The sequence below is a fragment of the Triticum urartu genome, chromosome 3A (assembly GCF_056163025.1).
Source record: "Triticum urartu cultivar PI428250 chromosome 3A, HENAU_Tu73, whole genome shotgun sequence".
NCBI classification, from domain to species: domain Eukaryota; kingdom Viridiplantae; phylum Streptophyta; class Magnoliopsida; order Poales; family Poaceae; genus Triticum; species Triticum urartu.
Window position 1 is genome coordinate 11624216 of NC_141875.1, and position 144179 is coordinate 11768394.

The following is a 144179-nucleotide window of genomic DNA, read 5'->3' on the forward strand; positions in this document are numbered from 1 at the left end:
CTTTGTCGACGACCCCTTCCCCCTTCACTCACCTGACGAACTAAGCTACCCCCGCCCCCACCCCCACAGTCGACGACCCCCTCCCCCTTCACTCACCTGACGAACTAAGCTCCACATCGAGCACGCGAGGCGGCGGCCATGGCACTCCCATACCCGCGACCAGGCCACGGCCTTGGCGAACGAAGCTGCTCGAGTTCGGCGCCTCCCCTCCCCTCCCCTGTGTGTGGTTTCAGGAGAGGAGAGGGCCGAGCGGTTAAAAAAAATAAAAATCTATATGTAATTATAATACATAAAAAATAAAAAAGGAAAAATATAACTATAAAAAAATAAAAAAATATGAAATTAAAAAGGATAGATATAAGTATAAGAAAACATTAAAAAAATTATATAAAATAAGAAAAGTAAAAATAAAAATATGCAAAAGTAAAAACAAAAATATGCCGACGGCAAAGCCATCGGCATAGCTGCGGCGATACGAAAGCTTCTACGCGGATCGGTGACGTGGATAATAAAAAAAATATGCCTACGGCTAAGCCGTCGGCATAGGTGCCACGTGGCGCCCTCACCTATGCCGACGGCACCTTATCCATTCGCAGGGCGACCCCGATCCACTCATTCTCTCCCCCACACCCCGACCTGCGCCGCCGCCGCACCCCCCGACCGCGACCTGCGCCGCCACCGCACCCCCACCCCGACCTGCCGCCACCGCTGCACACCCCTCCCCTACCGCCGCACCTCCCATTCCACCACGCCCCCTGCCACCGCCGCCGCACACCCCACCCCTGCCGCCACCCTCCCCCGCCTCCACACCCGCGTCGCCGCCCTCGCCTCCACACCCGCCGTCGCCGCCATCTCCACCCGCCGTCGCCCCGGCCTCCCCCGACCGTGCGCTGCCTCGGCCTCCCCCGACCCTGCCGCTGCCCCGGCCTCTCCCGACCCCGCCGGTGCTCCTGGAGCCGGCCGCGACTCCGTCCGGCCCCGTCCCTCCCGTCCCCGACCGCCCCTGCCTCACCATCCCCTCCACCGCCCCGCCCCCTGCCACGCCCCTCTCAGTGAGCTACGTTTTTTTCATTTTTTTTGCATTTTCCTTCTGTTGGATGGATGAATGAATGCATGGATGGATGTTGGATGTTAGATTGTTAGGTTAGATGTTAGATGTTAGGTTGTTAGGTTGATATATAGGTGAATGTTGGATGTTGGGAGGTTAGATTGTTAGGTTGCATTATTTTTATCATGATGATCTTGTCATTTGAGATGTGCTCTAAAATTGGTATAAGATGAGTGATTATTTTTATCATGATGATCTTGTCAAAAAAATTGAACCGGACAAAATTTGACACTTGACAAAATATGAATTTTTTTCATAGTTTTAAGTGTTAGTGCTTAATGTTAAGTAGCTATGTCAGATGTGCTGCAAAATTATGATATGATGAGTGGTTGTTTAATCATGATGATCTTGCTAAAAAAATTGAAGGACAAAATTTGACACTTGATGAAACATGATTTTTTTTCATAGTTAAAAGTATCAATGCTTAATGTGAGGTGATGACCTAAATTTTTTTCACTCGGTGTAATTAACAGGATTTGTGGTGTTCCATCTTTGTGGAGTGATTGTCGACATTGGAGGTGTTGGTCCACGATCGTCCCTCTCCTTTGATCGACTACATCGGAGGGTGAGCAACAATTCCATGACCTCGTCCACTTTTTTCCATGTCACTAGATTAAATTTTAACATCAAGTCGCGTAACCTAGTTCTCCCGTCCGAAAGGGTTGCATCGATAAATGTGCATTCAATTGCATATTTATCACCGCAGCTCTTTCGGATTGTCCAGTTCTTTCCACGGATAGCCCGAGGATGTGTAGATTGGGTACGTTGTTCATGCTCTACCCCGTTCCGAGACAGGATTTCAGCGGCGCCTCCCTGTTGTTCTCCGGATGCACATTCTCTCGGCATTTTGCCGAGACGTGTATTTGGAGAACAACGGGGAGGTGCTGCCGAAATTTTGTCTCTAAATGGGGTAGAGCATGGACAACGTACTCAATCTACACATTCTCGGGTTGGATTAGGACCCATCTTTACCTATTAGAGATGTAGGTGGATTAAATGTCATTTCTCGTCAACCTTGTAAAAAATAAAATATTGATGTGAGTAATTGAAATGAATCCTTAATTTTGTTGTCTGGCTTACAATAAAGCAGAGATGGCAGATAATCAGTGGATGTATAGTGGGTTTTTCCGTCGGAATCAAGTAACAACAGAGTGGGTCGAGAAAACTGATGTGTTTTTGAAAGAGATATTCCGTAGTCCAATGAGGATGGTGCCAGAATGCCCGTGTGCCAGATGTAAGAGACGTATCCGCAGAGATAAGAGTGAGATGACTAAGCACCTTCGCACGCATGGATTTATGCCCAACTTTAATATGCCGATAAACTTTGCCCAGCGGGACCGTGGTAGAGAGGATGTGATACGACAACACGTCGCTGGTTATGAGGACAATGGGGTTAGAGACATGCTAGATGATGTCTTTGCTGCACAGCTGACACCTCCGTCACATTCAGCGAATGAACCGGAGGAGCCGGAGGAAACCGCAAAGGCCTTCCTAGAAATCTTGGCCTCGTCAAAGAAACCTCTCTATGAGGGTGCCAAGCTGTCTGTGCTAGATGCCATCTCGCAACTGATGGCAGTCAAGGCTGAGTACGGCTGTAGCTGAGGTTGCTTCGAAGCATTTCTAGGAGTATGGGCTAACAGCCTGCCTGAGGGCCATGAACTGCCGAAAACCATGTACGCTACGAAGAAAATCATGAAGGTGCTCTCCATGGACTATGAGAAAATACATGTTTGTCCAAAAAAATGCCTTTTGTTTAGGCATGAGTATGTGGATGACAAGTACTGTAGGAAGTGCGGTTCCTCTCGGTATATTGAGGTGGTCGATAAGCATGGTCAGAAGCAGCAGCTAAAAATCCCTGTGAAGGTTCTTCGGTACCTTGATTTTATAAAAAGACTACAGCGCCTTTTCATCATCGAGGAGTCTGCCAAAATGATGAAGTGGCACAAGGAAGGGAAAAGGTACAATCCAAAAAAATTGTACATCCATCAGGAGGTGAAGCATGGAAGTCATTCGATATAGAGTACCCGGAGGAAGCAGCCGAGGCTGGGAATGTCAGAATTGCTATAACAGGTGATGGGTTCAATCCATATGGTATGTCGTCTAATCCATACAGCTGTTGGCCCGTATTTGTTATTCCGCTCAATCTCCCTCCCGGCGCCATAATGCAACGCAAGACCATGTTCCTGTCGCTTGTAATTCCGGGGCCTGAATATCCGGGGAAGAATTTGAGTGTGTTTATGCAGCCGTTGGTGGATGATTTGCACCATTCTTGGTACTTCCCAAGGTTGACATATGACCGACATCTGCAGAAAAATTTCTTGATGAAAGTTTGGCTACAATATTGCATGCATGACTTTCCCGGTTATGCCCTGTTCTGCGGATGGTGTACAAGTGGAAAGATGCCTTGCCCAGTGTGCATGCAGGCCTTGATTTTCATTTGGCTGAAGAAGGGTGGCAAGTATGTTGCATTTGACCTGCATCGACAGTTCCTCCCTCCAGACCATCCTGATAGGGAAGACAAGAAGAACTTCACAAAAGGCAAAGTTGTCCATGAAGTAAATGAGATTCCAACGTTTTTTGGTGCGGATGTGCTTGCTCAGCTGAAAGCTCTTAAGCCTGCCGGTGAAGGGAAAGGCAAAGGCAAAGGCAAAGCCACAGGCGAAGACGAGGGCGAGGGCAAAGGAAAAGGTAAAGGGAAAAATGTTTTGAAGGATATGGTGAGACGCACAACTGGACTCACATTACCCCCTTCACGCAGCTTCCCTATTTTAAGGACCTCAAACTTCCATACAACATAGACGTGATGCACACCAAAAAGAATGTCGCAGAGTCCCTTTTTCGCATGATCCTCAACATTCCTGATAAGACAAAGGATAATGTTAATGCTAGAGTCGATCAACAGAATATTTGTGATAGACCACGTCTACACATGCAGCCTCCCACAGGCAGTCAAAAATCTTGGTTCAAGCCAGATGCTGACTTCGTACTTAAAAAGGATCATAAGATGGAGGCATTCAAGTGGCTGAAACACGTCGTGAAGTTCACTGATGGTTATGCGTCGAATATAAGTAAGGGGGTCAATCTTTCAACGGGCAGAGTGACCGGGCTCAAGAGTCATGACTATCATGTATGGATTGAGCGGATTATGCCGGTGATGGTTTGGGGCTATGTTCCCGAGCGTGTCTGGCGTGTGCTTGCGGAGTTAAGCCATTTCTTCCGCACGCTTTGTGCTAAAGAAGTATGTCCTGAGAAGATAAAAGAAATGCATAAGAAGGCGTCGGAGTTGATATGCAAGCTAGAGAAAATCTTCCCGCCAGACTTCTTTACTCCGATGACACATCTCATTTTGCACCTCGCGAACGAGGTATTGTTGGGGGGCCTTGTGCAGAATTGTTGGCAATACGGCCCTGAGAGACAGAACAAGCATCTGAGACAGAAATGTGGAAACAAAGCTAAGATTGAAGCTTCCATAGCTGAGGCAGTTATCCTAGAGGAGGTGGCAGACCTCAGGACAGCCTACTATCCGGACCATGTTCCCACGTTGCACAATAAGGTGTCTCGATACAATACAGAAGAACCCAAGTATAAACCCAAGTTGCCTCTATTCATCGGGCAAGGTGGCAGGGCTGGATGCTCGACACCTTATCTCATGCCACGAGATGAGTGGGAGGATGTCATGTTCTATATCTTGCACAACATCAAGGAAGTTGAGGATGAGTGGATGAGGTAATACCTTTGCACCATTCTTTTAGTCAATTCGTTATGTTCACTTTGCCTAGTTCTTATACCGCTTTTCTTATTGTAGTCGATTCGTTGAAGAAGAATGGATGGGAATGCTGCCTCCTACTGAAGCGGAGGCACTTGCTCTTCTCCGAGAGGGTGCTGATGGAAGGAAAATTTTCGTTGTGTGGTTCATGGAGAAAGTAATTTTTCACACTTCCCTATTACCTATTTCAATTAAACTCATGCACCCTATAATTTCAATTAAACTCATGCACCCTATAATTTCAATTAAACTTGTAGGGAAATGATCCGACCGAATCAATGGATGAAGAATTGAGATGGGTTTCCATGGGTTTTGACCCTGCCGTCATGACATGCCAAAAGTATGATGTGAATGGGTATCGCTTCCATACAGAGGAGCACCAGAACAGTCGGCCTGATCCCAAAACCATAAATACCGGAGTCTTTACTGAACGAGATAATAAAGTAGATTACTACGGAAGGGTAGGAAAAATATACGAGCTTACACTCAAACGTGGCCACGAACACCTAAGTCTCACTGTGTTCAAATGCCGATGGTTCGACCCCAAAAAGGGTCTGAGACATACGCCTTCTGTTGGTTTAGTTGAACTTAAACCATCAACCGTCTATGCCGGAGCTGATCTCTTTATCGCCGCTACCCAGGCCACACAAGTATATTATCTGCCTTACCCATGCCAGAAAGAGTACCTAAAGGGTTGGGAAGTTGTGTTCAAGGTGTCGCCACATGGTAAGCTACCGGACCCGAACGATGATGATTACCACAACATAAACCCCATGACATACGAGGGAGTGTTCTATCAAGAGGAACATGATGACGTGGTCCAAAACAACGAGGATGATGACTTCGGTTATGTTGACCTGGACCCAAACAACGACGGCGCACGAATTGATGGTGAGGCAGTTGTGAATCAAAGAGACATAATTATGCTTGAAAAGTTAAATGAAGACGCTGGTGATGAGGAAGAGCCTCCACCTCTGTCAGACAACGAAGAAGATATGCGTGATAGTGATGATGAGACCGGTCCACAAATAGATTACAATAGTGATGATTCATATGGGTTCTAGAAAATGTAAGTTCTTTTAATGATCATTACAATAGTATGATTAATGTGCTCTTCTGCTATTAATGTTTTTCCTGTATGCTTGTTTAATTGATATCCTTACTAATTGTTTATTCTCTTCTCAATGCAGGTTTACTAATCATGGACAAGTCCAGCGACGCCAGTTTCCTCAGTAAATTCAAAGGACTTACTCAGAATGGACGAGCCCACAAGGTTCCCTCCCGACTACGCGAGGATGACACCTCACAGGGAGGTGGAGGGGTCGGGGGAGGAGACCCTAGAGGAGGATGCGGTGGGGGGAGAGCCCCTAGAGGAGGAGGAGGTGGGGGGAGAGCCCCTAGAGGAGGAGGTGGTGGGGGGAGAGGCAGCCGGGGCAAAAAACACCGGGCCGTGTCCGAAATAGGAGGGTGTTCTTCGATGCCCTCCTATACAGAGGCACCTTCTGAGTCTGAGGAGGAGGAGTATGTTCCTGATGGCGAGGAGGAGGAGGGCGAGGAGGAGGAGGCCGAGGAGGAGGGTGAGGAGGAGGGCGAGGAGGGTGGTGGAGGGGAGGTTGATCCCGAGTTGTGGGGTGACTTGCCACCGGGTGCTCTGCAGGTGTGGCTGCGTGGTAATGCCGGACTACCTACACCACCTTCTATCGAGGAGCACAAGTGGCTCACTGAACCTCTGGGGACAGAGTAAGTGCCTTTCAATCATATTTTCAACACATGACAACATTTTCTTATTATACACATGGCAATCCTTTGATTCTTTTGCAGAAACTGGATCCTTCGCGGAAAGGGCCGTAAACCGAACCACCTTATCACTGTCCTGTTGAAGGAGTTTTGGCCTGGCCTATTCTGCCCGCGGCCAGACAGAGACCCGCAGCTACGGGTTTTGGCCACGAGTTGCGCCCACTACGAGGCTTGCAGCAACGCGGAGTATGGGACGGCCGCTAAGGACGTGATCACCAAATTTTGGGTAAGTTCTCTTCTGAATCACTTGTCTTCAGTTTCGTTCATAGTTTATCATTGAATCACTCAACTCATGCCTTGTTTGCTTCTGGTTTATGCATGATTGTAGCAACTCTATAGAGTTCTTGACGAGCACAAGGCCAGAGCCGACGTGGTCTTGCTTGCGGCTGCGAAGAAGAAAGTGTTGGGGAACGTTGCAGAAAACAAAAAATTTCCTACGGTTTCACCAAGATCCATCTAGGAGTTCATCCAGCAACGAGTGATTAGATGCATCTACGTACCTTGTAGATCGCGAGCGGAAGCGTTCAAAGAACGGGGATGATGTAGTCGAACACGACGTGATTCAAATCACCGATGATCTTAGCACCGAACGGACGGTGCCTCCGCGTTCAACACACGTACGGAACGGATGACGTCTCCTCCTTTCTTGATCTAGCAAGGGGGGAAGAGAGGTTGATGAAGATCCAGCAGCACGACGGCGTGGTGGTGGATGCAGGGCGTCACAGTAGCAGGGCTTCGCCTATACTACGAGAGAGAGACGTAACGGGGAGAGAGGAAGCACCAAAGGCTGAGGTATGAAATCCCTCCTCTCCCCCACTATATATAGGAGGGCCAAGGGGGGGTGGTGCGCAACCTAGGAGATCTGATCTCCTAGGTGCGGCGGCCAGGGGAGGGTTTCCCTCCCCCCCAAGGCACCTCGGGGTGCCTTCCACCACTTGGACTCCTCCGTGATGGAAACCCTAGGCGCATGGGCCTAGTAGGGCTGGTGCCCTTGGCCCATGAAGGCCAAGGCGCACCCCCTACAGCCCATGTGGCCCCCCGGGACAGGTGGCCCCACCCGGTGGGCCCACGGGACCCCTCCGGTGGTCCCGGTACAATACCGATAACCCCGAAACTTGTCCCGATGGCCGAAATAGCACTTCCTATATATAATTCTTTACCTCCGGACCATTCCGGAACTCCTCGTGACGTCCGGGATCTCATCCGGGACTCCGAACAACATTCGGGTTACTGCATATTCATATCTTCATAACCCTAGCGTCACCGAACCTTAAGTGTGTAGACCCTACGGGTTCGGGAGACAAGCAGACATGACCGAGACGACTCTCCGGTCAATAACCAACAGCGGGATCTGGATACCCATGATGGCTCCCACATGCTCCACGATGATCTCATCGGATGAACCACGATGTCGAGGATTAATCAACCCCGTATACAATTCCCTTTGTCAATCGGTATGTTACTTGCCCGAGACTCGATCGTCGGTATCCCAATACCTTGTTCAGTCTCGTTACCGGCAAGTCACTTTACTCGTACCGTAATGCATGATCCCGTGATCAACCACTTGGTCACCTTGAGCTCATAATGATGATGCATTACCGAATGGGCCCAGTGATACCTCTCCGTTATCCAGAGTGACAAATCCCAGTCTCGATCCGTGTCAACCCAACAGACACTTTCGGAGATACCTGTAATGCACCTTTATAGTCACCCAGTTACGTTGTGACGTTTGATACACCCAAAGCACTCCTACGGTATCCGGGAGTTACACGATCTCATGGTCAAAGGAAAAGATACTTGACATTGGAAAAGCTCTAGCAAACGAACTACACGATCTTTGTGCTATGCTTAGGATTGGGTCTTGTCCATCACATCATTCTCCTAATGATGTGATCCCGTTATCAATGACATCCAATGTCCATAGCCAGGAAATCATGACTATCTGTTGATCAACGAGCTAGTCAACTAGAGGCTTACTAGGGACATATTATGGTCTATGTATTCACACGTGTATTACGATTTCCGGATAATACAGTTATAGCATGAATAAAGACAATTATCATGATCACATAAATATAATAATAATACTTTTATTATTGCCTCTAGGGCATATTTCCAACAGTCTCCCACTTGCACTAGAGTCAATAATCTAGTTACATTGTGATGAATCGAACACCCATGGAATTCTGGTGTTGATCATGTTTTGCCCTAGGGAGAGGTTTAGTCAACGGATCTGCTACATTCAGGTCCGTATGTACTTTACAAATCTCTATGTCTCCATCTTGAACATTTTCACGAATGGAGTTGAAACGACGCTTGATGTGCCTTGTCTTCTTGTGAAACCTGGGCTCCTTGGCAAGTGCAATAGCTCCAGTGTTGTCATAAAAGAGTTTGATTGGCCCTGACGCATTGGGTATGACTCCTAGGTCGGTGATGAACTCCTTCACCCATATAGCTTCATGTGCTGCCTCCGAGGCTGCCATGTACTCCGCTTCACATGTAGATCCCGCCACGACGCTCTGTTTGCAGCTGCACCAGCTCACTGCTCCACCATTCAACATATACACGTATCCGGTTTGTGACTTAGAGTCATCCAGATCTGTGTCGAAGCTAGCGTCGACGTAACCCTTTACGACGAGCTCTTCGTCTCCTCCATAAACGAGAAACATTTCCTTAGTCCTTTTCAGGTACTTCAGGATATTCTTGACCGCTGTCCAGTGTTCCTTGCCGGGATTACTTTGGTACCTTCCTACCAAACTTACGGCAAGGTTTACATCAGGTCTGGTACACAGCATGGCATACATAATAGAACCTATGGCTGAGGCATAGGGGATGACACTCATCTCTTCTATCTCCTCTGCCGTGGTCGGACATTGAGCTGAGCTCAATTTCATACCTTGCAAAATAGGCAAGAACCCTTTCTTGGACTGATCCATTTTGAACTTCTTCAAAATCTTATCAAGGTATGTGCTTTGTGAAAGACCTATGAGGCGTCTTGATCTATCTCTGTAGATCTTGATGCCTAATATATAAGCAGCTTCTCCAAGGTCCTTCATTGAAAAACTCTTATTCAAGTAGGCCTTGATGCTGTCCAAAAGTTCTATATCATTTCCCATCAAAAGTATGTCATCTACATATAATATGAGAAATGCTACAGAGCTCCCACTCACTTTCTTGTAAACGCAGGCTTCTCCATAAGTCTGTGTAAACCCAAACGCTTTGATCATCTCATAAAAGCGAATGTTCCAACTCCGAGATGCTTGCACCAGCCCATAAATCGAGCGTTGGAGCTTGCACACCTCGTCAGCATTCTTAGGATCGACAAAACCTTCCGGCTGCATCATATACAACTCTTCCTTAAGGAAACCATTAAGGAATGTCGTTTTGACGTCCATTTGCCATATCTCATAATCGTAGAATGCGGCAATTGCTAACATGATTCGGACGGACTTTAGCTTCGCTACCGGTGAGAAAGTCTCATCGTAGTCAATTCCTTGAACTTGTCGATAACCCTTAGCGACAAGCCGAGCTTTATAGATGGTCACATTACCATCCGCGTCTGTCTTCTTCTTAAAGATCCATTTATTTTCTATGGCTCGCCGTTCAACGGGCAAGTCAGTCAAAGTCCATACTTCGTTTTCATACATGGATCCTATCTCGGATTTCATGGCTTCTAGCCATTTGTCGGAATCCGGTCCCGCCATCGCCTCTTCATAGTTCGAAGGTTCACTGTTGTCTAACAACATGATTTCCAAGACAGGGTTGCCGTACCACTCTGGTGTGGAACGTGTCCTTGTGGACCTTCGAATTTCAGTAGGAGCTTGATCAGAAGTATCTTGATCATTATCATTAACTTCCTCTCTAGTCGGTGCAGGCACCTCAGGAACATTTTCTTGAGTTGCTCCATTTTCCGGTTCAAGAGGCAATACTTCATCAAGTTCTACTTTCCTCCCACTTACTTCTTTCGAGAGAAACTCTTTCTCTAGAAAGAGTCCGTCTTTGGCAACAAAGATCTTGCCTTCGGATCTTAGGTAGAAGGTATACCCAGCAGTTTCTTTAGGGTATCCTATGAAGACGCATTTTTCCGACTTGTGTTCGAGCTTTTCAGGTTGAAGTTTCTTGACATAAGCATCGCATCCCCAAACTTTTAGAAACGACAGCTTAGGTTTCTTCCCAAACCATAATTCATACGGTGTCGTCTCAACGGATTTCGACGGAGCCCTATTTAAAGTGAATGCGGCAGTCTCTAAAGCATAGCCCCAAAAAGATAGCGGTAAATCGGTAAGAGACATCATAGATCGCACCATATCTAATAGAGTGCGATTACGACGTTCGGACACACCATTACGCTGAGGTGTTCCAGGCGGCGTGAGTTGTGAAACTATTCCACATTTTCTTAAGTGTGTGCCAAATTCGTGACTCAAGTATTCTTCTCCACGATCTGATCGTAGAAACTTGATTTTCCTGTCACGTTGATTCTCAACCTCACTCTGAAATTCCTTGAACTTTTCAAAGGTTTCAGACTTGTGTTTCATTAAGTAGACATACCCATATCTACTTAAGTCATCAGTGAGGGTGAGAACATAACGATAGCCACCGCGAGCCTCAACACTCATTGGACCGCACACATCAGTATGTATGATTTCCAATAAGTTGGTTGCTCGCTCCATTGTTCCTGAGAATGGAGTCTTGGTAATTTTTCCCATGAGGCATGGTTCGCACGTGTCAAATGATTCATAATCAAGAGACTCTAAAAGTCCATCTGCATGGAGCTTCTTCATGCGTTTGACACCTATGTGACCAAGGCGGCAGTGCCACAAGTATGTGGGACTATCATTATCAACTTTACATCTTTTGGTACTCACACTATGAACATGTGTAATAATACGCTCGAGATCCATTAAGAATAAACCATTGACTATCGGAGCATGACCATAAAACATATCTCTCATATAAATAGAACAACCATTATTCTCGGATTTAAATGAGTAGCCATCTCGTATTAAACGAGATCCTGATACAATGTTCATGCTCAATATAGGCACTAAATAACAATTATTGAGGTTTATAACTAATCACGTAGGTAAGTGTAGAGGTAGCGTGCCCACGGCGATCACATCGACCTTGGAACCATTCCCGACGCGCATCGTCACCTCGTCCTTTTCCAGTTTTCGTTTATTCCGCAGCTCCTGCGGTGAGTTACAAATATGAGCAACGGCACCGGTATCAAATACCCAGGAGTTACTACGAGTACTGGTAAGGTACACATCAATCACATGTATATCAAATATACCTTTGGTGTTGCCGGCCTTCTTATCCGCTAAGTATTTGGGGCAGTTCCGCTTCCAGTGACCCTTCCCTTTGCAATAAAAGCACTCTGTCTCAGGCTTGGGTCCATTCTTTGACTTCTTCCCGACAGCTTGCTTGCCAGGCGCAGCAACTTCCTTGCCGTCCTTCTTGAAGTTCTTTTTACCCTTGCCCTTCTTGAACTTAGTGGTTTTATTCATCATCAACACTTGATGTTCCTTCTTGACTTCTACCTCTGCTGATTTCAGCATAGCAAATACTTCAGGAATGGTCTTTACCATCCCCTGCATATTGAAGTTCATCACAAAGCTCTTGTAGCTTGATGGAAGCGACTGGAGGATTCTGTCAATGACCGCGTCATCCGGGAGATTAACTCCCAGCTGAGTCAAGCGGTTATGCAACCCAGACATAGTGAGTATGTGCTCACTGACAGAACTATTTTCCTCCATCTTACAGCTAAAGAACTTATCGGAGACTTCGTATCTCTCGATCCGGGCATGAGCTTGAAAAACCATTTTTAGCTCTTCGAACATCTCATATGCTCCATGTCTCTCAAAACGCTTTTGGAGCCCCGGCTCTAAGCTGTAAAGCATGCCGCACTGAACGAGGGAGTAGTCATCAGTATGTGTCTGCCAAGCGTTGATAGCGTCTTGGTTCTGTGGGACGGGTGGATCACCTAGCGGTGCTTGTAGGACATAATCTTTCTTGGCAGCTATGAGGATGATCCTCAGGTTCCGGACCCAGTCCGTATAGTTGTTGACATCGTCTTTCAGCTTGGTTTTCTCTAGGAACGCGTTGAAATTGAATACAACGTTGGCCATTTGATCTACAGGACATATTGCAAAGATTTTAGACTAAGTTCATGATAATTAAGTTCATCTAATCAAATTATTAATGAACTCCCACTCAGATTAGACATCCCTCTAGTCATCTAAGTATTACATGATCCGAGTGAGCTAGACCGTGTCCGATCATCACGTGAGACAGACTAGTCAACGTCGGTGAACATCTTCATGTTGATCGTATCTTCTATACGACTCATGCTCGACCTTTCGGTCTTCTATGTTCCGAGGCCATGTCTGTACATGCTAGGCTCGTCAAGTTAACCCTAATTGTTTTTTCATGTGTAAAACTGTCTTACACCCGTTGTATGTGAACGAAAGGATCTATCACACCCGATCATCACGGCGTGCTTCGAAGCGACGAACTGTAGCAACGGTGCACAGTTAGGGGAGAACACTTCTTGAAATTGTTGTAAGGGATCATCTTATTTACTACCGTCGTTTTAAGTAAACATGATGCAAAACATGATAAACATCACATGTAATCAAATAATAATAGTGACATGATATGGCCAATATCACACAGCTCCTTTGATCTCCATCTTGGGGCTCCATGATCATCATTGTAGATCGTCATACTCATCGACATATAAGTCGTGATTCCTTGTACAAGAACATGATCAATCTCATACATCACATATATCATTCATCACATCCTTTTGGCCATATCACATCACATAGCATACCCTGCAAAAACAAGTTAGACGTCCTCTAATTGTTGTTTGCATGTTTTACGTGGCTGCTATGGGTTTCTAGCAAGAACGTTTCTTACCTACGCAAAGACCACAACGTGATATGCCAATTGCTATTTACCCTTCATAAGGACCCTTTTCATCGAATCCGATCCGACTAAAGTAGGAGAGACAGACACCCGCTAGCCACCTTATGCAACTAGTGCATATCAGTCGGTGGAACCTGTCTCACGTAAGAGTACGTGTAAGGTCGGTCCGGGCCGCTTCATCCCACGATGCCGCCGAATCAAGATAAGACTAGTAACGGCAAGCATATTGAACAAAATCAACGCCCACAACTACTTTGTGTTCTACTCGTGCAAGAGAACTACGCATAGACCTAGCTTTGATACCACTGTTGGGGAACGTTGCAGAAAACAAAAATTTTCCTACGGTTTCACCAAGATCCATCTAGGAGTTCATCCAGCAACGAGTGATTAGATGCATCTACGTACCTTGTAGATCGCGAGCGGAAGCGTTCAAAGAACGGGGATGATGTAGTCGAACACGACGTGATTCAAATCACCGATGATCTTAGCACCGAACGGACGGTGCCTCCGCGTTCAACACACGTACGGAACGGATGACGTCTCCTCCTTTCTTGATCCAGCAAGGGGGGAAGAGAGGTTGATGAAGATCCAGCAGCATGACGGCGTGGTGGTGGATGCAGGGCGTCACAGTAGCAGGGCTTCGCCTATACTACGAGAGAGAGACGTAACAGGGAGAGAGGAAGCACCAAAGGCTGAGGTATGAAATCCCTCCTCTCCCCCACTATATATAGGAGGGCCAAGGGGGGGTGATGCGCAGCCTAGGAGATCTGATCTCCTAGGTGCGGCGGCCAGGGGAGGGTTTCCCTCCCCCCCAAGGCACCTCGGGGTGCCTTCCACCACTTGGACTCCTCCGTGATGGAAACCCTAGGCGCATGGGCCTAGTAGGGCTGGTGCCCTTGGCCCATGAAGGCCAAGGCGCACCCCCTACAGCCCATGTGGCCCCCCGGGACAGGTGGCCCCACCCGGTGGGCCCACGGGACCCCTCCGGTGGTCCCGGTACAATACCGATAACCCCGAAACTTGTCCCGATGGCCGAAATAGCACTTCCTATATATAATTCTTTACCTCCGGACCATTCCGGAACTCCTCGTGACGTCCGGGATCTCATCCGGGACTCCGAACAACATTCGGGTTACTGCATATTCATATCTTCATAACCCTAGCGTCACCGAACCTTAAGTGTGTAGACCCTACGGGTTCGGGAGACAAGCAGACATGACCGAGACGACTCTCCGGTCAATAACCAACAGCGGGATCTGGATACCCATGATGGCTCCCACATGCTCCACGATGATCTCATCGGATGAACCACGATGTCGAGGATTAATCAACCCCGTATACAATTCCCTTTGTCAATCGGTATGTTACTTGCCCGAGACTCGATCGTCGGTATCCCAATACCTTGTTCAGTCTCGTTACCGGCAAGTCACTTTACTCGTACCGTAATGCATGATCCCGTGATCAACCACTTGGTCACCTTGAGCTCATAATGATGATGCATTACCGAGTGGGCCCAGTGATACCTCTCCGTTATCCAGAGTGACAAATCCCAGTCTCGATCCGTGTCAACCCAACAGACACTTTCGGAGATACCTGTAATGCACCTTTATAGTCACCCAGTTACGTTGTGACGTTTGATACACCCAAAGCACTCCTACGGTATCCGGGAGTTACACGATCTCATGGTCAAAGCAAAAGATACTTGACATTGGAAAAGCTCTAGCAAACGAACTACACGATCTTTGTGCTATGCTTAGGATTGGGTCTTGTCCATCACATCATTCTCCTAATGATGTGATCCCGTTATCAATGACATCCAATGTCCATAGCCAGGAAATCATGACTATCTGTTGATCAACGAGCTAGTCAACTAGAGGCTTACTAGGGACATATTATGGTCTATGTATTCACACGTGTATTACGATTTCCGGATAATACAGTTATAGCATGAATAAAGACAATTATCATGATCACAGAAATATAATAATAATACTTTTATTATTGCCTCTAGGGCATATTTCCAACAGAAAGCTCATCAGTTGCAGTACGAGGTGCACTGGGTTGCCGTCTCGCAGTACTACCACATCTACCTACACCAAAAGATGACCAAAACTCAAGCGCAGAAGCAACGACTTACCTTGAACAGGGAGCAGTTCATGATGGTAACTATTACTAACTTTTCATTGTTTCAAGCAGTCATCTATATGTTTCGTGCTCACATGTCATGCTTCCAAAATTTGCATAGGTTGTTCCTCGTTGGTGCTATGGAAGGCATGACGGATGGGCGAATTTGGTGGATAGGTGGCTCGGCGACGATGCAGAGTTTGCTGCCAAGAGCATCAAGGCCCGGGCTAACCGTGGAAATGACGGGACACACGGCCAAGGAAACAGGAACCACTAGGGCTTCAAGGCCATGAAGGTATATCTATGTGCATGATGCATTTTTGTTCTTCTTTATCGTCATGTTCTTATGTATGGCTAACTTCTGTTTGACGTTGTAGGAGGACAAGTTGAAGAGGCCGCTCTCAGACATTGAGTCGTGGAAGTTGGCCCGCGAGCGGAGTCATCCCAAGGAGGGCGAGAGCCAGTACTACGGCAAGACCGAGGAGCACCTGGGGTCTTACACTCAGCACTATCAGAAGTTGCATCCGGATGTTCCTGTTGCTGAGGTCGCCCAGTCTCAGATCAATGACACGGCGGTGGTGGCCATCCAAGGGAAGTCACATGGCCGGTATCCGTGTTTCAATGGCTTGATCACTCCTTCGATCTCGTACACACGGCTTCGGGCTACCAACCCGAGCCAGTTAGAGAGTACGGGGCATTCACAGACTCCCTTAGCTCGCCAGTATGTTGTAAGTACTTCCCCTTTATCTTTTTCTCTCTAGCATTCTCAGTTTATTTTCAGCATTTCTCACTTAGAAACAACCTAAATTATGTAGGCATATAAGGAGTTTGTCGAGCATAGGAATCTCGAGGTGCGGGAGTACTTGAAACGAGTGAAGGCAAACGATGATTACAACCGTCAGATGATGATGGTTAGTTTTGCCTTCTTAAAACCAAGCTAAATTTTTGCACTTTCATTCCTTCTGATCTTCTAGTTTGCTTGTTTAACTAACATCCAGGCTATGTTGGCGTCTTGGAGTAACCGCACGGATCCACCACAAATGTGACCCCCACCACCACCTGCGGGAGAACCCCCACACGTGCCCATGTTCGATGAATGGGTGGCACTAGGCAGTGATAGTCTAGTTAGTACATTTGCCTAACTACTGGCAAACTAGTTCTCGTTCATTCAACACTATCATATCATATTTACCGTTAGAATCTTTTCTGAAACATGTAGGGGACCGGTGGCTCGACTCCTGCTCCGTCGACCCAGTCACTCCGATCTGGCAGAGTGATGGTGGTCGCGGTGGCGGTTTTGGCGGAGGTGGTCTTGGCGGTGGTGGTTTTGGCGGAGGTGGTCTTGGTGGTGGTGGTTTTGGCGGAGGTGGTTTTGGCGGAGGTGGTCTTGCTTGATGTCAATGATGATTCCGTGCATGTGGCCATCGTGCCATGCCTTTCATGTTCCTACTTTTATGATGTTCCATGTCTTGCACTACTTTTATGTTCATGAACTTCCGCCGGTGATGATCTTTAGATGATGAACTTGAGTATGTTTAGATGATGATGATGAACTTGAGTATGTTTAGATGATGATGATGAACTTGAGTATGTTTAAATGATGAACTGTCATATTTCTGCATAATTCCATATTATTCTGCTTTGAAATGCTGTCAAATGAATTGAAAAAGAGAAAACAGGGAAAATAAAAATTAAAAAAACTATGCCTACGGCAAAGCCGTCGGCATATATAAGCCCAGGAGTTACCAGGGCTCGCCACGTGGCAGATCTATGCCTACGGCAAAGCCATAGGTATAGATTTCCATATATGCCGACGGCTTTGCCGTAGGCATAGCACTGCCACCAGGAGCACCACGGGATGCCACGTGGCACAGGTATGCCGATGGCTAGGCCGCCGGCATAGATTTCTACCTATGCCGACGGCCGAGCCGTTAGCGTACCCCTGCCACGTGCCATTCCATGATTCGTCAGCGCTTTTGACGGCGCCATCCGTTGCCGTCAGACGGAAAACACTGCCGACGGCTAAACTATGCCGACGGCTGACGTCCGGCCGTCGGCATAGGCCCCTATGCCGACGGCTATACTACGCCGACGGTCTGACAAGACTACGCTGACGATATCTACGCCGACGAGTCTATGCCGACGGCAGCCGTAGGCATAGATCTATGCCGACGGCAAAGGACCTATGCCGACGGCCCCTGGCCGTAGGCATAGACCGCGAGTCCGGTAGTGAGGTCAACAAACGTGAGGGCATTGGCGAGGAGGCCACAAGGTTGGCACTGGCGCAGGCACCTTGCGCCTTCTGGTTCATGTCACCAGGTAGTGGCCATGATCTAGGCCGACTCCTTGCTCTGCGTCGGCATGCACAAAGAAAAACTACAACCTTTTGTTTAGATTTTGTGTATAGGATGTGTGGATGCAAGCAAACCAATATTCTTCTGCAGTTTCTGTGTGTGATTCTAAGAATCCTAACAAAAATAGAATGATGATATCTTGAAAACAATAGGAGGGTATGATATTATTGTCATTGTTCCACTAAAAAATGTTGTACCATCTCATCGCCTCGCGAGGCGGGCCCCTCTTGCAATCATGGGCAGGATTCCTCGCCCGCTCCCTCTACGACACTTGGCGGCCCAGAAGCAGTTCTGCCCATGCAGCCCGCTCCCCCTGCGACACTTGGCGGCTCGCAAGCAGTCCAGCCCATGCAGCCCATGCATGATGCTGCCCACGTACCGGACGTTGCCCCGCTACCCCAAGTGCCACACAGTGTGCTATTCAAGGCTTCATCCAATCCGTCCAGCGGGACGTGGCTCCTCTCCTCCACATGACGCCCAGTCGTCGTTGTCGTGAGATCTCGCCCAACTTCACCCCCCCCTCCCTCAGAAGCGACCGCATCGCGAAGGCAGACCGGGGCCTAGACTCGGAGATGAAGGCCAAGAGGGTTCTCCTGCTATGCCTGGGGCTGCTGAAGCAGGACGAACCAGTCGACGCCGTGGCACTTGCTCGCTACGCCAGGCTGTTCGAAGAGCCGCTTGCCCCTGGTGCCTCATGGGCCAATCTTCTCGTGGTCTCCCGAAGCTTCCATGGTCTCTTATTGACAGAAAAAAATCTCCAAAAAGTTTTGTGGCAATTGAACTTCATTTGATATGGATACTCTGTAAAACCAAAAATATGCAGAAAACAACAAGTGGCACTAGGCACTAAGTTAATAGGTTAGTCCCAAAAAATGATATATAATTGCTTGTAAATGTATGTAAAACATCCAAGATTGATAACATAACAGCATGGAACAATCAAAAATTATAGATACGTTGGAGACGTATCAGTCCGCATGACGTGTGATTTAGATTATCCAAAAGGCAAAATTGTTCATTTCTAGGAGATGAACAACTTTCTTGTTGACCATAGTTTGTATCCATTTTAGGTTAACTTGTACATAAGAACAAGGTAGTCGGTTTGAATCTCGCAGTCTCAATTTTTTGTTTGTATACTCCATTCACTATCTCGTCCATTATTTTCAGTGAGAGTAATAACCGTCCCAAAAATGGGTGTGCTAGTGATGCCCAAAAGCGTTGCCTAAAATTAGGCCATAATGTCGCCAAAGTTGCTGAGGGCTTTGCCCCGGGAGGAGAACGCATGGTGGCGGTTGACCGTCACAAAACATGATCTTTCGTGATGTTCCCTGTTTCATCACCGGGGTTTTTGTCACTGAATAGAGCATATTTTGTAGTGTTGCATCTAAAAGATTATTAAAAGCATAAAATACAACCTTAGTTTTCTAGAGCGCAAGTTTACACCAGATACAAATAGTTTATACCACGCGGAGGCAAACCAATCCAAATGGCGAAGTTGAGTTTAAATACGCCGGTCTCGCTTTAGGATGGATGTCATAGTATTGTAATAAATTTATGATAACTAGATTTCAATTTTAAACCAACGCACAATTTTTCATTTGAGAAACAAGGAGTTGATCTTATTTGTACTATATTAAACCAAGTGAATCTAGACGAGCATCACAGATAATCGAATCAAGTACAATCAACAATATTTTTGGTTCTTCGATGATTCTATTATGGAACCCAACTTGCAAGTCACATTTGCTATGCCCTAGAAGTTTCAGCGAATATGGTTGCTTAATATACACTAGAAACCACTATTAAAATATGTGTTATTGTGTATATGATTTAGAAATATCCACCCTGATATGGAATAATATTAAAAAAAAAGAACTCACACATACATATGCAAATATACACTATATTGTTTATGCAATATTGGAAAATTATTCAAATAGATTTTTAATAAGAAAGAGAATTTTTCATACATCATACAATTTAATTTTTGCATCATCGGAATTTCAGTGACAAACACTAGAACTATATAACAATAAATAATATAACTAATGTTTGGCAACATTGTCATGTGGCTAAGTAATAGAAAATTATATTAATTAAAATAGTAATATGTTAAACTTATTTAAAATAAGTATAAAAGCTCGTTATAAAGAGGGTTGAGAAGCAAAAAAAAAACAAATCGGCATCATCTCGGTGGGGAGCACGACTCGAAACTCAAATCCCTAAGCAGCCTAAACCCTCCCCAAATCAAGCATAACCCAGATGACACGCGTAACCTCTTTTAAGGACAGACGAGAGCGACCGAAATCCAAGCCCAAATCGAAAAGACAAAACCCTAATCAAGAACTCGGAACCGCCCTAATCGGCGCCGAGCACGGTGAACCAACCCCACGCCATGCCGGAATGCGGACAATGCCGGCCCCGAACTCCTATTCACAAAACCGGCATCAGACGCAAACGTCCAGCGAGTCGACGGGGGGAGCGACAGGAGGGGGAGGGGGAGGAAGAATGCACGGGCGTGGTGGATGATCCGGAGGAACGGCGACGAGGCGGGGAGGAAGCCAATGACGACAGCGAGCGCGAGGCGGGGCAGGGCGGTGTAGGGCGGGGAGCAGACTCCGAGGACGACAAAGCGGTGGAGCGAAGCGCAATCCCCATTCTGTGCGGGAGAAAAACATAGGGGCAGTCAGCGAGAGTGGGGCCCACACGTCAGCCAGGAGGAAACGGCTATACAAACTCCGGACCGGTTGCGAACAACTCCAATACGAACTCCTCCTAAAAATAGTTTTTATGATGTGTTCATATAATTTAGGGAGGTTCTTATGTGTTGTGTTTAGCAAATCTGGTATACAACTTTCCCTAAAACATTTAAACTAGCATACAAAGTAAAATAATAATTATATTTGGGTCCCTCAAAATAGAAAAACAAGCTCAGAATGAAAACTACTAATGAAATAAGGTATTTGGCTCTGCTGAATGCCCCTCGAGCCGTTGTCGTCGAGCAGATAAAGGCACAGCAGGGCGAGGTGGTGCTGCGGCATCACTACGCGGTCGGGGCGGCACAGCGGGCCGATGGGCGAGTAACGGCAGGCGGGGCTAGGCTGATGCCGGGTTACCCGCATCATGCCGGTGTGAAATTTGCACTGCCAAAGTTTTGAAGAAGGTTAGGAAAAACAATAGGGGAGAGAAGTTGGGGTGATTATACAGGTCGCTATTACAGTACATCTTTTGGCCAAACTTACCTAAACCAGTTTTTTCACAAAAGAAAGGGGGGCTTATGATACCTCTATTAGAGTATTTTTACCTTTATGTGCCGCATGCGAGCTTTTCTCGTTCGTTCGAGTAGGGCCGTGCTCGGATCCGGCGCCACCTATGGCCATGGGATCGTGGCAACTGGGTGGCAAGGCTGGCGGGCTCACGACCTTTTCCTTCCTGTTGGAGACGCGTATGTGTGAGTTGTCTGCCCTCCTGCATGGTGCCGCTGTTGCAGCTCTGTACCGTGCCGCTGGATGACCAGAGCCACCACATATCGTCGCGCCACTACCGCACATCAAGTGTTTGATCAAATGCTTGGGCAATTTAGACAGGCAAATGGTTTTTTTCTTAAGGAATAGCATTATATGGTCTCCTCCGGACCGGTTGACAACGACTCCCATAAACTCCCCATAAAAATAGTTTTACAATGCATTCATATAATTTAGAGGAGGTTCTTACGTGTTGTGTTTAGCATATCCGGTATACAACTTCCCCTAAAACCTTTAAACTAGCATACAAAGTAAATGAATACTTACATTTGGGTCCCTCAAAATAGAAAAAACAAGCTCAAAACCAAAACTACTAATGCAATTAGGAAGTGTTTGGTTGCCTGCATACACCTCGACCAGGCCCGCGCCGGAAGAATCTGGCCTGTTTGGTTGCATGTATACACCGTTGGGCCTGCATAGCACGGAACTTAAAGCACCTTTGGGTCTGGCTCGCTGGAAACGCTCAGATCGGCAGTTTCTCGCGAGCCAGGCCGAGCCGAGCGCAAGTGAGTGGGCCCTTGCACGAGTGGAGACAGGAGGGACGAGGTGATTACGTGAGATCTTCTTCAACCTCCAATAAGTTCCTATATAATCTCCTCCCTCTGATCTACACAAGGGTGCTTTGGTTCAAGGTAAGCTCTACACGAAAAAGATGCACATCGATGATACGGTTCCACTAGATAGGGAGCGCGCCTTGGCGCGAGGGTGCCGGTCCCAACATTTTGGTCAAGCAGTTGGAAGCGATGCCATCCAAACATAGATAGTGGTAGGGCCTTTGTCTTCGTTATTAATCAAAGAACATGTACTGTGCTTTTAGATGATCATCAATGAAAACTCCTACTTCCTCTTTCCATGTTCCAAGGAGAAGCTAATGCAGCTTGTAGTGACGGATACTTGAAAGCAAAGGATATGTAGCATCCTCGGGCTTCATTTTCCTAAGGATACTATGAAACCTCTAAAAAATCATTACAATGGGCTAATATACCTAGGAAAGCTATACAACAGAAATGATGAAGTGGTGTGTTCTTAACGAAAATAGGAACATATTTTTAGAGAACAAATATATATCAATCTATTTAATACATGTAATAGCAACTCCTTGTGTACACAATGAGGGCGATTAAGGAATGCATTCCAGTCACTTTCAATATAAGGAAACGGAAAGTAGCAGTTCTGATAATTGACAGCAACATGTAACCATAAGTTAGCTCATCACAAATGAAAGAAATGATTAGAGCTCCAAGGACCAATATGTAGCTTTGTTGTCCCAGTTATAAAATATAATAATATCCGCTTCACGGGTACATGAATAATTTCTCTTATAGTGTGAAATAAACCTCAACACAATTAGTATGCTATGGATCCCTTTATGGATATACTAATAAAACTCTAAAAAAGGATAAATCACCTCATATAATCCTGACTTACTTGCAAACAATCTGTACTTATCTATTTATGGTCTTCATAATACAGTCAAGCTCTTGCTTTCCTGAATCAGAAACAACAGTCACAACAGTCGGGCAGGACCACCACATGCACCAAAAAAGGTTAAACATGTTGGAAATATGCCCTAGAGGCAATAATAAATTGGTTATTATTATATTTCCTCGTTCATGATAATCGTTTATTATCCATGCTAGAATTGTATTGATAGGAAACTCAGATACATGTGTGGATACATAGACAACACCATGTCCCTAGTAAGCCTCTAGTTGACTAGCTCGTTGATCAATAGATGGTTACGGTTTCCTGACCATGGACATTGGATGTCGTTGATAACGGGATCACATCATTGGGAAATGATGTGATGGACAAGACCCAATCCTAAGCCTAGCACAAAGATCATGTAGTTCGTATGCTAAAGCTTTTCTAATGTCAAGTATCATTTTCTTAGACCATGAGATTGTGCAACTCCCGGATACCGTAGGAGTGCTTTGGGTGTGCCAAACATCACAACGTAACTGGGTGGCTATAAAGGTACACTACAGGTATCTCCGAAAGTGTTTGTTGGGTTGGCACAAATCGAGACTGGGATTTGTCACTCCGTGTAAACGGAGAGGTATCTCTGGGCCCACTCGGTAGGACATCATCATAATGTGCACAATGTGACCAAGGAGTTGATCACGGGATGATGTGTTATGGAACGAGTAAAGAGACTTGCCGGTAACGAGATTGAACAAGGTATTGGGATACCGACGATCGAATCTCGGGCAAGTATCGTACCGATAGACAAATGGAATTGTATACGGGATTGATTAAATCCTTGACATCGTGGTTCATCAGATGAGATCATCGTGGAGCATGTGGGAGCCAACATGGGTATCCAGATCCCGCTGTTGGTTATTGACCGGAGAGTTGTCTCGGCCATGTCTGCATGACTCCCGAACCCGTAGGGTCTACACACTTAAGGTTCGATGACGCTAGGGTTATAGGGAAAGTATGTACGCGGTTACCGAATGTTGTTCGGAGTTCCGGATGAGATCCCGGACGTCACGAGGAGTTCCGGAATGGTCCGGAGGTAAAGATTGATATATAGGAAGTATGGTTTTGGCCACCGGAAGTGTTCCAGGTATCACCAATAGTGTACCGGGACCACCGGAGGGGTCCGGGGGTCCACCAGGTGGGGCCACCAGCCCCGGAGGCATACATGGGCCAATAGTGGGAAGGGACCAGCCCCTAGGTGGGCTGGGGCGCCTCCCCACCAAGGCCCATGCGCCTGGAGAGAAGAGGGGGCAAACCCTAAGGGCAGATGGGCCCTAAGGCCCATGCCTGGTGCGCCTCCCTCTCCCCCCCACTTGGCCGCCACCCCAGATGGGGATGGGGGCTGCCGCCACCCCTAGGGTGGAAACCCTAGGTGGGGGCGCAGCCCTCCCTCTCCCCCTATATATAGTGGAGGCAAAGGGGCATCCCAACACATGAGGTCCTTCTCCTGTTGGCGCGGCCCTACCCCTCTTCCTCCTCGTCTCTCGTAGCGCTTGGCGAAGCCCTGCTGGAGTCCCGCGCTCCTCCACCACCACCACATCGTCGTGCTGCTGCTAGATGGAGACTTCCCCAACCTCTCCTTCTCCCTTTGCTGGATCAAGGCGTAGGAGATGTCACCGGGCTGTACGTGTGTTGAACGCGGAGGTGCCGTCCATTCGGCACTAGGATCATCGGTGATTTGGATCACGACGAGTACGACTCCATCAACCCCGTTCACTTGAATGCTTCCGCTTAGCGATCTACAAGGGTATGTAGATGCACTCTCCTTCCCTTCGTTGCTAGATTACTCCATAGATTGATCTTGATGATGCGTAGAAAATTTTAAAATTCTGCTACGATCCCCAACAGTGGCATCATGAGCTAGGTCTATGCGTAGTTTCTATGCATGAGTAGAACACAAAGCAGTTGTGGGCGTCGATATTGTCAATTTACTTGCCGTTACTAATCTTATCTTGATTCGGCGGCATCGTGGGATGAAGCGGCCCGGACCGACCTTACACGTACTCTTACGTGAGACTGGTTCCACCGACTGACATGCACTAGTTGCATAAGGTGGCTAGCGGGTGTCTGTCTCTCCCACTTTAGTCGGACCGGATTCGATGAAAAGGGTCCTTATGAAGGGTAAATAGAAATTGGCATATCACGTTGTGGTTTTGGCGTAGGTAAGAAACGTTTTTGCTAGAAACCTATAGCAGCCACGTAAAAACATGCAACAACAATTAGAGGACGTCTAACTTGTTTTTGCAGCATATGCCTTGTGATGTGATATGGCCAAAAGGATGTGATGAATGATATATGTGATGTATGAGATTGATCATGTTCTTGTAATAGGAATCACGACTTGCATGTCGATGAGTATGACAACCGGCAGGAGCCATAGGAGTTGTATTAATTTATTTATGACCTGCGTGTCAACAAAAACGTCATGTAATTACTTTACTTTATTGCTAAAGTGTTAGCCATAGTAGTAGAAGTAATGGATGAAGAGACAACTTCAAGAAGACACGATGATGGAGATCATGATGATGGAGATCATGGTGTCATGCCGGTGACAACGATGATCATGGAGCCCCGAAGATGGAGATCAAAAGGAGCAAAATGATATTGGCCATATCATGTCACTATTTGATTGCATGTGATGTTTATCATGTTTTACATCTTATTTGCTTAGAACGACGGTAGCTTAAATAAGATGATCCCTCATTTCAAGAAAGTGTTCCCCCTAACTGTGCACTGTTGCGAAGGTTCGTTGTTTTGAAGCACCACGTGATGATCGGGTGTGATAGATTCTAACGTTCGAATACAACGGGTGTAAGCCAGATTTACACACGCAATACACTTAGGTTGACTTGACGAGCCTAGCATGTACAGACATGGCCTCGGAACACGGAAGACCGAAAGGTCGAGCATGAGTCGTATAGAAGATACGATCAACATGAAGATGTTCACCGGTGTTGACTAGTCCGTCTCACGTGATGATCGGACACGGCCTAGTTGACTCGGATCATGTTTCACTTAGATGACTAGAGGGATGTCTATCTGAGTGGGAGTTCATTAAATAATTTGATTAGATGAACTCAATTATCATGAACATAGTCTAAATTGTCTTTGCAAATATGTTGTAGATAAATAGCTCACGTCGTAGCTCCCTATTTCAATATGTTCCTAGAGAAAGATTAAGTTGAAAGATATTGTAAGCAATGATGTGGACTAGATCCGTAGTCCGAGGAGTGTCCTCACTGCTACACAGAAGGCTTACATCTTTGATGCACCACTCGATGTGCAAACCCCTACAACGTCGTCTGTGGATGTTGTGAACACCTGACAGACACATTCTGATGACTACCTGATAGTTTAGTGCACCATACTTTACGGCTTAGAATCGGGATTCCAATGACGTTTTGAACACCATAGAACATATGAGATGTTCCAAGAGCTGAAATTGGGATTTCAGGCTCATGCCCGTGTTGAGAGGTGTGAGACCTCTGACAAGTTCTTTTGCCAACAAGATGGAGGAGAATAGCTCAGCTAGTCAGCATGTGCTCAGAATGTCTGGGTGCTACAATCACTTAAATCAAGTGGGAGTTAAACTTCCAGATAAGATAGTGATTGATAGAGTTCTTTAGCCACTATCACTAAGGTACTAGATCTTCGTGATGAACTATGACATGCAAGGGATGGAGTTGATCCCGGAGCGGTTCGCGGTGCTTAAGACCGCAAAAGGTAGAAATCAAGAAGGAGCATCAAGTGTTGATGGTTTAACAAGACCACTGGTTTGAAGAAGGCAAGGGCTAGAAGGGAAACTTCATGGATGGCAAACCAGTTGCCGCTCCAGTGAAGGAACCCAAGGTTGAACCCAAACCCAAGACTGAGTGCTTCTATTGTAAGGGGAACGGTCACTGGTAGCGGAATTACCCCAAATGCATGGTAGATAAGAAGGCTGGCAACTTCAACAAAGTATATGCGTGTTATTAATGTGTACCTCACTAGTACTCCTGGTAGCACCTGGGTATTGGATACCGGTTCAGTTACTATTATTGGTGACTTGAAGCAAAAAGCTACGGACTAAACGGAGACTGGCTAAGGGCGAGGTGACGATGTGTGTTGGAAGTGTTTCCAAAGTTAATGAGATCACCATCGCACGCTCCATCTGCCTTCGGGATTAGTATTGAACCTAGATAAATGTTATCAGGTGTCTACGTTGAGCATGAATATGATTAGATCATGTTCATTGCAATACGATCATTCATTTAAGTTAGAGAATAATGGTTATTCTGTTTACATGAATGATACCTTTCATGGTCATGCACCCTATGTGAATGGTTCATTGAATCTCGGTCGTGGTAATACACATGTTCACGCCAAAAGATGTAGAGTTAATAATGATAGTACCACTTTCTCGTGGCACTGCCGCTTAGGTCATATTGGCGTAAGATGCATGAAGAAACTCCATGTCGATGGATGTTTGGAGTCACTTGATTTTGAATCACTTGACACATGCGAGCCATGCCTCATGGGCAAGATGACTAAGACCCCATTTTCAGGTACAATGAAATGGGCAAGTGACTTGTTGGAAATCATGCATGCTGATGCGTGTGATCCAATGAGAATTGAAGCGTGCGGTGGATATCGCCGTTTTCTCATCTTCACTGACGATTTGGGTAGATATAGGTATATCTACTTAATGAAGCACAAGTCTGAAACATTTGAAAAGTTCAAGCGATTTCAGAGTGAAGTTAAGAATCATCATAACAATAAGATCATGTTTCGATCTGATCAAAAGGGGATTTTCTGAGTTATGAGTTTGGCAATCACTTATGACATTGTGGAATTGTTTCACAGTTGAAGCCACCTGGAACACCGCAAGGTAATGGTGTGTCCGGACGTCGTAATCGAACCTTATGAGATATGGTGCGATCTATGATGTCTCTTACCGATCTACCGTTTCCATTTTGAGGTTATGCGTTAGAGACAGCTGCATTCACTTTAGATAGGACAACACCTAAGTCCGTTGAGACGACATCGTATGAACATTGGTTTGGCAAGAAACCAAAGTTGTCGTTTCTTAATCTTTGGGGCTGCGATGCTTAAGGCTTCAGCCAGAGAAGCTCGAACCCAAAGCGGACAAACACATCTTCATAGGATACCCAAAGGTGACAGTTGGGTATACCTTCTATCTCAGATCCGAGGGCAAATTGTTTGTCGCTAAGAACGGGTCCTTTCTCGAGAAGGAGTTTCTCTCGAAAGAATTGAGTGGGAGGAAGATAGAACTTGATGAGGTTGTCGAACCTTTATTTCAACCAGAGAATGATGCAACACAGAAAGATGTTCTCTGTGGCACCTACGTCTGTTGAATAGGAAGTTAATGATAGTGATCATGAAAGCTTCGGATCAAGTTGCTATCGAACCTCATAGGTCGACAAGGATATGTACTACTCCTAAGTGGTACGGTAATCCTGTCTTAGATATCATGTTGTTAGACAACAATGAACCTACGAGCTATGGAGAAGCGATGGTGGGCCCGTATTCCGACAAATGGTTAGAAGCCATGAAATCCGAAATAGGATCCATGTATCAGAACAAAGTATGGACTTTGGTGGACTTGCCCGATGATCAGCAAGCCATTGAGATAAATGGATCTTTAAGAAGAAGACGGACGTGGGCGGTAATGTTACCGTCTACGAAGCTCGACTTGTGGGAAAGAGTCTTTTCACAAGTTCAAGGAGTTGACTACGATGAGAATTTCTCACCCGTAGCGATGCTTAAGTCCGTCGGAATCATGTTAGCATTAGCTGTATTTTTCGATTATGAAATCTAACAGATGGATGTCAAAGCAAGTTTTCTTACCAGTTTTCGTAAGAAAAAGTTGTATGTGATACAATAAAAGGTTTTGTCGATCCTAAGGATGCTAAAAGGTATGCTGGCTCCAGCGATCCTTCTATGGACTAGAGCAAGCATCTCTGAATCGGAATATTTGCTTTGATGGAGTGATTAAAGCTTTTAGGTTTATACAATGTTTGCTAGAAACTTGTATTTACAAGAAAGTGAGTGGGAGCACTACAACATTTCTGATAAGTATATGTGGATGACATATTGTTGATCCAAAATGATGTAGAATTTCTGGAAAGCATAAACGGTTGTTTGAAGAGTGATTTTCAAAGGAAGACCTAGATAAAGCTGCTTACATATTGGGCATCAGGATCTATAGAAATAGATCAAGACGCTTGATGATACTTTCAAAGAACGCACACCTTGACATGTTTTTGAAGGAGTTCAAAATAGATCAGTCAAAGAAGGGGTTCTTACCTGAGTTGTAAGGTGTGAAGTTGAGTAAGACTCAAAGCTTGACCACGGCAGAAGAAAGAGGAAGGACGAAGGTCGTCCCCTATGCTCTTGTCATAGGCTCTATACGGTATGCCATGCTGAGTACCGCACCTGATGTGTGCCTTGCCACATGTCTGGCAAGAGGGTACAAAGGTGATCTAGGACTGGATCACCAGATAGCGGTCAAAATTGTCCTTAGAGGAATAAGGAAATGTTTCTCGATTATGGAGGTGATAAAGAGTTCGACGTAAAGAGTTACGTCGATGCAAGCTTAACACCTATCAGGATAGCTCTGAGTAGAGATACCGGATACGTATAATGGAGCAATAATTTGGAATAGCTTCAAGTGGAACGTGGTAGCAGCATCTACGATATGACATAAAGTTTTACGAAATACATAGGGATCTGAATATGGCAAGACCCGTTGACTACAACCTCTCTCACAAGCATAACATGATCAAACCTAGAACTCTTTGAGTGTTTATCACATAGTGATGTGAACTAGAACATTGAGTCTAGTAGACTCTTGGATGTTGGTCACATGGCGATGTGACCTGTGAGTGTTAATCACATGGCGATGTGAACTAGATTATTGACTCTAGTGCAAGTGGGAGACTGTTGGAAATATGCCCTAGAGGCAATAATAAATTGGTTATTATTATATTTCCTCGTTCATGATAATCGTTTATTATCCATGCTAGAATTGTATTGATAGGAAACTCAGATACATGTGTGGATACATAGACAACACCATGTCCCTAGTAAGCCTCTAGTTGACTAGCTCGTTGATCAATAGATGGTTACGGTTTCCTGACCATGGACATTGGATGTCGTTGATAACAGGATCACATCATTGGGAAATGATGTGATGGACAAGACCCAATCCTAAGTCTAGCACAAAGATCGTGTAGTTCGTATGCTAAAGCTTTTCTAATGTCAAGTATCATTTTCTTAGACCATGAGATTGTGCAACTCCCGGATACCGTAGGAGTGCTTTGGGTGTGCCAAACGTCACAACGTAACTGGGTGGCTATAAAGGTACACTACAGGTATCTCCGAAAGTGTTTGTTGGGTTGGCACAAATCGAGACTGGGATTTGTCACTCCGTGTAAACGGAGAGGTATCTCTGGGCCCACTCGGTAGGACATCATAATGTGCACAATGTGACCAAGGAGTTGATCACGGGATGATGTGTTACGGAACGAGTAAAGAGACTTGCCGGTAACGAGATTGAACAAGGTATTGGGATACCGACGATCGAATCTCGGGCAAGTATCGTACCGATAGACAAATGGAATTGTATACGGGTTGATTAAATCCTTGACATCGTGGTTCATCAGATGAGATCATCGTGGAGCATGTGGGAGCCAACATGGGTATCCAGATCCCGCTGTTGGTTATTGACCGGAGAGTTGTCTCGGCCATGTCTGCATGACTCCCGAACCCGTAGGGTCTACACACTTAAGGTTCGATGACGCTAGGGTTACAGGGAAAGTATGTACGCGGTTACCGAATGTTGTTCGGAGTTCCGGATGAGATCCCGGACGTCACGAGGAGTTCCGGAATGGTCCGGAGGTAAAGATTGATATATAGGAAGTATGGTTTTGGCCACCGGAAGTGTTCCGGGTATCACCAATAGTGTACCGGGACCACCGGAGGGGTCCGGGGGTCCACCAGGTGGGGCCACCAGCCCCGGAGGCATACATGGGCCAATAGTGGGAAGGGACCAGCCCCTAGGTGGGCTGGGGCGCCTCCCCACCAAGGCCCATGCGCCTGGAGAGAAGAGGGGGCAAACCCTAAGGGCAGATGGGCCCTAAGGCCCATGCCTGGTGCGCCTCCCTCTCCCCCCCACTTGGCCGCCACCCTAGATGGGGATGGGGCTGCCGCCACCCGTAGGGTGGAAACCCTAGGTGGGGGCGCAGCCCTCCCTCCCCCCTATATATAGTGGAGGCAAAGGGGCATCCCAACAGCGCTTGGCGAAGCCCTGCTGGAGTCCCGTCGTGCTGCTATTGGATGGAGTCTTCCCCAACCTCTCCTTCTCCCTTTGCTGGATCAAGGCGTAGGAGATGTCACCGGGCTGTACGTGTGTTGAACGCGGAGGTGCCGTCCATTCGGCACTAGGATCATCGGTGATTTGGATCACGACGAGTACGACTCCATCAACCCCGTTCACTTGAACGCTTCCGCTTAGCGATCTACAAGGGTATGTAGATGCACTCTCCTTCCCTTCGTTGCTAGATTACTCCATAGATTGATCTTGATAATGCGTAGAAAATTTTAAAATTCTGCTACGATCCCCGACGAAACACACGCACAAGGGAATAAAGAAGGCACAGGGACCAGCCAAACCCCTTAACTTGTAAACTGAAAATCTATATGTTCTCAACTGATGGTTGAGACAATCAACCAACCAACAAATATAAGATACGACAGATTTGCAGGTAAGCACAAGGAGACCATATTATTAAACAACTTGTTGATTCAAATGCAATAGCACTGTCCTTGTCAGCACATTTAAAAATTACAGAGATCTTTATCAAGGATATACGTGTGCATTTCATCTCCATTACAGTTTGAACATATAAAAAGAAGAAACAATGAATATCTGTAAGAAAGGACAACAAAATTAAGTGTTAAAAGAATGGAGTGGAAAAATGAAGAGAAGATGAGCTCACCAGCGGCTCCTAACAACTACGACACACGTTGCCATACTAACAAACACTGGCTAGTATACCTTAGGGGTGTGCATATGTTACAACCTGCTACTTAAACAATCTGAACTTGAACCTAACTTCTATTGAATGATCCAAAATGTGGTGCTGCATATACAATACCTAGTAGATACTGCTTTAACTAAAAACTAAACCTACAGCTCTCTGATGTCAGAGTAGCATGATTCAATTTGTAAATAAGAATGCGTGTGTCGCACTATTATATACAGGAAACACATGCATTCTCATTTACTATGAATATACTTGGAAGGAATAGTGTGGCCTTTCCAGAAGGAAAATACATCTCAAATACACTTCAGAACCACAGGTATTGGCATAGACACTAAACATACGTATCAAGTCCACTACAAAGCATAAGATGAAGAGGAGCAGGATAAACTTCTATGTTACAGAAATGAGTGCAAACTGCAGGCATTTATTCAATATAAAACCAAGGATACGCTGGACTTGAGGCCACAAAGCAAAACCTGAAATAAACATGAAACAAAGACATAAGAAACCATAGCAAATCTCGACACGGGTACAACTTGCAAGACTCTGGGCATGAAGGCAAAACTGGCTAGTCACATGAGAGGAAATAAAACGACATTTTTCTGCCCCAACTCCTATTTGCGATCACCTCAAATGCCAAATACACTACAGCCAAGAAAGAAAACATTAACCAGCTAGAGAATATAAACACCTGGCGGCTACGGCGATGGTTCGTCCTGCTACTGTCGGTGACCGATGGTGGACGGAGTGTGTGTTTCTCACCGTCTCCAGCGGTGTCGTGCCCAGGAGGTCGTCATAGATCACCCCCCTGCGTGCATCGAGAGGGTGCGCCTGGATCTGCCGGTCAGCAACGGTGCCGATGAGCTCACCTTGACCCGCACTCCCCCTGTAGCAACATGAGTGGCGGCAACTGCATCCAGCTTGTCTATTTTGTCAAAATAAGAAAGCAGAAGGTCATCTGTAAGGAGAGAACACCATATCGCCAAAAATCAAATGCTTAAGCTTGAAAAGGCATGCTTACATCCACTACTTAGAACTGATCCTACCAAGAAGAAACATTTAAAGAAAGTACAGCAAGCACTGACAAAAACATAGGAGCAGCTATTTCAAATAAATCTGAGTGCTAAAAACTCCATTAAAGAAGTGAAAATCTAGTTAGATATATTAATATCTTAGTACAAGTATAGATAATTTGATATCGGATATAAAAGATGCTTTAGTTAACTATGCTCGAAGGACCGAGACTCTAGTCAGATGATTCTAAGATAATATCAAGATGCATTAGAAATAACTCGCATAATATATACCATACAGAAAAAATATACACCTACAAAAAAACCTTTTTAATTGGCTAACAATACAATAAAATAAAGAGGAGTAATCAGTATCTGTCAGAAATATCAATCAACAAAAAGTGTTACTCTAGATTTTGATGTGTTAGGCAAAAGAGAAAATAAACAACTGCCAGCTTAATATTGGTTGGGAAGTAACATCAATGATGTAATCCTGCTAGACTAATAGGAAAATGAATAAGCATCTACCATATCCAAGTAGGAGCTAGAACCCAAATACTTGAACCTTCATAATATAATACAGTAATAAAAACAGAAGTTTCAGAATATCAACTCTATATACAAAATACTCTCATTGCTAAAATAAGGATAAGCTGTGTAAGTTCATCCTTATTTAACTCCTCTTTATGTAGGTAGCATATTTTAAACTCTATAGTTGGAAGTTTGTTCAAACTGCAGGATCCAAAAAAATGGAGTGGTGACGTACATAATTGGGGAAAGCTTCAGAACAAACTAAAGAAAACGAAAGGAAATGTCCGCTCAATGGCTCGGATTAACCAAGCAACTTAATCACATCAGTCGAAAAATTGTTTATGGATACAAAACGGGACATGCTACCTCGGTCACTCTTTACATGAACAATCCAACATTATCTCAAGAAAAATCTCAAAAAAATCCTGTAGTATTAATTTCTGTAGCATGAACAAATAGCTGCAACCGGTAACTTGCAAAAAAATAGAAGTAATAGTATCACAACGAATTAAAACAAGTCATTCAACCGATAACTTGCTGGGAGTGAGTCTTTCTAGTATAACAAAGTGCAACTTACTCTTAACCAGATTAAATCAAAGAACAACAACAAACAATAAAGGTACGAGAGAGAAGAAAACTTTACTTTAAACGGCTATAAACACTGGAGCATAAATAAGCAACACCTTTAAATAAAAATAAAAAGGGTTTAGTGTTCATTGCATAGTGGGCTCAGATTCGCCTTTCCTCAATCATATAACCTACCCCGTCATCTCTTATCACCAGATCAATCTGTTTACACAATGGAGCTGCCCTGGTTATCACTCAACAAGAATGACCATCCAAGGACAGATCAACAGGTATCACAGGATCAAAAAGGATTCTAGAGACAACAGGGAGGATCCAACTTGATACCAAAAGGTGCCTTGATTGCTCAAAGGCACACTTATTCCAGCCACAGTTAATCATCATCGCCCTAGCACGAACGCCACCGCCACAGACAAAGCGAAATGGCGAGAATGCCCCCGGCGGGGCAGGCTATTTACGAGCGGTGGCATGAAACGGGAGTAACTATTCATTCCAGCAGTAACTTTTTTTATCCGACGGATGAGGTTGTTACAGGGGTCGATCCGACGGCCCAGATCCGATCAAGCCACCCGATCCGACGGCCAGGAATCCCAAACGGCTGAGGAGCTGGGAGGATGACCGGCATCCTTATTTCTCGATGGATTTCTTGATGGATCACCAGATCAATATGTTCTTATGAGGGTGAAACTGCCCTGGTTATCACTCAGCAGAAATGACCATCCAAGGACAGAGTCACTAAAATAAGAACGTGATCAAAATAGCTCAAAGAAATGAGGGGGGATCCAAATTAATACCCACAACAATTGCCTCGATTGCTCGAGAGCATGCCTATATCAGCCATAACTGATCATCGTAGCCCTAGCCATGTCCCATGCAGTAGCTGAAGCAGAGCAGGAGGAAGATGGAGCTCACCGAAGGAGGTTGTAGCCGAGGCAGTACTTAGTGGGCGCCGAGGTTGCGCCTGAACGCCGTCCAGCCGGCGAGGAACCGCTTCCTACACCGCACATCCACGCCGCTGCATCGGAGTTGCACCTTGCACCGTCCTGCCGATGAGCACGAACGCCACGGGCACCGAGGCGGCCAATGAGAGGATGAGGTGATGTAGCACATCCAGGAGCACAGAAATATGTCGTAGGTACACAACAACCTGTTTGCTTGGAGACACTGCTGCCCCTGCAACAGCAGCAGCACCAACCCACAACAACAACACCTGCAAAAGACAAAGAAGAGCGACAATCAGAAGGGTTTAAACAAATATATCTAAAAAACATAGATCATAGCAGAGGTAAATAAAGCAAGAGCACCAAAAATTAACTAAATAGACCCAAGAAGCATCATAGCAGAGTACATCAAACCAACAATCAAAAGGGGATAATGGAGTGGAAGACCATAAATTAATCAGTATGTCTCAATAGTACAACATGAACCAATGGTGACAGGTGTGCTTATCATGTATTGCAGGCTAGCACATAGCAAGAGAAGAAATTTCATTTCACATATGCAACAACAATAAGAACAATTCAGGTTGGTCACCTAACGATACATCCAACTCACACAAATTATCCAGTTGTGGCACACACAATTCCTTCCTCAAGGTTTTATGCCTTTTATGTCCTAGCTAAAATTCCTGGTACAAGATAATTAGAAGGACATCACAGTTAATTTCATGTTAGTGGAAAGGAACATAACACAAGCAAACCTCATGAGAGAGATATGTCAGTTCAACTGGAATGGTGCAGCAATTAAATACCCAAACAGTGGCATGCCAGGCTAATTGGTGGTGGTTGTTGTTTTAGCAGCAGACATATACAAATCTAAGGAGGATGGAGAGCATTAAGCTTACCAGGGGCAACATGGTCGAGCAGCAAGGCTAGGTGAAGCAGCAAAGAACAACATCCCATTCTTCCTGTACAATCCAATGGCCCTTTTCTTCAAGCACATCTACAAGAGAAGAGCAGACCAAATGTGAGCGCTGGGGATTTAAGAGAGAGAGAGAGAGAGATGGGGAAGAGAAGACAGACCTTGTCGAGCTCACTGAAGAGCTGCATCCCGGGCGAGCAGAAGCACGAGAGAGATAGTGACTTGTTTTCCATTCACGTTCCAATCAGCAGTTCTTTCACGCGGTGAAAGGGGATAAAAATTTCATTCTTCTCAGCTGGGGGTACAACCTGGGGGGCCTTGTCGATGAGCTCGTGGACGTAGTTCTAGCCGAAGCAGCGGTGGCCGGCGTCGTACACGCCGTGGATGACGCCCACGGGCTTCGTCTTGTTCACCGCCACCACGCGCACCGACTCCGACGCGCGCCCAGGCCGCGTCGCCGCCTGCTGCGCGCGCAACAACACCGAACGGAGAGCCGCGGCCGCGCCCTCCACCGCTGCCACGGACGCTATCGCCGGCGCCGCTGACCCGCCGCCTCCGTGGCCGCTGCGCCGTCGCCGTGGTTGGTGGAAGACACCTAGGCATGCGGGGCCGAGTGGGGGCGTGTTGGGGGAGGAAGAACGCGGGCGTGGGAGGAGAGAGGTCCACCACTGCGTGGTCTGAGGGGCATCGGCGATGTGGGCGGGCGGCGAGGTCTGAGGGAGGAGAGGGAGGGGCGAGCGGGGGCATCCAAACGGGGCGGGGCGGGGCGGCAAGGACTGAGGGAGGGAGAGGGAAAGGAGAGGGCGAGGCGATGCGGGCGGGGCGGCGGTGATGCGGGCGGGAGAGGGAGAGGAGAGGGCGGGGCGATGCGGGCGGGGCGGTGAGGACGAGGGAGGGGGCGCGAGTGCGGGCTAGGTCATCTCCACGCGGGTGGTCAAGTTTTATACAGCTGCAGGCGAAATGACGAAAATGCCCCCGGCGGGGCAGACTATTTACGAGCGGTGGCACGAAACGGGAGTAACTATTCATTCCAGCAGTAACTTTTTTTTATCCGACGGACGAGGTCATTCCATGGGTCGATCCGACGGCCAGGAATCCCAAACGGCTGAGGAGCCGGGAGGATGACTGGAATCCTTATTTCTATTTTGAACGAATTTTGTCAAATTTGTCACGCACAATCGATCATTTGATCATTTGAAAAAAAAATTGACCAACAGTCTAATCTCGCAGTTCCTCACAATATTCGTGTTGTAAGTTTTTGGTTTTGACGATCGTAGCTTAATCTCTCTTTGAGCAGCAGTCTACTGCACTGACACCACCATGTCGAGCTCCTATGTCTTCTGCTCAAAGCCCTCCTATTCGTCCCTCTCGACGTCGAAGCCCTTTCCCTTGATCTCCTTGCCCACGTCCTACTACACTAGAGTCGTTTCCGGCGTCGCTCATCTCGGCCTATTCTCTGTCGTCCTCTTACTGCACTAACGCTGCAATGGCGCGCACACCGCTTTCTTGTGTCCTCTGCCTCCGTGCACACTGTAGTTCGCCGCGCCGCCGACGAGGTCGATCATCTTGGCCTCCTCTCTCTCGCCCTACTACACTGGAGTCATTTCCGGTGTCGATCATCTCGACCTCCTCTCTCGTCCACTGCACTGACAATACCATGACGCGGGCATTGCATTCTCCTCCTCGGTCGACTGTCTTTGCGCGAGCACCGCAACTAGTTCGCCGATGGTGTCGCTTGCATGCCGCCGACGGGGTCGCTCGTCCACGACTCCATGCTCGTCATGTCAGACACGGCGCCACGGCCACTATCCACCGCAGTCGCCATGGTCCGGCGCACACTGCACTTCTTCTCCCCCTTCCTCTACTAGCTCTTAACCCTGTGTGCTAAGTGCAAGTGCTAGCTCTTAATCATACCCCATGCGGACAACCTAACAACGTGTAGTTGTATGCGTCGAGACAATGCAGGCAACCAAACAACATGCCAAAATTGATCCTCTACTGTAGGCAGTCCATATGCAGGCAACCAAACAACTTGCAGATGTCATATATGAGGCTATTTTTCGAGAGCCACGCTGACTGAAGAAAGGCATGCAATGCAGGACGGCAACCAAACAAGCCCTTAGGTATTTGGCTCTGTTGAATGCCCTCAAGCCGTTGTTGTCGGGCCGATAAAGACACAGCAGGGAGAGGCGGTGCTGCTACATGACTACGTGGTCGGAGCGGCGCAGCGGGCCGATAGGCAAGGAACGGCAGGCAGGGCTAGGTTGATGCCGTCACCGGCATCATGCCGGTGTGAAATTTGCACCGCCAAAGTTTTGAACAAGGTTAGGTAAAAGGAAGTTGGGGTAATTATACAGGTCGCTATTACAGTACTCCCTCCATCTGAAAATACTTGTCATAGAAATTGATACAAATAGATGTATCTAGAACTAAAATACATCTAGATACATCCATTCCTCTAACAAGTATTTCCGGACGGAGGGAGTACATCTTTTGGCCAAACTTACCTGAACCAGTTTTTTCACAAAAGAAAAGGGGGCTTATGATAGCTCTGATACAGTATTTTTATCTTTATGTGCCGCATGCGTAGGGAACTACTATATCTGACGAGATCAAATCCAATGGTAGCTTTCACTAGCATAGCCCGCGCGGCGGTACGCCGCGCATGTCAATACGTTGTATCCATATATGGAGTGTGTTTACTATTTATAACAAATGTTACTTGATTAAGATAAAAGAACCATGCACTTAGGAAGATAAATTGAAAAGAGGCATATGATGCTACAATACACATTAATACATCTCTAATAAGTTTCATTTATTCTCGCTATGCCATTCTTTAAGACAAGGGTATGCTCTGATGGTAACCTCCTTTCATTAATTTTAGTATATGAAGGCACTTATTTTTAAAAAAATGACAAGGCACCATTAGCCGAGGGAGTGTCATATAAGTAGTTAACATGATAGAGTTCATACATGGGGCAAACAATATGCATGAACCTATGCCTGAATCAGTAATTTATGAGCATATATATACTTAAGCTATACATCAAGTTAATGTTTGCGTATATTGGAGGTGCCAATTTTTATGTATACGAAAGAATACCAATAGGTACTCCCATCTGTTGCAGTTTTTTTGTTTGACTGGTGACTAACTTGTATTCATGACATAGCAATTGATAAACATTTTCTCAGCCTTGGCCAGGCAAAAGTAGACACATTTCACTGAGCTTTTAGACTGGTCATTATCTTATACAACATTAAGAGGAAAAAAACATATACAACAATAAGAAACATAGCTAGTGCGATGGGAATACGCCACACAAAGAAAAAGCACAGTGATTGTAGTATAAACCAAGTAGACCGTGCATACAAATCTTCATTCATGAGCTAAGTTTTTTTCTCTCCAAAATATGCACTGGAAGAGAAAAGTAAGCTTTCGAAATCATATACTGGGAGAAAAATGTAAGATGTCCGTGTAAAGTTGGTGTGCTGCAGAAAAGAATGAATACTGAAAATGACAACTCACAACAACACAATGCATTATCGTGTTGACATGGTAAGCATTTTAACAGCTAAAACATTACCGTACAAACTTTACATTTCTCATATGAGTAAAATCTGGCTCAACCTGAACCTAAAATATGCAGCAGGTCAAGAGAGCCATTAAAATACATCGTGTTGTTCAGCTTCACTAAAAATAGATTGTTAATACCTTGCCATTGCTTGCGTTTTTTCACCCTTAAGGTTCTTATTATGTAAGTTAATAGTGTGTCATTCAAATTCATCACAGATTGATACCTGCATAAAACAAATATGAGAAGCGGATAAAACCATATCTTTAATTGGTGCATGCATATAAAAAATATGAGAAGGGGTAAACCCATATTGTTTAGTATTGATGCCGGCATACTACAAATATAAGAAGGGGTAAAACCATACTGTTTAGTATGTATACATAATTGGTGAAAAATAAGTTTACAATATAAATCTTGAAAATAAACAGTTTTCCCTGGAATTGCTCCATAGACCTTGAACCACAAATTGTTTTTACGGAATATATTACTTTCAGAGATATATAACACCAATTGTAACTGATTCTCTTCCAATCCTGGTCATCTCAAAGAGCATATCATCACAAATCAACAAATGGTGCAACTGATTCTCTTCCAATCCTGGTCATCTCAAAGAGCATATCAATCAACAAATGGTGCAAGTGACACACGGAACCAAGAAAAATATAATCCACACCAGAGCAAAGCAATCAAAGTAGTTGTAGAATTGCACATAGAGAACATCTCTACTGCATGGTTCAGTTATTAATTTAGTCAAGTGACACGTATGTTAGTAAAGCATAAACGGCAGCTACTATCAGAAAAGCATGTTGTGGGCACATCAGAGGAAAACCACATACTGATCAATATCAAATTAAATGTAATACAATATAAGATAAAAGTTTACACTGTCTAGGTGCGGCCAGCATTGCTGCTTGCACTTGAATCACGGAGAAACAATACACGGTTTCAAGATGGATTGAACAATGCATCAAGGTTCAAAAGCTTGTTTTGTTGCCTGACGCTACGAGAGCCATTATGCTGAGCTCTAGAGAACTTTTAAAATAATATTCTCCATGTTTGTGTGCCATGGCATACTTAGAAGGTAAATAGTACCAAGTATAGGCACATGTAATTGTAGTTAATATGATTTAGTGATCTAAAAGGTCTTATATTTTTCTACAGAGGGAGTATATGTGTATGAACCAACGAAAAAAATAACGCGCTATAACGACGCTATAGCGCCATTATAGCATATTCAGAGGGGAAACGCTATATTTTAGCAAATTCAACCGCTATGGCGCTATTCACGTAATTAGCGCGCTACAGGGTGCTATAACAACGTTATAGCGTTCAAATGATGAAAAAAAATCAGAAAAATAGGGAAACACAGGTTTACTTTGTGGTTATTGCACGGTAGATGTAGGCTAGGTGCTCAATGTTCAGAGTTAATATATGTTAAATAGATTGATTATAGTTTGAGATCCATTTTAAAATTTGTGCTTATTATCTAGCTATTTGGCTAGATTATGTCTCTCTATGATGGTGTCTTAAGGTACTGAAATACTTTATTTATGGATATATTTGGCATTTTTTGCAAACCCTATTTTGAAATATAGCACACTATTAGCGTGCTACAACTTGTGTAGCATTTCGAGAAGGGCCTCGCTATATGATTAGCAATTACCCTATATAGAGTGAAACAGTAGGATAAAATTCAAACTATATAATGGATAGTAATTATTCTCTATAGAGCGTGGCATTAAGATGTAAAGTGGGAGATGATTTTTTCAGACGCAAACGTGCAAAGAGAAAGAAATATAACACATCGATAATCATTCCCTTTTTTTTGACGGGTAACTAGGGACTTTATTAAGGAGTTAAAGTAAACGGAATACAAATAATGTCTGGCACTGTCCCTAGCCAAATATGACGACCTACTGGAAGCGAACATGCAGCTTTCGCAAGAGCGTGTGCTTCAAAATTATTCTCTCTGTGTTCAAACTTGAACTTGACGAAGTTGAACTCCTTTCTTCTAGCCGATATTTCTTGCAAAATTGGTGCATAATGGGTCGCTGCATCCGTGTCAATCTTGCTCACCACTTCCATGCAGTCGGAGGCCATAATCATACGTGAAAGATTTAGGTCCTGAGCCAGCGCCAAAGCCTCATTGCATGCCTGTGCTTCTAGACCGGTGGATTCAACCAGTCCATCAAAAATAACCGCAGATGCACCCAAGAATTGGCCTTCCTTGTTCCGGCATATTGCAGCTGCTGCACCAAATTTGCCCTGCCGTGAGATCCCGCCATCCACATTAATTTTTGCTTCATCTCCGTCTGGTGCCATCCACTTTGACGCTCGGGGTCGCACACTACCCACGTTTTTGGCCTACATACTCTTGCTGTCCAGGGCAATTTCCAGGTCTTGGAGAAACCTGTTTATGAAACAGAAGGTTGACAAAGGGCTCTGAAACTCATTATCGTGAATCGCTCTCCTGCGTGCCCACCAAATTGCCCACATGGTTACTAGGACTATCGCAAGGTCTGCTTCGTTCAGAGTTTCAAAAAGCCAAAAGAGCCAAAGCCGTGCATCATTTGATCTGTTGGACAGAATGTGTTCCAGTACTTCCTCATCTCCTAGTGCCTAGACGCACCGTGCCATATGACAGTCAAAGAGTGAGTGGCGCCAAGTATCTGATTCCGCATTGCACAAACTGCAGGCCTCAGATGTGGTCATCTTCCGACGGTGACGAGTTTGTCCCGTAGATAACGAGGTGTGGGCAAGCCGCCACACAAAACCACGCACTTTTGACGGGACTCTCGACTTCCACAATCTGATCCAATCTCTTTTACTTGCATCTTTATCAGATCTGTTTGCTCTTTGCTCTATCCAATCTTCCCTTTGAGACTTGATGCTACTAATCATTCTATACACCGATCTGACGGAGAAAAGACCTCTCTTGTCATAGTGCCAAGCATAAAAATCCTGGTGTAAACGAGTGCTCAAAGGGATATTTAGAATAGCATCTACATCTGGCCCGATGAAGTGCTCGCTTAAAACGTCCTTATTCCACGTTCTGGTGGTTCCATCATAAGCTCAGATACTTGTTGCGGCGGGTTAGCAGTTATGGGACAGATCGGCTTGAGTTTATAGTCACGCGGAATCCAGTTATCCCGCCAAATCTCAATGTCCTCACCTGTACCCACCCTCTTGATGACCCCCAATGCAAGAATGTCCCTTCCTTCGATGATTGATCACCATACCTGAGAGGGGTGGCTCCCCAAGGTTGCATCCAGAATGTTACATTGTGGATAATATCGAGCCTTCAGAACTCGCGCACTGAGAGAATCAGGGTCCATTAGAAGTCTCCAAGCTTGCCGAGCAAGCAAAGCGAGGTTAAAAAGTTCTATGTCCCTGAACCCCATCCCTCCCATAAACTTCGGCTTGCACATGGTGCTCCAAGACACCCAGGCAGTCTTCTGTTTGCCTTGTTTGCTGCCCCACCAAAACTTCCGGAGTAGCCCATTTAAATGTTCACAGAGGCCTCTTGGTAGTTTAAAGCATGCCATTGAGTAAGTCGGAATAGATTGAGCAACTGATTTGATGAGCACTTCCTTCCCTCCCGAAGATAAGCACTTCTCCATCCATCCTTGTACATGTTTCCAAATTCTGTCCTTTAAATAGCGGAAGCAGCCTTCCTTTGAGCTCCCGACATCCGTAGGCAAGCCAAGGTATTTTTCAGAAAAAGATTCATTGTGTACCTCCAGCACGTTCTTGATTTCATTCCTTGTTGACTCCGGCACTCCCTTGCTGAAGTAAATAGACGACTTGTCTATATTTATTCGTTGTCCAGATGCATCACAATATTTCCTCAATAGTTCATGAACCTTGGTTGCACTGTCGCTGCTAGCTTCAAAGAAAAGCAAACTATCATCCGCAAAAAGGAGATGATTAACTGACGGTGCTGAGGCCGCGACAGAAACCCCTCGAGTGCCACCGTCTTGTGATTTCAACAAACAAGAAAGGCCTTCTGCAGCCAGAAGGAATAAGTATGGGGAGATTGGGTCCCCTTGTCGTAAACCACGAGATGGCCTGAAAGCATCTAAACTCCCCCCATTGAACAACACAGAGAAAGAAACAGAAGATACACACCTCATCACCGTGTCCGTGAATCTCGAGCTAATACCCATTTTTAGCATGACTAATTTCAGATAAGGCCACTCAAGCCTATCATATGCCTTCATCATATCCAGCTTTAGGGCACAAAAACGGTTCCCCTTCACCCTTCTTGTTTTCATGTAATGCAAACACTCGTATGCTGTGATAAAGTTATCTGTAATGAGACGGCCAGGGACAAAAGCTGATTGCTCTTCGGAGATTACCTCGGGGAGAATGATCTTCAGCCTGTTAGCTAAGACCTTTGATGCGATCTTGTAGATCACATTGCAAAGACTTATTGGCCGAAATTGTCCTAACATTTTTGGACTAGCGATCTTGGGAATCAAAACGATGAACGTGTTGTTGATATCCTCCGGTGAGTCCTCTCCATTAAGCACCCTAATAACCATGCCTGTCACCTCAACACCACAAAGTTCCCAGTGCCTTTGGAAGAAATGCGCTGGAAAACCGTCGGGCCCCGGGGCCTTTGTGGGAAACATTTGGAAGAGTGCTTCCTTAACTTCTTCCTCTCTGTATGTGGCATTTAAACGAGCGTTCATTGCAGCATCTACTCTTTGTGGTATATGTGATAGAACTTCCTCAATGCCAATAGTTCCTTCAGCCGCATACAGGTTTTCATAGAAAGCAGATGTCATCTCGGCCAACTCCTTTGGATCTAAACATGTGGATCCATCTTGACGTTGCAGCGATTTAATAGTGTTTTTTGATTTCCGTGCACTTGCCTTTTTCTGGAAATATTTGGTGTTGGAATCTCCCTCAGCTAGCCACTGTACACGTGATCGCTGTCGCATCATGATCTCCTCCCGGTATGAGAGTTCGACCATTCTGTCCTGCACTCGTCGTTCTTCCAGCCCCGGTCCTACTCGTAGTGGATCAGCCCGCAAGACCGCAAGCTGCTGTCTTAGGTCCCGTAGTTCCTGCCGGACCGAGCCAAAAGAATTCTTTCCCCACCGTTTTAAGGAAGAGGCCACAGAGTTCAGCTTATTAGCTAGTTCTGCTACCGTTGTGGCTGGACGGTCTTTAGCCCATGCCTGCTCTAGTACTCCCTCAAAACTGCCATCAGTTTCCCAGACACATTCATAGCGAAACGGCTTCTTCAGCCTATGCCTTGTACTGTTGTTTTCCAGATCATTTTTTAGCAAAATAGGACAATGATCTGATTTTGCCGCTGTAAGATGCTCGACTGATGCAAACGGAAACATCCCTGACCAGCTGGGGGTGGCCAGGGCTCTGTCTAAACGGACACGGCAAAACTCACCACCGACTACTCTTTTCTCAAAAGTCCAGTCCAGGCCCTTATATCCCAAGTCCGCTAATTCGCACACATCGACAGCCTCACGGAAACCTGCAATCTGTGAACTATCTCTTTCATTTGGACCCATTTGTTCTTCCGGCCGCAAAATCTCATTGAAGTCTCCCATACATACCCATGGCAGCATGCTTTCTCCTCTCAGAAATTTCATCGTATCCCAAGTCTTGTATCGAAGGTTTCTCTGAGCAGCCCCATAAAAGCAAGATAATCTCCATGGCTCCTTGTCCGGTTCAGAGATTACCGAATCAATATGATACTGCGAAAAACTCTTTATTTCAAGATTGATATTATTCTTCCAGTACAAGCAAAGTCCTCCACTTCTACCACTACTTCCTACTCCAAAACTACTGCTAAATCCTAATCTACCAGCCAAGCCCTCCACTCGATACTTCGCCAGTTGAGTTTCAACAATGCATAGCACCGACGGCGCACTAGCCTCCACGAGGTCGCGGAGCTCGTGAACCGTCGCAGGATCGCCAATCCCACGACAGTTCCAACATAGGGTCCTCATTGAGCACGGCGGTCCTCCGCGTCGGAGGCCGCCTGAGTTGTAATCTCCATCTCTTCCGCCACCACAGTTCCATCCTGCTTCCTCCTTTTAGACACCTGAATTTTCTCTGGAGTAGACACATGCCCACCCCTAGTAGCTGTTGTGGTGGCTCCTTCAATGAGGAGAACTATATCTGCAACCTTGCCTGCTAGATTTGGAACCGACTGGCCCCTAATGTTCAAAGAACCATCAGCTGAAACAAGGCGTTTTCGGGCTCCTTTCTCCCCTTCCACCTCCACTTCCTGCTCTACAGCCTCAAAAGCCGTCTCAGAACCTATAACCCGGCCACTCATCATACTCTGAAACTCCCCTACACCCCTACTGTTGCTACTGCTCGGACCCCTCCCTCCTCGTCCTCCTCTTCTACCTCTCCCTCCCATCCTCCCTCCTCCTCCACTAACACCACCACCTCGATTGCTCCAGGACCTGTCAGTAGAGACCTCTGGGTCCCATAACAACCACTCTCCCCATTCAAAAGTTGCAGGATCATGTACTCCATCGCCACATTCGTCAGCAAGGTGACCCACTAGGCCACACGAGAAGCAAAAGTCCGGTAGTTTTCCATAGTAAACGCTGAACTTCTTATGCTCTCTTAGCTTAATTGGGACAAAACGGACAATGGGTATGCTGACATCAAGGAACACCCGTGTCCTAAGCGTGCTCGAGGGGTTTATCCTGCCCTCATTGACCATCACGTTGAAAGGAGGCTCGCCAATCTTGGCAGCCACCTTCTCAGCAAGTTCTTTCTTCCTCGTGAGCCCATCCAGAAGCCCTTTAACTCTAGCCCACACCGGGTACTTGTTTAGCTTGAATTTGGTTACATCCGAGAATCCATCATATTCCTGGAGCACTATCGGCGCCCTCCTGAACAACCAAGGCCCTCCATCCATTATTTTCCTCCAATCACCAAGACAATGGCACTAGACCAAAAAGAGGTTTGGCCCCTTGATATTGAACGTAACACCCTGTGCTGCCGACCATGCATTCCTCATCTGCGTTAGCAGCGCCGCGTGACTGAAAGGCTTCGTAGTGTGAACCCTAAAGAGGGCCAACCAACGGACATCTTTAACCAGTTCGTCAACCTCGGCAGAAAAATCCAGATCCTCCTCCTCCTCCCCATGGAGATGCATACCCGCGAACTGATCTACCAGCTCCGGCCCCGGCCCAAAGAACTCTCCATAATCCTCTTCGCTTCCTCCAAATCTGCCCCTCCCTTCAGCACCTGCTTCTCTCTCTACTCCCTCCGCCCTTCGCTGGAACTCGACACCATCCCCTTCATGGCCCTTGCTCCCACTTCCAGATCCTAACTCCTGCCTTCCATCTTCCTCCAACCCTAATCCCATCTCCTGCGACCCCCTTGCCCCTTGAGATCCTAAACCGGCCATGCTGTTGAGATCGTGTGGCCTCCCGCGGTAGTCCTCGCCGCCCCGGCGTGAGCACCGGCAGCCGTCGAGGTTTTACGTGGACTTTGGCGTAATCGCCAGAGGATGAGGTGGAACCCTAGGCGGCGCTAGGGTAGAGGCGATAGTTAGGGCGTAAATCATGTCTTATCGATAATCATTCCCATGCAAACTACCAATACATGACTGGGAGGGAGCCCGCTGGGCTACTTGTTTAGCATGGATTGAAAAGGACACCGATCCAAAAGTGTATTTTGTGCACTCGCGGTGAGCCAGACTAAATAATCATCTCTCCAAACAATAAACTAATGACTCTGACAACTAAGCAAAAACCCTACTCCTACAAGGAAAGGGAGAAGCTAAACTGATGCGGAAAAAAAGCCAAACTGTCGACCAAAATTAGAGATGATCCTACATATCCTTTGGCCAGCGGTGACTACAATGAGGTGCTTGTATTGTGGTCTCTCTGCTCGCGTGCTCCTGATATTCTCTCCATGGTGCTCCATCTTCTTCATTCCGGCCGAGTGCACCACGCCCGAGGGTACTCCCACTAGTAGAAAAAGGGTCAAATGTTCACCCCTTTAGCCCCGGTTTGTATTTGAGCCGGCACTAATGTGACCACTAGTGTCGGTTCGAATGGCTATGCATTAGTGACGGTTCGTAATGAACCTTTAGTACCAGTTCGTGCCACGAACCGGTACTAAAGGGTGGTGGCAGGCTGGCGTCAGGCCAGGGCCCCACGAGTCCCTTTAGTGACGGTTTGTGACACAAACTGGTACTAAAGGTCTAACCTATAGAACCGGTTTGTGTCACCAACCGGCACTAAAGAGTCTTAACCTATAGTCCCGGTTGAAGACACAAACCGGCACTATAAGGCAATTTTCAAACTCTACCCCTCCCCCCCCCCCCCCCCGTGTATCGCCATTTCAGATTTGAAAAAATCAAAAGAAAATGATAAAAACTTCAAAAAATAAAATCCTTCGAGAGGTAGTTATATTACTACATCTACTAGTTAGGAAAATTTGAAAACTTAAATTTGGACATGTTTTGCGAAAAGTGTAGGGAAAATGTAAAACGGCTATAACTTTTGCATACAATGTCGGAAAAAAACGTATAATATATCAAAAAATTCAGCACGAAAATCCGCATCCGATGGAGACCGCCTACGGTCTGTTTGCAATTTTTTAGAATCCTCAAATTCCAAAAGGAAAAAAAGATATGGCCAAATTTCAGTTTTTTATAAAAAAATTTGGTTAAATCTGGTCAAACTACTTATTCAAGAATATTAGTGTTACTAAATAATTATTTCAATTTTTTGAATTTTGGTCAAATCTGGTCAAACTTATTCAAGAAATATTAGCGTTACTAAATAATTACTGTTTTTTTGAATAATAGTTTCAAACTCAAACGGTGAAACGTGTGACCTAATGCTCAAGCTAAACTGCTGAGGGTTAATAGGATTGACAGCTTACATTTGTCAGGAAAACAACAAGTGTAGACTTGGAATGTAAGGGAAATAGAACTCCGAAGTTAAGCGTGCTCAGGCTGGGGGAGTGAGAGGATGTGTGACCGGCCGGAAAGTTAGGTGATTTGGAATGAGTAATCCACACTTAAGCAGTTAGGAAAGGTGATTAGAGACTAAATCGTCAAATAATTCAGAAAAATTAAAATCGAAAAAAAAATAAAAAAAATTCCAAAATTTTCAACGGGTACTAAAGGTCCCCCATACCAGAGCGCGAGCTCACGTCACGTGGTGGCACTTTAGCGCCGGTTCGTGCCGAACCGGTACTAAAGGGGGGTCTTTAGTGCCCACCCTTACGAACCGATTTTAAAGCTCCGTTTTCTACTAGTGTCCATTACCGCTGCTCGCCGTAGTACAACCCTCTCAGCCGGTTGGAGGGGGCGCAAGGATCAGCGCATGGGGTGTGGCCGTGGGGGAGCCGCGTGCAAGGAGCCTAGGCGGCGGCGGTGCGGCCCGGCCGTCGACGTTGTAGAGCGGCGAGGAGACTTTGGCAGACCCCGTAGGTGTTGACGGCAGCAGGCAGAATTCCAGTCGTAGCGGCATGGAGAGGGTCAAACTTACGTACTCTCGTGGTCGCCTGGACGCTCCTGTTCGAGCCGCTCCGCCGGCGACCGAACGCTTCAAGAAGCATCCTCGAGCTTAGTTGACTCGCACCGTCTTGAACGGAGAAACGACGCAAGGCAATGACAGAGAGAGGTCGTGCCCATGCGGGCCTTGCGAGTAGTGGACCTCCAGCCTGCCGCGGACGGAGGCAGCTTCCGGAGTGATGGCGGCGTGATTATTCCTACGGAGAGCCGCAGCTGCAACTCCAGCAAGCCACAGTGAAGACGTGCCGGGGACGACCGGTCGCAGCAGACGCCTACTCGGCTACATAACATGCGGCCGCTCCGTCGTCGTGCCTTCCCAGCTCTTGGAAGGATGAATCATGCACTTGATACAAACGGAAGAAGAGAAACAAACCCCGCAGATCACCTGGAAAATCAAGAGAAGGAGGGCCTATTTATAATGCGCAGATAGCTAGAAGAAGGAAACAGAAACAAACACGACTAAGCCAGCAGCGACGAACTAAGCGGTTCAGCGGCAACCAGATGGAACGAATTAATGAGCGACCATGGAACCAACGTATGAGACACCAAAGAAGACCCGATGCGATAACATGGCATGGAACGTGGATGTATAACATGGCAAGAACGACAGCAATAGTGGGGCAAGATGGCAGGCTCTCGAATCGACGGTAAAAGCAGCAGCGACGGGACACACCAGTTACATCTGGACAGGGCGGTCAAAGCGGCATTGCTGGTTGGAGGAGTACGAACGGGGACACGTGCGCCGACCGAAAAGGATTGGAAGCCCAGGGAAGCACCGAACCACAGAGAGGATGCGAAATGAACCAGCCCTGCGGGCCCAAGTACAACTTAAAACGCTGGCCAACCCAAACCAACCTGCGCACACGTTCAAAAATTTTCAAACAAAAAACTGAACACACCACTCATTTCTACACAGCCAGGTACCAAAAAAATAGCACGCGCCACATCCAAAATTCACCATGGGTCATTTTCATCAAGTGTATCAATATTAGAGCGAAAACCCTGCCGGATATAGGGGCTTGGGTATTAACAGCATAGTCTGGAATATACGACAACAAAGACTAACACATTATGCATGGAGTACTGTAACTCTCAAAACATCAAACATGACTGGGAAACAGTGCAAGGTTCCAATTCGAAAATTTAGGTGCGCAACAAGCAAATTCAAGTAACCGTGCTTCCAGATATCAGCAGCAGACTACCATTGTGTATGAAGCTCCCAGACTTGGAAGGAGGACGGCAAAAATCTCAGCCTGCAGGCAGAGCACGGCGCATTTCATGCCAGGCAGCTTCAGCGCCTCCAGCCGGTGGACGAGGAGGTGGATGAGGAATTTGCAGAGGTCCTAGATCCAGGACGCCAGCGTTCAGTAGATGCAGCTGGAGCAGCACCGTCCGGCTGGCGGGCAGCAGGGGGCGCTTCTTGGCGTGCGGCAGGAGGAGCCTCCTGGCGGAAGGGACGCGCATCACGTGCAGGTGGAGCTTCTTGGCGGATGGGACGAGCATCGCGCACAGGAGGAGCATCCTGGCGGAGGGCAGGGCGAGGACGATCATCCCGGACCCACCGGTCTGGTTCAGCTGCCGCAGTCGGCCTCTGACTGCTACTATCGCCCTCACGTTTCCACTTCGGGACATACTTGCTAGGAGCAGCACCAGTTGCGGCAGCTGCTGCAGCTGGGGCTGCCGCTGCTGGTTCACGGGCTGGCGGTGCGACAGCAGCAGCAGCTGGTGCATCAGCTGTGCGCACGGGCTCTGCTCCTCTTAGGAGAGCCTCCCTTCTCTGCTTCTCCCTCTCTTCCAACTCCCTCTCCCTCTGCAGCTGCTTGGCCGCGATTGCGTCAAGCTTGAGCTTCCTCTCAGCTTCCTCCTTCTTTCTCCTCTCTTCCTCTGCAAACCAAAGAGATGATTTCATTATTGCCAGCAACGATTGATCAGCTACAATGTGTTTGCCTTGCTTCCAAATGACACAAACAACATGGAATGGTAACAAAGCAACAGCTGGTAAGATTTATGTTTTCAGCTATCCACCGTCCAAGTATGAGAAATAAATACTGCACTGCAGTCAATCATCTAAGATAATGACAATTCAAACAAGTTTGAACAGTTGAGTAGAGCCAGAATAGACTAAAATTAAGAAATGTACGGTGATGGTAGATTTGGTCTAACATCATATAAGGCTAGCAAGAAGAATAATTAAGTTGCAAACTTCCAGTTCCCAATGATGATAATAATAAAGCTCTAGTACTATGCTCAGCGAGTAGAACAAATAGTAAAGCTAGTACAGAAATCCACTTGCCTTCACGCTTTCTAGCCTCCTGTTCCTCACGCTCCCTTTGGATCCGCTGTTCCTCCATGTTCAGAAAATACATCAATTTGCGTACAGTCTCCCTTTCACGCTTTCTTGAAGATAGCAACTGATTAATCCTTTCTTCCCTCTCTTTCCTTAGGCTACTAAACTCAGATTCACGGCGTTGGACAATTCTTTCCTGGAAAGCATTCTGAAACAGAAAAGGGAAAATTGGTAAAGGTATGATAGACAACAAGCCAAAGTTTTGCAAAGATTAACAAGATGGAAGGTAGTCTTCTTTGAAGGAAAAAAGTACATGCTGACAAAAGCCTAGAAGTTGACAATACCCTTAAGAGGCAAAACTTGAAATATCATATGCTGAAAACCAAATTTGAATCTATCTATTCTGGGGTTAATCAGTATCAGCAGCAGACAGGCCAGCAAATGATATCATCCAAACAAAACAAAAACAATTCAGGGTAGAAACTGTAATCACTGAAACAACTCTACTCAGCATCCCTCGGTGGACAAATAGACTCTACAACTAAAAGTTTGGAATGCTGATTAAGAATAAAAACATGACAGAATCAGCGCTGCTGAATGCAGCCGCAAGAAGGACACATACCTTATGCTCCAACAATCTAGAAAGCCTATTTTTCTCCTGCAAGTCACCCGCATGGTGTTGCTTGCTGAGCTCAATCTCTCTCTGCCAAGTAGAAAAACATAATAAATGTGAGCATGAGAACAACTATCAGAATCTACATCTTGTAAACAACAAAATAACAGTGAAGACAAACCAGCTGCTCTTGCTCATGAAGGATCTTTTCTTCCTCGAGGCGTTTCTGGAAGGCCTCCTCGATTAATGGTGCTTCCTCCTGCCGTTTTGCCCTCTCCAAGTGATCCATTGTCTTTGCAAGCTTCGCCAGTTTTTTTTCCATCTCCTGACGCTCCTTCACCTGTTGATTCAACACCACCTCCATGGCGTGTTGTTTTGTCATATCCTGCCATGTGAGCATTCAATTTATTAGAACGCCATACACCAAAACTACAATTGTACATGCATGTATCTATGCGTTACAAACTATAAGTGATAAAAACTTAAGCAGTGTGCAGAAACAAATGATCCTGCACTTTAACTACACCACCTGTCATCATCTGCAGCTGACTATCAACCTTTTTTAGGGCACAGAAACAAAAAGTAAAACAACTAATTGAGCTGACAGTACAGAAATATGACTTTTATCAAAATTTTACTCCCTCCGTCCCGTAATATAGTGCATCCAGATTTTAGCGCTAAACAGAATTAAGTTACATTCCAAGGAAGTAAGCAAACTATGAAAACATGGCCAGGTAGAATGGAGCTGTACAATTATTGGAAATCCGAAATATTATCTTACCCCCTCAATGTGAATTTTTTTCTTATTCTTCCCCCTTCCTGTTAAATCTTCTATCATTTTTGCTGCTTCCCTCGCCTCTTTTTCCTCTATTTCTTTACGGATCCTCTGCTGCTCCCTAAGTCTCTGTTCCTTCAAAAGCCTCTCCCTTTCTTCATCTGCAGATTTCTTCTGAATAGTCAATCTCTTTGTCTCCTCTATTTTTTCCTGGAAATACAAACGCATAAGCCATCAACAAAGACTCCATAAAACAACTAAGAGGTAGAATGAGCAAATAGAAAACCTTCTCCAATATTTGACGCTCATGGTCTTCTTTACGTTTTTCAATAATTGATTTCCTCGCAAGGAGTCTTCTATGTTCTTTCTCCACCACTCCAGCAAGACTGGTCAAGTTTTCACTAGGTTTGGATGGCTTTTGCACAGGTGGATGAATTAGACTCAATGCTTTGTTCAGGGAATCAGCGAGGACACTAAGGTGGCTACTAAGCACATCAGATTCTATGTCCTGCAAAGGTAAATATGTCAGATAACAATGAATATATGGGAAGATTGATGTTGCCCGATGATCTATTTATCTGTAGAGACAAGATGGAAACGGAAATTAACTGCTGAGAATGTCGTCATATTCCAAATGTTTGTGACAAAATTTCATGGAACAATACACTCAACAATCAAGCAAACTTTATATCTTTGTCATAGACAAGTGTGCGTGGAACTTAGCTATCCACGTGAATAGAACCATGACTAGGTTTCGAGATCTTATGGGTTTCAACTCTAGCCTACCCCAAATTATTTGGGACTGAAAGGCTTTGTTGTTGTTGTTGTAATATAATTGATAAAATGAAACCATTCACTATGAATGGTAAGTTCCTAAAAAAGAAATGAAAGGCCAAGGGACAAGCCCCCTTGGCCAAGGAAATGAGTAGGTAAAACAAATAATGTAAAACCGCAAAGCAGACGATGAGGAAATTCAAATAAACAGCATCAGAAAAATAAAGCCTTCAATGAGGACATTGAGAAGTCTAAAGGTCAGAATCAAGCCGCATACCATGTTGCCAAAATGAACAGCTCCTGCCAAATGGTTAACTTTCATAGCAACAAAATTGTGCTTGACAGCATCAACAGCGATCTTCTCCACGACATTGAACTCAAAGAATGGGATCATTCTAGATAGCATATCAATTTTCATGGACTGGAAAATACGAGATGCCTGAAATGATTAAAAAAGAGAGTTAAGAAACATGTTTACAGGTGGTAATGTTAAGGTATGATAGAGTGAATACATATTCGCAAAAAAAATGACATGAATGCATATATTATCGCTAGTGGGACATAGCATAGGACCTGCTGCAGCACCCTCAGTGCAGTAAGCTTCTCCAATGCAGATTGGTACTGTGATAAACGGATTTCCGGAACTGACGATGCAGCAGAAAGCTTTCCTCCAATCGTAGAAATCTTGGATAGCAGAGGCTGCACTTTTGATGCTAGATCCAGAGGAAGGAACTCATGCTCCATAAGGTTGTATAGATCTTTTACTTCTTGGGAAGCACATGAAATCACACCTTTGGCAGCCTATTTTCATAGCAGTCGGAATGAGAGTTAGTGTGTATGCAAGACAAATTGCATGATGTAGACAGCCAGCTAGTAAAATATCACAAGCAATGCAAGTAAATTCAATCATCACACAAACAGAACAGAACATCAGGGATGCATCAACAGATGTTCTGTTCTGCGTAGACTTGCAAATCTTCATATATTTCAGAGCTACCAAAGCTAACTAAAGCGATTGAAGAGATATTAGGTAATTAGAGGTGTGGGAGGTGTGATTAGAAGGAAAAATGACTCTCATGCCATGTAATACAAGATAAGTATGTACATCTTAGCAACGCTGCTTGACGAGACAGCGATGCTCACGATGTGGTTATGCATTATTCTGACTGGAAGGCAGAAAAAGCAATTCGCTAAGCGCCTACAATCAAGTGCAGGCATCAGAGGAGATTACTCTCATATATGAATGCTTTGTAACATGTACAAGCAACCGCATAATAGCAGATTGTGTTCAAGATGCCCATGTGCGGCCATGTCCATGTGATAAAAGAGACGTTAAACAGTTTGGCAGTATATAACATAAAAATAACAGCAACCAAAAAGGACCCAAGGCATACCAACTCAGAAAGAAGAGTTGCTCTTGAAACCTGAAAAGTGAACAGAAGATTTATCAGAAAACAAGTAAATATATTATGGAAAATTATCTTAAACTTGGAGAACAGATGGAAGGCAAACCATTTCTCTATTCTCACGCTTGGAGTCGAGGGAGAAATTGACAAGGTTGGCCATACGCAAGCTACGGTCCTTCTCATTTTCAAGCTCAAGATGAGATGCACCATATTTATGGTCATATGGTGTAACAGAAAGTGCAGCAAGCAAAACAGAAGATGCTAGTAATTGCAGATCCTTCTGAGTTAAATTCTTGTTGTAGCTCTTCTGCAAGTTGAAAAGCTTCAGCCATGCATATGCATGATACAGGTGACTCTCAGATATCCAGAATATTTCAGTCAGCTTGGCATAATATACGACCAGGACAGATGGCTTTGGAGTTCTCTTAACCAAGCTCATCAAGCCATGGATATCCTCCACAGATCGGAAGGCTTCCTGCAAGAAAAAGGCTTGGTGAATTTTATTTCTTTTAGCTTTAAGATAAGATGAGTTGTGAAACAGACCTGCCATAGGGAAAGTTCTGTAGCAATTTTCAGTTGTTCAACCCTGGTATCAAGATACAGCTGACAGCTTTCGGGGGCAGTCAGATCAGGACGATCACGCTGGTCGCGATATTTGTTCAAATTTGCAAGATGGTTTCTAATGATCTCGCACAACCTACGGAACTCGGTGGATCTTTTATACTGCTTACAAAATTGGAAAGCCTTGTGCGCGGTCATCTGCATATTGAAAAGTCAATGGAAGATCAGCTGGTGAAAAGCATTTAGTAGACAATAATACAAAAGGTAAATAACAGTAGTTACAAAATGCATTGGTAATGCTTTGTACAAAAGGAGCCAAATCGTTATTACTTCTTACAAATTAAGGAGAGTGCAAAAGAACCAGACAAGTTATCAAGTAAAAGAATAGTATGTTCATGGAACAAAGTCCATACTACAGGTTTCTTTTCATCAAAGGAAAGAAAAGGGTGCCGATAGAGTGAATTGGTCAAGTATGTGCAGAAGGAATCAAATAGTTCATTTCATAAGATGTCCATGTAAAAGGACAGAACCAAAAAAATATAACTACGTATTAAGTGACCACTAGGGTAATGGCAAGGCAGTAAAATAGCTTACAGCATATAGCGCTTCAAGCTTTGAATTATTTCTCAGTATCTCGAGCACTGTCCTGTATGTCTCCCACAGAAACTTGAACCATGGAGTGACAAACTCTCTGTCTGATCTGTCCTTGCCTTTTTCACCGCTCACATAACTGAGCATCAAGTCCTCCGGGCGCTTGTCAGCTTCAAGATCTTCGACATCCAGAGCATCTTCCAGTGCTTGTGCCTGATTCCTGGCTTCCTCAGCTTTCTCATTGGACAGCTGCATAAAGTGTTTTATGACCTCCTCCAGAGATGACACGTTGACTTGCTGGCAGACAATTCTGTACTGAATAAGGCCATCTTTGGCAAATCTGCCCTTCCTTAGATCTACACACAGCTCGACATACTTCATCATGATCTTCTCAAGAGGCTTTTGCCATGATCTGTATCTCTTTGATGTAATGAGATCATGCAGCGCCTGCAGCGCTGCCTGCTTTTGTCCAACATGTATCAACTCTGCAGTAAACCAAAGGTGGTAAACAGTGTGAAAATCATTTAGTAAAATATGAAAAAATTGCCCAAGATCTGCATATCAAGAGAAGCACTGTGACTACATTTTAGCGCGAGAAGTGTGTAATTCCCTTGAAACATCCTAATCAGTTCAGATAAAATGAAGCTTAAGGCACAAGTTTGCGGTTGCTGAACTGTGTTACGTTGTGCTTTATTTTATAATCAGTTGTGGAAACATATCCTTGAAACTAGTGATAAGTTGGTTAACGAAATACTAAAGTAGGCAAAAGCTGGTTGGAGGAACTGGATTATCATAATCAACCACAATGTCAAACGCAGCACAAGTCAACAGATATTGGGCTTTTGCATAGCTAAGTGGTCTTAGTGGAAAAGGGAATAAAAATGTACACAACAAAGAGAGCAACTTATCATACACTGAAATTCTCAGAAGCAGGTCAGGAACGTAGGCATAAGCACAAACGCCCAACCAGCCTATGAAATAAGCCAGAAGACCCAACCAAATGGCACATATAAATCCAGTACTTGTGACAGAATCTAGCCTATGCGATATGGACTCGGTGAATCCAAATTAACTCAATTGTTTCAAATGTACCGCTCATGGATTCGTTATACATTTCGTGACCATGTGAGATTGATTGAACTAACAAATGGACCAGGCAGTACAGCCCGTCGTCGCCCTAACTTCCTGTGGGCATCACAGAGACACCACGGCAACAGAAATCGGAAACCACAGCAGATAAAATTGAGCGGCCGAACTGAGACAAGGTCCCGGTGACTCACCCTCCGCTCTCTTGAGCGCGTTCTCAGGCTTCGCGAAGGTCGCCATGGTCGGGGCGCGGGGTCTCCGGGGGCGATCTACTCCTGCATCCCAGCCACAAACAACAGAGGAAGCCGGATTAGCTCACTGATTCACGGCAAATCAACGGCGAAACATGCATCCAACGCCGGACTCCGACGAACGGCCGGTCCGATGGGGAAATCCCGGGAAAAAATCGCCGAAAATGACGGAGGAGAGACACTATATCTGATGAGGTATGGAGGCAGGGGGCGGCGACGGCCGTCGGGGGTGGAGAGCGGGGGTACCTGTAGATCGCCGGAGACCGGGGGCGGAGGGCGGCGGAGACGGGGGCGCGGGAGAGGATCTGGAGGCGGAGGAGGGAGTGGATGTGGCGGCGGCGGGGAGGAGGTAGGGTTTATTAGGGTTGCGTGGGGTGCGAGCCGGGGTGATGAGGTGGAGAGAGGAAGAAGATGCGGGGGGGTGTTTGAGGAATTTTGTTCATGCCACGGCTCTCGGCGCCCGTTTCGCGGCCGTCCGATGGTGGGACGGGCGGCTGGGATCAGGTGGTGGCTCTCCCTGTCCCGTTCCAGAGGCTGTGCTGTCGCCAGCGGGACGGGGTAATTTGGCTGGAAGCAGGGGAGGTTTGAGCAAAACTCAGGGCCCAAGTTCGGTTTTTTTCTGAGTCCATGATCCGGCCTTTGTTCGAATGGGTCTATAGGACCAACAGCACGAATTTCAGCCCGGAAGCCCATTGTAACCCACGTAAAAAAAATGTGCGGCCTTATGAAATTTAAATCATAATGACAATTTCCCCTAAAAAAACACAATTATGTTGTTTTTGCCTGCTAGTCTCGGGTTTGGTTCAGAACGATTGCTGGCTCAAAAAAATAAGATGACATGTTGCGCCAAAGGCGCAAAGACTAACTGAAGTGGATGATTGGCCTTTGGCGCAAAGATTGATTGCGTCCATGATTCGGCGTTTGTTCGAATGGGTCCATGGGACCACAAATGGATGCTTATCCTACCCAACAACACGAATTTTCCTTTTTCTTTAAACACCAATTTCAACCCAGAAACCCATTGTAACCCATGTGCGTCCTAATGAAGTCTATAACATAATAATGATTTTCCACTAAAAAACACAATTACTATGTTTTTTATGCTTCAGAACCATTGTTGGCTCCAAAAAAGATATATGACCCGTTACGCCTTTGGCGCAAAGACCAATTGAAGCCAAGAATACAAGAAACTCATGAACAACATATTTTATGAATGATCCGCAAAGAGGCAAAAAAAGAATGTAACTAAGAACATAGACGAATTATTTGAAGGATGTTTTTATGTGAATTGTCAGGAAGTGATTATGTTTGTATTGCGTATTATTTGGCTTCTATTCGCTAACAATAGACAATGATGATCGTTGTACATGTCATTCTTTGGGTGATATAAAAGTCGTTGAGCTTGAGCAGGTGAACTGAAATTTTATTTTCATATTATAGTTGGGTAGATAGAAAACCCGACTGCCTCCCCCCTCGGCAAATAACCTAAATCATTAGAACCGGACACCCCTCCCCGAAACCACGTGAGCATAAGGAACCCAGGATAATTGACCAGACGATTGACGGATTAGGGAAGAGTGCGATCAGCGAGCACGTGCAGTGTACGTGTTAGCCAGCTTGGTCGCGGTGTCGAAAGGACGAGGAGACATGGTGAAATACGGCATCTAGGTAGCCGTAGCGGTCAAAGTTCGACAAACATCTCGAATCATGACGTCCGAGGAAAATACTCACCATTAGGCTGCTTCATCCTTACACTTAACGGTACCCAAACACTCTTACAAGAAGAGCAAGCAAGATTTTTGGCTCCATTAACGGAGAGTCTTATACAAACAGAGAGGTCTTTCACATTATCACACTTTATTATTGTATCTATCTTGCCTGGTTACTTTTATCTTTTTGCTTTGCTTGTATCTTTGCTTGCTTAGAAAAAATACCAAAAACGTCTTTAATTGCTGATCATGTTCTTGCTGCAAAACATGTCTACTACCGAGAATACAAAGTTTTATGATTTTACTAATACCAATAATAATGATTTTATTAGTACTCCTATTGTTACTCCCGCCACTAGTCCAAAGTCATATGAATTAAATATGCTATGTTAAATCTTGTTATGAAACAACAGTTTTCTGAAAATTATAATGAAGATGTTGCTGCTCGTCTTAATAATTTTGTTGAACTTTGTGATATGAAAATATAAAGATATAGACAATGATGATATTACAAAACTGAAATTATTTCCTTTCTCCATAAGATATAGAGCTAATAAATGATTATTGTATTTGCCTACAAATAGCATTAGTCAAAAATGTAAAAACATTTTTATTGGAAAGTATTATCTTCCTGCAAAAATTATTTATTTGAGAAATCATACTATGAAGTTTAAACAACTTGATCAAAAACATGTTTGGTTGGTTGCTTGGTTCTGATTTTATATGTGTTGGCTTGCGCTTTAAATGTTTTGGTGGTGTTTTTTTCATTTGTATATCGAGTTGGGTTGTTGTTGGAGATGGTATTTGTTCTGATAATACAGTAGATTTGTCTATGCATGATTATCGTGTCCTTACACGTTTCGGTCCTGGTGTCAGTCGATGGTGGTTTGCTGCTATAACACTCACATGCAGGCCATTATACTCTTGCATAGCGTGGTTCCCTATTCCGCTCGCTCGCTTAGCTTTTTGCACCCCTCATTCCCCTTGTAACTCGGAAAAAAATCATCTATCATTTTCTTCAAAATGTTCATCAAATCAAGAGATGTTCTTAGATTTTAAGATTGCTGCTAATTAAAAAAACATAAAATTGAAAAGATATCCATGACTTTAAAACTATTTAATGGCATACATGTTAAATGTTTGCGAACTTTAAAATATACATAACTTTTAAAAATATTGATGATTTTGGAAAAATAATTAAGAAATTTAAAAATATATTTTCCAAATGTTCACGATTTAAAATATGAAAAGAAAAACACGGAAAAATAAGAAACAGGAAAAGAGAAATAAAAATAAGAACAAAAAATGTATCAAGACCGGTAGAAAAAACACAAAAAGAACGAAAAAATACTAGAACCTTGCTAAAATCGACAAATGCATTATGGCTATATAGATGTTTGTTACTCTTAACCAACAACACACACCTTCAAAGTGGAGCTTGTAGGGCATGTTTGGTTAACTAGCTCGCACCTGGCTCGTATCGGGGATGCAAAATCCAAGTCGTTTGATTTCTTGTGCGACCTCCTCAGCCTGGACGACTCATGCAAAAAGAGGCCTCTCAGCCTGGGTGAGAGGAACGCAAGAATCAAGTGTTTCTTCGATGCAGCCTCACGCCTGTTGGCGCCAGGATGGTGAACACGCATCCGATGAGTGTGCTTTGCAGGAGCTTCATCGGATGGGGGAAGTGTACCTGTGCTAGCTAGGCACGACCGCCCGTTGTCGCAGCGGTGTCATGAAGCGTTGGTAAAGAGCTCGTGGGGATGACGCGCGCATGGTGTCGGCTTGACCTGACATAGTTCAACAGCTCAGCCAGGATATAGTGTACAACCTACCAAACAACGCCTCACATTGGCCTGCCTCACAACATGCACACAACCAAACATACATCTCAAACTCATTTTGCATCAGCTAAGCCAGCCTAGACTCAACCAGGATGATGGATACGATGCAGCGTGGGGCTATGCAAGGAACCAAACATGCCCTTAGCGACCCCACAACACTCGAGACACTAGAAAACTTCAAATCAAGGGAGCTTTGAAATGTTGCCCCCCCCCCCCCACCCCCCACATATCCTACTCCCTCCGTCCTATAACGTAAAGACGTTTTTCTGTGGAATTTCTAAAAGTCATAGACGCTTCGAAAATGTTGCCCCTCAAGTTGTCCAAGTACAACTTGAGCAGAGTGGTATAGCAAAATGGTGTGTGCGCGCGCGTGTGTTTGAGATTTAGCAAAATTGTGGCTTGTTGGTTATACATATCTGGGTTACTTGGAGACAAGAGATGGCTGTGTGCTGATCCAAAGGCGTAGAAGCATGTCAGAGGCTCAGAGCAATCTCGCCATGAAAAGCTCATATAACAAGCATTGTTGCATCGCCGAATGATAATAAATAAAATAAAAGTAGAGATGATTGGCGTGAGAAGCACAGAGGTAGGCAGAGATTGCGGGAATATATGGTTCGAGAACCAAATATACATGCCAGGTCCTGAGATTTCCGGCTCCAGTACGTTGAATGCCAAGCTGGCGCCCGTCCGCGTCGCTTTCGCGCCGCTCCAGAGCCAGGCCAAGTCTCCCCAACCCCCAAATCCCGAATTATTAATCCATACATCCACCCGTCCGTTCAATTTTCTAGAGCAGCAGAACGGCTGGAACCAAAGAAAAAGAAGAACACGATGTGCTAAAGCAAAGCTAATGTATAGTACTCGTATTAAACTTGCTCATGAAGCTGGAATTTCCAATCACGCTTATTTTACTGAGTTCTTAATCAACCTCAATGTTCAGTTAGGCTCTCAAGTCTGAACTCAAAAGCAACCGCTGTGGCGTTGATAATGATAGTATTATCTTTCCATGGTCTACTCCAAATGTCGAATTAACGTCCCAAGGACGGCGAGCAACTCTGAATTTTTTGATTTACCGAGTGATGGATCGTTCACTGTGACTCGATCGAACAAGCAAGCAGGCATGCTCGTCAACCGATGCTGACAGACAGGGAGATGGATCTGCAGATTGAACCCATCCTATTCTTCTTATTGAATTCATCAGTTAATTAGAAGAAGGGAAATGGCCCGATGCGTCCCCCCTTGCTTGAACTAATCTAGTCTGGAAGGAAAAAAGATAAGCCTCTGAATTGTTCGTGGTGTCCAACTCAGCAATGACTATGAGTAGCTAGCTAGCAAGCACGGCGAGGTCGTTGCTGCCGGACTGAATTTGTTAAGCCCTCCCCGGTCGTCGTCGTCGCCGTCCCCCGTCCACATACTCTAAGCGGCGCAGCCTGCGGGGAGAGAGGGGTGCTACAGTGACGTCCTACCAAGACCATGGTCTGTCATATTGCGCTAATTATAATTAAGCCGGCCGGGCGGATGAGCTAGATCAAACCCTCTTTTTTCTGCTTTGTTTTTCTCCTCGCTTTTGTCCATGGCGATCGACGCCAAGCTGTCCGGCTGCCTCCCGCTGCCACATCGCCATTGCTAGCTAATTAAACTACGCAGCAGAGCCAGAGTGGTAGCTAGCTGTGGCCACAAGTTCAGCGAGGGAGCTGCTGCTGCTGTCCTAACCCCCTGAGCTGCAGCACACTAATCATTTGCTTGTCCTTTTCCATGCATCACCCACCATCAACTTGCCACCCCCTCCCATTCCTCCCTCGATCATATACCCACACCGTCTCCATTGATCTCCCACCCCACCCCCCTCTCACCACCTGACCCGCACGCAGAGCGGTCCAAGAACCCCCACCTCTCTCTACCTCTCTCATGGGGAACAAGCCGGCGTGCATGTCGCTGGCGCCGGCGGCGGGCGCGGCGTCGGCGTCGAGCGGCGGGGGATGCAAGGTGATCCACGCGGACGGGCGGGTGACGCGGCTGGCGCGGCCGGTGCGGGCGTCGGAGCTCATGCTGGACCACCCGGGCAAGTTCGTGTGCGACGCCTGCCGCCTCGCCGTCGGCTGCCGCGTGCCGGGCGTCGCCGCCGACGAGCTCCTCCAGCCGCGCCGCGCATACTTCCTCCTCCCCATGGACATGCTCTACTCCGTGCTCACCGACGACGAGATGGCCGCGCTCGCCGCCGCCTCCCACGGCGCCGCCACGGCCGCCACCGCCGCGTGGCGGAGGATCGTGGTCACCACCACCAGACGGCGACGGGGCGGGAACAACAGCAGCGGCGGACGCGGCGCCTCTTCCAGGCAGAGCAATGGCGACGCCGGCAGGGTGTTCCCGGTCGTCGGCCTGCTGCAGCTCCAGGACGCCCCCGCCGGGCACCCCACGATTGGCGTCAAGTCGAGCGGCGCCACCGTCGGGCTGAGGCGGCTCCGATCGTGGCGGCCGGTGCTGGACACCATCGAGGAGGCGCCGTGACGCGACGCGGCGGCCGGCACGATCGGCCGGTTGGTGCGGCTACGCTAGTGTTAGGCAGCTAGCTTGAGCTGGCTCTCGAGTGTACATGATCGAATTAGCTTCTTCTACTAGCTTCTTTTTCTCCATTTCTTTTTTCTCTTTTCTGTAAAGTGCTCTACATTCTTTTGGCCTTTGTCAAATTGACAAATCGTTTTCCCATCCATTCTACAATCTACATACCTCTGGTATATACTCCCTTCGTCCGAAAAAGCACTAATTTGGTGCTAGATACATCCATTTGACAAACAAGCTTGAGGTAAGTTTTTTCGGACGGAGGGAGTACAATAAAAAAGATCTTAAAAAAATCATGTCAACATGCTCCATGTTTAACTGTAATTTTTATTAGTTTTTTAGGGGTGCGCAATAAAATTGTGAAAATGATCTCAAAAATATTTGAGCCCATTATCATCCTGTGTGCTATGATTGGTTGGCAGAGCAGGCGGCACACAGGTTGTAGGGAGGAGCTGGATGCTACTTTGCATTTGGAGGAAGATATCTTTGTGCACTGGACCTCAGCTGGACATGCTACTTGCCAAGCTAAACAACGGACGGAGCAAGCCTTATTTTAGTCCATGTTGGCTTGTGTGGATGCAAACAATGAGATATACCAAAGATAATATTCGGATTAATGCATCATGCATGCACCCTGTCCTTCCTTAATCATGTTTTTAAGTGGGGGTTTGTATAATCAGAAAGTCCACTGACGTGATCAAATTCCAGCTATAGACATACTCTTGATTCCTTTTAAAATTTAGAGCCTCTCCTTGTGCTCTCACTTTTATCAGTCCAAAATCCAAATCTTGGTGTTGGTATCGTTGAGCTGTGAAAATCCATTTGATTTGGTCTCAACTGTAGGTTGTGTCCTGTATTGACATGGTCATTAAAGTGAAAATCCATTTGATTTGATCCCAAATGTAGGTTGTGTCTTATATTGGCATGGTCAATAAAGTGACACTTCGACCATCAATTTCTAAAAATCACTTCCTCTGTAAACTAATATAAGAGCATTTAGATCACTACTTTAGTAATCTAAACACTCTTATATTTCTTTACAGAGGGAGTATAAGACATACGAATATAGTTATGCATTATAAAGTGCTCCATCACAACATCTCTTATATTTCTTTACGAGCTCCTTTACAGTGCCCCTAAATGAATATGAGCCCTTCATTTCTCTTGATCCAACGATTGATGTCTATTGGCACTCCAACGTGTGTATGAGAGAGTACCAACAAAAAAGCGAGGGAGTACCTCGTCCTTGGGGGTAAAAAGGAAAACTGACTCTTATTCTTATTCTCATGGCTCATGGCTGATGCAGTACATAATTGCTAGTCGCTAGAACCCTAATTCTTTATCCTTCAAAAAAAGAACCCTAATCTTCCAATAGGATGGGCGCCCGCGGCCACTGTGGTCTGCCCGCGCACAAGAGACAGACGGCCATTGGGCCATGGGAATGGTCGTCGATCAAGGCTGGGCGGCGCCGTCGTCGTCGCCGCGGGCGCCTTTGCGATATCCATATTTCTCGTGCAATTGGAAACTCGCCCACTCGCTGAAGCATGATGTAATACCCAGGAAAAAGGGGAGAGATCGGAGCAGATGTTTGGGGGTGAGGACGAGAGGAGTAGGTGAGAGGAGGAAGCAACAGGGAGGAGATCAATTCACTTTTCCATTTCCCCTCCCCAACAGTGGCATCGTTTGCTTAAGTATCCACCACACACACGCCCCACATGGGCTTACACGCGTTACACGGGCTCCGCCCAGAAGACTCGCAGGCAATGACCCAACTCAACTGGTGACTGCACGATTCGTGCACTCGGTGTCCGCTGCAGGTTCAGGTGCTGCTACCTGAATTGCAGGCGTGACACAGGATGACTAGGGTGAGGCGGGATCATCAAGATGGCCGGAGATCTATCACGTCGACACTTCAGGTGTACAAATGTGCAGCTGATCAGATCGACTTGGTTCAATACGGAAGGACGGGGAGTGGCAGTCAGTGGCTGCTTTGATTAGAATTTGTCGCGTTGATGAACGAACGTCTTGCAAGCCTGATATCTCTGTGTTTTAGTTTCATTTGTACTCTCTCCGTCCCAAAATTCTCTCCGTTCCAAAATATAAGAACGTTTTTTATACTAGTGTAGTATCAAAAACATTCTTATATTATGAGACGGAGGGAGTAGATGTTAGAGATTTTGTGTGGTTTTCGAGAACCTGTAGCCAAGTTTTGTTTGATCGGTAACTTTCAGCGCAAAGAAAACATATGCATCGATTAGAAATCAGTAAAGGACTTAATTAAGAGGAGAAAAGACTAAACTACCCTTCTAAGTGGAGGGTCAGACTTAAGTGGTACTCCATCTTTACTTGAGGGAGTACCAGGGTACCGTAAAAAAGCTCTTCTTTACGAAGGAATATATTTCATCCGATATTGTGTTGGTCTGGCATAGTGTGCCTAGAGTGGCCATCACAACATCATCATATCTTTCGTGAACTACACCATCCATACCTTCGCCAAACGGTGCTAGGATTCATCTCTAGGAGTCTCGAAAATGGGAGGCCCCCACCTCACGGTAGGAATGGGTCGCCCCGGACCTGGTCTTGGACCCGGCCCCTGTGGCCTCAAGGCCAATTTGAGAAGCCACGGGTTGACCCATATATAGAATAGTCAATGACCTTTGTTGGCCTGATGGGTATTTAGGGTCGACTTAAATTCTTGTTTTACATTGACTCGTCCACAAATAAGATGTTGAAATTAGACAAGGTTTAATGGAATCCGACTAACGTAAAAATTAATAAGATTTCTAATACGTGGTTAACAGAAAAAAAATCAAGCAGTCTACTTGTGGTTTTGTACATGCGCATCTTGCCGAAACATATCAAGACAATTTTGTTGTTCATATACGCGAGCGTTCGCCCAAAATATACGACACACTGCGTCGCAAAATTGGGTCCTAGACAACACCGACACAACCAAGATTGCAGCTATTGTGAGATATAAGACTATAAGGTGGGCCGACCCAGCCGGCCCAACGGGTCACCTGGTGACGGCTCTGTTGACCCAAATCTCATATGAGACTGACCCACAAGATCCATTGGCCTTGATTTTTTGGGTCGGGCCAGTGACCCGGCGGGCCGATCCGGCCCATTCACATCCTGACCCCACCCCACCTCACACTGTTAAGGCCCCCACACTACACCCATATCCATCCACCAATGACATTGTTGAGAATAACTTTCGACACGCGCCCCTCCCTCACATATGGCCCACGTGATGGCAGTGTCATCGGCATGCTCCGTTGTGGCGCATTCCCCCCTCCCACAACATCCGTGTTTGTTGCCCCTCACCGCGCGACAGCACCATCGCCGTCTAGATCTCTCAGGACACGTTACCCCCTCCCACATCCACTCCACTTGTGTCATCGCCCCTTCAGGCAGAACTCCCGCACCTCCACCCACCCTGAGGAGGAGTACTTCCTCTATGAGTTTGAGGAGGAGAGTCGCCTCACTGGTTCCCTATTCGTGCATTGCAAGGGACCCAGGGGATACAAAAGGGGGGAAACATAAAGAAGCATGATCTCACGCACTAATGAGTGGGCCTTGCGTGTCAGTGAATTTTGAGAAGCAAGAGCAAGAGCTCGGGGCAAAGTTTGAGGGCCCAGGAAGTATTAGTGTACCCCTTAAAAGCCATTATAGATTGGGTTGGTGTAACATTTTCGTAAATTTCTGAGCGATGTTTTTTCATATAGTTTTTTTCCCAGGATTTTCCATATAGCTTTTTTAGAATCAGGGTGTTTCAAATTTTTTTATAGAAGCATCAGGAATTTTCATATAGCAGTACTACTAGTTGATTTTTTTAGAATCTACTCCAATATGGGCGATCACATTACCCATGCCAAAAGCCCGGTCCGTTCCCCAACGACCAACGGCCTTCCCCTCCATTCCATTCAACTCCCGTACGTCTCCCGCAAAGGACAAGCCCTCCACCCTCACCGATCCCTCCCAAAGCGTCACTGCCACACGGCCCACCTCACCGTCGGGCCCACACGTCATCGACCACCCCCAGCCTCCCAGCCCCGCCACCACGCGCCCCATTCCGCCCAGCTCCCACACCGACACGCGGGCCAGCCCTCTCCCTCCCTCCGTCTCGGACCCAGACGCACGCACGCACGCACGCACGCGACTCCCCCCTCCCTCCCTCCACCCCGACCGACACGCACCGCACCGCACCGGCGAGCTAGGGTTCGTTCGTTCGCTCCGGCGTCCATCTCCGGCGAGCGGGCGCGGGCATGGCGGGGATACGGTGGCCGCCGGAGGACCCGGAGATGTTCCCGACGCGGATGCTCGGGACCGGGGTCTGGGGCGGCCCCCCCGCCGCGGCCGCGGGGGGAGGGGGAGGCCCCCCGGGCCCGCCCGGCGAGATGGCGTCGGACGACGACCGCTCCGTGGCGGCCGACTCGTGGTCCATCAAGAGCGACTACGGCAGCACCCTCGACGACGAGCAGCGCTACGCCGACACCGCCGAGGTGCTCCTCGCCTCCTCCTCCTCCGCGGCCTCCGCCGCCGCGCCCTCCGCCTGCTCCTCCTCCCTCAGCGCCCACCACTCCTCCGACTTCAGGTCAGCCCGCCCAGGGATCCGCTGCGATCTGATTCCTTTCGTCTCTGTGATTTGGGGGAGTCCACCGATCCATCGATCGATCTCCCCCACACAATTGCATTCTGCCCCCTCCGGAACTACACAATTTTTTAGCCTGTCTGCTGAGTGGATCGAAATTGTCTCGTGTTGTTGATCTTGAGCAGCTTTGACAAGGATGTGCCTGACGTCGTGCCGCCGATGCTGGGCCTGCACAATTACCAGGACGGCGCGTACGCCGAATACCTAGCTAATTACCATGAACGCAGCCACGCGGATGACTGGTAAGACTTCTACTTACTGCTTTTACTGAACTTGTCTACATGCGCTAAGATTTAGTTAGAGCAACACATTTTCTGCACGACCGGATGTTGAATCTTAATAAATGGAATCATGAGCATTTAGGTTGTAGCTTAGTTAGTACCATGACAATACCAGTAAGGAGCACAATCAACCTGATGTTGAATCTTAATTGATGGGATCATGAACATCATGGGAAGAGCAGTAAGGAGCGCAATCAAGGTACTATGCTACCGCTTAATAAATGTAAAACAAACGTGACGCATGCGCTTAGACTTGCCTTTCTTGTGAGAAAAGTATTTTAGAATCGGAGCAATGAGATCTGGTATCAGGAATTATGGGCTAATATGGTTATCTATTTGGAGTTTGGCTGGTATAAGATGGTGTACGCTGCCTGTTGGCTAAATGAAAATCGCAACTGATCGTGTTATCCTTTTCCTCTGTCTGATAACTATTTTGGAAGCCAGCTGTTTCTTGCCTTTCTCAGATTTGCCTTCTCGTGGGAAAATATTTGAAAATAAAGCAACGGGGTCTGATATCAGCAAATATGGGCAAGTATTGTTTTCTATTGTAGTTTGGCTGATATAAGCTTGTGTACACCGCCCATTGGCCAAATGAATATCACAACTCATAGCGTTGTCCTTTTTCTCTGCCTGTTCACTGTTTTGGACAGACGAGCTGTTTCTTGCAGCTATCTATAGTCGGGGATTCTGTAGAGTATCACTTACTTGAAGATTTCAGAGTGAAATGACTGTCTGGTTGGCATCTGTTGCAGGTTTGGCACCGAGGCCATGGATGTCCTTGTAGGCTGGACGAAAAACTTATGCTTCAGCAAGGATTTGCCCGGCTGCAGTGTACTTGACATAGGAACCGGGAGCGGACGACTCTTACAGCAGCTTGCAAAACAAGGGTATGCTGTGGAAACAGGACACTGACTAACTTGTTGGTTTACATTTCCCAAACGTAATCTTGACATGAATATTACTGTTGTCAACTTCAGTACTCTGGCGATGAATTGCTTTTCATAATGTTTACTAGATCGATTATCTTTTTGGTCCTGGATTTGTATGCCCTACATAAACAAAGCATACGATTTTAGGAAGATTACACAAAATGGCTCTGGATGTCTTACTGATTGGTGGCCCCAGGATCCACATGTTTGTGAGACATCTCACGACATTTTATGGATTAGATGGTTGCGGTTAAATTTTATTTCTTCCCATGTTTTTATGAGAATACTGAGATTTGGATGCCTATGTGATTGTCGCAATTAGTGGCAAGTTAATGGTAGGTGGTCCCTATTTATTCATCTTGTCTATGTATGACATGTTAAAAGATATGGAGCATCATATGATTCTCAATTATCATAATGGAGCTGTCTTTTAAAACAGCATGTAATATACTTTGAAATAGTCATACGATACTGCTTTTATGCTTTGAGGAAGATTATGCTGGCACCTGGCAGTATCCTGTTCCTTTCGAAAGGCGTCTTGGTGTTAGTTGGTTTTCGTACATAAGAGAAATTCCTTTATGCATTATGCCTGTCTCATTATTAACACCTCTTGGCAGTACTGATTTGTTATGTAAATATACAGGTTTTCTGATCTAACTGGCATTGACTATAGTGAAGCCGCAATTGAGCTTGCTCGAAACCTTGCAATTCGTGATGGATTTGAGCACATTAATTTCCTGGTGAGTTGCTCGGTGGAGCATTAGATGTTCACATTACATGATTGTATTTCATTTCCACATTTTTGCGCCTTCTTGTGCTTCAGTATGTAATGTTGAACATAGTGTCCCCGTATTTGAAAGATGAAGAAAGAACCCTTTCTGATTTATGAACCTTTTTATGTTTGCAGGTTGATGATGTTCTGGAGTCGAAGTTGGAGAGGAGATTTGAACTTGTGATGGATGAAGGGACTCTGGATGCAATAGGGCTCCACCCTGATGGACCTGTAAAGAGGTAAATGCATGTTTAGGTGTTCAGATGTACCTTAATCCGTATGAGTGATATTATTGTAAATCTTCATAGCTGTGGTTTAACACTTTGGATTTCCTGAATTTATTTTGACAAAAGGATTGGATGACTTGATTGCTTCCATGTATTAATTTGTTTCCGGTACTGCATTTCAGAATGATGTATTGGCAGTCAGTGGCCAGCTTGGTTTCCCCTGGTGGCATACTGGTCAGTACTTCCGTTGCATTTGTTAGCAGTATATTCACAGTAAAATTAACAATTGAGAAAGATGACTGCGTGCAAATCAATGGATTACCCTCTGATGTTACCTGTGCATATGTGTAGGTCATCACATCCTGCAGCAGGACCAAGGATGAGCTAGTGCAGGAGGTGGAGAACTTCAACCAGAGAAAGTTGGGCGCTATGGTCTCTGAAGGAGCTCTTGCCAGCGATGCCGTGGTGTTCAAGTACCTCGACCACGTCCAAGCTTACCCAAACGTCGATGGTATTTGCATCGCCACCGTTGCTTTCCTGCATACATGAAATATATGTATATGTATCCATCCCCCCTCTCTGCCCCTAACTTATCAGACCTGTGAGTAACAATGTACCCCAGGACAGCTGCTCTTCTATGGATGATAATTTACCTTGTCGGATACGTTATTCGCTAGTGTGGTGCTTTGTTATGGCTGGATATACTGCGTTACTGTACTGTTTTAAAGCTTATCAAGCAAATGTTGCAAACAGATGTACAGAAATTTGTATGCTCAGAAAACTGATCAATAGTCCATGCACATGTCAGTAAGACAAATCAAAGAACTGTAGATCAAGCATGAGTTGCAGGATCACAGGTTCAGATACAGGCCTGTAATTCCATGCATTTTGCAAGTAATTTTAGGCAATCTCTCGAGTACATGGGAGAGCTAGAGAAGCTCACAAGTTACATCGTCTGGGTCAGTCTTGTGGTATGTACAGAGCCACTACAATCTCCTATTTCTTGTGCACACAGAAGCGAGTGGCTTCAGACTATCCTACTACATCAGTATCTTTTTCCCTGTTTCTTGGGATTTTTGCTTCTGTTAACCACACCGACGCCGCACCGATTTGTATGGTGTCAGTAAACGGGGATAAGGCGTGGTTGGTAGTGAAGCGGCGCAGGATCGGTGTCGGCATCCTCTTCTTCCTCCTCGTCGTCATCGTCCTCGTCCTCGGTGTCCGAGAAGAGCATGTAAGTTCCCTGGTTTCCCTGCAGTATCAAGTGATCTAGACCCCAGAGTTACGCATCAGAAAAGAGTATACGCAGAACTCTGCAGTGCAAGTGAAACTGGTATCAGTGTTCTGCTGCTGACTGGTATCAGGATCACTACACCTAACCAGGTTCCAAACCCAACAATGGCTGGTCATTCAGTGATGAGGTTACCTGTTGGCGACGACGACGATGGAAGGTTGCCATTGCTCTCACCATCACCAAGATTGGGAACAGAATCCCAGCTGTCCTCAGCACAAGAAGCTGCTTTTTTTTCGTCCCCATAAAATGGTAAAATTCAAGATCAGAGGCTAGGCAAGAACAAGACCAGACTTTGTTAAAGAAGAGTCTGAAGATTCTGGTGTTGTGTGATGTAATGAACACAAATGTTAGCCATAGATCTTACCAAAAACAGAGCAAACGAGTACTCCCCGTCGCCGCCGACCATGAGAGGAAGAGTGTGCCGGAGAACCAGGAGGGCCAGGAACTGTTGGATCACAATGACATAGCTAGCTGTTAATTAGAAAGCCCTTCATTGATCCAAACACAGCCTATTCTGATGAACTCACAATGATAGCGACTGTCCGGCAACACAGGGCGCTGCTCCTTGTCCTGACCGGAAAGTAGTCGTCGTACTCGTCCATGAAATCGCGCTCCGAGGGCACCATTGTTATGACCTGAGAGTCGTGGAGATCGTGCCGCGCGACCTCCCAGTTCCCCCTGTGGACAGGAGAGACGTTTTACAAAGAGACATCACCATGGTTTTGCATCAGGAAAAAGCTTGTGAAATGGCTGCCTGCCTGAAGTTCATTGGTATGCTTCCATAGTGGAACAGCTGCTGTGGGGCAGTGTAGCCTGGCCTGAATTGCTGTAGAAATAGAGAGTTCATGAGACTAGAGGTACACATGTTTATCTGTTTTTTCAACAAAACAAAACAAAACAAAAATAACATTGATCGTGTAGATAGGCAATTTTTGTTTGTTTTTTACCTGCAAGCATATTTCGCAGATGGTGTCGCCCTTCTCATTGCACCAACGCTGGATGCATTTTCGATGGGCATACTGCAAGAAGGAAAAAAAGGGTAATAGTTTAATACTATGTACTCCACCGGTGTAATCGACCGAAATACAGTGTCTTCTTAGTACATTCCAAGCATATCTCTATGATGATGATAATGGATCATCAAAAAGGACAAAAGGCCAGAATGTTTCTTAAAAGTTTCAGCTACATTTGACCCTGCGTGGAACATAGTGTAGGTAGTTGTCTCACGCATTGTGTGATGATGATCTAAATATAGCTCTCTCCCTTGCTTCCAACTTTGGGAAAGCAAAACACCTACACTTATTTTGCATTATTATTTACAAACAAGTTTTTTTAATATCATGTTTTGCACACACTATATATACATGTCACAGTCCAAAAAGGAAGGCCAACATTAGGCACTACTACCTTCCAAGCTACAATTTAGGCAAACATAGTGGATTTTATCCTGAGATTGCTGACCCTTTTCACATAATACTTAACTAATATAGAACCTACTGCATCTAACCCCAACCATAACAAATATCAACACTTCTTCATGGCAAGTCAAAACCACACTCATTTCTACTTTTTAGCACTACATGTCTATTTATGTCACAATCCAAAGAGGAAGGCCAGCATTAGGCATTGCCGCATTGCCTTGCAAGCTACATTGAGGCAAACAAGGTTGATTTCATCATCAAATCTGTCACTGAGCTTTCCTGATACTTTAATTAGATACAACCTACTGCATCTAACCCCAACCAAAAATAACAAAAAATCCTCATGGCAAGTCAAACCTACACTCCACTAGTATAGTACTACTACGTACTGGAAACCAAACTAGGCACCCAAAATTAAGATCAGAAACACCGATTAGCTACTCCATCTCGTACTAAAAAATATCAAATTTCCCATCCTATATCAGAAAACTTCTGCAGCTGTTCTGGATTCTTTTTTTTGGTCAACGAAGTTAAATTACTGCAAAATTCCACCAAAAGGGGATTTTTTTTTTAATAATCAGGCGTTCTGAACATTGTTGTGTTTTGTTACCTTGAGGCTGCCGCGGCAGGCGCAGGGGGCCTCCATGCCGGTGTCCCAGTCCTCCTCCTGGCAGATCCTGCACTCCACCATCTTGCTCGGGTCGCCGCCAGCGGCGGCGATGTCACAGCAGTAGACGATCGCCGCCGGCGTGTCGTCCGCGGCCGGCTGCTTCCTGCTCACGATGGCCGCCTCCAGCGTGGACTCCGTGAGCAGCCGGTCCACCAGCAGCGCGAGGTGTTCACCCATGGGCCCTGCAAGCACGCACGCAGACGCAGGTATAATCATCCATGGCGGCCTTTAGACTCTGTCTGTCTCGGGCATGCAGTTGCAGGCTTGCCGAGCGGGGGAGTGCAATGCGAATATGCAACTGCTGGTGCTTCTTGTATTTATTCTGTGAGGAACTTGCAGGCCCCAACCGCCGGCTGCGAGTGTGATTAAAGTGATTGATAACCGCAAGGAACTGGGAGTTAACAAAGCCATTTTTTCTGTTAATCTGAAGCAGCTGGAATCACTGGCAGGCAGCATCGGCATCGAGAGCAAGAAGGGGACAAGTTTTCTGAAACTTTTGGACGGGAAACGCAAGGAAGGCGACTGTCGTGTGGCGTGCATATGCATAAAACATTCATCGCATCACAGCGCTGTAGACAGCTTTAATATTATTATTCTTTGGAGCAGAAAAGAATACACCACCGAGCAAGGGGAGAGACAATCGATCGAGAGCCAAACCCAAGAAAACTCACCTAGAGAAGAGAAGAGAAGAGCAGAGCAGGGAGAAATCAAGAAGAGATCAACTGAATGAAGATGGCTTCGAGGTTTCAGTGGTCTGACTGAATATGGGTTATATTAGAAATGAGCAGCAGCAGAACCCAACGAAAATGAGCAGTAGAAGAAATGTTTACCTTGCGGAGGTTAGTTATCACCAAGACGGCAGCAGGGGGAGGAGGAAAGCTTTGAAGGTTGGATTTGGGGCGTGGTTAATGGCCAAGGCAAGTGAAGGAGGAGAGGTTAAGCCAGGTTTGGGAAGCAAGAGATGGAGTGGAGGGGGATGTAAGAAAACATTGGAGGCCAAGCCAAGGGAAGGAGAAGGGAAGCGCAATGGAGAAAGAAACACACTCAGTCACCTCCTCTTCTTTCTTTCTTTCTTTCTCCTTGCTTCTCGTGGGATTTAAATTGGAAGAGAAGAGAGGAAACGCAAGGCAAGGGGGAAGAGGAGAGGAAGGGGAATAGGTATATGCATCTGTCTGTCTGTCAGTGCATCACCTCACCTCACAACAACCTCACTGATACTCCTGCTGCTCTTCTCTAGTGCTGCTATCCCTTTGTCACTTTCTAAAAGCTTTCCACGCTGCTTTCTTCCAGGGCTCCCTCTTTCTTTCTCTTTCGTTTATTTTCAACCCGTTTGTAATTGTATTGGAGCTGAGAACAAGTCAGAGCGGTCAAAGTAAGAATGGAGAAGTAAACTCATGACATTATTACTCACAAGGTTTCTTCGGATCTTCAGAGTGTGTGTGTGTGTTACTCATGAGTTTAAATACAGTTGCAACTATGTACTAGTACTGCCCTCTCGCCATGGCCATTTCATTTCACACCAAGCAATGGCAGTGCCTGGTCCTGTCAAATGTGAACTGTTGTACTGATTTTTCCTTTTTACCGACGACATCTGTTGACCTGGGATCGCAAGGCGCAAGTTTGTTTCCTGTGCAGCTAGATGAACACGCGCGAACCAACCGATGATTGAATGGTTAGAAAGACAGTGGTATCCCCAGCCCGCTAGTGACCTGGTCTGATGGCCTGCTAATCGTGCCATCCATCCCATCAGTTAATTAGCTTGAAAGAAAGATTCTCTCTACTGGAAGAACGGAGGGGATCGCGGATGGATCCCCTGCTTGTAGCAGTGTAGGTGGCCCACCACTAACCCCCTTACCTAGGACGTAGCCAGGCAGCAGGTTAACTAACACGGCCTGCACACGTTTTCCCGCCACCCTTAATTTCCCAGCAAATTCTTGTGCTTTCACTTGGTTTCAGTATCAAGACTGCATTTACTTACGCTAAAGGTTACAACCTCAGATCACACGACATCATTAGCATTAGCATTAGTACTCCCTCCGTAAAGAAATATAAGAGCGTTTAGATCATCACTACTTTAGTGATCTAAATGTTCTCATATTACTTTGCAAAGTAAGCTTGTATATGCTTTTGCTCCCATGGAATATATTCAATGTATATGCTAATTTCAACGGAAATTGTTTAGTGTTGTAATGGCATGGGTTGGAGGCCCTTTGAACATAGTGTTTTGTACCCATTTTCAAAGGGAGTGCAAAAGGAGGTTTGTAAAAAAGACCTTCTATTTATAACTACAAGCGTAAACTGCCAAATGCATGTTGACATGGCAGCCACGTGGCCGTTTGTTTTTCTTCCCCCAAATCGGTTTTGGCCTTATTTGATCAGATTAATGAGTTTATGGCCTATTTGCAACATGTGCCCCCCTTTGTAAGCAAGTTCAGGAATCGGCGGCTCATCTGCTTTTCAAATGCCGACACACGGTTAGAGTGTGGAATATGATTAAAGTGTGGCTTGGCCTTCATGACATTTACCCGCAAAACTGGGGCATGGTTGACACAGTGAAGACTTGGTGGCGCGCCAACGCCTCCAACACGACGCAATCTCGACGACCGCTTACCTGCCTTATGCTACTTGTCTTGTGGGAAATCTAGAAAGAGCGGAATGCTAGGGTATTTCGTAATGTCGCAGTGCCTGTTGGAGTTTTAGTTGCTACTCCTTCTGTCGTTGAAAGAGTGTACTTACAACTTTGTTGGAGGGTTAAACTATCTCAAAGTTTGACCGAGTTTGTGCAAAAATATATCAATGCTTGTGAGACCAAATAGGTATATGACAAAAATATATTTTATCATGAATCTAATGCTACTAATTTGATGGCATAGATATTGGTTTATTATTGTATAAATACGGTCAAACATAAAATTTTTGACTTTTCAACAAAGTTGGAAGTACACTCTTTCAAAGACGGAGAGAGTAGAATCAAAGACGAGGCAGCGATATGGTGTCTGGTCGGTGCGAAACATTTGTGTAATACCATGCCGCGAGAGTGATATGGTATTTGGCCTTTGGCCAAGACCCCTAATACTCCTTCTTATTCAATGAAATTGACAAATCTTTTGCCTTGTTTCAAAAAAAAAAGGTTCAATTCGTGAGTTCGTGGCCTAAAACGTGCAATTGGTTTGAGTTAATAGCACTTGATCCTGCTGTCTCTTTTTTAGTTGATTGGTCTTCCTGTCTGTACTGTATGTTATATCCGTGTGACGCATACAATTTATCCCTGTGTTGTAGCTGGAGTTGGCCCAACAACAATACCAGCGTCGTCGTTCATTTCACTTACAAGGCACCCCTTTTCAGGGTTCGCAAGATTAGGACCAATCAAGTGGGTTCCTGTGAGTCATGAGCAAATTAAGATGATCTCAGCTGCCTTTCTCTATTGCAACATTTCTCACCAACGTATAGCAACTTGACAGCGTACCACACGATGGATCAAAAGCTAATCCGATGACCAATCCTGGAGTTCCCACATGGTTTGAATTGACAACACGTCAACGCATCCACGCCTGGCCTATAGCTATTTTGGCACAAGGAAACACTGTTAAAAAAGGTGCCCGAGACCTGTCAACTCCATTACCAACTCTCCCTACACCAGAGGGTTTGGTTTGGTCTGGAATGTGACAAAACCATAATCATTTATCTGCAGATTTGGTCAATGGAGGTGACCCAAAAAGGAGGCTCGTTAATATTCTCAACTGTTTGTTGCGCAAGTCAGCTTGGTATGTACTTTGGTTAGAGTTGGGTTTAGTTGGTGAACCCCATAGACTAATCAAGTGACATGTCTAGCTCACACTTTTTTTTGTCTAGCTCACACTCTCGCTGCATGCATGGTTCCATGGGCGGAATCATGCATGCAGAATTGCAAATGGAACATGCTGTAATTGTTTAGGTGTGCGTGTGATCTCTTCTTGTTGACCTGTCCTATGGTGATGGTCTTGTTCATAACAAATGCACCTGTACTGTGCTGCTGCGAACTGCCTCTGCATTTTATTCTCAACCAACACACCCACCCATGGCCATGGGTTTCCTTTTGTGCCTCTGAATCTTTGTGGAAACAAAACAAGGAACGTGTTCCTACGACGTGTAGTGTCAAGAACGCTCCTATATTATGAGACCAAGAGAGTCTGTTTGTTGGTCTCAACCGAAACCGTGTGATTTCACCTTGGGTTTCGTCCCAGAGCAGTCAGAGTCAGAGTGGTCTCTGGTCGATTTCCACATGGATGTCCTCAGGTTTGTTTCTTTTCTCAGGGTCTATGAAATGGAGAGACGATCATGGCAACGGTGCGGTATGGCACGTACGGTGGAATCAAGTACCGTATCTTCCTAGGCACGTACGTACGTACCTAATGGGGGACATACGGCGTGTACAAGCTAAACCCAAACACATACGTACAGATGCAAAGGTTAATCATTTGACGCACGTACGGGCGATTCACTCGGGTGCACATCCATCATGGTTCAGATACAGATACAGATACATATACAGAGGAGACTTCCGACTTGCAAGTTGCAACTATAGTCTAGGTGAGTTCTTGAGGCCGGGGCATGCACGTGTTTACCTATGGGTAGATACAGATGCAAGCAGCTGGGCACGCAATAATGCGGCGGTTGAATGTTTTGTTTCTACCACATGCTATCCGGTTCCAGTGCAGAAATTCCCAGAGATGCAATGATGCAACGACCACTTGTGAGGGGAACATCAACAAGTGCATCGATCTAGGAAAAATCTTTTACTCGTAAAGGTGGTTATGAGCACCGTCGTGCGGTGAAAACGGTAAAGATGCTTCCACTTTCACTTGGAGCTGGAGTAACATTGCATTGTCTCCTCGCCCAAAGTCACCAGCCGTAGTAGCTGCCTCAGTTCATCTGTTTTCCCTGACGGCTGTCTGATGTTTCATCAGACAGTGGCAACACACAGCAGCTCAGACGAAACTTTCAGCAATTAATTGTGATGCAATGTGGCACGAGCATATGACCTCTGAAATTAATCTTCTTTTCTCATGGACCCCGGAAACCGTTGAACAAACTCTGAAATCTGTACAAGAACCTAGATTACCAAAACATGCGGCTTCCAAAGAGCAATGCATTTTTGTGAGTAGTCCGAGTATGTGTTGTTTGTATCGGTTCAACCATTTTTTAAAATTGTACTGCAAGTTTGGCACGGATCTTCCATGCATGATGCATCATCCAAATAGCATCTACAGCCGGATTTCACAAGTTTGATACCCTATACGTCCACGGATGTGGCCGGACGCATCCGGGGACAGTGACTGGTCATCCCTCATTTCTTAGCGTTCACAGCCGTCCTCCTCACATCGGGCACCCCAAATCCATGCAACATGAGATAAACTACATAGATCGTCAACATATCAATCGTAGACAGAAACAAACATAGCTACAAAAGTTCATCACCAGACATGTACAACTAGACCAAAAGAGATAATTCATCACTAGACACTACATAGCTAAACTAGATAGATACTAGAAATAAACGGAGGGCGCCAGACTTCACCATTTATGCGCTAGACCCTTGTCCTTGCGGTCACCGGAGCGGTGGTAGTTGTCCTCCGCATAGGCGTTCACGGCCGGAGGAGTGTCATCGTCGTCCATGCTGGTCATGCCGCTGTCATCGGCAAGCCCAGGCCCATGGCGTTGCAACCAGTGAGCCCGCACAGGGCCCCCAGTTTTTAGGGGCCTTAATTTTTCCATGCAATTTTATTGAGAATCTCCATGCAATACAACTAGGCATGTGTCCTTTAGAGATGGGCCTCTATCATCTCGGCCGTTGCTGTCCTGGCCTATTGGTGCCCCCTGAACCAGACCCCTACTGTAGGGACCTCCTAATCGCCGCCTTCAGCGTCAGTTAGGAGATCGGGCGGTCAGACGAATGGCAGTGGGCTGCGACCCATTAAGCATTGCTCCCTCGCTCACTCCCGCTTTGTTTCCATCGCCCAAAAAAAGAGATTGTTCGCTGGATCAAATCGCCATGCTCGCATTTTCATTTTTGGCTGCGTTGTGTTGTTGGTTTGAGAAAATGACCAGCCTCCGGTTTTTTGCTATTTTGAATATGTCCGTGGAATAAAAGAAGATCATGGATTTATTAAAAATGTCCGTGGGTTTTAAAAGTTCACGAAATTGATTTTTTTCCATCAATAAAAGAATTTTAAATCATGAAAAAGTTCATCTATTTTTTTTAAAAAATCATTGATTTTGTAAAAACAGTTTATCGATTTTGATAAAATGTTCATCAAATTTGGAAAAAGTTCATCGATTTGGGAAAAAAGTTCATCGATTTTGAAAGAAAGTTAAGGATTAAAAAAACCCATTTATTTTAAAAAAAGTTCACGAATTTGAAAAAAGTTCACGCATTTAGCAAAAGAAAAGAAAAAAAAATAAAAAAGAAAAGAAAAAAAATGAACAATACCATTCCAAAAAAAGAAAAAAACGGAACAAGAAAAAAGTAAAAGTAAAGAAAAGAAATAAGAAAAGGAGGGAATCACAATATGTGGTACTTTTTTGCGTTTTAAAACAGAAAAAAAGAAGATGGGCCGGCCCAGTGTGGATGAGGAAATGCCCCAATTGCGACGTGGGCATGCCGCCTCCTCGCTTCCAGCCAGCAATCGAGTCTTCCTTAAAAAAAGCCAGCAATTAGATCGAGTGAAGCGTCCGTTAGTTTCTTCAGTCGGCGGCCGGCGTCCTAGCGACCCAACAGATTAGACCGATCCATCAATTCTTCGGGCTTATGGAATGCAGGGCCATGAGCAACAGCCGGAAGGAAGGTAGGGAAATTTCGAGTCTCTGATTCTTTGAGCATCGTTGTGTTGATACCCGACGATCCTCTGAGCCCTTGATCGAGTTCTGATTTTCACCCGCTATATAGCTTTGCTAAAATCTTGTAGCTAATTTAATTTTTTTTATCTACTAGAAGTCTACTATTGCAAGATCCAAGTCATGTCTTCATTTAGAAAACATGATATTATCAAATGCGTAGGAAGAAACAAAAAATTGAGGATTTAACTCGACCTCAAAAAAGAGATATGGATAAGTTTGTTATAAAAAGGCACAAATGTCCTTCATTAATCAGCCACTTGATTAAGAACATGCACGTGATAATAATGTTGGCAATGATCCTAGCCCTAGAGATGGCGTGACAATGATCTTTTGTGCCATTGAGAAGGACATAATGTGTATGCATGACTCTAATTGAGCTGAGCTGAGCTCAATTTCATACCTTGCAAAACAGGCAAGAACCCTTTCTTGGACTGATCCATTTTGAACTTCTTCAAAATCTTATCAAGGTATGTGCTTTGTGAAAGACCTATGAGGCGTCTTGATCTATCTCTGTAGATCTTGATGCCTAATATATAAGCAGCTTCTCCAAGGTCCTTCATTGAAAAACTCTTATTCAAGTAGGCCTTGATGCTGTCCAAGAGTTCTATATCATTTCCCATCAAAAGTATGTCATCTACATATAATATGAGAAATGCTACAGAGCTCCCACTCACTTTCTTGTAAACGCAGGTTTCTCCATAAGTCTGCGTAAACCCAAACGCTTTGATCATCTCATCAAAACGAATGTTCCAACTCCGAGATGCTTGCACCAGCCCATAAATCGAGCGTTGGAGCTTGCACACCTTGTTAGCATTCTTAGGATCGACAAAACCTTCCGGCTGCATCATATACAACTCTTCCTTAAGGAAACCATTAAGGAATGCCGTTTTGACGTCCATTTGCCATATCTCATAATCATAGAATGCGGCAATCGCTAACATGATCCGGACGGACTTCAGCTTCGCTACCGGTGAGAAAGTCTCATCGTAGTCAACCCCTTGAACTTGTCGATAACCCTTAGCGACAAGCCTAGCTTTGTAGATGGTCACATTACCATCCGCGTCTGTCTTCTTCTTAAAGATCCATTTATTTTCTATGGCTCGCCGTTCAACGGGCAAGTCAGTCAAAGTCCATACTTCGTTTTCATACATGGATCCTATCTCGGATTTCATGGCTTCTAGCCATTTGTCGGAATCCGGGCCTGCCATCGCTTCTTCATAGTTCGAAGGTTCACTGTTGTCTAACAACATGATTTCCAAGACAGGGTTGCCGTACCACTCTGGTGCGGAACGTATCCTTGTGGACCTTCGAATTTCAGTAGGAGCTTGATCAGAAGTATCTTGATCATCATCAATAACTTCCTCTCTAGTCGGTGCAGGCGCCTCAGGAACATTTTCTTGAGTTGCGCCATTTACCGGTTCAAGAGGTAATACTTCATCAAGCTCTACTTTCCTCCCACTTACTTCTTTCGAGAGAAACTCTTTCTCTAGAAACAATCCATTCCTGGCAACAAAGATCTTGCCTTCGGATCTGAGGTAGAAGGTATACCCATAAGTTTCTTTAGGGTATCCTATGAAAACGCATTTTTCCGACTTGGGTTCGAGCTTTTCAGGTTGAAGTTTCTTGACATAAGCATCGCATCCCCAAACTTTTAGAAACGACAGCTTAGGTTTCTTCCCAAACCATAATTCATACGGTGTCGTCTCAACGGATTTCGACGGAGCCCTATTTAAAGTGAATGCGGCAGTCTCTAAAGCATACCCCCAAAAGGATAGCGGTAAATCGGCAAGAGACATCATAGATCGCACCATATCTAATAAAGTGCGATTACGACGTTCGGACACACCATTACGCTGAGGTGTTCCAGGCGGCGTTAGTTGTGAAACTATTCCACATTTTCTTAAGTGTGTGCCAAATTCGTGACTCAAGTATTCTCCTCCACGATCTGATCGTAGAAACTTGATTTTCCTGTCACGTTGATTCTCAACTTCACTCTGAAATTCCTTGAACTTTTCAAAGGTTTCAGACTTGTGTTTCATTAAGTAGACATACCCATATCTACTTAAGTCATCAGTGAGGGTGAGAACATAACGATAGCCACCGCGAGCCTCAACACTCATTGGACCGCACACATCAGTATGTATGATTTCCAATAAGTTGGTTGCTCACTCCATTGTTCCTGAGAATGGAGTCTTGGTCATTTTTCCCATGAGGCATGGTTCGCACGTGTCAAATGATTCATAATCAAGAGACTCTAAAAGTCCATCTGCATGGAGCTTCTTCATGCGTTTGACACCTATGTGACCAAGGCGGCAGTGCCACAAGTATGTGGGACTATCATTATCAACTTTACATCTTTTGGTATTCACACTATGAATATGTGTAGTAATACGCTCGAGATTCATTAAGAATAAACCATTGACTATCGGAGCATGACCATAAAACATATCTCTCATATAAATAGAACAACCATTATTCTCGGATTTAAATGAGTAGCCATCTCGTATTAAACGAGATCCTGATACAATGTTCATGCTCAATATAGGCACTAAATAACAATTATTAAGGTTTATAACTAATCCCGTAGGTAAATGTAGAGGTAGAGTGCCCACGGCGATCACATCGACCTTGGAACAATTCCCGACGCGCATCGTCACCTCGTCCTTTTCCAGTTTTCGTTTATTCCGCAGCTCCTGCGGTGAGTTACAAATATGAGCAACGGCACCGGTATCAAATACCCAGGAGTTACTACGAGTACTGGTAAGGTACACATCAATCACATGTATATCAAATATACCTTTGGTGTTGCCGGCCTTCTTATCCGCTAAGTATTTGGGGCAGTTCCGCTTCCAGTGACCCTTCCCTTTGCAATAAAAGCACTCTGTCTCAGGCTTGGGTCCATTCTTTGACTTCTTCCCGACAGCTTGCTTGCCGGGCGCAGCAACTTCCTTGCCGTCCTTCTTGAAGTTCTTTTTACCCTTGCCCTTCTTGAACTTAGTGGTTTTATTCATCATCAACACTTGATGTTCCTTCTTGACTTCTACCTCTGCTGATTTCAGCATAGCAAATACTTCAGGAATGGTCTTTACCATCCCCTGCATATTGAAGTTCATCACAAAGATCTTGTAGCTTGGTGGAAGCGACTGGAGGATTCTGTCAATGACCGCGTCATCCGGGAGATTAACTCCCAGCTGAGTCAAGCGGTTATGTAACCCAGACATAGTGAGTATGTGCTCACTGACAGAACTATTTTCCTCCATCTTACAGCTAAAGAACTTATCGGAGATTTCATATCTCTCGATCCGGGCATGAGCTTGAAAAACCATTTTTAGCTCTTCGAACATCTCATATGCTCCATGTCTCTCAAAACGCTTTTGGAGCCCCGGCTCTAGGCTGTAAAGCATGCCGCACTGAACGAGGGAGTAGTCATCAGTACGTGTCTGCCAAGCGTTCATAGCGTCTTGGTTCTGTGGGACGGGTGGATCACCTAGCGGTGCTTGTAGGACATAATCTTTCCTGGCAGCTATGAGGATGATCCTCAGGTTCCGGACCCAGTCCGTATAGTTGCTGCCATCGTCTTTCAGCTTGGTTTTCTCTAGGAACGCGTTGAAATTGAATACAACGTTGGCCATTTGATCTACAGGACATATTGTAAAGATTTTAGACTAAGTTCATGATAATTAAGTTCATCTAATCAAATTATTAATGAACTCCCACTCAGATTAGACATCCCTCTAGTCATCCAAGTGTTACACGATCCAAGTCAACTAATCCGTGTCCGATTAACACGTGAGACGGACTAGTCATCGTCGGTGAACATCTCCATGTTGATCGTATCTTCCATACGACTCGTGTTCGACCTTTCGGTCTCTGTGTTCCGAGGCCATGTCTTCACATGCTTAGGCTCGTCAAGTTAACCCTAAGTGTTTTTGCATGTGTAAAACTTCTTACACCCGTTGTATGTGAACGAAAGGATCTATCACACCCGATTAACACGTGGTGCTTCGAAGCGACGAACTGTAGCAACGGTGCACAGTTAGGGGAGAACACTTCTTGAAATTGTTGTAAGGGATCATCTTATTTACTACCGTCGTTTTAAGTAAACAAGATGCAAAACATGATAAACATCACATGTAATCAAATAATAATAGTGACATGATATGGCCAATATCACATAGCTCCTTTGATCTCCATCTTGGGGCTCCATGATCATCCTTGTAGATCGTCATACTCATCGACATGTAAGTCGTGATTCCTATTACAAGAACATGATCAATCTCATACATCACATATATCATTCATCACATCCTTTTGGCCATATCACATCACATAGCATACCCTTGCAAAAACAAGTTAGACGTCCTCTAATTGTTGTTTGCATGTTTTACGTGGCTGCTATGGGTTTCTAGCAAGAACGTTTCTTACCTACGCAAAGACCACAACGTGATATGCCAATTGTTATTTACCCTTCATAAGGACCCTCTTCATCGAATCCGATCCGACTAAAGTAGGAGAGACAGACACCCGCCAGCCACCTTATGCAACTAGTGCATGTCAGTCGGTGGAACCTGTCTCACGTAAGAGTACGTGTAAGGTCGGTCCGGGCCGCTTCATCCCACGATGCCGCCGAATCAAGATAAGACTAGTAACGGCAAGCATATTGAACAAAATCAACGCCCACAACTACTTTGTGTTCTACTCGTGCATAGAAACTACCACCACGCCGTCGGGGTCCGGGTCGGTCCGGGTCGCCTATACTACGAGAGAGAGACGTAACGGGGAGAGAGGAAGCACCAAAGGCTGAGGTATGAAATCCTCCCTCTCCTCAACTATATATAGGAGGGCCAAGGGGGGGTGGTGCGCCAGCCCAGGAGATCTAATCTCCTTGGTGCGGCGGCCAGGGGAGGTTTCCCTCCCCCCCAAGGCACTCAGGGGTGCCTTCCACCACTTGGACTCCTCCGTGGTGGAAACCCTAGGCGCATGGGCCTAGTAGGGCTGGTGCCCTTGGCCCATGAAGGCCAAGGCGCACCCCCTACAGCCCATGTGGCCCCCCGGGACAGGTGGCCCCACCCGGTGGGCCCCCGGGACCCCTCCGGTGGTCCCGGTACAATACCGATAACCCCGAAACTTGTCCCAATGGCCGAAACAGCACTTCCTATATATAATTCTTTACCTCCGGACCATTCCGGAACTCCTCGTGACGTCCGGGATCTCATCCGGGACTCCGAACAACATTCGGGTTACTGCATATTCATATCTTCATAACCCTAGCGTCACCGAACCTTAAGTGTGTAGACCCTACGGGTTCGGGAGACAAGCAGACATGACCGAGACGACTCTCCGGTCAATAACCAACAGCGGGATCTGGATACCCATGATGGCTCCCACATGCTCCACGATGATCTCATCGGATGAACCACGATGTCGAGGATTAATCAACCCCGTATACAATTCCCTTTGTCAATCGGTATGTTACTTGCCCGAGACTCGATCGTCGGTATCCCAATACCTTGTTCAATCTCGTTACCGGCAAGTCACTTTACTCGTACCGTAATGCATGATCCCGTGATCAACTACTTGGTCACCTTGAGCTCATAATGATGATGCATTACCGAGTGGGCCCAGTGATACCTCTCCGTTATATGGAGTGACAAATCCCAGTCTCGATCCGTGTCAACCCAACAGACACTTTCGGAGATACCTGTAATGCACCTTTATAGTCATCCAGTTACGTTGTGACGTTTGATACACCCAAAGCACTCCTACGGTATCCGGGAGTTACACGATCTCATGGTCAAAGGAAAAGATACTTGACATTGGAAAAGCTCTAGCAAACGAACTACACGATCTTTGTACCATGCTTAGGATTGGGTCTTGTCCATCACATCATTCTCCTAATGATGTGATCCCGTTATCAATGACATCCAATGTCCATAGCCAGGAAATCATGACTATCTGTTGATCAACGAGCTAGTCAACTAGAGGCTTACTAGGGACATATTATGGTCTATGTATTCACACGTGTATTACGATTTCCGGATAATACAGTTATAGCATGAATAAAGACAATTATCATGAACAAAGAAATATAATAATAATGCTTTTATTATTGCCTCTAGGGCATATTTCCAACAGTCTCCCACTTGCACTAGAGTCAATAATCTAGTTACATTGTGATGAATCGAACACCCATGGAATTCTGGTGTTGATCATGTTTTGCCCTAGGGAGAGGTTTAGTCAACGGATCTGCTATATTCAGGTCCGTATGTACTTTACAAATCTCTATGTCTCCATCTTGAACATTTTCACGAATGGAGTTGAAGCGACGCTTGATGTGCCTTGTCTTCTTGTGAAACCTGGGCTCCTTGGCAAGTGCAATAGCTCCAGTGTTGTCACAAAAGAGTTTGATTGGCCCCGACGCATTGGGTATGACTCCTAGGTCGGTGATGAACTCCTTCACCCATATAGCTTCATGTGCTGCCTCCGAGGCTGCCATGTACTCCGCTTCACATGTAGATCCCGCCACGATGCTCTGTTTGCAGCTGCACCAGCTCACTGCTCCACCATTCAACATATACACGTATCCGGTTTGTGACTTAGAGTCATCCAGATCTGTGTCGAAGCTAGCGTCGACGTAACCCTTTACGACGAGCTCTTCGTCACCTCCATAAACGAGAAACATTTCCTTAGTCCTTTTCAGGTACTTTAGGATATTCTTGACCGCTGTCCAGTGTTCCTTGCCGGGATTACTTTGGTACCTTCCTACCAAACTTACGGCAAGGTTTACATCAGGTCTGGTACACAGCATGGCATACATAATAGAACCTATGGCTGAGGCATAGGGGATGACACTCATCTCTTCTATCTCTTCTGCCGTGGTCGGACATTGAGCTGAGCTCAATTTCATACCTTGCAAAACAGGCAAGAACCCTTTCTTGGACTGATCCATTTTGAACTTCTTCAAAATCTTATCAAGGTATGTGCTTTGTGAAAGACCTATGAGGCGTCTTGATCTATCTCTGTAGATCTTGATGCCTAATATATAAGCAGCTTCTCCAAGGTCCTTCATTGAAAAACTCTTATTCAAGTAGGCCTTGATGCTGTCCAAGAGTTCTATATCATTTCCCATCAAAAGTATGTCATCTACATATAATATGAGAAATGCTACAGAGCTCCCACTCACTTTCTTGTAAACGCAGGCTTCTCCATAAGTCTGCGTAAACCCAAACGCTTTGATCATCTCATCAAAACGAATGTTCCAACTCCTAGATGCTTGCACCAGCCCATAAATCGAGCGTTGGAGCTTGCACACCTTGTTAGCATTCTTAGGATCGACAAAACCTTCCGGCTGCATCATATACAACTCTTCCTTAAGGAAACCATTAAGGAATGCCGTTTTGACGTCCATTTGCCATATCTCATAATCATAGAATGCGGCAATCGCTAACATGATTCGGACGGACTTCAGCTTCGCTACCGGTGAGAAAGTCTCATCGTAGTCAACCCCTTGAACTTGTCGATAACCCTTAGCGACAAGCCTAGCTTTGTAGATGGTCACATTACCATCCGCGTCTGTCTTCTTCTTAAAGATCCATTTATTTTCTATGGCTCGCCGTTCAACGGGCAAGTCAGTCAAAGTCCATACTTCGTTTTCATACATGGATCCTATCTCGGATTTCATGGCTTCTAGCCATTTGTCGGAATCCGGGCCTGCCATCGCTTCTTCATAGTTCGAAGGTTCACTGTTGTCTAACAACATGATTTCCAAGACAGGGTTGCCGTACCACTCTGGTGCGGAACGTGTCCTTGTGGACCTTCGAATTTCAGTAGGAGCTTGATCAGAAGTATCTTGATCATCATCAATAACTTCCTCTCTAGTCGGTGCAGGCGCCTCAGGAACATTTTCTTGAGTTGCGCCATTTACCGGTTCAAGAGGTAATACTTCATCAAGCTCTACTTTCCTCCCACTTACTTCTTTCGAGAGAAACTCTTTCTCTAGAAACAATCCATTCCTGGCAACAAAGATCTTGCCTTCGGATCTGAGGTAGAAGGTATACCCATAAGTTTCTTTAGGGTATCCTATGAAGACGCATTTTTCCGACTTGGGTTCGAGCTTTTCAGGTTGAAGTTTCTTGACATAAGCATCGCATCCCCAAACTTTTAGAAACGACAGCTTAGGTTTCTTCCCAAACCATAATTCATACGGTGTCGTCTCAACGGATTTCGACGGAGCCCTATTTAAAGTGAATGCGGCAGTCTCTAAAGCATACCCCCAAAAGGATAGCGGTAAATCGGCAAGAGACATCATAGATCGCACCATATCTAATAAAGTGCGATTACGACGTTCGGACACACCATTACGCTGAGGTGTTCCAGGCGGCGTTAGTTGTGAAACTATTCCACATTTTCTTAAGTGTGTGCCAAATTCGTGACTCAAGTATTCTCCTCCACGATCTGATCGTAGAAACTTGATTTTCCTGTCACGTTGATTCTCAACTTCACTCTGAAATTCCTTGAACTTTTCAAAGGTTTCAGACTTGTGTAAGTAGACATACCCATATCTACTTAAGTCATCAGTGAGGGTGAGAACATAACGATAGCCACCGCGAGCCTCAACACTCATTGGACCGCACACATCAGTATGTATGATTTCCAATAAGTTGGTTGCTCGCTCCATTGTTCCTGAGAACGGAGTCTTGGTCATTTTTCCCATGAGGCATGGTTCGCACGTGTCAAATGATTCATAATCAAGAGACTCTAAAAGTCCATCTGCATGGAGCTTCTTCATGCGTTTGACACCTATGTGACCAAGGCGGCAGTGCCACAAGTATGTGGGACTATCATTATCAACTTTACATCTTTTGGTATTCACACTATGAATATGTGTAGTAATACGCTCGAGATTCATTAAGAATAAACCATTGACTATCGGAGCATGACCATAAAACATATCTCTCATATAAATAGAACAACCATTATTCTCGGATTTAAATGAGTAGCCATCTCGTATTAAACGAGATCCTGATACAATGTTCATGCTCAATATAGGCACTAAATAACAATTATTAAGGTTTATAACTAATCCCGTAGGTAAATGTAGAGGTAGCGTGCCCACGGCGATCACATCGACCTTGGAACCATTCCCGACGCGCATCGTCACCTCGTCCTTTTCCAGTTTTCGTTTATTCCGCAGCTCCTGCGGTGAGTTACAAATATGAGCAACGACACCGGTATCAAATACCCAGGAGTTACTACGAGTACTGGTAAGGTACACATCAATCACATGTATATCAAATATACCTTTGGTGTTGCCGGCCTTCTTATCTGCTAAGTATTTGGGGCAGTTCCGCTTCCAGTGACCCTTCCCTTTGCAATAAAAGCACTCTGTCTCAGGCTTGGGTCCATTCTTTGACTTCTTCCCGACAGCTTGCTTGCCGGGCGCAGCAACTTCCTTGCCGTCCTTCTTGAAGTTCTTTTTACCCTTGCCCTTCTTGAACTTAGTGGTTTTATTCATCATCAACACTTGATGTTCCTTCTTGACTTCTACCTCTGCTGATTTCAGCATAGCAAATACTTCAGGAATGGTCTTTACCATCCCCTGCATATTGAAGTTCATCACAAAGCTCTTGTAGCTTGGTGGAAGCGACTGGAGGATTCTGTCAATGACCGCGTCATCCGGGAGATTAACTCCCAGCTGAGTCAAGCGGTTATGTAACCCAGACATAGTGAGTATGTGCTCACTGACAGAACTATTTTCCTCCATCTTACAGCTAAAGAACTTATCGGAGATTTCATATCTCTCGATCCGGGCATGAGCTTGAAAAACCATTTTTAGCTCTTCGAACATCTCATATGCTCCATGTCTCTCAAAACGCTTTTGGAGCCCCGGCTCTAGGCTGTAAAGCATGCCGCACTGAACGAGGGAGTAGTCATCAGTACGTGTCTGCCAAGCGTTCATAGCGTCTTGGTTCTGTGGGACGGGTGGATCACCTAGCGGTGCTTGTAGGACATAATCTTTCTTGGCAGCTATGAGGATGATCCTCAGGTTCCGGACCCAGTCCGTATAGTTGCTGCCATCGTCTTTCAGCTTGGTTTTCTCTAGGAACGCGTTGAAATTGAATACAACGTTGGCCATTTGATCTACAGGACATATTGTAAAGATTTTAGACTAAGTTCATGATAATTAAGTTCATCTAATCAAATTATTAATGAACTCCCACTCAGATTAGACATCCCTCTAGTCATCCAAGTGTTACACGATCCAAGTCAACTAATCCGTGTCCGATTAACACGTGAGACGGACTAGTCATCGTCGGTGAACATCTCCATGTTGATCGTATCTTCCATACGACTCGTGTTCGACCTTTCGGTCTCTGTGTTCCGAGGCCATGTCTTCACATGCTTAGGCTCGTCAAGTTAACCCTAAGTGTTTTTGCATGTGTAAAACTTCTTACACCCGTTGTATGTGAACGAAAGGATCTATCACACCCGATTAACACGTGGTGCTTCGAAGCGACGAACTGTAGCAACGGTGCACAGTTAGGGGAGAACACTTCTTGAAATTGTTGTAAGGGATCATCTTATTTACTACCGTCGTTTTAAGTAAACAAGATGCAAAACATGATAAACATCACATGTAATCAAATAATAATAGTGACATGATATGGCCAATATCACATAGCTCCTTTGATCTCCATCTTGGGGCTCCATGATCATCCTTGTAGATCGTCATACTCATCGACATGTAAGTCGTGATTCCTATTACAAGAACATGATCAATCTCATACATCACATATATCATTCATCACATCCTTTTGGCCATATCACATCACATAGCATACCCTTGCAAAAACAAGTTAGACGTCCTCTAATTGTTGTTTGCATGTTTTACGTGGCTGCTATGGGTTTCTAGCAAGAACGTTTCTTACCTACGCAATGACCACAACGTGATATGCCAATTGCTATTTACCCTTCATAAGGACCCTCTTCATCGAATCCGATCCGACTAAAGTAGGAGAGACAGACACCCGCTAGCCACCTTATGCAACTAGTGCATGTCAGTCGGTGGAACCTGTCTCACGTAAGAGTACGTGTAAGGTCGGTCCGGGCCGCTTCATCCCACGATGCCGCCGAATCAAGATAAGACTAGTAACGGCAAGCATATTGAACAAAATCAACGCCCACAACTACTTTGTGTTCTACTCGTGCAAGAGAACTACGCATAGACCTAGCTCATGATGCCACTGTTGGGGAACGTTGCAGAAAACAAAATTTTCCTACTCGTTTCACCAAGATTCATCTAGGAGTTCATCTAGCAACGAGTGATTAGATGCATCTACGTACCTTGTAGATCGCGAGCGGAAGCGTTCAAAGAACGGGGATGATGTAGTCGAACACGACGTGATTCAAATCACCGATGATCAAGCACCGAACGGACGGTGCCTCCGCGTTCAACACACGTACGGAACGGATGACGTCTCCTCCTTTCTTGACCCAGCAAGGGGGGAGGAGAGGTTGATGAAGATCCAGCAGCACGACGGCGTGGTGGTGGATGCAGGGCGTCACAGTAGCAGGGCTTCGCCTATACTACGAGAGAGAGACGTAACGGGGAGAGAGGAAGCACCAAAGGCTGAGGTATGAAATCCTCCCTCTCCTCAACTATATATAGGAGGGCCAAGGGGGGGTGGTGCGCCAGCCCAGGAGATCTAATCTCCTTGGTGCGGCGGCCAGGGGAGGTTTCCCTCCCCCCCAAGGCACTCAGGGGTGCCTTCCACCACTTGGACTCCTCCGTGGTGGAAACCCTAGGCGCATGGGCCTAGTAGGGCTGGTGCCCTTGGCCCATGAAGGCCAAGGCGCACCCCCTACAGCCCATGTGGCCCCCCGGGACAGGTGGCCCCACCCGGTGGGCCCCCGGGACCCCTCCGGTGGTCCCGGTACAATACCGATAACCCCGAAACTTGTCCCGATGGCCGAAACAGCACTTCCTATATATAATTCTTTACCTCCGGATCATTCCGGAACTCCTCGTGACGTCCGGGATCTCATCACGTAGAAAACACCATCTTCGTTCTTTTCCGTCTGGAAGGAATGCCTAATTGTCTTGTATCAAACAAAGTGTACCTGAAGAAGTTGGCACATGATTAGACCGCAAAGTGAGTTGTCATCATCACCAAAACACTAAGGCGGGAAATGCCCTAAAAAATTACCATATCACTTTTAGTACCATAGTCATTTAAAAAACATGCACATATTCCAATTTCAGTACTATTTTGAAAATATATTCAATAAATTTAGTACCACATCCATTTCAATAACATAAAATTGAAATACTGATGATAAATTTCAGTACCATTCACTTTTGGACACCAGAGACATTACAATACCAGATCACTTTGTTACCAGGTGCATTTCAATACCATATGCCTACCAGATCACTTTGGTAGCATTTGCATTTCAATACAGATGCATTTTGATTGATATACCGCTTTTTATTGGAATACAATACCATTTTCGACACCACATCCATTTCAATAACATGCATTTATTTTAATTTTCAGCACATTTTGAATTTTTTTAGACATTTTAAATATATATTTCAACAACACATATGTTTCAAAACATTAATTTTAATTATTGTATTTTTTTGAAAAAATTAACATGATAAAAAATGAAACTAATATTTCACAATTGTAACTGCCAATGTGAAACTGAAATAGTGAAAACTAAATGACTTTGAAATGTATCCAAAGCTGGTCTTGTTCAAAAGGTCTTGTCGCCAAGTATTCAAATATATAAAATAACAATAAAAATCCAATTATTTTTTAGAAGAAAATAAAATTATAATTTGGTTTGGAAGTTATGAATGATTTAAAATACCACTTAGAAATAAAAGGGTTGCTTTATTTATAGGGGACAGAAGAACACGCGCTAGTTGCTCAATTTGTTGCTTGCTTCTCTTCTGTCTTGGAAAAGTGAGGATTTTCTATCTGATCTAAAGGAATGAAAAGAGGTGGAACGGTGGTGTCGACCCCTTTCCCCTCTCCTCCCGGGTCGCTCGCGCGAGCGGCTCCGGAGGACCCCAAATCCTAGGCCCAGAGGCTCCCAGATCTCCCCTCTCTGGCCGCTGCCGCCGCCGTTGCCGGCGGTGGCAGCCGCGCCCGGCTGTCGAAGGCAGCGGGTGCTAGCGGCACTCCCTAAACGGGCTCCCTTCGCGCGGAGGCGGGCCGTTCCCTGGGAGGCGTTGGTGGTGGGCGGTCAGCGGCACGTGGCTGCGGTGGGTGGTCGACGGCATAGAGCTGCGATGGGCTCCGCTGGCGCGAGGCGTGGTTCCTGGAGGTGCGGCGGGCTCGGGAGGGGGCAGCAGTGGCGGTGGAGCTGGGTGGTGCGTCCGCGCGACCTGGAGGCGGCGGCGCATGTTTTCTTCGGCAGAGGCGCATGTTCCTTGGGGAACGTAGCATAAATTCAAAATTTTCCTACGTGTCACCAAGATCTATCTATGGAGTCATCTAGCAACGAGGGAGGAGTGGATCTACATACCCTTGTAGATCGCGCGCGGAAGCGTTCAAGAGAACGGGGTTGATGGAGTCGTACTCGTCGTGATCCAAATCACCGATGATCCTAGCGCCAAACGGACGGCACCTCCGCGTTCAACACACGTACGGAGCAGCGAAGTCTCCTCCTTCTTGATCCAGCAAGGGGGGAGGAGAGGTTGATGGAGATCCAACAGCACGACGGCGTGGTGGTGGAAGTAGCGGGATTCCAACAGGGGTTCGCCAAGCGCTGCGGGAGGAGGAAGATGTGTCATGGGAGGGAGAGGGAGGCGCCAGGGCTTAGGTATGGTTGCCCTCCCTTTCCCCCACTATATATAGGGCCAAGGGAGAGGGGGGGGGCAGCCTTGCCCCTTCCTCCAAGGAAGGGTGCGGCCAAGGGGGGGGAGGAGTCCATCCTCCCCAAGGCACCTCGGAGGTGCCTTCCCCCTTTAGGACTCTCCCTTTTTTCTCTTCTCTTGGCGCATGGGCCTCTTGGGGCTGGTGCCCTTGGCCCATATAGGCCAAGGCGCACCCCCTACAGCCCATGTGGCCCCCCGGGGCAGGTGGCCCCACCCGGTGGACCCCCGGGACCCTTCGGTGACCCCGAAACTTGTCCCGATGGCCGAAATAGCACTTCCTATATATAATTCTTTACCTCCGGACCATTCCGGAACTCCTCGTGACGTCCGGGATCTCATCCGGGACTCCGAACAACTTTCGGGTTACCGCATACTAATATCTCTATAACCCTAGCGTCACCGAACCTCAAGTGTGTAGACCCTACGGGTTCGGGAGACATGCAGACATGACCGAGATGACTCTCCGGTCCATAACCAACAGCGGGATCTGGATACCCATGTTGGCTCCCACATGTTCCACGATGATCTCATCGGATGAACCACGATGTCAAGGACTTAATCAATCCCGTATACAATTCCCTTTGTCTATCGGTACGACACTTGCCCGAGATTCGATCGTCGGTATCCCGATACCTTGTTCAATCTCGTTACCGGCAAGTCTCTTTACTCGTTCCGTAACACATCATCCCGCGATCAACTCCTTGATCACATTGTGCACATTATGATGATGTCCTACCGAGTGGGCCCAGAGATACCTCTCCGTTTACACGGAGTGACAAATCCCAGTCTCGATTCGTGCCAACCCAACAGACACTTTCGGAGATACCTGTAGTGTACCTTTATAGCCACCCAGTTACGTTGTGACGTTTGGCACACCCAAAGCACTCCTACGGTATCCGGGAGTTGCACAATCTCATGGTCTAAGGAAATGATACTTGACATTAGAAAAGCTTTAGCATACGAACTACATGATCTTGTGCTAGGCTTAGGATTGGGTCTTGTCTATCACATCATTCTCCTAATGATGTGATCCCGTTATCAACGACATCCAATGTCCATGGTCAGGAAACCGTAACCATCTATTGATCAACGAGCTAGTTAACTAGAGGCTTACTAGGGACATGGTGTTGTCTATGTATCCACACATGTATCTGAGTTTCCTATCAATACAATTCTAGCATGGATAATAAACGATTATCATGAACAAGGAAATATAATAATAACTTATTTACTATTGCCTCTAGGGCATATTTCCAACAGTCTCCCACTTGCACTAGAGTCAATAATCTAGTTCACATCGCCATGTGATTAACACTCACAGGTCACATCGCCATGTGACCAACATCCAAAGAGTTTACTAGAGTCAATAATCTAGTTCACATCACTATGTGATCAACACTCAATGAGTTCTGGGTTTGATCATGTTGCTTGTGAGAGAGGTTTTAGTCAACGGGTCTGAACCTTTCAGATCCGTGTGTGCTTTACAAATCTCTATGTCATCTCCTAGATGCAGCTACCACGTTCTACTTGGAGCTATTCCAAATAACTGTTCTACTTGGAGCTATTCTAAATTGTTGCTCCATTATACGTATCCGGTATCTCTACTCAGAGCAATCCGGATAGGTGTTAAGCTTGCATCGACGTAACCCTTTACGACGAACTCTTTTACCACCTCCATAATCGAGAAAATTCCTTAGTCCACTAGTTACTAAGGATAACTTTGACCGCTGTCCTGTGATCCATTCTTGGATCACTCGTGTACCCCTTGACTAACTCATGGCAAGGCACACTTCAGGTGCGGTACACAGCATAGCATACTGTAGAGAGCCTATGATAAAAGCATAGGGGACGACCTTCGTCCTTCCTCTTTCTTCTGCCGTGGTCGAGCTTTAAGTCTTAACTTCATACCTTACAACTCAGGCAAAAACTCCTTCTTTGATTGATCCATCTTGAACACCTTCAAGATCATATCAAGGTATGTGCTCATTTGAAAGTTCCATTAAGCGTTTTGATCTATCCTTATAGATCTTGATGCTCAACGTTCAAGTAGCTTAATCCAGGCTTTCCATTGAAAAACACTTTCCAAATAACCCTATATGCTTTCCAGAAATTCTACGTCATTTCTGATCAACAATATGTCAACATATACTTATCAGAAATTCTATAGTGCTCCCACTCACTTCTTTGGAAATACAAGTTTCTCATAAACTTTGTATACACCCAAAACTTTGATCATCTTATCAAAGCATACATTCCAACTCCGAGATGCTTACTCCAGTCCTTAGAAGGATTGCTGGAGCTTTGCATACTTATTAGCATCTTTCAGGATTAACAAAACCTTCCGGCTGTATCACATACAACCTTTCCTCAAAAATCGTTGAGGAAACAATGGTTTTTGGCATCCTATCTGCAAGATTTCACAAATAATGCAGTAATTGCTAATATAATTCCAACAGACTCTTAGCATCGCTACGAGTGAGAAAGTCTCATCATAGTCAACTCCTTGAACTTGTCGGAAAACATCTTAACGACAAGTCGAGCTTTCTTAATGGTGATACTTACCATCATTGTCCGTCTTCCTTTTAAAATCCATCTGTACTCAATAGCATTACGATCATCGAGCCGTTCTGCCAAAGTCTACACTTTGTTTTCATACATGGATCCTCTCTCGGATTTTATGGCCTCGAGCCATTTATCGGAATCCGGGCCCACCATCGCTTCTCCATAGCTCGTAGGCTCATTGTTGTCTAGCAACATGACTTCCAAGACAGGATTACGTACCACTCTGAAGTAGTACGCATCCTTGTCATCCCACGAGGTTTGGTAGTGACTTGATCTGAAGTTTCATGATCACTATCATAAGCTTCCACTTCAATTGGTGTAGGTGCCACAGGAACAACTTCCTGTGCCCTGCCACACACTAGTTGAAGAGACGGTTCAATAACCTCATCAAGTCTCCACCATCCTCCCACTCAATTCTTTCGAGAGAAACTTTTCCTCGAGAAAGGACCCGATTCTAGAAACAATCCCTCATTGCTTTCGAATTTGAGACAGGAGGTATACCCAACTGTTTTGGGTGTCCTATGAAGATGCATTTATCCGCTTTGGGTTCGAGCTTATCAGCTTGAAACTTTTTCACATAAGCGTCGCAGCCCCAAACTTTTAAGAAATGACAGCTTAGGTTTCTCTAAACCATAGTTCATACGGTGTCATCTCATCGGAATTACGTGGTGCCCTATTTAAAGTGAATGTGGTTGTCTCTAATGCCTAACCCATAAACTATCGTGGTAATTCGATAAGAGACATCATGGTATGCATCATATCCAATAGGGTGCAGTTATGATGTTCGGACACACCATCACACTATGGTGTTCCAGGCTGTATCAGTTGTGAAACAATTTCCACAATGTCTTAATTCTGTGCCAAACTCGTAATTCAGATATTCATCTCTATGATCATATCATAGATATTTTATCCTCTTGTCACGACGATCATTCAACTTCACCCTGAAATTACTTGAACCTTTCAATAATTCAGACTCGTGATTCACAAGTAAATATACTCAACATCTTACTCAAATCATCTGTGAAGTAAGAACATAACGATATCCACTACACGCCTCAGCACTCATTGGACTGCACACATCAAAATGTATTACTTCCAACAAGTTGCTTTCTAGTTCCATTTTACTGAAAACAAGGCTTTCAGTCATCTTGCCCATGTGGTATGATTTGCATGTCTCAAGTGATTCAAAAACAAGTGAGTCCAAACGGTCCATTTGCATGGAGTTTCTTCATGCATATACACCAATAGACATGGTTCGCATGCCTCAAACTTTTCAAAAATGAGTGAGCCCAAAGATCCATCAACAAGGAGCTTCTTCATGTGTTTTATACCGATATGACTTACGTGGCAGTGCCACAAGTAGGTAGTACTATCATTACTATCTTTTGGCATGAACATGTGTATCACTACGATCGAGATTCAATAAACCATTCATTTTAGGCGTAAGACCATTGAAGGTATTATTCAAATAAACAGAGTAACCATTATTCTCTTTAAATGAATAACCGTATTGCGATAGACATAATCCAATCATGTCTATGCTCAACGCAAACACCAATCTCGATGGTAGAGGGAGAGTGCGATGCTTGATCATATCAACATTGGAAACACTTCCAACACATATCGTCAGCTCACTTTTAGCTAGTCTCCGTTCATTCCGTAGCTTTTATTTCGAGTTACTAACACTTAGCAACCGAACCGGTATCTAATACCATGGTGCTACTAGGAGTACTAGTAAAGTACACATTAACACAATGTATATCCAATATACTTCTATCGACCTTGCCAGCCTTCTCATCTACCAAGTATCTAGGGTAATTCTGCTCCAGTGGCTGTTCCCCTTATTACAGAAGCACTTAGTCTCGGGTTTGGGTTCAACCTTGGGTTTCTTCACTAGAGCAGCAGCTGATTTGCCGTTTCATGAAGCATCCCTTTTTGCCCTTGCCCTTCTTGAAACTAGTGGTTTCACCAACCATCAAAATTGATGCTCCTTCTTGATCTCTACTTTTGTGGTGTCAAACATCGCGAATATCTCAAGGATCATCATATATGTCCCTGATATATTATAGTTCATCACGAAGCTCAAGCAGCTTGGTGGTAATGACTTCGGAGAAACATCACTATCTCATCTGGAAGATCAACTCCCACTTGATTCAAATGATTGTTGTACTCAGACAATCTGAGCACTAGCTCAACAATTGAGCTTTTCTCCTCAGTTTGCAGGCTGAGAAAATCGTCGGAGGTCTTATACCTCTTGACGTGGGCACGAGCCTGAAATCCCAATTTCAGCCCTCAAAACATCTCATATGTTTTGCGACGTTTCAAAACTTCGGTGCCTCAACTCTAAACCATTTAACTGAACTATCACGTAGTTATCAAAATGTGTATGTCAGATGTTCGCAACATCCACAGACAACGTTCGAGGTTCAGCACACTGAGTGGTGCATTAAGGACATAAGCCTTCTATGAAGCAATGAGGACAATCCTCAGTTTACGGACCTAGTCCGCATAATTCTACTATCAACTTTCAACTAAATTTTCTCTAGGAACATATCTAAATAGTAGAACTAAAGCGCGAGCTACGACATAATTTGCAAAATCCTTTTGACTATGTTCAGGATAAACAAGTTCATCTTATGAACTCCCACTCAGATAGACATCCCTCTAGTCATCTAAGTGATTACATGATCCGAGTCAACTAGGCCGTGTCCGATCATCACGTGAGACGGACTAGTCAACATCGGTGAACATCTTCATGTTGATCGTATCTACCATACGACTCATGCTCGACCTTTCGGTCTCTTGTGTTCCGAGGCCATGTCTATACACATGCTAGGCTCGTCAAGTCAACCTAAGTGTTTTGCGTGTGTAAATCTGTCTTACACCCGTTGTATGTGAACGTCTGAATCAAACACCCGATCATCACGTGGTGCTTCGAAACAACGAACTGTCGCAACGGTGCACAGTTAGGGGGAACACTTTCTTGAAATTTTATGAGGGATCATCTTATTTACTACCGTCGTTCTAAGTAAACAAGATGCAAAAACATGATAAACATCACATGCAATCAAATAGTGACATGATATGGCCAATATCATATTGCTCCTTTTGATCTCCATCTTCGGGGCTCCATGATCATCAACGTCACCGGCATGACACCATGATCTCCATCATCATGATCTCCATCATCATGTCTTCTTGAAGTTGTCACGTCATCTATTACTTCTACTACTATGGCTAACGCTTTAGCAATAAAGTAAAGTAATTACATGACGTTTATGTTGACACGCAGGTCATAAATAAATAAAGACAACTCCTATGGCTCCCGCCGGTTGTCATACTCATCGACATGCAAGTCGTGATTCCTATTACAAGAACATGATCAATCTCATACATCACATATATCATTCATCACATCCTTTTGGCCATATCACATCACATAGCATACCCTGCAAAAACAAGTTAGACGTCCTCTAATTGTTGTTTACATGTTTTACGTGGATGCTATGGGTTTCTAGCAAGAACGTTTCTTACCTACGCAAAGACCACAACGTGATATGCCAATTGTTATTTACCCTTCATAAGGACCCTTTTCATCGAATCCGATCCGACTAAAGTGGGAGAGACAGACACCCGCCAGCCACCTAATGCAACTAGTGCATGTCAGTCGGTGGAACCGGTCTCACGTAAGAGTACGTGTAAGGTCGGTCCGGGCCGCTTCATCCCACGATGCCGCCGAATCAAGATAAAACTAGTAACGGCAAGTATATTGAACAAAATCAACGCCCACAACTACTTTGTGTTCTACTCGTGCATAGAAACTACGCATAGACTAGCTCATGATGCCACTGTTGGGGAACGTAGCATAAATTCAAAATTTTCCTACGTGTCACCAAGATCTATCTATGGAGTCATCTAGCAACGAGGGAGGAGTGGATCTACATACCCTTGTAGATCGCGCGCGGAAGCGTTCAAGAGAACGGGGTTGATGGAGTCGTACTCGTCGTGATCCAAATCACCGATGATCCTAGCGCCAAACGGACAGCACCTCCGCGTTCAACACACGTACGGAGCAGCGAAGTCTCCTCCTTCTTGATCCAGCAAGGGGGGAGGAGAGGTTGATGGAGATCCAACAGCACGACGGCGTGGTGGTGGAAGTAGCGGGATTCCAACAGGGCTTCGCCAAGCGCTGCGGGAGGAGGAAGATGTGTCATGGGAGGGAGAGGGAGGCGCCAGGGCTTAGGTATGGTTGCCCTCCCTTTCCCCCACTATATATAGGGCCAAGGGAGAGGGGGGGGGGCGCAGCCTTGCCCCTTCCTCCAAGGAAGGGTGCGGCCAAGGGGAGGGGAGGAGTCCATCCTCCCCAAGGCACCTCGGAGGTGCCTTCCCCCTTTAGGACTCTCCCTTTTTTCTCTTCTCTTGGCGCATGGGCCTCTTGGGGCTGGTGCCCTTGGCCCATATAGGCCAAGGCGCACCCCCTACAGACCATGTGGCCCCCCGGGGCAGGTGGCCCCACCCGGTGGACCCCCGGGACCCTTCCGGTGGTCCCGGTACAATACCGGTGACCCCGAAACTTGTCCCGATGGCCGAAATAGCACTTCCTATATATAATTCTTTACCTCCGGACCATTCCGGAACTCCTCGTGACGTCCGGGATCTCATCCGGGACTCCGAACAACTTTCGGGTTACCGCATACTAATATCTCTATAACCCTAGCGTCACCGAACCTTAAGTGTGTAGACCCTACGGGTTCGGGAGACATGCAGACATGACCGAGATGACTCTCCGGTCAATAACCAACAGCGGGATCTGGATACCCATGTTGGCTCCCACATGTTCCACGATGATCTCATCGGATGAACCACGATGTCAAGGACTTAATCAATCCCGTATACAATTCCCTTTGTCTATCGGTACGACACTTGCCCGAGATTCGATCGTCGGTATCCCGATACCTTGTTCAATCTCGTTACCGGCAAGTCTCTTTACTCGTTCCGTAACACATCATCCCGCGATCAACTCCTTGATCACATTGTGCACATTATGATGATGTCCTACCGAGTGGGCCCAGAGATACCTCTCCGTTTACACGGAGTGACAAATCCCAGTCTCGATTCGTGCCAACCCAACAGACACTTTCGGAGATACCTGTAGTGTACCTTTATAGCCACCCAGTTACGTTGTGACGTTTGGCACACCCAAAGCACTCCTACGGTATCCGGGAGTTGCACAATCTCATGGTCTAAGGAAATGATACTTGACATTAGAAAAGCTTTAGCATACGAACTACATGATCTTGTGCTAGGCTTAGGATTGAGTCTTGTCCATCACATCATTCTCCTAATGATGTGATCCCGTTATCAACGACATCCAATGTCCATGGTCAGGAAACCGTAACCATCTATTGATCAACGAGCTAGTTAACTAGAGGCTTACTAGGGACATGGTGTTGTCTATGTATCCACATATGTATCTGAGTTTCCTTTCAATACAATTCTAGCATGGATAATAAACGATTATCATGAACAAGGAAATATAATAATAACTTATTTACTATTGCCTCTAGGGCATATTTCCAACAGCTGCTGCCCCAATCCTTGGAGGTGTGGAGATGGGTGGCGATACAGATGAAAATCTTGCTCGGTTTTTGCTGGGCTGGTGGCGATAGCACCTGCGGGTGTCTTTCCCCTCCTTGGAGGCGTCACCGAGGCGTGGAACCATCTTCCTCCCTCGCTTGGCGTTGGTTTTGATCTCCGGGCGAAAGCCTTGATTCTCTGAATCGGCACGATGGCGGCGTCCTCGACGCCGTCCCTCTGTTGGGAGCATTGTGTCTGGAGACACAGTTTGGAGATCCTTCGTCATGCCCCTCCGTTGTTCGTCGCTGTCCATGATCGATCTTCCGTGGCGCAATGTACGGCCGCCGCTTGTGACTCCAAGACGGTGCCTTTCTCGGGTATGATCGAGTCCCGCCATACACTTGCCACCTCCTTTAGGCATATTGGGTGGATGGTGCGTCGACAAGGGAAGCTCGATGGGAGTTGTTATTTCTTCGGTTGTGACAGGTGTTGGCCGAGACGCGGCTAGGTGTTTTCTGTTTTGGACAGGCGCTCTTGCATTGTAGTTGTTATGGTTGTGGGTGGAATGGAGTTCTCGCTACGCTCGTTGTTCGCAACGTGTTGTAGTCGTCTTGTATTTGTAATTCTCTCTTCTTCTATAATGCTATGGTACGCAATTTGCATACTCTCAAAAAAAATCAAGCTTGTATGGATGTCCGCTCATATTCGACGCTACCGAAAATCATGCATTGGATGGACGCCCGGTCATTGAGAAGGAAGGACGCTTTCAGAGGCGAAAAGCCATGGGAAGAGATTTTTCTGTGACCCATGGATCTCCATCGGAAACCGTATCCAAAGCATATGCATGCATGCATGCAACGAAGTACACAAAACGTCTTTCCGATCATACACACACGCCCACAGGCCACATTACGTAGCTTAGCTGTGCTTACTTTATAAACCGGCAGTAATTTGTTGGTGCCAGGACCAAGCGAACATGCAACATGATCACCCACATGAACTGGTATGGTAGATTATACTAGCATACGTAGCGTGTCCGTGGGTTGGTGATTTTGGCGGTGGGTGACATCTTCTTCTTCCTCTTGTAGCGGAGCATGACCTTCCCCTTGGGCCCCGGCATGACCACGTTCCAGTCCGTCTCCGGGAACGGCGACGCCATCTCCATCTCAAAGTTCCTCAGCAGGTGGCTCCATATCACCTTGATCTGCATGTACGCGAACGCCTCGCCCACGCACGCGTGCCGCCCGCCGCCGAAGGCCGTGTACGCGAACGCCCCGCCGGCCCCGTCCTCCCCTCTCCCGGGGCCGAACCGCCCCGGCTCGTACCTCTCCGGGTCCATGTACACGTGCGGGAGACGGTTGTGGATCACCAGCGGGCTCGCGACCGTGCGCCCCGCCGGGACCTCGTACTCGTCTCCCTCCCTCGTCCGGACGGTGAAGCCACGGCGCGCGTGGCGCAGCAGCACCATCGCCGGCGGGTGGAGCCGCAGGGCCTCCGTGATGCAGCGGTGGAGGGTCTCCATCTCCTGCAGGACCTCGTAGTCCACGCGGTCCCCGTGCCGCGCCACGACCCGCTCCTGCTCCCGGACCGCGGCGCGCAGGTGCTCGGCGTTGGCGCGCGCGAGGAGGCGCGCCCCGGTCCACGTGCCCGTGCTGGAGCTCGTGTGCTGCCCCGCGAACAGCGCCGACACCAGCATCCCGACGACCTCCGTGTCGGTCGTGGCGCGGCCGTCCTTGTACCTGGAATCGATCAGGCACTGCAGCATGTCGTCCACGGGGCGGCCTGCTTCTCTGCGCGACCTGACCATGCCGGAGAATATCTCGCTGAGCCTAGCGCGCGCCCTGTCGCGTCTGCGGTGCGCCGGGATGGGCAGGTGCGGGAAGAGGATGGTGACGAGGCGCATGCCGTCGTTGAGCTCGCGGAGGTGCGTCGCGGCCTCCCGGAGCATCTTGGAGCGGACCTCCACCCCGAACAGGCACCGGCTGGCGACGAGCGTGACCAGGTGCTCCAGCTCCTGCTTCAGGTCCACCGTGCCCGACTCTCCCCATCTCGTAAAGTACTCCTGCATGCATGCATGCATGTGTAACATATACAGTAAAAAACACGTACGTATACGGTATAGCCGTATAGGTTGGCAGCAGTCGATTTATCTTAGTTACCTCGACTTCTCGCACCATGAGGCCCGCGTAGGTCCTGAGCTTGGCAGGCTTCATGGCGTCGCCGAAGAAGCGGATCTGCTCGCGCCGGGTGGCGAGATCCACGTCGAAGGCGACGCCGGGGCCGAAGGTCGGGACGGTGAACCGGGAGACCTCGTCCTGGCTCACCTCCGACTCCAGCCCCTGGAAGAAATGGCTGGACACGTCCGGACCGACCAGGAAGGTCACCTCGCGGTGCAGCAGCCTCACCGTGAACACGCTGCCCAGCTCCGCGTGGGCGTCGCGGATCACTTGCAGCGGGCCCTTGACAACGAGTGCTAGGTGATCGTTCAGCTCGTCGTCGTCGTCGTGCCATCATGGCCGATATGATGATGATCGTCGTCACGGCAATTGGAACCACAGATGCTACCCTATTGACGGTTGCTAACTCCATATCTGTATGTGAAAGAACATGAATGAATGGTAAAACGAGTTAGTACATGAACTTACATCGATCGTCTACAGTATTTCTAATCAAGTGTGGTTTTGGATCGGAGCACATGATCACATATGGGTTTGCAGCCATGCATGCATGCATGCGCAAAATCAATATATACATGTTTAGTTCTGACACTACAAGAATGAATGAATGATATCCATGTTTAGGTATAGCTGTTTTCGACTAATGCACGGGCATGCGTGTGTGCGCACCAGTGATATGCAAAGTGAAGCGCAGGTGCATCAAAGATCTACTGTTAGTGTTTACCTCTGAGCTACACGGCGATCCAATGATGCACCGGTGAGATGATGAAACTAGCCAGGGAGCGCCGGCGTGGGTATCAATATATAGATGGAGAGAGAGGGAGGAAGTTTATAACAAGCCCTCCCTGGATACTTTTCAACGCTTGAAAATCATATAGATAGAGAGAGAGGGCCCGCTCATTGATCATTTTATAGATAGATATAGAGAGTAGTTTTCAAGCATTGATTATGTTCATAATAACCGGCCGATTAGTTGTCTACATGGTTACAAATGCTACTCTCCAGGCGTTACAGTTTTCAAGTGTTGATTATGTTCATTGCTATAGGGAAGCAAATCTAATTAGCTGATAGTCTAGCAAAACATTGTTTTAGAGTTAGCTTATCTGAGTTTAGGGACTCTAATACCCCCCACTTTATTTTGCCTCATATTGTAAATGATATGGCCATTGTTTGAGGAATAAAGTTTTGATGATTAAAGAAAAACTTTTCGGCGATCACTTTACCAACTGTTAATTGGGGATCCCAATTCATCGTTTGAAACTCAGAAGTACAGAGTGGAAACACGTGGAAGGTTTTTGTCGCCGAGATAAAACAACAATACCTCTTCGCGTAAGCGACATGGTCTATTACTCACCTGGCTTCTAACTTCTCCGTTGTAGCATCACATATATGTTTGAAATTGGTTAGAAGGTATTGATATGAAAATTGGTATACTCGTCGTGGTGGAGGCGACACCGTGTTTATTGGTCGCTTTTGCTATGTCAAAAGGATACGCTTTTTCAACCAACCTGTGGTTGGATGAGTAGGATGACAGTGATATTCCAACCCACCAGAGTCGAAATTATATACTTGACATTGATGAGCGTTCAGTGAGAGAAGACGTTCCCATTGACTATGAAGACGTCTGATATTCCGACTCTGTTTCTCATGGGATCTCATAAGGGTAAGGTGTGTTTTCATTCATAGAGGTGAGTGTATGTATGTATGTATGAGCGTCTGTGGCTATGCCCTAGTTTATTAGCCCCTCTCGTATTTTCGATCATATTTTGACCATAATTTTAAGTAATAATAAAATATAAGTCATATATATAAAGAATAATATAACTAAATATGAATCTAATAATATAATATTTTTATGACATGCATTAACATTTTACTAGTCAAATACGTATATGTCAAACTTTGACCCAAAGCACAATCAGGACTAATAAGCAAACCCAGACGAAAGTAGCATTATGTAAAGGTCAGGTGTGAACACTCCGTAATTGTAGTCTTGTTGCCACATTTTAAGCCATAAGAACTCAGAGATAAACCACGTACCACGTGATTAATTAGCTACCACTCCACCACCTACCAGATGGAGCTAGCAATAAAATCTTATCAAACCAGGACAGTTGTGCATGAAAATGAAAGCGTACATAATGCATGGTCCAGAATCACAAAATCTGTGTCAAAAGCTTAATTTGTAATAAACCTGTCGAAGAAATTAAAGGGGACGGCTATTTCACAGTCGCGTGATAAAAACTCTCAGTTTACAACTTCAATGTTTTTGATATAGCTCATCGTTCATGCGAATGCTCTCAGTTTACAACTTCGTAGTACAATTGCGCTCAAAAGAGCAAATTTTCTGAGAATCTCAAAACCCAAATATGTAAAGAACTTCAACTATATTTTGCGTAAAAAAATCCAAATCTATTGTGAAGGTTCATAAAAAGTACAAAGTTTGGCAAACATAATAAAAATTACTACATCAAGGGCCATGCACCAATGAATGACCACTACCGCCAACAGAATGAGCTGTTGACGTGCCGCTATCGCCGCTCCCCTACAAGAGCCGGCTTGACCTTGTCGATGACAGCCGTGAAGTTTTCGTGCACATGCCTTTAAGGATCAGCGTCCCGGAGCTACAGCCATCACCATTAGAACCCTAAATCTTCATGAAGCGCCTGATACCAAATCTCATCGCCGAGTGCGCACGGCGAGAAACCCTAACATTGCCACCCAGAAGACTAGCTCAAAGATGACACACCATGATCCGTCCAAACAACATTCCGCGTTAACAAAATCCATACATAAATTACTAGTCAGAGTTGAGGCACTGGGACACCCCTCCCCGCCACCACCCTCCTTAATATTAGGTGTGCATTAGTTCAATCACACTCTAGATTATGTGCCAAAAGCTCATCAACTCATCCTATTATTTCCATCATGTTTACTTTGAATGGACCCTTAGTTAGCTCTATTGCAGCCTCTGTTGGAAATGGCCGTGTCTAGAAGGTGCTTAGGCGCTAGGCAAAGGTCAAACGCCCCACCTAGGGCATAACTAGAATTTTAGGAAGGGCAAATAATATTATTGTTTTATCGAAGTGAGATATCATGTCGTATTGCACTTGTATGACAAGCAAGAGATATTTCAGTGACAGTAGTCAGTAATTCACTCATATATATGCTCTAAATTAACATTGTTACACATATAACATGCACCCGAGGCATTTAAAAACCGCCTAGGCACTAGGCGAAGGCCAACTACGTCACTTAGAGCAAGTACAATACGATGATGTAGGCTGGCTATAAGACATTGAATATTATATTTTTGCTTAGTTGAAAGAGAGAGAAGAGGAGAGAGAAGAGAAGCAGGCTACTAGTTAACAGCCGGCTACAGCACGTGCTCTTAGGCACTTTGTGAGAGAGTGAGGTGGGCCATGTATCAACAAAATAGTACATATTTATATCCAGCTATTGTACTTGTTGACTATAAGCTTGGCTATATATGACGTGGCAATATCATATAGTCAGCAGCTGGCTATATTATTAACCATGCTCTTATGGCTATTACTTTTTGAACTTGCAGCTTGTTCGAATTCCCAAATCGCTACAAGGCAAGTGCTGACCACTGGCCACTATAAGTAAGCTCGATTAAATATACTTGACGAAAAAAATAAAATAAATAAGACACTTCTATTTTTTTATCATAACTACAATATGCATTCAACAACCCATAGTCTTCTTCTCGTTTTAATTTTCTTCTCCTCCAGCAGTGTTACCCTCATCCACCACCGTCGGCCTGAACGGTCGCCCCCGCCCCACCACACACGCCTACCCGAGCATCCCGCTCCGCCGAGCTGTTGACACCTTGGCAGCTTGGCATAAACCCCTACTCCCCTCCTCTTCTCCGACTTCGGCAACCCACGTCGTTAACATTCTGCCTCTCCTCCATGGTACCCCATCTTTTTTCTTCATTAGTAATTTTCTGCACTAAATGTGCTCAAGTTTGGAGGTCAATGGGCGGGCCCGGCTGGACAAAAAATTGTCGGCGAGAAAATATACCAGCGAGCCACCGCTCCCGTGGTTTTGCATCCTAGTTGGTCCACCTTTCAATTCTTCATTAGTGACGAGGGAGAGAGAGAGGGGCACCTGCGGAATGGTTCGTGTGAGCTTTCCTTTTAAAGAAAAATCAAAAATTCCCTTTTCAAGCTACTAATGGGTCTTAAATACTGATGGGTCATACGTGTGCTACATTTTTTGTGTGGCCGGGTGGAGGACAACAACTAACTAATTAGTATGATCTAGGTGGAAAACAACAACTACTAACTAATTAGTATGATGGAGAAAAACCATCCCACGGAAATCGAAAGGAGCCATGATCGAGAAAGAATACACCCATCAACGTGTCGCTTTCTCCACCAGCGCGACTCACACGGCCACCACAATCCCTACCAACGACGCTCCCCACTCTGCCTATCCACCCCTCGTTATTCGATTATCGTGGTTGGGCAAAGCTCGCGCGGCAGCAATGATGGTGGGGTTCTTTGGTTTTCCTACCTCTGTCGTGGTTGCTGGTGTTGTTCCACGACCCCGGTGGTCACGGCGTGTGCAATGCTGGGTCCGCCGTAGCACTATGTGTAGGATCGATTAAGGGCCAGTTCTTTTTGGCTCGTGATTCTCCAATATCCGATTCACTAGTAGAAAAGGCGGCAACGGTCCAGGCCGGGTCAGCTCATTAGTCCCGGTTCAGTCTAGAACCGGGACCCATGGGGCATTGGACCCGGTTCGTGAGCCCAAGGGGTCGGCCGGGCCACGTGGGCCATTGGTCCCGGTTCGTTTGGACCTTTTGATCCCGGTTGGTGGGACGAATCGGGACCAATGGCCTCGCTCCTGGCCCATCACCATTGGTCCCGGTTGGTGGCATGAACCGGGCCCAAAGGCTTCCCTTTAGTCCCGGTTCATGCCACCAACCGGGACCAATTAGGTGCCTATATATACCCCCTCGCGTAAGAGCAGAGCACACTGCTCTGTTTTTTTCTGGCCGAGGGGGAGAGGGCTTGGTGGTGCTCTAGCTCACCTCCTATGCACACAAGGTGTTCGATGGAATGCCCGAGCCACACTACTTAAGCTTTCTCCTCTCCAAGCTCGACCTTCAAGCTCCATTTTCCTCAATATTTGTCTAGGTTTAGCGGTCCGTCACGCCCTGTTCCCGTCTTCACCGCCGTCGATCACCCGCGCCGAGCTCATCGCCGACACCACCGTGGTGAGCCTCTTGTTCTTATTTTCTTTTTGAAAGGAAAAAATATTCTTACTTGTATGTTTACATAGATACTTGTATTATTTTCTTACTTTTATTATTGCATCTTATATAGTGCGATGGTTTTGGTATCCGCCCCCGTCGGCCCTCGTCCTGTCTATGATTCGGATGTGGTATATATATTATCTTTATAACTATTGGTTCATTTATTGTTTATGAAAATTATGCCGACCAACGTGACATAGATTTTATTTATGTAGGATGTATGTGAATCGGAAATTCCAACCGACCCTATTATCGAGAGATTAAATTTAGTTGAAGAAGAAAACAATTTGAAGGAAAAAATAAAAAAATTGAGGAGAAGATGATATTGGAGTTGCATGTTGCGGATGTCGTCGATGATCACAAGATCAAGATGGATGCAATGCGCTTGAAGATTAGAAAGATTAGAAGATATGCCATTCATACCGAGGCTTGGCATCATTATGCCGTTGGATCAATTGTTACCTTGGTTGCGATTATGATCGCATTTGTTTTCGCATTGAAATGTTTTACATAGTTTCAATGTATGGTTTAATTAATTGGATGCTCTGGAGAGCTATATGTTGTTAGATGAAAACTATGTATGTACTTTGGTTTTAATGTGATGATGAACTTCTATTAATTTGGACACTTAATTATATATAACGCACGCAGATAAACCGGCAATGGATGTACGGTGACAGACACACCTCCGAGTACATTAAAGGCGTGCATGAGTTTCTCGATGCGGCTGAGGCAAACAAGCAGAATGGTTTTATGTGTTGTCCATGCACTGAATGTGGGAATACGAGGTCTTACTCTAACCGGAAAATCCTTCACTCCCACCTGCTTTACAAGGGTTTCATGCCACACTATAATGTTTGGACGAGGCACGGAGAAATAGGGGTTATGATGGAAGACGGCGAAGAAGAAGAGTACGATGACAACTACGTGCCCCCTGAATACGGTGATGCTGCAACGGGAGGAGCTGGTGAAGATCAAGAGGAACCAGACGATGTGCCCAATGATACTGCAACGGGTGAAGCTGTTGAAGATCAAGAGGAACCAGACGATGTGCCTGATGATGATGATCTCCGCCGGGTCATTGTCGATGCAAGTACGCAATGCGAAAGTCAAAAGGAGAAGCTGAAGTTCGATCGCATGTTAGAGGATCACAAAAAAGGGTTGTACCCCAATTGCGAAGATGGCAACACAAAGCTTGGTACCGTACTGGAATTGCTGTAGTGGAAGGCAGAGAATGCTGTGGCTGACAAAGGATTTGAGAAGATACTGAAAATATTGAAGAAGAAGCTTCCAAAGGATAACGAATTGCCCGACAATACATACGCAGCAAAGAAGGTCGTATGCCCTCTAGGATTGGAGGTGGAGAAGATACATGCATGCCCTAATGACTGCATCCTCTACCGCGGTGCATACAAGGATCTGAACGCATGCCCAGTATGCGGTGCATTGCGGTATAAGATTAGACGAGATGACCCTGGTGATGTTGACGGCGAGCCCCCCAGGAAGAGGGTTCCTGCGAAGGTGATGTGGTATGCTCCTATAATACCACGGTTGAAACGTCTGTTCAGAAACGAAGAGCATGCTAAGTTGATGCGATGGCACAGTGAGGACCGGAAGAAAGACGGGAAGTTGAGAGCACCCGCTGACGGGTCGTAGTGGAGAAAAATCGAGAGAAAGTACTGGGATGAGTTTGCAAAGGACCTAAGGAATGTATGGTTTGCTTTAAGCGCGGATGACATTAATCCTTTGGGGAAGCAGAGCAGCAATCACAGCACCTGGCCCGTGACTCTATGTATGTATAACCTTCCTTCTTGGATGTGCATGAAGCGAAAGTTCATTATGATGACAGTTCTCATCCAAGGCCCTAAGCAACCCGGCAACGACATTGATGTGTACCTAAGGTCATTAGTTGAAGAACTTTTACAGTTGTGGAATGGAAACGGTGTACGTACGTGGGATGAGCACAGACAGGAGGAATTTAACCTAAAGGCGTTGCTGTTCGTGACCATCAACGATTGGCCCGCTCTCAGTAACCTTTCAGGACAGACAAACAAAGGATACCACGCATGCACGCACTGTTTAGATGACACTGAAAGTATATACCTGGACAAATGCAGGAAGAATGTGTACCTGGTCCATCGTCGATTTCTTCCGACCAACCATCAATGTCGAAAGAAAGGCAAGCGTTTCAAAGGCGAGGCAGATCACCGGAAGAAGCCCGCCATGCGTACCGGTGATCACGTACTTGCTATGGTCAATGATTTACACGCAATCTTTGGAAAGGGTCCCGGCGGACTAGCTGTTCCGAATGACGCCGAGGGACACGCACCCATGTGGAAGAAGAAATCTATATTTTTGGACCTACCCTACTGGAAAGACCTAGAAGTCCGCTCTTCAATCGACGTGATGCACGTGACGAAGAACCTTTGCGTGAACCTACTAGGCTTCTTGGGCGTGTATGGGAAGACAAAAGATACACCTGAGGCATGGGAGGACCTACAACGTTTGCACGAAAAAGATGGCATGCCTCCGAAGCAGTATAAAGGTCCTGCCAGCTACGCTCTTACGAAAGAAGAGAAAGAAATTTTCTTTGAATGCCTGCTGAGTATGAAGGTCACGACTGGCTTCTCGTCGAATATAAAAGAAATAATAAATATGCCAGAGAAAAAGTTTCAGAATCTAAAGTCTCATGACTGCCACGTGATTATGACGCAACTACTTCCGGTTGCATTGAGGGTGCTTCTACCGGAAAACGTCCGATTAGCCATTGTGAAGCTATGTGCATTCCTCAATACAATCTCTCAGAAGGTGATCGATCCAGAAACCGTACCAAGGCTAAGGAGTGATGTGGCGCAATGTCTTGTCAGTTTCGAGATGGTGTTCTCACCATCCTTCTTCAATATCATGACGCACGTCCTAGTTCATCTAGTCGACAAGATTGTCATCCTAGGGCCCGTATTTCTACACAATATGTTCCCCTTTGAGAGGTTCATGGGAGTCCTAAAAAAATATGTCCGTAACCGCGCTAGGCCAAAAGGAAGCATCTCCATGGGCCATCAAACAGAGGATGTTATCGGGTTTTGTGTTGACTTCATTCCTGGCCTTAAGAAGATAGGTCTCCCTAAATCACGGTATGAGGGGAGACTGACTGGAAAAGGCACTCTTGGAAGTGACTCAATAATATGCAGGGACGGATATTCTTGGTCTCAAGCACACTACACAGTTCTATAGAACTCTACCTTGGTGACCCCGTATGTCGATGAACACAAGAACAGTCTGCGCTCCAAACACCCGGAGCAGTGCGACGACTGGATTACATGTGAACACATCAGGACTTTCAGCAGTTGGTTGGAAACACGTCTCAGAGGTGACAACACTGTTTGTGATGAACTGTACTTGTTGTCCAGGGGACCATCTTTGACTGTATTGAATTACAAAGGATACGAGATAAATGGGAATACATTTTACACGATCGCCCAAGATCAAAAGAGCACCAACCAAAATAGCGGTGTCCGCTTTGATGCAGCAACCGAAAGCGGAAAGGACACATATTATGGTTACATAGTGGACATATGGGGACTTGACTACGGACATGATTTTAAGGTCCCTTTGTTTAAGTGCAAATGGGTCAATCTGTCAGGAAGCGGGGTACAGGTAGACCCACAGTACGGAATGACAACAGTGGATCTGAAAAATCTTGGGTACACTGACGAACCGTTCGTCCTAGCCAATGATGTAGCACAGATTATCTATGTGAACGACATGTCTACCAAACTGAGAAAAAGAAAAGATAATGAAGCGAATACATCATACGATGAGCCAAAGCGTCACATAATTCTTTCAGGAAAAAAGGATATCCTGGAAGTGGAGGGCAAGACAGACATGTGTGAAGATTATGAAAAGTTTCATGAAATTCCCCCCTTCAAGGTCAAGGCTGACCCAAGCATCCTGATAAACGATGAAGATTATCCATGGTTACGGCGCAATAAGCAAATGACACAAGCGAAGAAAAAGTGAAGACTTTCTCCCGCAACTATTATGATGATACCATGCCAACTTTGTAACACACGAGTATGCTATGCCAACTTTTTCAGAGTTCATTTGAAAACTATGAATTTAGGTCGAATTTTCTCTATAGGTGCATCTATGTTCATTTTTTAGTAAAGTTAATCACAAACTTGTGATTCACATAAATTTCAAAGAATTCAAATTTTAACTATTCAAATTTGAAAACTAATGGCACTAACAGAAAGTTTATAATTTTTCTAAAATTAATGGCACTAACAGAAAGTTTATAATTTTGCTGACCTAAAAGCAAAAAGAATTAAAAAATAAAGCAAAAAACAAAAGAAAATAAATAATACAGAAAACAAAACAAAAAAACTGAAAAAAAATAAAAATTGCAAAAATAAGTATTTTGTTGTAAGTAGAAACAAAATAAAATAAATAAAGCAACAAAGAAAACAAAAAACTAAAAAAGTGTCTTCAAATTTGAAAACTAATGGCACTAACAGAAAGTTTATAATTTTTCTAAAACTAAAAGCAAAAAGAATTAAAAAATAAAGCAAAAAACAAAAGAAAATAAATAATGCAGAAAACAAAACAAAAAAACTGGAAAAAAATAGGCACTAAAAGCAAAAAAACAAAAAAAAGTTTTCAAATTTGAAAACTAATGGCACATAAAGTTTATAATTTTTTTGACCTAAAAGAAAAAAATCACTAAAAAACTATAAGTATTTTGTTTTAAGTAGAAATGGAAAAAATAGCAAAAAAGAAAAAAAAATGCCTATAATATTTGTTATTACTAACTAAAATTACCAAATTGAGTATAATGATAAAACACAGTAATATTAAATAGTAGGAAAAAGAATGACTCAAAAATCAATTTTTATAATAAAGTTATTCATAAACTAGTGATTCACACAAATTTTAAAAAATTTAAATTTAGACTATTCAAATTTTAAAACTAATGGCACTAACAGAAAGTTTATTATTTTTGTGACCTAAAAGAAAAAATCACTAAAAAACTATAAATATTTAGTTCTGAGTACAAATGAAAAAATAAATAGTAAAAAAATGCCACCTACTGGACCACCACGGCCTGAATACGACTAGAAGCCCATCCATGGCCCAGGATTCAGACCTGCAGAAGGCCCAGCAGGCCCACAGGCATAGCGGTGTGAGATTAGGCCCAGAGGCCTGCAGTTCTGAGGAGTTCGATGGAGATGGCGGGGCAACGCTTATAAACAGGTGCGGCCGCTCCTCAGCTAGCGAGGTGGGACTAAACATCCCACCGCACCGCGGCTTTGGCAGGCGCAGGCCTTTGGTCCCGGTTGGTGGCACCAACCGGGACTAAAGGGGGCATTGGTCCCGGTTTGTGCCACGAACCGGGACCAAAGCCTTTCCTATATAACCAAACACTTGGGAAATTTCCCCCCACCCGCCATTCTTCTCCAACGCCGCCAGGCTGCTGCGCTGCTCCTCGACGCCGGCCCCTGCCCCGACGTCGCCGTCGCCTCCCCTAGCCGCCCGAGGTCGCCGTCGCCGCCCGCTCGCCGTCGGCCGTGCCCTCGCCCGACGCCGCTCGCCGCTTGCCGCCCTGCCCCGACGCGTGTTGCGCGCCCCGGCCCGCCCGTCGCCGTCGCCCCTGCCCCGCCCGTCGCCGTCGCCCCGGCCCGCCCGTCGTTGTCGCCCTGCCCCTCCGTTGGTCCGACCGGCGCCCCTCCCCTGTTTTTTTCATATATTATATGCTTGTGTATATTGTGTATATTGCTTCTTTGTGTATATTATGTATATATGTCAGTATATATATTGTGTATATTGCTTCTTTTCAGATTTTTTTTCATATATATGTTTGTATTTTGTATTTTGCTTTTTTATAAAAATGTATATATGCTTGTATGTTCTCTGTGTATATATGTTCATATATGCAAAAGTTAGATTTAAATATTTAGAAAAGGATTATCTATATATGTTCTCTGATTTAGTACATTTTAGGTTAGTTTCATTTCTAGAAAAGTTTTATATATTTAGGAGGGGAAAAAGGAAAATAAGAAGAGGAAAAAGGAGAAGAAGAGGAGAGGAAGAAAAGGAAGAGGAGAAGAAGAGGAGAGGAAGAAAAGGAAGAGGAGAAGAAGAAAGGAATAGAGGAGAAGATCGAAGAAAAAAAAAGAAGAATCCTTTCTTCTTCTCCTCCTTTTATTTCTTCTTCGTATTCTTATGTTTTATCGCGTCTGTCGTCGTCGATATACCCCTCCCAATAACTTCAACACGAGGGGGGTCGATATACCCCCTCCCGATAACTTCAACACGAGGGGGGGTCGATATACCCCCTCCCGATAACTTCAACACGAGGGGGGGTCGATATATATGCCACCTCCTGATAACTTCAACACGAGGGGGGGTCGATATACCCTAAATAGCAAGTATCGTCGGTGTGAGATACATGTGGCCGTCGGTGTCGGACAGTACATCCACGTCCCACAAGTGACGCGGGTCCATCCGCTTGCGAGTCCATCCACATGCTTATCAGTTTGATTGACCTCTATTTCTTGTAAAGTGGTTGTGGCAGGAACAAGGGAATGATTTCTGTGGATACTACGTTGGCGAGTCCATCCGCCACACGACCTGTGAGCGGGGCTACTCTGACGAACAATATGAAGTGCGTAAATAACAACATTCACAATTTTATTTTATTACCATCATTTGTGTTGAGTTTCATTCATTCATATATATATATATATATATATATATATATATATATATATATATATGTATTGACCCCCTTCTTCAAATTAGATGTTTCGGAAGCGGGATGAACTCCTAGCACCAGCTCGCATGCGAGCAATTCAAGAGGAATTGGCGGCATTCTTTCTTGACCACGTGATCGCTGAATACGGAGAATACTATGTGGACCATGAGTCCATATGTTAGGAGATTATATTTGTAAGAGATAATTATTGTATATATGTAGCCGGTAGTGTCGGATAGATATACGAGAACTTGTTATTCGACCAATCTCTCGGAGAAGGAGAGGTGGTCGATATCACTTCTCTCTGTATGCATATATGTTCATGACGATCTTCTGTTTCCTTCGTTTGCTTACTAGCTAGCTAGCGTGCCTAGTCCTCTCTATACGTATGTATAGTACGTAGCGTCGACCAAGCACGGACATAAGAGATGACACTTCTCTCTATTAATTATAGCTAGCTAACACAATATATGAAACACCTAAATTAACCCTCCAAAACCCCCAACCCTCCCCCCCCTTTAAAAAAAAACAAAAAACCCCAGCCATAGAAATGCTTACGCGTGGATTCCTATTGGTCCCGGTTGGTGCCACCAACCGAGACCAAAGGCCCTCCTGCCTGGGCTCCGCGCACAGGCCACGAGAAGACCCATCTGTCCCGGTTCTGGATTGAACCGGGACTAAAGGGACAGGGCATTAGTACCGACCCTTTAGTCCCAGTTCAGGAATCGGGACAATAGGCCCTTTTTCTACTAGTGATTTTAGAAAACTGCCCACAGAATCAGCTAGAATCAATCGTCCGGTGTTTTTACGAGATTCCAGTTTAAAATTGTTGTAGGAGTTTGTGATGAAGTTGTCTATATAATCAACTAGTCTGTAAATGCCCCTAGGCTGAAACTGTGTATTGTATTCCTAACACTTGTTTGTTTGAACCGTTTCACATAGAATATGAACACAAAATTGACCTCCGAATATCATAAAATCCTTAACACTACAATTTTAAGAAGGTTCTAAAGTTTCCTTCGTAACAAAAGGGGAAATGCAAATAAAAGGACTAATCTTAAGGTATAAGATTGACGGCAATATCCTCACATGTAGCGGCCATGATACCATCATCTGCTAGTGATAGAGAGCGTTAGCACTTGTAAATGGTAATGAAGGTTGCACATACTCATCATTGTCTAACTTATCAAAATGCTCATGACATAACTTGCTATCACAACCGCAGTTGTGAAGGCACATCATACAGTGACGATCATCTTTTGGGTCCAGAACTTTCAGCCATTTTATACTAAAACTATATCCCTATTCTTAAAGTTACTTAAAAAGGTATTCTTGTAAATTCACGATCAGCTAATTTTGATCCCTATTCTTTGTTTCTGCATTTCTGATTCCTATTATCCAATGGATCAAGCCAGAGATCCAAATAAGCTAATATTTTAATTGAAGGAGTAACTACTGATCTCCATCTTTAATCTGTGTTGAAATCTTTAAATTTTACAAGGGGATGTACAAAGCAAAAAATCAAATAAATTAGCCAGCGTGCAGAACTCATGCATGATGGTCAGATCGCCAAAAAGGGGCACATGGAGGCACAGATACCCCTTTCAAAACGAAAATAGAAGGTACATATCTATCTAAGAATTATTAAGTCAATTTACACATGCATGATTAAACAGATCAAATAAAACAACGGTGTAATAAGCAACCTAGGTACTCACCCACTGTTACAGCGATAACAGAATAAACAAGCATCTGCTTCAAAGCAATACTACTACATAATACGACCTCGGGTCATTAGCAATTGTGTCCGTGCTGTAGCTTCTGGGGTTGGTTGAACCACACCAATATCGTCGCTCATTTCATTACAAGGCACCACTCCACTTTTCATCAGGATACTCAAAATTACGACCGGTGAAATTAGTTCCTGACCTCATGCCATGATCAAAGATGAGCTACCTTTCTCTCGTCCCGACGTGGCATACACGAGAGAGCACCCAACAACTCCCCCTTAATGGGTTTTAAATTTCTCACAAACGTATACTCCCTCTGAAAAGAAGTACTCCCTTCGTTCCTAAATATAAGTCTTTTTAGAGATTTCAACAAGTGACTATATACGAAGCAAAATAAGTGAATCTACACTCTAAAATATGTCTACATACATCCATATGTCGTAATTCATTTGAAATGTCTAAAAAGACTTATATTTAGGAACGGAGGGAGTATAAGATGGTTTAGATCATTAAATTAGTTATCTAAAGCTAATCCAATGAAACTTGACAGCGTAGCACACGATCGATCAAAAGCTAATCCGATGACCAGTGAAGTTTCCTTTCTTTCTTTCTTTTTTGCGGGTGAGTAGTGAAGTTTCCACATGGTTAGAATTTTTTTTTTAAGCGTAATAACTTTATTCCTCAAATAACAGCAAGATCGTTTACATAATGGTGGAGAATAAAGTCAGGGACGATGGTCTCCCACTCTTCTGATTTACTAATGCTGAAACAGTGCTTTGCTAAACCATCCGCTATCAAGTTTGCCTCTCTAGTACAATAATCAAAACTGATAGAAGCATAATCCATTGACATGAGGGAGCATTCTGCTATGATTGGGACATCCACTCCCATGTAGGCATTAGGATCAGATATGGCCTCCAGCGCAGTCAAACTATCAGACTCGATGATAAGCTTCATACAACCCAGTTTCGCTGCTAGGTACAGACCACATCGAATAGCAAATAATTCAGCTGAACCTGCACTAGACACATGTGGTAGGACATGAGTTGTTGCCCCCAGAAATTTGCCATGGTCATCTGGTGCAACAGCTCCGCAAGCTCCTGTGAACTTATCCTCATGAAATGATGCATCGACATTGATTTTTACAACTCCCGCACTTGGCTTCTTCCATACATGATCAATCCTACGTATAGGCTGGTTTGGTGAATGAGACATACGGTGTGTACAAGCTAAACCCAAATACAAACATGCATACATATAGCAAGGGTTAATCATTTGACGCGCGTTCGGCGATTGACTTAGGGCACACATCATGATTCGGATACAGATACATAGCAGACTTGCACGTATAGTATATAGGCGAGTTCTTGAAGCCAGGGCATGCATGTGTTTACCTATTGATAGAGATGCAAGTAGCGAGACACATAATCATGCGGCGGTTGAATGTTTTCTTTAGTTTTCACCACATGTTATCCAGTGCAAAGAAATTCCCAGCATGTTATGATGCAACAACCACTTGTGAGTGGTCAACGGAATGACAAGAAAGGGGAACACACAAGTGCATCCAGGAAAAAGAATATTGTGACGAAAGGTTCTCAAAATTAAGGTAGGTATGGTGCTGGCCACCGAAGGTCTAGCTTTGCATGAACTTTTCGGCGCCAACGTGCGGTGAAAACGGTAAAGATGGTTTCACTTTCACTTGGAGCTCAAGTGAAAATTGTTCCTGTTTTGACAATTTTGTTCACAAACGGAAAAAATGTTAAAGAATTGAAAAATGATCGTTTTTTGAATTTTTTGAATTTTAAAAACTATTCCTGTTTTCCAAATTTTGTTCACAAACTCATAAAATGTTCGAGTATTTCAAAAAATGTTCAGTGGTTTCCAAATTTGTTCAGACTTTTTATAATTGTTCATTGTTTCAAAAAAGGTTCAGAATTTCCAAAAGAATCACAGTTTCAAAACAAGACCACTTTCTACAAAAATTGTTCGCCGTTTTTGGATGAAGTTCGAAATTTCACTATTTGTTCGCATTGTTAAATAATATGTTCACAATTTTAAAAAATGTTCCTGTTTTTCCATATTTGTTCACAACTTAAAAAATGTTCAGGATATTAAAAAGTTCTTAATGTCTTCAAAAAAAATCAGAAGTATAAAATTGTTCCTGTTTTTTCGATTTTGTTCACAAATATAAAAAAATGTTTGAGAATTGAAAAAATGATTGATTTTGAATTTTTCCGAATTTGAAAATTATTCCTATTTTCAAATTTTGTTCACAAACTCAATAAATGTTTGATTATATCAAAAAATGGTCAGAGGTTTCCAGATTTGTTTTTCAAGAAATTCATAGTTTCAAAAAATGATCACTTCCTACAAAAATTGTTCGCCCTTTCAGGATGAAGTTCGAAATTTCACTATTTGTTCGCGCTGTTAAGTAATATGTTCACATTCTTACAAAATCGCATTTCAGAAAACTTAAAAATTGCGGAATTTGTTCACATCTTTCAAAAAATGTTGAGACTTTCAAACGCTACTTACCTTTTGATTTTTGATTTACATTTTGCAAGAAAATTGTTCAATTTTTTGAAAAGGTGTTTACATGTGGCGCTGTGGCTAGTTCTTATACTTTGGCGCCGCATTTTACCAATGTATTATCGTCCAGTGCATTGGTTAGCGACAACGCTTTGTAACCCAGATGTCTTTGGTTTGATTCCTGTTGCGGACGCTTGTCATTTTTTTTCGTCGTGCCACTGTCCGAGCGGGACGAACGCGCGAGCACGCTAATGGGCCGGCCCATTCGGGGCTTGCTGTATGCGTCGCGACTCCAATTTAACGCAGAACGCGTCAAAAAGGAGCTCCCCGCTGCGGCGGCGGCTGGTTGAGAAGCAACCGAGCTTGTGCGTGGAGATGGGCTTGTACGTCGGTGCATTGTGCGTGAAGATAGGCCTAATTCCAAGCCGAGCTGCAGCTTTCACGGGCCACTATTACGACCTAATGAAGGGCGATCAGGTGCACCTGGGCTTGAACAGTAAAATCAAATAAACTGGGTTGTCGTCCAAGATGGTCAAATGTGGTCGACATTGAGTTTTTTTTAGAAGAACGTGGTCGACATTGAGTAGAGATACAAGTGTCAAAAGTTATCCTATGAGGCCCACTCAGCCTGCCAAAGCCAGCCTATCAAGCCCATACAGCCCGGCCCTACAGCAACTAACTGCAGCAGACGAGCGGCCCGCCATCGGTGAACCCACTCCTTCCTCCGCCTCTCAGTCCAGCAGCCCCTCGAGTTTGAGTCCCCGCCTCGCCGCGGCCGTGCGTTCGTCACTCCTCGTCGCCCGTGCGTGCGGGCGATGGCATGGTGACCAAGATACGCCGCCGACGAGCAACCAGGGAAGCGCCTCAGCCGGATGGCGTGAAACTCCAGGCGGGGCGGGGTTGTCTAACGCCCAGCCGGACGCCGACGACGACGAGCCGAGCCGGGTCACCTCACCTCGTCTTCCAGCTCAGGTGCCATGGTCGCCCGCCCTCTCCTCCGTCTGCCAGAGCTGGAAGCGCCGTCAGGACCAGGTCAGCTCTCACCTGCCCGCTAGCTGTTTGCGTTTATCCCCCGTCCGTGTACCGTACATGGCCGTGGCTGTGGCATCCCTCTCCTCCGTCCGTCGAGTCGAGTCGAGCTCGCCGTCTCGGTGCACCGCTAGAAATTACTAAGAAATGGCTACTACTGATGCACGCAACGCAAGACGTCAGGGCAAGTCAAGAAAAATACTACGAGGCATACATATGCAACCATAGATAGAATTGACGGGCAAGCTTCAAACGAGTCAGGCCTCTCACTGTTGTGTGTGTTAGGGTGTATGCAACTGATCCTTGAGTGGGAGCCCGCGAGGGAGCAAGAGCCGTAGGCAGGAGATGGGCATCTCAGATGCTGTGGAATGGTGGGAGGAGTGGCAGCTGCGCATCCTCGTCCTCGCCAGCCTCTTCGTCCAGTGGATCCTGTTTATCTCGTCTACCGTGCGTAAGCTTGCTCTTTCTTCCTGGGTCAGGTCCTTGATGTGGCTTACGTACCTAGGCAGCGATGCTCTAGCCATATATGCCCTTGCACAAGTAGAAAAAGAGTTAAATGTGAAGCACATTAGTGCCGGTTTGAATTTGAGCCGGCACTAATGTAACCATTAGTGCCGGATCCAACGGCTAGGCGGGCGGGCATCATTAGTACCTGTTCGTGAGTAACCTTTAGTACCGATTCATGCCACGAACCGGTACTAATGAGGCTGTGTCAGGCTATGGTCGGTCTGGGACCCCACGAAGACCTTTAGTACCGGTTCATGCCATGAACCGGTACTAGAGTTTTTTTGTAAGCTGATTTTTAGTCTCATCTCGCCAAGAGAGAGGCAGTATGAGCGGTTTATAAGCCGTGAGTGTACAGACAATGACGAAGAGTTGCAATGCTCACCTACATGTTGATTAGCTTCAAGCCTTGCGGAATAGCATAGATTGCACTAAGCTATGTGCAGTGCAGTTTACACTATTCCGAATGGCATGAAGCAAATTAACTAGCATTGCACCTCTTTTTTATTTTTAATAACTTATTTGAACTCCGGACTTCTTTTGTGTTCAGTATGCAGCATTCAAAGCGACGTCATCAATTTTCAACATGTTCTGACATCATTTGTTGTTTTTTGGTCATTTAACACATGTACTAACTACACTATTCCGAATGGCTTGAAGCAAATTAACCAGCATTGCACCTCTTTTTTATTTTTAATAACTTATTTGAACTCCGGACTTCTTTTGTGTTCAGTATGCAGCATTCAAAGCGACGTTATTAATTTTCAACATGTTCTGACATCATTTGTTGTTTTTTGGTCATTTACCTAATTGTTTTAGAGAGCTAAATGACCGTGAAATTGAAAATCACTACAAAATGAATCCTGAAAATGTTGAAACTTGGCATGGTATCATCATATCACCCGCATATTATGCGCGAAAGAGTAGAGAGGGTCACGGCAAAAACTGGACGCACTTCGTGTACAAACCGGACATACTCTTTCGGAGTATCAGGGTTTCGGACGAGAACTCATCTGTTACACGGCCACTTCAATGTTTTTTAAACTTATTTGAACTCCGGACTTCTTTTGTGTTTAGTATGCAGTATTCAAAGCGACGTCATCAATTTCCAACATGTTCTGACATTATTTGTTGTTTTTCGGCCATTTAACTAATTGTTTAGAGAGCTAAATGACCGTGAAATTGAAAATCACTACAAAATAAATCTTGAAAATGTTCAAACTTGAAGAAAATAAATAATGCAGAAAAAAACTATATAAAAAACTACTCAAAAATAAATATAAGAAAATAAGTAATGCAGAAAAGAAAAAAACTATATAAAAATTTTGTTGGCGCGCTATCCAGTGGGCCTGCCAGACCTAGGGTGTGCAGATGCAGGCCCAGAAGGGCCAGCAGACTCACAGGGCAGCGCGCCCTAATTAATTAGGCCCAGAAGCCTGCTATTTAGAGGAGCTGGGTTTATAAAATAGTGCGGCTGCCCTTCGCCGGGCGAGGTGGGACTAAATTTGGGGTGGCAGCGTGAGGCCTTTAGTACCGGTTGGTGGCTCCAACCGGTACTAAAGGCCTGCTCTTCCCGCCTCTTGGCCTGGCCAAAGTTGGCCTTTAGTACCGGTTGGTGGCTCCAACCGGTACTAAAGGCCTCTCCTATATATACAACACTTACGAAAATTTCAGTTACATCTCTCCACTTTCGTCTCCAACCTCTCGCGACATCGCCGCGCGCTGCTCGAACCCGTCGTCGCCGCCCGTCGCCCGTCGTCCGTCGTCGTCCTCGCTGTCCCCGCCGCTGCCCGTCGTCGCGCCGCGGTCCCGTACGTCTCTCGCTCTCGCGTACCCGCGCCGCCGTCTGTCGTCGTCGCACCCGGCCCGTACGCCGGCGCCCCCGCTCGTATGTACGGGGCGGCGGTGTACGGGGCCGCGCTGCAGTGTACGTACGTATACGTACACAGACACATACATACACATACACATTTTTTTACTTATTTTCTGTTTTCTGTTTTTTAGAAAAGTTAATTAGATGATCGAATGTTAGATTAATGTCGAATGTTAGATGAATTAGCTACATAGAAAATTGTCGAACTAGAGATTTTAACTAGTTGAATAATTAATATAACTAATTTCTTTTTAGTAAGAAAATTGTCGAACTAGTTTATTTAGGTTTATGAGATTTGAACTAGTTGAATAATTAATATAACTAGTTTTTTTTAGTAAGAAAATTTAGGTATCTGAGATTTGATGATCTAATTAAAATATTATTTGTTAATGAGTTTTTCTGTTTATTTAATTTTTTATATATTTTGAGTTTATATAAATGTTAGATTAATGTCGAATGTTAGATGAATTAGATAGAAAAATTAAATATATAGTAATGTCAATTGTTAGAGATGAATATAGTTAGATATATTAATGTCAAATGTTAGATGAATATATATTTGGCTAGATATTAATTAATGTTAGATAGTAATAAGTGTTTAATGTTTCACCTATATGAACATATATAGGAAATGTCATCTGACGACGAAAAAGATTTCATTATGTGCGAACACTGTGAAGACCAGCGCGGCCTGTGCGACAGAAATTTCCTTGTTGATGGTAGGCGCTTCAGCATCAAGCTGGATGAGACATTCGAAGTGGATACAGTAAGTCACAACGGCAATTATTATTTGAATGCAAACTTATGCTTCATTTGCTTCAACTTATAATTTTAAAGCATGACTTATGCTTCATTTGCTTCAACTTATAAATTTAAATTTTCACTATTCTACTAGCGCATCCCCTGCCATGCAAGAATTTTTTTCTTGGATAAGATAGGTTTTAGTGCTATAGATGATATGGAAGTAAAGAGAGTTTACTTGAAGACGGAGCATGGGTATACTTTCAACGTCAAATTATATAATGGAGACACATACATCCATTTTGAATGCAAAACTTGGTAAGTACTATGCAAGGCTTATGCATTTGAGCCTGGTATGGTTGTCACCTTTGATATTCGTCCGGAAGATGATATTGAAGGTAATATAGACATCTGGGTCGATGTGCAAACACCTCCAGTTCTACCATTATGTGAGTTTTTCTCAACCATGCATGCATATGTTTATGTCTTTGATACAGTTTATTCAAAAATAGTTGACAACTAATTTGTATTGTCAGCTTATTTCGGTTCAAGCAAACATGTCCGGCGCTTGGTAGACAGGACCTACTACTGCCCCGGGGCTCAACTAAACTGCGAGGAGATAAGTCATTATGTTTCATGGCTTGAGGATCTTAATACTGTCAAGACAAATTTTTTCCCTGAACTTAGAAATGTTAGTACTCAAAACGTGCGACCAATGGTGATCGTATTGAACTACGGTCACATCTATAATCGAAAGATGGTAAGATTTTTACTATTTGTCCTTAATTAGTGCATCTTTTGCATACATTATTTTTGAAGCTAAACTTTCATTGCTTAGTATATTAATTATTATACGGTGTTCTTCAACAGGGACTTCCGATGACAGTTGTGCCTCAGTGGATCGAGACTAAAGGTGACATGTCAATGGTTAGCTTACGGCGAAGATATCCTACATTGCACATGAGTGCATTCAGGATTTCTAAAAGCGAAGAATGCTTAATAGTGAAAGATTGGTTCAAAATTGTTAACGATCGCAGAGAAATACTAGGGGGCAGCAAGGAGAAGCGCAACCCAAGATTAGGAGACAGATTCATCTGCATGCTCCAGTATGATGAATCAGGAGAGCTATACATGTTCTATGCTATTCTACCTGAGAGGGAGCAGCACTAGTTCATGCTCTTAATTAATGTCTCATGTCTGTGTCCTGAACTTCGATGTTGGTGATGATTATGTTGAACTCGATGATATCTTTGCTTCTGTTAGAAAGTGAATGTTTCCTCTTTAAGCTAGCCAGTGTTGGTGATGATTAGATAGCTAGCGGTAATGACTATGATGATTAAATAGTGGTAATTAGACGACTACGATGATTTTTAGCTAGCTAGAGTTTATTTATTTATTAATATGCGATGATGATGATGATGATGACGACGACGACTACAACTCATTATAACGTAAAACAATCCTAAATTAAATTGATAACACAAATTTAATTGAAAAATACAAAATAAAACAAAAACCCACAAACATTTAGTATCGGTTGATGTTACCAACCGGTACTAAAGGGCTCCCGGCCCCCGGAGCTGACTTGTGCCACGTGGTTTCCCTTTAGCACCGGTTCGTGCTGAACCAGTACTAAAGGGGGGGCCTTTAGTGACCACACTTTAGTGCCGGTTATGGAACCGGCACTAAAGGGCCTTACGAACCGGTGTTATTGCCCGGTTCTGCACTAGTGTGGCTACCCTCTTCAGCCGCCAGAGGAAGCAGGATTAGGCCTTGTACAATGAAAGGTGCTTAGGGGAGGTGCTTACAGAAATAAACCAGATTTTTCTGAAGCACCGGTGCTTATTTGTACAGGGTAGACGGTTAACTAAGCGTCTCTTTTGTAGAAATAGGCACCGGTGCTTCAGAAAATCTCGGTTTATTTTTCTGAGCACCCCTCTAAACATCTTCCATTGTACAAGGCCTTATGGTTCTGCAAACAGCGATAGCATCCTCGAGGTGGTTTGGGCGCCCGTTCTCCTGGTCCACCTTGGTGGACAGGATGGCATAACCGCCTACAACATCGAAGACAACGAGCTGTGGACGCGGCATGTCCTCACTGTTGTGTCCCGAATCACTGTAGCCATCTATGTGTTCTGCAAATCATGGCCTGGGGGCGACAAGTGGTTATTGCAGGCGTCAATATTGTTCTTCGTCGTGGGCATCCTCAAATGCATAGAGAAGCCCTGGGCTCTCAAGAGCGCTAGCTTCAGTAGCCTAGTCAGCTTAGCTGACCCTTATCTCAATATTCGAAGGATGGCGAGAAGGGCGGCAGTCAAAGCTGCTCGCCCTCCGTGGTTGGTGCGGTATCAGCAATGGCTGGAGCGAAAATGTTTTATGGAACCATGGTTCAGCCGAACCTACACTCGACACCATTGATTTCTATACACTATTTTTGAGGACCCATGCATGATTGATTAAAAAATGCAATTGTCATGCATGTCTATTCATGAGGATCCATGCATGATTGATTAAAAAATGCAGTTGGCATGCATGTCATATATCCACATGTAGTAGGATGTTAAATCGTACGGCATAAACCATAGGTTCGGCTGAACCATGGTCCTGAATCACGTCTCTCCTGGCTGGAGTCTATCCATCCGGCGTTCATGAGCAAGGCTGACCCGCTTTCGAGGATGGTAAGCGGGATAGACAAGGGAATTTTGCGTGAAGACTGTGCAAAAAGCAAGGGCTTTTGTCCTGGCCAATTGTCATTCTCAAGCCAGAGTAGAAGGCATCGCAATTGACCTTCAGCAGGACCATGTTCTTCGAGCGCAAGGAGAAGCCAATGAAGTGGACCTTGAGGACAACCATCGTCGTCAAGCCCAAGGAAAGAAGGAATGATGAGGCTGACCTTGAGCTCAACCAATGAAGTGGACCTTGAGGACAACCATCGTTGTCAAGCCCAAGGAAAGAAGGAATGATGAGGCTGACCTTGAGCTCAACCATGTTCCTCAAGCACAAAAGGAAGGTGGTGAGGCTGACCGTGGGCCCAACCATGTTCCTCAAGCCGAGGGAGAAGACGATAGAGCAAAGCTCCTCCAATTAAGGAGATTGGACCTTGAGGCCCGTAAGTTATTTGTGGACCTTGCATCATCAACCCCTGATCGGCTAACTGTGCTAGAAATCTTCCCGGAGCATGAAGCATATGATTCTTTGCAAGATGGGCTATCCAAGATGTTTAATCATCTCTAACAAAAGTGAAAATTGTACCCATGCACGCAGAAAGAATCACAGCTGACGACAGTACACTAATGAGTCTTTTTTTTCTTCCTGGAGGTGACGATGAGCACACACTAGGAGAGGCCAACCATCGTATCATCCTATGGAGAAAGGATTGCATCATCTTTCGAAGGCTACTGACACCGCGTCATCCGACTCCTCGTCGCAGTCCGCCACCGAGTCAGCAGACTCCCGCTCCTCCAAGTCCACCAACGCGTCAGGCCACTCCTCCTCCAAGTCCGGCACAGCTTCAGGCCACTCCTCCTCCTCCAAGTCCGGCAAAGCGTCAGGCCACTCCTCCTCCAAGTCCGACACAGCTTCAGGCCACTCCTCCTCCAAGTCCGGCACAGCTTCAGGCCACTCCTCCTCCAACTCAGCCACGTCATCCGTCTTCGCCGCCTCAGCAATCACGGAAGAGAGCTGCCTCAGCTATTGTGCGTAGCGGTACAAGTCGAGGTAGTACTGGAGGTACAGGCGGAGGCAAGCGATTTCAATATGGTCCAAGCCTCGCGCCTCTTCCGCAGAGGCCTTACGACAAGTCCGAGGAGGAAAACGTAGCCATATCGAAGGCCGAGGTGGAAGCCCATTTTGCACCGAAACCGCCACCGCCGACAAGGGAGAAAGTGCCTGTGGAAAAAATTGACCACTTCATTCGTATGGCTAGAGCACCAGTTCCCAAGCCTGTTGACACAGACTATAAGCGCCACATCAAGAAGTTAAATCGAGCACGTCTACAGAAAGAGGCGAGCTCGAGCTCGAGCAAATCAGCTAGCAAAAGGAGCGGTAAAACCGTTCCCCAGCTGGGAGAACGGGCGGCGCAATCAATCCCCCCGCCTGTTGTGCCAACAACACATGAGAGTAGGCGCGCCCAATATTATTGTGGGCAAACCGTTAACGTTCCCAGGGTAGGCGATATGGTAATAACCGAGGAGCATATTGCGCAGGCTGAATCGATCGGGATCACTGTTGGACAACTCCTCGATATCGAGCCCATGTCTCCGACTAGAGAGGAGGAAATAAAACGGAAATATGCCCGGGTCCAACCTTTGGTCGAGCTAGAGGAGGTCAATAAGCTCCCAACGAGAATGTATGAATTGCATCAATGGTACATGGACATTACCAAGATTTCCAATCGAGAGTCCCTCATGGTGAATGTCAACAAGGATCATTACTACCATGAGAAAGCTGTGCCCGTTAAGTATTCAGAACTATTTCAGCTATACAATCAAGACGCACTCGACAAATCTATCGTCAGTTGCTATTGTCTGTAAGTGATTTCTTTCTGTAATGTAAGTCTCAAGCTAGTTGTAGTGATCATTTTGATCAATCATTACCTGTAATTATCCTCACTATATTCTTTTCTGTAGTATTATGCAGGATGAAGATTTATGAAATGAAAAAAGGTGGACGCTATGGCATTGGGTTCGTTGACCCAAATACCATTAATGAATACACATGGAAAATAGATCCATATCACGAAAAAAGTGTAGAGGAAAGCATGCTAGAGTTCTTCGAGGGCCTCAAATACAATGAAGATATACTACTTCCTTACAACTTTCAGTGAGTCACACTGTCTTGTACTACAAATTCTGTTTTTCCCTACTAGCTAGCTACATGTTTTTGCTTACATATGCCCGCTTAATTAAGATATGCAAATGTGTGTGCATGCAGATTTCACTGGATCTTGTTAATCATTAAAGTTGATGAAGGAACAGTTGAAGTACTAGACTCACTACTTAAGAAAGCAATTGACTACACCATCGTGAAGAGGATAGTCAACAGGTAATTTCAATCATTATTAACTATATCTCGGCCTATTTAATTAGTTCGTCATTTCCTGATAACAACTATTTAATAACCCATTTATTCATTTTCTTTGTCGGCGGGCAGGGCTTGGGCAAAGTTCATCGGGGCCACTCCAGACCCATGGAAACAAAATCTGAAATGGTATCGACCCAAGGTAAGTAGTTAAGTAGTACTAGCTACCTGCCATCTCTTTAATTATCATGCTTGATTAATTATTATCTGATCAAATTCCATTCTCATAAAGGCCCTGAAGCAGGCGCCGGGGAATGATCTATGTGCATACTATGTTTGCGAGAACATTCGCATGATGGCGTCCGAAAGGAGCAAATCTCAAAGACAGGAATGGGTACGATATCGATTGTCCGAACACTATTCACAATTTTTACACCGTTATCGATATCTAGTCACACAACTAATACACATGCATATTGATCTCCTTCTTAACAGTTCAAAGAGGTGCGGGACAAGATCCTAGCACAGGACCGCATAGAAGCAATTCAAGAGGAAATAGCGGAATTTTTGCTCGACCAGGTCATAGATCCCAAAAGAGAATACTATTACCCGCTACCGCCCCATGAACCACTTCCAATTGTTATCGTGCTTCGAAGGCACCAATTAGCTAGGCTAATGCCACTGGCTCCGAAGGCACCAATTAGGAAATACTATTATGATCGGTTCTACTAGAAATTCTATTTATATATATGCATAACGTGTACAATATGTAGTATCGTAAAATACCAGCAAACGAAAAATAATTAAATGGAAAACACAAAATTAAATGAAAAAGAAATTATAAACCCAACCCCCCCAACCTTTTAATACCGGTTGGTGACACCAACCGGTACTAAAGGACTCCCTGCCCCCAAAGCTGGCTCGTGCCACGTGGTTGCTCTTTAGCACGGGTTCGTGCCTACACTTTAGTGCCGGTTACCAAACCGGCACTAAAGGGCCTTACGAACCGGTGCTATTGCCCGGTTCTGCACTAGTGAAGTCATGCTCCTCATCTTCCAGAATTACAAAGCTGGTTCTTCAACAATTACAGGCGCGCTCCCGCTGGTATTCGAACCGGCGCCGTGCCGTATGTGGAACCAACTGCGGCACCACTACGCCACAGCATCATCTGATTAAACTACAGGCAATTACAGTATTTATACTATTAATTTAAACGTTCCGCCTTTTCTGTATATATGTTTTTTTGGGTCATGGCAGCGGGCCCATGTGGGTCCCACTTGTCAGTGGGATGGAAGAAATAATTCGATACTAATAAAAAGATTGAGGGCCAGGCAGATTTACCAGCGAGTAATTTGACAAAATTGATGTAAGAAAAATATGTTATTTTTAGGTTCACATTTATTATAATATTTTTCCGTTGAGAAAATAAATGTGAGAAAAATTTACAATTACCCTGAAAGGTAAATAAAGTGCTTGTGCACATGAAGAAAAATGTTCAGAGCATTTTTGGAAAATGTTGAACGCGTATTTAAAAATTGTAAATGTATTTTTTAAAATGTTGGTCATGAATTATAAAATTTATTATGACTACACAATAATTTTTAATACATGTTGTCAATTTTTTGAGTATCTGTGCGTTTTAAAAAATATAATCAATATACACAGTAACTGTGAGTTGGGCATATAATTTGTTTAATTGTGTATTTGAAAAATATAATCAGGATGGACAGTAATTGTGCATGGTTCTGCTCCTGAGTGAAAACACATGAATTTTTCTTACATTTTTTTAATCTAGATAAATTTTAGAAAAAAGTTCATGCTTAGCACTAAATAATACTAATCCACATAAAATCTTGTGTGCGTTTTTTCAGCAACAAATCTTGTGTGCGTGGGCTCTAGTATGGTGCTTGGCACCAAATAAATCTTGCGTGCGTTGGCTCTCGTCTGGTTGTTGGGCCATGCTGTGGCCCACATGACGCTGATTCCCTTGCTCGAGCGGATCGAGAATTCAAGGGCGAGGCACAGGGGCGGCTCAGCTTGAATCCGGCGGCGGCGACTTTGGTCAGAGGAGATTCGGCGGGGCGGCTCTGTTCGGAACGGGTCGCGGCGGAGCGCATATCCGGCGGCGGCGAGCTTGGTCGGACGAGATCCGGCGGGGCGGCGCTGTTCGGATCGACGGCGAGCTTCGTTCATGTTCACCGGAGAGAGAGAGAGAGAGAGAGAGAGAGAGAGAGAGAGAGAGAAATGAGAGCAAGAGGGAGCTCGGGATGAGAGGAAAGGAAGTATAAGGGAGAGGGGCACTGGTGCTCTGCCGAGCCAGAGACGGGGCTCTGGCGAGGGGAGGCCGGCGAGGTCGAGGCAGCGGGCTACGAAGTTTGCGTGATTAAATTAAAAACAATGGGGTTTTCTGTAAAAATAATGCCACGTCGGCTCCTTACAGGCGGGCCCCGTCTGTCAGATACACCGTCAATACCTGTTTATACGCAGATTAGACCATTTTGTAACACACTGCCCCAGACATAGTACTGATGTGCAAAAAAACCAAATAGTGGTACTGATCCGTCAAACCTGCCCCAAATGTGTTATCTCCATGGAATTAACTCTAGTAGATGCTGCCAGTTACAGGAGGTTCAATGATTTCAGGGGGGCAATGGACTATTCTGCATAAAGGATGCGATGAAGACCAGGAATGGGAGCTAAACAGGTCGTTCGACAAGAGTGTCCTTCTCTGGCACATCGCAACGGACTTGTGCTTCTACCAAAAGGTTGACACATCAGCTAGTCATGAAAATGCCACGGGATGCAGAGAAATTTCTAACTACATGATATACCTACTGTTTGTCAAGCCTGAGATGTTGTTGCCTAGTGCGAGACGGAATCTGTTTAAGGCTGCTAATGCTGAACTGGAGGAGCTTCTCAAGGATGACAAGGCATCAGTGATGGAGATCCTCAAGGGAAAAGGGACATCGCCTGAGGAGATTGAGGAAGGACTTGTTGACAGAATAATTGTCAAGTTGCGGCAGACAGAATGCAGAGAAGAAGTTGCAGGCTGCACAGAATTGCCCCCGGATGCAGAGAAATGTCCAGCTGTACAGCACAGTTTTATCATCCACGATGCCTGGAAGATTTCTAAAGATTTGTTGGCTTTGGGTGAGATGAGAAGAAGATGAGGGAGGTGATTGAAGGCGTGTGGGTGGAGATGCTCTGCTTCTCTGCCAGTAGGTGTCGAGGATTCCTACACACCAAGAGTTTGGGCACCGGCGGGGAGCTGCTCTCATACAACTGGCTCTTGCTGTCACACATGGGGATGGAGACCTTGTCGGAGAGGGTTGTCACACCGGCATCATCAGGACCTGGTGCGGTGGACGTGTGATTCGGTGGGCCCCGCTGCCTACTGGCACGGACCCACCTGTAAGGCGAGTTGCCAAGTGTTGCCTGGCTATATAGACAGCTGGAGCGAGTAGGTGTGTGTGTGGAAATTATGTCAAGTCTCTGAACCTCTCACCTAATCTGTACCTCCTTCCTTGGGAAGAAATCCCCCTTCTCCAAGTCTCAATCTCATCCCCCTTCCCCTCTCCGATCCCTTTGCAAGGATGAGCTCGTGACATACTGCCGCATCAAGTTTTCATACTGGTGACCGAGGATTTTAGACTCTGCAAAGAGGCATTCAGAGAGTAGTCCGTAGTTGTGGCCACTGCTCAGCCTCCCGATGTTCAGTCGCCTAGGCTCTCCTCTCCCTTCTCTCTACGCTCTTCTGTAATCTCTAAAATGTACAGTTTATTCCCTCTTCTATAATACAATGACAGAGCTCCTGTCGGTTCAGGTCAAAAAAAAAAGATACCTGGGAGCGAAAAAACATGACCCTTGAAACGCCGGAGCCCTCATGAAGATGCTGGTGCTGGGTTATCTACCTCTCGACCTCAAGAAATACAACCAGCTGAATAATCTGAGAAATCATTATCTCTGTGGTGTTCATACATGGAAACAGTCCTGTGTCTGTATCATAACCCATGTGCCGTCTATTTCCTTAGCTTCCTTACTCGGAGGGCTCCTCCTTTGTGCAGAGCTTTGATACGCTAGTGCTGTTTGATGCCTGGCAGCCTGTTTGCGTGCTGTTAGAGCTGCCAGATTACAATGTCTCTAGTATCGATGCTAGACTACTCCACAGATGGCTGCTCCGTGTTGAATTATGTAGCACGTTTGTTTGGAAGAGTGAATTTGGTGTGATTACAGTCATTTGAAATGTAGCATGTTTGTTTGTTTACCCTGTTGGTGTATAATTAATGTATTGCTACCCGATTGAATGTAATAAATGTATTGCTACCAAAAAGGTCAGAAATTGAAGCGCTGTTTTCCTTTCTCGACCTCAATGATTTTATAGCTTCGTGAATATGTGATCTACTCCCTCTGTAAAGAAATATAAGAGCATTTAGATCATTACTTTAGTAATCTAAACGCTTTTATAATTGTTTACGAGGGAGTACCATATAGATGCATGCTTGGGTAGGGATGGGGATGGTGCTTGGGTAGGATTGTCTCTTTATTTACACGCGAAAATGATCCTGTGTGTCTGATATACCAGGTTATTCAGACATACAGGATGATCTCTGCTGTTCAGCTCTGATTAGCAGGTTATTCAGCTACATAATATACTCTGATGATCTCTGCAGTTCAACCCTGATTAGCAGCTGCAATAGTATGTAGAGCTTATCAACTTTTTTTTTAGGGAATGTAGAGCTTATCACCTCCGCAGTATTATTCCCATGAACTCTGAATTTTTCTCAAGAACACCGAGAGTAGCTTAGTTCGGACCTGTCAAGGCGTTTTCTGTCCCCGAAGTGGCTATCGAGAGTCAAATGGACCTTGGCAAGCCAAAAAATTGGAGCCTAGCCAAACGGATACCAATATTGCGGTCAACGCTAAATATTTGGCCGGGCAGCTCAGATGCCACGCCGAAGAGGATATTATTTTCTCCAGCAGAAATTTACAGTTAGTTTTTCACAGTTCGCGATCCAGAGAAAATAAGCACCACCGAGGCACACATCAACGTTGACAGGGGGGAAAACCCAGTCATATCACCGCAACTGCACCGGTTTTTACCGGTGGCCTGACAGGCACGAGAGGATGAGATTTTCCAACCACATGGAGATGATCTAGTCATGACCAGAGCTGAACAAAATTTAGTTGCTGCTCTCAACTTCATCCTTGCCCGCATGCAGCTTCATGGACTTTGCTTCAGATCGGTTGTAGAGTCACAATGTACAAGAGCTAAATAGAACTCCAGGTCGACACAAGGTAAATTTTCATGGCATAAATGGGGCTTTGACCCCCAGCTGATCTGACCATCAATTTTGCCAACTATAATTCCTGAAGCATATCATATACTACAACATCATACCCATGGAAGGAAGCACACAATGCACCAAACTCTTCGCTGCAAAATGGGGTTTCTTCCCCCTTTGTCACCCCGGTAGTGCTCAGGCCTTCTTCCCTCCCCTAACTAGTCCTCAAACTTATACTATACTGGTTTCAGTAACCACGAAGCTTTACTAATTTTACGATGACAACAGAAGTAAAAAAAATGTACTCATGCATCCCCTGTCTGTCTGTCACGGGGAGCAGTCTACGGGTGCGACTCTGAACCCCGACGTCTGCTCGGACACCTCCTCCCTTTTTCGGGGGCGGTCCGCAAAGAGCATCAGGAGAAGGACGAGGACGAGGCCCGAGGCGAGGAGCGCCAGCCCCGCGGAGACGAGGCTGAGGTCGTGCTCCAGGGGCGGGCAGTACTGCGAGGCGATGGAGCTGAATGTGTCGCGCACAAACTTGCAGTCCTGGAAGTTGAGCATGGGCGGCGCGTAGTGGTGCAGCGCGTAGCTCACGTTCGCCGCTGTGACAAGCTGGCTGTAGATCTCCGGTGTCACGGTGCTTGGGCCGGAGCACGCGTCCGCGTCGGGAGCGTTGCACGTGTAGTCCTGCCATGCCTGAAAGGCAGTAGAGATTGTTCAGTTGCCTATTCGGAATACTCCATTTCAGTAGTGCAGCCAAATAAAAATGGGAGTGAACCAGATCAACAACAATAATAGAAGATTGTGCGTGGAATCAAATCAGTTGATGCAAAACAGGATCTTAAATAAGAAGTAGAAGAATAATAACACTTACTGTCGTTGCATTGTCAAATGTCACCTCCTTAGACAAGCACTGCCGATCATTCAGGTTTTCATCGTAGGGAGAACACAGGTAAGGCATGAGCTGCCCAGGATGCAGATGGCGCTCTTTTCGGTTCGAAAGAGCGGATATAGCCCTGTTGACCAACTTCACGAGCTGCACCACGACTTGTTTACTCTGGTACAAGGTTCGGTTGGTTGTACTCGCGTCCACACATGGAAGGATGTTGCTGAGAGCAGTTTCTGCTCGAGGATGGTCTGCCCATTCGTCCATTGCCTGGCATGTATCCTTTGAAGCACTGCAACAACAACAAAATTATGATTTCAAAATAAAAAGGCATTATAATATATTAACACTAGACAAATGGGCTGCATCCTCTTTGGAACAACAGAACTGCTTGCTAGTTCAGCAGGGAAAGCAATTGATGCTAATTACTAATGTCAATAACAGAGGATGTATTAATGGACAAAGAAGTTTCTTGCACATACTTGAGTCCTATATAGATGTTTAGATTTGCTTTCATTGTTGGATATCCCAAAAAAATTGAGATTCAACAAGAAGGGGGTGGTGGTTAGCAGCCTAGCATGAACCGAAGTCTTACCACTCCTAACATAATTCATCACAGAACTTGAAAGATACGTAGTATGTAAGGTAAACAATACCTGCTAACTATCAAAAGAATCCCGATAAGAATGAAGAGAGCTGCCACTATGTTCCAGCATATGGTAGCAAATCTGTAAGTTCAAATAGAAAGGTGTCAAAATTACTGCAAAGCATACCCAATTCAATACATAATATCGGTAAATAGGTCAGAAAGCTTACGTGTAAACTGTATATCTTGGTCCGTATAGCTCCAGAACTGCATAAGGGAGGAACAAGCGAGTTCAGAAGTGAGTGGTAACACAGCCATAGTGAAAAGAGGGAGGGGGGTATGTAGTATGTAGATTGAGAGTCAATTGTTTACCATATCCAAGGAATGCAAGAACAGGCATTAACACAGCTATGCAAATCAATGCAACAGACCTGTAGTAAAAAAGGAATTTCATTTATATCTGGAAGCATATCACTAGAAATTCATTCAACAAAAATCACTAGAAATGAACTTCAAGAAAAAGGAAATGCCATTAGTCAATTTGTCATGTGATTGTGTATTTCACCAACATAGTGGTGTCATTTTCTAGTTAGATTTAAGCCCACTGGCAAGCATAGTCACATCCACACTATTTCTCAGTGAAATTCTGGAGGTAAAAACGACAAGTAAGCAAGGACAGCTTCGAAACGTACACATTATGGAGAACTTTTCTGATCCTTTTGTAGCTTTCTGTTGTCTTCAAAGATATGGTATCAGCTGCTTTATTTAGGTCCACCTTCAAATTGTTAATCTGAGCCTGCACATCTGATGGAAGATACAGTGCTGCCACATTGATCGTCATCGCAAATGACAAGTAATCTGTAACATTCCTCAGTGTCTGGATAGTGAAATCAGATTGGTTGACAACATAATCCAAAGTATCGGTAGCTTCTTCACGGAATTCATTCTGCCCATAGAGAAGGACAATGCATCCAGTTCTGGCATCAAGAGGATCATGGAAGATATTAGAAGCGGTTGACAGACTAAATTTGGGCAAATGCATGGTCATACCATCCTCAAATCCTTGACCATATTGAATAATACTTGAATATCAAAAGCTACTTGGATTCAAAATCAGATTTAATAGACATTAAGAAAAAAACATGTACTGTTCTGATATGAACAAATTTTTTAGCGTTATAAATCAGCCCATTTGGGAACATAACTTAATGTAGAAATGTATCACCATAGTTGTACTGTGAAATTAAGAAATGAAAATTTGTGTTTGCACATATAATATTGAAATTGTTTCATCTAAAAACATCATACATCAAGTAATACAGTACTGAACCCTGAACCCATACTTCTAAGTTCTAACTACTATTCATGCCTTCCATAGAGTACAGAGAAGTGCTAATCTAATGTAAAAGTTGGATGTATGGATAAGGCTACCCATGGGCAGTTGCACAAGCAACTCATCTAGACTTGTACATAAAAATATATTCCAAACTAGAACAAATAAACAACAGTACAAATGAACGGTAAAGAGATTAAGTGTCTTACAATAAAGCAAGCACAGCAACCACAAGCAACACAGGTCGTGCTACATCTGCATGAGAAACCTTTGCTTTGCCCACTCTTGATTTACAAAAGCAGAATGAAGCTGCAGCAATCCCAAATGAAATAAACCACAGGGCAGCAAGGAGAAATCCAGCAACTCCTGTGAATGATACAGACTGAAACATACTTGATTCAGTTAACATAGCAGTGCAATGCAGAATGGGAAAGGGGGAAACCAGCAGTCCGTAAAAGTAACTAGGCAACTTGAAAGATGACGGTCAGATTTGACATGCTAACAGGTTTCGTCAATCATTGCTAACTATATAAAACTAGGCATATGCTATTTGCCTTGACTCTGTACCACCCAATTCCATTTTTAAGCCACTGTCCTTTTTCTTCTCCATAACTTCGAAGTCAACTTTGCACTTAGTTTGTCCAAGAAAGTTGTTGATTATTCAACATGGTTCCAAGAAAGCAATAACCTACTGTCTTAAATCCTGCAACTTTCCTGTAGCTGTGTACACTCCTGGTACATTTGGGGACACTTTGGGCATCAAATGTAAACTAAGTACCGTCAGCCAACTAAAAGGGGATGACATGCCTTATATTCCTCAAAGTAGGATCAGTATTGATGGGCTGAATCTCTAGTGCGTACACGGACTGTACTAATCCAACTACCCTGATCCCAACAACCCACATAAATACTACTTTGGTATAATGACATCTCTAACAAATTAAAGCAATACGCTCATGAAAGGGTTAATTATTAATAAAGTCTAAACAATGACACATACCGCCCAGTAGTGCTTGTTGGTGATGTTCCAACCACCTCCATACATCCTGAGATGGCGGAGAACGTCCGGCCGCCGCGTCCTGTCCTCGGCCAGTACCAGCGGGTACTTGGCGACGGGCCCCATGGCCGCCGGCCCTGCTGCCCCATCCGGCATCCCGTTCAGCAGCCCCTTCGCCCATGGCCCCAATTCCTTCACCTCTAAAGTACCAGAAGATTTGCACAAAAAAATACAGACCTTTTAGCACCAGCACCAGCATGGCTGATATATTAGTAAACTGATACTACAAACAAAGTTCCACTTGCTTCTAGTGCAAGGCTAGTAGCAAATCAAAAAGGGTGCTTGCTTCTATGGTAAGAAAGGCATCAAAGCGCGCATTCCTAGTCAATACGCATAAATTACGGCGATGTCAATTCTTGTCACATGAAGCACTGAAAATCAGGAGGCCTTTGGTGGAAGAAATAAAGGGGGCAGTTGTACTTCCTAGGAGCCAGGAGTTGCTTGGAGTGGAAGTCGTCAACCTCGTCGGCAAGATCGATGACAGCACCGACATGAATATACTACTAAAAATATACGCCACCAGCAAACAGCTTGACTGATTCTAGCAACCGAGCCGAGGTAGCTACCGTAGCAGGAATAAAATACGGGTTGCTAAAATTAGCACCCCTCCTGAGCCTGAGGCAGTGAGGCGTACCAAATGGGATTAAGAAAACGCGATCGAGTGTCAGAGAGGATCTACCGACACCACCGGCAGTGAATAAAATAGCAGTAAATACATTCTCGCAGCGGCACCGCCATAAATAGTCGAGCGCCGAAATTAAATTAGCGGTAAATAAGATAATAAACACTCGCTCGATTCTCTGACTCTGAACCTAGACTGGAAGCGCGAGTCGAGTCGATCGCGGCGGGATCACCACCTGGAGACGCCGACGAGGCCTGAGCTAGGAAACAAAAACAGAGCGCGATTTCGACAGGCAGGACGGACCGACGGTTCTGATTAATCGCCCTAATAAACGACAAAAAAATAAGAGCGTGGCACGGCATGGCAGGCACCGAGATCGGAGCTCGCGTCGCTTCGGGAATGGATCGAAACCGATCCCCCCTCGCTCGCGCGACCTATCGACGGATCAACCGGGGGCGCAGATCGCCACCGCCACCGCCAGCGGCGACGTCGGCAAACGGGCAAGCACGCGGCGAGCGAAGTATGTACGCACGCACCTGGCGCGGCGCCGTCGATGCCCGCGGCGAGGCCGGCGAGCGAGTCCCCCTCCGCGGCGGCCGCGACGCCGACCACCGCCGCGAGCAACGCGAAGGCGACTCCTCCTCCTCCCCACTTCATCCCGATCGGCCCTCGCTCAGGGGTCAGGGCCGCCGCATCTGCGTTCCCGCGCGGCGAGGGCGGCAGGCAGGGGTCCGGCGGGGGCGGGAGTGAGTGGAAGACACCACACACGACACGACACGGCGCTACTCCGACTCCTACTCCCACTCGCCCGCCCGCGCCCACGCCAGTGTTTATTGCTCCTGCTCCCGTCCCACTCGCAGACACACGTCACGCGCCGCACAGCAGAATCACATGGCATGGCGGCAGCCCGGCCGTGTACGATCCCCCGGGTGGCCCTAGCGGGGGCGACGCGCCCCGCCGCGTGCCACGCGGTGCCGCGGGCGGCACACGTGGACGCGTGGGCCCCCGCGTACGACGAGCGAGATGCGGGCCCCGTTGCGGGGTGGCACGGGTGCGCGGTGGAGAAAGGGCGCGAAAGGGTGGATTGGCGGTGGGGCCGGCCGGGATCTACCACTGCTACTATGTGCTCCGCCTGCGCTCAGTGCCTGTAATTACGATCCTGCCCCCACTGTTGCGCGCACGGGAATTGGCAGCGGAGCGCTGTCGACGGGAGGGGTAGTTTAGGTACTTTGAGCAGGAGGAGGAGAGCAAACGTGGAACGCGTCTCGCTGTCCCGCGGGCCCCACCCGCATGCCCCTGCCCGTCCGTCCAGATATTTCGTTAGTAGAGTATATAGATAGGGGCGCTAGCTTTTTCTGGTCTCCATCAATCAACATTAGCAAAAGGAAAAAAAACATTAGCAAAAGAAGAAGAGAGAGAGGGAGAGAGATCAGTATCGGATATTGATTTCTCCTTTGGTGAGTGGAAATGGAGGGAGGGAGTCAATAAAGCTGCGTGGTGACGCGGAGGGGAAGCTGTTTTGCTTTTGGCGGGCAATTTGGCGGAAAGCTTTACGAAAGGGGTTGGGAGCCGGCGCCCCGTAAAACGTGGGTTTGATTTACCGCCTTCTTCTCTGGGATTGTGCCGTCCGCTTTGGGAGATCCATCAAGGATCTCATTGCTGCCGGTCGAAGCAACCATGCATTCGTGCAGAGCCACAAAGAGAAGAGCAAAAGAAAAGAGAGGCTCTGGCATTGATTTTTTCTTTTTGTAGGATCCACCCAAAAGATGATTTTGAAATAGGGTGGTTCATCTTTTGAAAAAAGGATTTTCATACAAATGTATCGTTTCATTTTTAACCATGACAAATCTGACGTTTTCTATGACAATTCATGTTGTTGGGAGCATGGCGATTTCTTTAACGGACATGGCACTAGGTCCTACACGTCCTGCTAGGTGATCTTTATTTGGGGGACCTGTTCGAGGGACTTCAATAAAGATATTCATCAACTCTTTCTTCGCTGCAACTCGAAGTTGGTAATGATCAGATATAACCTTGTATGCATCTTCATAGTGACCATGTTCTTGATTCGTATGTCGGATTTTTTTTTCTACTACGTTTTTCAATATGGTTTGGCCCTCGACATCTGGCTTTAATAGCCGGGGCTTGGCCACTCAGGCGGCGCCATGAATGTGAGAACCAAACCGGTGACCTCTCCAGCGGTCCAATGGGCTTTCCATCGACGTGATGAGCGCGCTCGCGCGGCCCCATGTTTATGTCAACGCAATATTAACACATTTCTATTTTATTTCACAAAGAATTGCATAAAGTACACAAGCAAGAAAATAACCATGACAACAAAATAAAAGAAAAATACCTGTTTTCTGGGAAAAGAATTATAGAATGAAGAAATGTTCATGTTGTTAAAAGCATCTTTCGCTGCTTTAAAAAACTTGTCAATGTGCATTTGAAAAAAAACATGTATTGAAATAAATGTTTCCAATATGCATTTTCAAATGAACATCATTTATATGAAAACATGTCCGACGTGTACTAAAAATAAGTTCCACCATTCTATGAACGCACATTGCATTGTTTTAAAAAGTACACACATGTTTAAATAAAGGAAAAGGAAAACATGAAAAAGAAAGCAAAAAATAATAGTGTAGAAAACCGGACAAAATCTGTAAAATAAACATAGAGATCCGGAAAAATAAATAAAAATCCAAGAAAACTAGCACAGAAAATGCCCCAAAAAATCAGCACAGAAACACACATACAAGAACACATCCCCCAGCTTGGTACTGTTGCTACTGAGCGGAGCCGGAGCGGCGAGGGCTGGTCGCCTGGTGATGTTGCTGCCGCACAAAGCCAGGTCAGCGAAGGAGAGGTGGGGTCACTGTTAGTGCTAAATCCGACATATCTCGAGATAGGGGTCCTAAGCTAGGTGTTTTGAAACAATAGTAATAATGGACACATTATTTACCCAAGTTCGGACTCCTTTGAAGAGATAATACCCTACGTATGTACGCACGCACCTGGCGTGGCGCCGTCGATCCCCAAAGTGAGGCGGCGAGCGAGCCCCCCTCCGTCGCGGCCGCGACGCCGACCACCGCCGCGAGCTACTCCTCCTCCCACTCACTCCCGCCCGCCTACGCCAGTGTTTTATGCCCCTGCTCCCGCCCCACTCGCAGACACACGGCACACGCCGCACACCGGGCAGAATCACATGGCGGCAGCACGGGGCGTGCAGGATATCCCGTGTGGCCCTAGCGGTGACGTGTCCAGCCGCGTGCCACACGGTGCCGCGGTGGCACACGTGGACACCTGGGGCCCGGCGTATGGCAAACGGGATGTGGGGCCCCGTCGGGGTGGCAAGGGTGGCATAGCACGTGCGCGGAGAAGACACGATGTGAAAGGGTGGAGTGGCGGTGGGGCCTGCCGGGATCAACCACTGTTGCGTGCTCCGCCTGCGGTCAGTGGTTGTAATTACGATCCTGCCCCCTGTTGTTCGCACGGGAATTAGGAGCGGAGCACCTGTCCGCGGGAGGGGCAGGTTCGGTATTTCAGGGCACATGGTGGTGCTTCGGTAGCGTTAACTAACATAGAACGTGTGTCGCTGTCGCTTGGGCCCCACCTTCATGCGTCTGTCCGTCCATCTAAAAATTTCGTTAGCATTGCGGAACCAACTTTTTTGGTCTCATCAAATCAACGTTACCAAAAGAAGATATCGATATGAAATATCTCTTCCTTTCTCCTTTTGTGAATGGGGGGAGTCAACAAAGGTGCGTGGTGACGAAGAGAAGGTGTTTTGCTGTGGTAGGCAAATTGGCGGAAAGCTTTAGGAAAGGAGTTGGGAGCCGGCCCCCGTAAAACGTGGTTTTGATTTACCGCCTTCTTTTCTGGGATTGTGCCGTCCGCTTTGGGTTTGGGAGATCCATCGTTCGGGGATGTGATTGCCG

General features: G+C 45.4%; 5 protein-coding genes, 1 long non-coding RNA gene and 3 pseudogenes across 19 annotated transcripts; 4 read left to right on the forward strand and 5 right to left on the reverse strand.

Annotated features, from left to right (window-relative positions):
• Positions 1 to 31663: 31663 nt before the first annotated feature.
• On the reverse strand, positions 31664 to 37020 carry LOC125542361 (uncharacterized). Of its 6 annotated transcripts, none has more exons than XR_015617944.1 (6): positions 36283 to 37020; positions 36105 to 36202; positions 35409 to 35471; positions 35174 to 35304; positions 32824 to 33057; positions 31664 to 32608 (listed from the first exon to the last, which is right to left on the reverse strand). It is a non-coding gene; the product is annotated as an uncharacterized LOC125542361 (long non-coding RNA). The 6 variants fall into 6 exon arrangements; XR_015617946.1 differs by adding an exon at positions 35816 to 35888 and having other exon boundaries at positions 31910 to 32608; positions 32824 to 35304; positions 36283 to 37001; XR_015617945.1 differs by adding an exon at positions 35795 to 35888 and having other exon boundaries at positions 31910 to 32608; positions 32824 to 35304; positions 36283 to 37001.
• A 13151-nt stretch (positions 37021 to 50171) lies between these two features.
• On the reverse strand, positions 50172 to 57976 carry LOC125542365 (eukaryotic translation initiation factor 3 subunit A). Its single transcript, XM_048705382.2, has 14 exons — positions 57816 to 57976; positions 57513 to 57593; positions 56236 to 56717; positions 55624 to 55839; positions 55187 to 55555; positions 55069 to 55098; positions 54248 to 54475; positions 53952 to 54113; positions 53187 to 53408; positions 52907 to 53110; positions 52307 to 52510; positions 52135 to 52215; positions 51519 to 51720; positions 50172 to 51109 (listed from the first exon to the last, which is right to left on the reverse strand). Exons 2-14 carry the CDS (start codon positions 57556 to 57558, stop codon positions 50517 to 50519), a joined length of 3039 nt encoding a protein of 1012 aa, XP_048561339.1. The 5' UTR covers positions 57559 to 57593; positions 57816 to 57976; the 3' UTR covers positions 50172 to 50516.
• Positions 57977 to 62524: 4548 nt separating this feature from the next.
• Positions 62525 to 63826, forward strand: LOC125547597 (uncharacterized). Its single transcript, XM_048711417.2, has one exon. The coding sequence runs from the start codon at positions 63025 to 63027 to the stop codon at positions 63622 to 63624; it is 600 nt and encodes a 199-aa protein (XP_048567374.2). The 5' UTR covers positions 62525 to 63024; the 3' UTR covers positions 63625 to 63826.
• A 3956-nt stretch (positions 63827 to 67782) lies between these two features.
• Positions 67783 to 71332, forward strand: LOC125542363 (uncharacterized). The gene is made up of 7 exons (XM_048705375.2): positions 67783 to 68272; positions 68455 to 68571; positions 69363 to 69497; positions 70183 to 70279; positions 70447 to 70550; positions 70721 to 70772; positions 70890 to 71332. Exons 1-7 carry the CDS (start codon positions 67944 to 67946, stop codon positions 71085 to 71087), a joined length of 1032 nt encoding a protein of 343 aa, XP_048561332.2. The 5' UTR covers positions 67783 to 67943; the 3' UTR covers positions 71088 to 71332.
• Positions 71333 to 71334: 2 nt separating this feature from the next.
• Positions 71335 to 75386, reverse strand: LOC125542364 (uncharacterized). Of its 7 annotated transcripts, none has more exons than XM_048705378.2 (9): positions 74754 to 75385; positions 74595 to 74677; positions 73864 to 74105; positions 72780 to 72851; positions 72591 to 72658; positions 72360 to 72510; positions 72197 to 72277; positions 71965 to 72054; positions 71335 to 71790 (listed from the first exon to the last, which is right to left on the reverse strand). In XM_048705378.2, exons 3-9 carry the CDS (start codon positions 74098 to 74100, stop codon positions 71659 to 71661), a joined length of 831 nt encoding a protein of 276 aa, XP_048561335.2. In that variant the 5' UTR covers positions 74101 to 74105; positions 74595 to 74677; positions 74754 to 75385; the 3' UTR covers positions 71335 to 71658. The 7 variants fall into 7 exon arrangements, with proteins under 7 accessions (XP_048561335.2, XP_048561334.2, XP_048561336.2 ...); XM_048705377.2 differs by having other exon boundaries at positions 74595 to 74681; XM_048705380.2 differs by having other exon boundaries at positions 71654 to 71851; positions 74595 to 74681; positions 74754 to 75383.
• Positions 75387 to 103564: 28178 nt separating this feature from the next.
• Positions 103565 to 105418, reverse strand: LOC125547596 (obtusifoliol 14-alpha demethylase-like; annotated as a pseudogene). Its single transcript, XR_015599505.1, has 2 exons — positions 104989 to 105418; positions 103565 to 104891 (listed from the first exon to the last, which is right to left on the reverse strand). The product of XR_015599505.1 is annotated as an obtusifoliol 14-alpha demethylase-like (transcript).
• A 7779-nt stretch (positions 105419 to 113197) lies between these two features.
• LOC147977774 (uncharacterized) lies at positions 113198 to 114310 on the forward strand (annotated as a pseudogene).
• Positions 114311 to 122677: 8367 nt separating this feature from the next.
• On the forward strand, positions 122678 to 134062 carry LOC147977775 (uncharacterized; annotated as a pseudogene).
• A 1703-nt stretch (positions 134063 to 135765) lies between these two features.
• LOC125542366 (uncharacterized) lies at positions 135766 to 143275 on the reverse strand. 2 transcript variants are annotated; one of them, XM_087545950.1, is made up of 9 exons: positions 143256 to 143275; positions 139560 to 139756; positions 138769 to 138941; positions 137919 to 138203; positions 137599 to 137657; positions 137457 to 137493; positions 137297 to 137368; positions 136629 to 136932; positions 135766 to 136450 (listed from the first exon to the last, which is right to left on the reverse strand). In XM_087545950.1, the coding sequence occupies exons 2-9, from the start codon at positions 139710 to 139712 to the stop codon at positions 136079 to 136081; spliced, it is 1455 nt and encodes a 484-aa protein (XP_087402076.1). In that variant the 5' UTR covers positions 139713 to 139756; positions 143256 to 143275; the 3' UTR covers positions 135766 to 136078. The 2 variants fall into 2 exon arrangements, with proteins under 2 accessions (XP_087402076.1, XP_048561340.2); XM_048705383.2 differs by lacking the exon at positions 143256 to 143275 and adding an exon at positions 140775 to 141095.
• Positions 143276 to 144179: the final 904 nt, after the last annotated feature.

Bases quoted from the DNA above. Each gene is read 5' to 3' on its own strand.
- LOC125542365 (XM_048705382.2), bottom strand. From the start codon at position 57,558: ATGGCGACCTTCGCGAAGCCTGAGAACGCGCTCAAGAGAGCGGAGG. The intron at 54,476-55,068 runs GTATGCCTTGGG...CTATGAAAATAG, and splicing joins CAACTCTTCTTTCTGAGTTG to GCTGCCAAAGGTGTGATTTC. The intron at 52,216-52,306 runs GTTTGTCTTCAC...TCTACTTGGCAG, and splicing joins TTCATGAGCAAGAGCAGCTG to AGAGAGATTGAGCTCAGCAA.
- LOC125547597 (XM_048711417.2), top strand. From the start codon at position 63,025: ATGGGGAACAAGCCGGCGTGCATGTCGCTGGCGCCGGCGGCGGGCGCG.
- LOC125542363 (XM_048705375.2), top strand. From the start codon at position 67,944: ATGGCGGGGATACGGTGGCCGCCGGAGGACCCGGAGATGTTCCCGACG. The intron at 70,551-70,720 runs GTAAATGCATGT...ACTGCATTTCAG, and splicing joins CCTGATGGACCTGTAAAGAG to AATGATGTATTGGCAGTCAG. The intron at 70,773-70,889 runs GTCAGTACTTCC...GCATATGTGTAG, and splicing joins TTTCCCCTGGTGGCATACTG to GTCATCACATCCTGCAGCAG.
- LOC125542364 (XM_048705376.2), bottom strand. From the start codon at position 74,139: ATGATTATACCTGCGTCTGCGTGCGTGCTTGCAGGGCCCATGGGTGAA. The intron at 72,278-72,359 runs GTGAGTTCATCA...GTGATCCAACAG, and splicing joins GCCGGACAGTCGCTATCATT to TTCCTGGCCCTCCTGGTTCT. The intron at 71,791-71,964 runs GTAACCTCATCA...TTGATACTGCAG, and splicing joins ATCGTCGTCGTCGCCAACAG to GGAAACCAGGGAACTTACAT.
- LOC125542366 (XM_048705383.2), bottom strand. From the start codon at position 140,895: ATGAAGTGGGGAGGAGGAGGAGTCGCCTTCGCGTTGCTCGCGGCGGTG. The intron at 139,757-140,774 runs GTGCGTGCGTAC...CTGGTACTTTAG, and splicing joins CATCGACGGCGCCGCGCCAG to AGGTGAAGGAATTGGGGCCA. The intron at 138,942-139,559 runs GTATGTGTCATT...AGTATGTTTCAG, and splicing joins CCAACAAGCACTACTGGGCG to TCTGTATCATTCACAGGAGT.